Raw genomic sequence first — 137,979 nt, 5'->3', positions numbered from 1 at the left:
CACCACTCATCAAGATGATGCATCGTGCCAAGAAAAGAGAAGGCTGTCACCACGAGGCTGCCACCCACCAGAATACACCTCGTTAGGCAGCGGCACACCTCGCTGTTGCACGTACGTGCCTCACTCTGTTGCTGTCAAAGTTGGAAGGGAAGTTGTCATCAAGCGGCTGCCGTTCATGCATGGAGCCGGCCGGAGACGATGAACTCGGGCTGCATCGCCAAAGGCTACCGGTGGGCACACCAGCAAGCTGACCTGCTGCCAGTTGGCTGCATTTCATGGCCGCGGACATGCACGTCGTCATGTACATCCGAGGCTAATACACGCCAACTCCAAATATGTACATGACCATCCATACGTGGAGACGTGATACTTGGCCGATGGAAACCTACGAAGAAGGGCGAGGTTGACAGGCGCCGGCAGCATAAGCACTACGGCTGTGCTGCCGGCCAAGCTGTACACCGTGCAAGAGCCGTATGCTGCCATTCATATCAAGTCCCGGTGAGCCACCACACTACCACACGAAGGCAAGGCCGAGAGCCGTACGTACGCGTGACGACGGCCGGAGGCCATGCTGCTGGAATGCCGATCAAGAGTGCAACACGTCTCCAACTTGCGGCGGCAAACAGAGGCGAGCGACGCAGGGCTGCTCCTTCATATTATACATCTGTGCCCCCGATTGGCGAGGAGCGTCGCCAGACTGCGCATACAAGAAGCCCATCGCCCGCAGGCGGAAGCGGTGCCACGTACCTGCACATCGCCGTGACTGAAGCATCCATCCCGAGCTGTTGCGTCAATGCCTGCTGCCTGCTACGCGCAGAAGAGGCTGCGATTGACGCCAAGATGCATCGGCGCTGCTGATCGGAGCCAAGCTCCGCCATACCGACGACGTGCAGCAACTATCTCGGCATCGTCGGGGCATGCATGGCACACGATCTGCAATCTGCAGTGTCGTCAGAGCTTTCTAAGCATACATGTATACATGATGCTGCGTCAACATGTTGAAGAAGACACATTGCTTCGACAAGATCCATGTCATCTATGAGGATCTTTATATTTTGAGATGAATAGCGTAAGACGGGTAGTCTTAAAATTATGGGGAGCCGACAGTCTACTTGTACGTAATAGATGTAAGACGGGTAAACTCCAGAGGAGAAGTACCGACGGTCTGCTTTTACGTTTCTAAGTAAGACGGGTAGCCTTGAATTATGGAGAACCGACAGTCTACCTATTTTCTATACGAAGAATCGAAGTGCGCATCAACCAGATCTACAATCAAAGACCCGGGATAATGCACTTAGGTGTGCGTTCACGATAAAGACCCGGAACAATGCACCTGGCTATGCGTTCCGGATGATTACATCGCGACTGTCAAAAACCCAAGACAGGACACTTGTGCGTATACATTCATCCATGTTTGTTGATGGTATTCATACACTTGATTCTTGCCGCAAGCATGATGATACAAATAAAATCATACGCCATCCCATAGCTTCCAGATGTTAGTGATAAAATCAATGCACACACATGCTTGCACAATGAAATATTTTTGTAAGCAAAATGTGTCATGCACTCATGATTCTTGCGGCAAGTGTGATGCAAATAAAACAAATCTTAAGTATACGTGCATCATCGGAAGACGCCTTGGGATCCTCTCAGCAGGCTGATACCCAAACAAGCATACACATGGTTCATATCGATAGCCCTACCCATGCCTGCATGCACGGGTGTTTTATCATGACAAACATGATTTGAACTGCTATTGTATATTCGAGATCTATGGCAAGGGCAGATACATCTATTGCACTCCTACATGAGTATCATGTGTTTACATGCTCTAATGTGATGATTAATATGTCATGATCATGCTCCCTGTACTTAGTAGTTGGACTCCTCACGTACAACCATTCATTCGAAGTACCTTTATCCGAGTACTCATACAATATCAAAGTATTCATGGCGATCTTTCAAGCAAAGCACAATACTGATGTTCACATTCACAGTTTCCATATATTTATCACATTTCTCTAAAGTACTAAAAATACTAGACAAAACTCTAGCTAAGTATTAGCTAGATCAAATTATTAGTCCTCCGACACATCCTATGTCGATGGGACCCATCATATTGTCGAGCACGGATGAGGCGAAGACAATTCACTCAATAAGTTGATGAAGACAGGTAGACACATGACTCGGTACCGACGAGGCTGAAGCCATCCACTTTCATCGACGTATTTTGTTGGCATCCAACACAGTGATGATGCAGCATACTAATGTCTCTCTCATGACATTCATTATATTTTGTCTAGTACCGACGAGGCTAGATGAAACTCCGGCCAAGCATCGGCAGGACTCGGATCATTACTACACTGACACATTCCTTGTGAACGGGATCGAATGCTTACGTTGCTGGGCACCGACGAGGCAAAGGCGACACTTCCGTTCGAATTGATGAGGACTGACGGATACATGACTGGGCACCGACGAGGCAAAAGTCATCCCCTTCATCAACACAACCTGTTTACCCTCGATATGACAATGGTGTCGTTGTGACTGAGTCTCGGCAATACAAACGCCGCATCAGCATACACACTTCATCCATCCACATAATAAGAGACACACTACTCTACGATATGATGACCATGACGCGCAGCTTAATCGGAGGTTTTCTACAAACTCGACTCTGTAGATGTAATTAACCGGGCGAGTCGCACAAGACCCCGGGAATCAGCGGACTACACAATCTCTCAAGTCAGAACCTTCCACAAGCAACAACGCAGAAGACAAAGGAAGACAAAAACTTTGTACCATGTATTTTATAAATCAAAGTGATTAATGAATATATGGTCCTTTGCAACATCCGTGTTCATATACGCGCATGTTACTTTTTTTACTATTTGTCTTCATTTTGTTTTCATGAACACCCATTGAAGCTTCATAGTGGAAGGGAATCAAGGTGACGCTCGGGAAAGTCGGTGGTGGTGTTGAGATTTTAGTGACTCGATACGTACGCCTTTCCAAGCCGGACGCCTTTATGGTGTGAGCTTTACGTGACCGAGTGGAAAGACTTTATGTCTCTCTTGTCGATTTGGCAAGAGGTCGTGGATGTAGGACTTCGTGTCCGAACCACGTAAAAATCATGTGCATACCTCGTCTTTGGGAGTTTGCCCTTCCTCACTTACTTATTCGCATTACTTGCCCAATTTACTATTCTGCACCGTTACTTGTTCGCATTCCATATCATACTTGTTATGTCTCGCATGAGTAGTTTCTAGGTTATTTATTCACTATCACGCACTTTATTTTGAACAATCTTGTGAATTAGGCGATTAGATTTGTATAGGTTAAGATTGCTTTAATTTGATAGAAATTATGTTGAAAGCTCAATTCACCCCTCTCTTAGGCCATTTCGATCCTTTCAGATATACATCGTAGAATGTATATGCCATTTGTGGCTTGTATATCTGCATATGACGCACGGATTCTTAACCATACATCGGCAAACTTTTCTTCTTTTCATGTCCCTTTTAAAAGTAAAAAATATTTTTAAAACTACCTTGTTCATTCCAATTATCTATGTTTTACAGTGATACATTTTGTTCCTTTTCAAATAAATATCACCTTTGTGGGCTCTGGTTATCCAAACCGAACTATACCTTGCACCTTTCAAAGGGACAGTACACCATATATCAGAATTTCATAATTGTCATGGACGTCCACCGAAAGAGAAGCATAAGCTATTCAACTTTTTGCACTCACCCTTCCGCAATATCATTGACAGAGCATTTGGGGTCCTCAAGCAAAGATGACGCATATTGAAAGCCATGCCGAGTTTCTCAACAAAACAGCAGAAACATATCATTATGCCTTTTTGGCATTGCACAATTTCATTCGTGGTAGTTAATTGCATGATAAGAAGCTTGAGAGGTGTGACACAAATGACGAGTATATGCGTGGACCATCAAATGATGAAGATCAAAGTCAAAAGGGCCACGAGGTAGAGGGAGAGAATCAAGTTACTATGAACAACATTCATGATAGGATAACTACTTCAATAGCTAATGAAAGAGCGGCATAAGACATAGTCAAGGTTACAAGTCTTTTGGGATATACAATGCACTTATATGTAATATTAATTTCATGATAAAACATGTCAATGAATGCAAAGACCACTTTACAATTATTTTACATATGAACATCATATCAATACCGTAATAGCATTACTGACGATTTTTGTCAAATCTACAATTTTCACAACAGTTTGAAACAAATAGCCTTTTGTTTTTTCACAATCAACATCTCACATCAGTTTTTTTACAACAAACTTCTTACAAAAACTTGCTTTTACACAATTCACAGCTGAACCAAATGTACCTTGAGATCACTAGCTACGTCAAGGTCAAGTGCATCGACAACCCTCCACCGGCTGACAAGATTCACTTGAAGAGCCTCATTGGTGTCACCATGACCTTCCTCGCTGATACCTTCAACATTGGCTAGTAGGCATGCCATCGTCATCATACATATATATAATGTAGCTCCTTGTGTAATTTGTTGGATCGATTCATGGGTTTTTGGACTATGTATGTAGGGTTTAGCTGATCCAAGCGAGAGCTAAAATATTAAATCTTAAATTTCCATTATTAAACTTATTAAGCAGCAATCATGGCTTATTTAAAACATATCCAACTTATTATTTTCTTTCTTACATCTATATGTGTGTCACACCTACATGTTTGCTGGTCTGTAGTGTAAAATCAAAATCTTGTTGAACCTTTGTTACTTGATCACCATCTATTCATACTATATGCACCATTCAATTTAATAATAAATTTTCAAATTTATCCCCATAATTCAGTGGTCCAAAAAAAATGAAAACATTTTTTCATATGTTGGCGGATTTTGTTCGTGTTCGGTAAATAAGAAAAAATGTTTTGCTCACACGTTTCTTTTTACCTGCACACTTTTTGATAAAAAAATATTTAATCAAGTGAAATAGTCCCAACCTTGCACACACATATGTAAACACACTAAAAAATTGAACCCCATTCTAGGAATGATAAGGTGGTTTTTATTAAGAAGAATTAGGCATCCAACTTCCTATCTACGTGGATTTGAATATGAGTGATGGGGATGCAACACATTCAGCACCCTGTGACCAACTGAGACAAACCCAGTTTCCTACATAACTATTACCTCTGTTCTGCAATACTTGTCACCGATTAGTTCAAAAATGAACTAACCGGTGATAAGTATTGCGAAACGCAGATATATATACTAGAAAAAGTAAAAACAATTGGTATTTGTTATTAACAAACATAAGATGATAGCAGCACGAGTCGTGCCAGTATGGAAGTTACAAATGACCTCAATTGAGTTGGACCTTGTCATTGATAAGATTCAAGATCGGGTGAAATTTTTTTTATCTTCAAACACTAGTTCCAGTATCCTTTAGCAGATCACCGATTGGTTTCCTGCACCTAGCTGGGCCAGGCTCGGGTCCACAACTTGGCCCGTTAGAGGCTGCCGCGTTGCTACACGCTTGGCTGTTTGGTTCATTTCGATTGGTTACCTTGAGCTTGTGTTTGGTGGACTGTGTAAGTCTGTTAGTGGCAAAATTTGGTTACTAATGTGTTTTGCAACATTTGAGAATGATTTGTGCATGCAGGAGGCTGGATAGTTGACGGTGGGCTGGTGGCTGAAATTGGGCTGGAAACGTGGTTCGTTATGGTGCAGCACACGTTTCATGATGAAGCGAAATTTGACGAAGACACATGAACGTGTGATGAGGCAAACGTGTGAGATGGGTGAATCGTCTATGCGCAAGATACAAAACTATATGCTGATTCTGAAGGAATTGCGACAGTAGAGAAGATTCAAAGATGTTGTTCGTACCGCATGAGTGAATAAAGGGGGCAATTGGTTCTCTTCTCACCGTAGCTTGGTTCGTATCTTCTAGGCCTGGGCATTCGGTTAACCGAAATATTTCGGTTCGGTTTTTCGGTTTTTTTGAAAGTTTGATTTTTGAAAAATGAAAACCGAAGTTATGCAAGGGAAAACAAAATCCGAAATTTTGGTTTTTGGATTTTGTTAACCGAAGTTTATTTCGGTTTTGTAAATTTTGGTTTTTTTGGTTTTTGGTTTCTGTTTTTTGTGCCCAGGTTGAGTATCTTCCATCCAGGCTGTAATGAGCTAGGCTTTAGAGATAAAACTATCTCATAATTGGTTTGTTGAATGTGATAGGACATGTTGAGATGAGATTATGTTTGGTTGGTTGTATATGAAAACAAAATAAAAATAAAAAAATATATATATATATTAAAAAAATATATAAGTATGGTCTAATTTTGTTCGTAAAAATATGAATATCACAATGCTATAATTAGTTTTTTAATCATATATATAAATTAAAAGATATAACTAGAAGATCAAACAAAAAACAGATCTCAATTCATGTGGCTGCATCAAACCAACCTGGATCCAGAGAGAAGCTCGTTTCACTCGCATGTGTCGATCATCCACAAGCAATACATGCAATAGAACAGTGAAATTGCATACAGTGAGCCTGGTTGGCCGATATGCAACTAACCAATTGCCTCCAGAGAGAAGCCAATCGGAGTTTCCAAAAAAAAAAAACAGAGAAGCCAATCGGGATGTGATGAATGCTCAGCTGCCATATGTTACAAATTTGTGTCAAGCAAAAGACAACATGGGTGTGATTGACGTTGCATGGCGAGGAGAACGACCGGCTAATCAGAAATTGGTGCATATTTGTTTCATGCAGAAGTCGCGTATCTACATCGGAGGATCCGAACTAGAGTCGATCAAGTTCAGTCATCAGCCGATTCCAAAAAGTAAATAGCAATAGAAATAAAATCTTGTGAGGAGTCCTGATCGAGATAGACGAGTACTCGTTCCATCCTCACGTAAGAAGGAATTGATTTTTTGTTTTACGCGGAAAACAATCGTTCGTTACGAAAAACGATCATTCTTTCATTGGTGTTGGTTGCAGTTACCGACAACATAGTCCACCAAACATGTGTGGACATGTATGGACTACATCAAGCCAGCCTGGCCATCATATGCAACCTACCAGAAGAGGCCCTAAATGGATCAGTTCACATGGCACTTTTGATAGTCGAGGACAGGACTAAGGGACGACGCAACACAATGCCAACATCGGTGTTGACAGCAAAATTTGACACTTGAGGCTTAGTTTGGATAACTTCGGATTGGAGTGGTTTGAGGGGGATTGGAATGAGTTGAAGGGTAATTTGAACTAATTTCCTCTTCAATCCCCTCCATTCCCCCTCAATCCACTTCAGTACGGGAGTATCCAAACAAAGCCTGAGGGAAGTATTTAGAGATCGTTCTATCTATGCAGGCGGCTCATCAAAAGGACATACATAGATCGGTCAACGAGCAGAAAACACGCTACTAGCTGGAGCCGGACACGTTGTGAAGCTCATGCAGGGTACATGTTCAGGCCAGTTTGATTAATACGTGACGAATGAGTCCGGCTCGGTGACACACGTCAAAATGAATTACGGCCGGGCTCAAGTACGTAGCTGGTGCAGGCAATCGTCGTTTCTGTTAGATAAGTTTAGAGGATCAGGACTAGTTGGACTTCGTTTGAGTCAATCACGTTACCGGCAAGAGATAGAATCAGTTGGTTAGTTAGCTTAGATTTCCAATAAATCTTTGATTAGACATAGGCCATATAAATACTCAGCTTGTAGTCCGCCGGAAGGCCCAGAACTCAAATCATTCAATATAATATTTCGTTTTCAATCTACTATTTTGTTCTTGCTTATGCTTTGGTGATTTGTCGTGAAAATCACTCGTTCGTCTCCGCGTTAGTGAGGTAACTTTGCTGCTTTGTCGTGGAAAGCAGTCGTTCGACGCAACGTTACACGTTATTTATCTTCATCGTTGTCGGCGCGCAAATTGCCGGTAACAATCGGAACCAACTGGACCAATTCTTTTTGGATTTGGTGTCTTCGGATATGCTCACTCCATTGTTGCAGTAGTCACATGGCTTAACGCGCGCGTCTGACTCCATATGTTCTCAACCAATACAGACGTTTATTTGGCAACCATATATGCAGTGAAGAAAACATCCTCTCAGGTTTTAGGGTCTGTTTGGGTCTTACGAACTCCGTTCACAAATGTTTATCGTTTGACTCTTTTTTTCAAACTTTCATTTTATTCACAAAATTTTATGAATATTATTAATTTTTAATATGAGTTTAATATGAATGGTAAAAAAAAGTCAAACGATAAATATTTATGGGCTCACAGAGTAATTATTAGAAAGCTAGCTTTTAGCAAAAAGTCTCCTAAACAGATAAATTAACAAATTAGCTAACTAATTGTCGAAGATGTTATCCTTGATCATAGACTAAGAAACTCGCGTAACCAAGTCCTTTGATGATTTAGGGGTAACTTGGCAATGCAAGTAGAGAACGATAATACCCACGATGTAGACAAGTTCAGGATTCAATACTTACGTTCTGTATGGTGATGTTCTTGATTATAGTGCCGGCTAACTGCTATGGATGATTTGATCTGAAAACTATTACCTCCTTTTATAGTGGGGGTAAGGTTGTTTATAATGAGAAGTCATATGTCTATACTGGTAAAATATCCTTGTTTGAATTCTACTCTATCTCGTGAGATCTTGATCCGAGTAGAGTCCCGATGGCGGCCGACTGCGCAGGTCCTTGGTGGCTACATCACATTCCTTATTGGGATATGTAATTTAGCATCCTATTCCACATATTGGGCCTCCACGGATGTATACCCTTAGGCTAAGTCCTTAACACTAATTATTGGGTCTATGGGAATGTCTATATGTCTTAAGATAGATTTTTTATAAATATCTATCAAATTTGTGACAGTTGGATCTATATTCAACATCTGAGATCTCATCCCACTTTAATATAAAACAAAATCTCACCCTCAACCCTACCGCGGCCCCTGCCTCCTCCTCGATGCCCGCCTCCTCTCTCCCGACGCTCTGCGGGAGACGAGCTCTTCCACCCCTCGACCCCTTCTAGAAATCTAAAGTTGCCTGGCTAGCCGCCATCCCGTTGTGCTCGACAAGCTCCACCACCCCTAATGTCGTCCAACCGAACGTCCTTCATTGCCCGGCGAGGCAGCACATTCTGTCACCTCCGTCATCTCGCCCGCCACCACCGTACTGTCGGTCCGGCCTAGTCCCCTTAGGTCCTTCTAACAGAAGGAGAACTTGCTCTGTCATTGACCCCACGCACTCGTTGCCCTCACGAAGACGACAACAGATTAGCCTATTAGCACTCATCTTTGCTAACACTAACAATAACAGAAAAGATAATTCTACCTATTTATAGCCTACTAATAATATATTAACAATCTATTAACCTACCTAGAGGCAAAATAAACTATTAACAAACTATTAAGTATTCTCTCAGTTTTCTTTTTTTTATCTTCTTAGTTAAATTTTAAACTATCGCAAACGATAAATAAAAGAATTGGAGGGAGTACTCTATTAGCCTAGAATCTAAACAACATCTAGGCAAATCTCAGTGAACATCAGCCTAGAATCTAAACAACATCTTGGCAAATCTCAATGAACATTGTGATCGACGCCATGGGGGTGGCAATCGCAGCGCCACGGCGTGAACAATTAATGAATTGAACGCGCGCGCCGCCATTCTTAAGCCCTTTCAATTCCGCAAGGTCTACTCCAGCCACTTTTCACTAGTTCAAGGAGTTCTTGTATTAAAAACTATTTAGGTCACGTACGCATCTGCTTGTTGAGTGGAGGGAGCATGTGCCAATTTAGCTCATGCACGAGTCACTATACACGTACAACAATCACGACTCATAGAATGTTCATACTGATTTATGTATGCTTCTGCAGAGATCCTATATTTTGTATGTATGTAGCACATACAATTGGAAGAGGTGTGGTTTCAGACACAACGCCATGATTCCTAGATGTACCCCCGACACCGTTGATCAACGACAATTCACGTATTAAGATGCAAGTGTCCTTTTGACATGTTGGTTTATACTACTACCTCCATTCCTAAATACTTGTCACTGGTTACATCAAAATTGAACTAGCCAGTGACAAATATTTAGAAACCGAGGTAATACCTACTACATTTTTAACTGACCTTGGTTATTTCATTTTTGAACTAGCTAAGATAAAATAAAAAGGAATAGATGTCGCATATGATTTTTTTACAAAGTTTCAATGCATGTGTCAAAGAACGATATCACTATCGTAGAGTTTACAAGAAATTTCATTTATTTCCTTGTAACCCTAGTTACTTATTTATCTAACGGTAGAAATGCTTTACAATTCTATACAGGTTGCACACTCCGGTTGCCACTGCTTTTTTTTTTGGACTTAAAGTAATCTTTTAAAGGACGATTAAGATGTAATGAAACATTATATATGCTTTTGTTGACACCGATGAAATCTCTGTATATATGAAACTGAAATCCTGGATATATCTGACTTATCCTTAAATTGAATGTGACAATGCGCATGAACTTTTAAGATTTATTCAAAATTATTGTGAAATTCAAGTGAGTTTGACCAATGTGATTCTAGCAGATACGAGAGGTGGATGACAGGGTCAATATAAACGCATTTCTGAAGGAGGTACACTAGTCAAATTATCTGGCTGTCTCGTTGATCACATGTGTAATCGTTTCTCATCAGTTAAGATTTATTTAGTGGACGTATGCAAATGGATTATCTTCTAGTACACTTTATTTGTTGGAAACCATACCTTCTAAATTGTCTCTACTCTGTAATTCCTTTCTGTTTAATCGATACACTATTGTCTTTTCGTTTTTTGCAACATTCCGTGTAGTCGTCACATGCATACCAGAACGTAATTGATCATGTGACATAAGTACAGGTGACATCTAGCAGTATGATGCCCATTGATAAAGCAACACGAATATGGCAAGGAACCTGCGTTCACATATGATAATAAAATAGCGCGGCAGTTGGCTAGGTTACACAGAGATTCGGGGCCCCACCACCATGGTGTGTGCGTCGGCCAACTTGCTTTCCTGCAGACTCTGGAGGTCAGCTCTGATCAGCCAGGGGTTAAGAAACAAGACAAGCTAATACATACAAGAGTAGTTGAAAGAGATGTGAAGGTGAGAGTTACACAATAACGTAGTACTCCCTTAGGTCCATAATATATGTCACTGATTAGTTTAAAAATAAACTAATCAATAACATGTATTGTGGAATGAAGGGAATAAGATATAATGCAACTAGCGAATACATACGATTATTAGAGGTAATAAACAGAATTTGACAATTTTGATCTTGCAGCAATGCAGAACAATGGCGAGAGCTCAAGCTTGATTGTTGATTTGTAGCGAAGCATAAGGAATGCTCTATCACGGTGATGTGTAGTGACAAGTGAAGAGCTCTAGTGGAGAGCGTGGCTCGTGGTTAAGAGTGGCATGGACCCTGTTGGGTTATCAGAATCGATTACACAACAAAGGGGGGTGAATTCATTAATTTCTCTCTCTCCTTCACTTGTAATAGTGGAATATTTATCTGTAAATTGAGTGTTATAATGAATGACCTTTTAAAGCTAGAAATGTCCTTAGAGAGCTTCGAAATGAAGGTGTGTAGGAGTCCCTAATCATCATCATGTTCACTGTGTACCATGAGATAAAATTAATTTCCTCACTAAACTCATTAGTAACACATAATAGTTATTATTAATCACCGAAACATATCCCTCATGGGTCTTAGATGCGTTCATCCTTAAATTGAGTGACAATGAACGATCTTTTAATATTTATTTAATTATGAAATTTAAGTGACCTTGACCAATAATTCCAGCAAGTACGTGAAGTCAATAATAAATGTGCTTGTGAAGGAGGCAGTAGTCAAATAATAGAGTTGTCATCTCGTTCATCACATGTAACAGTTAAGATCGGTGGACATATGCAAATGGATTATCTTCTAGTACCCTTGTGCGAATTCCATACCTTCTAGTAAATTGTCTCTACTATGTAATTAGTTTTCTATTTGATTAATACTATTATTTTTTCGGAACCTTCCCGGAGTCGTCACATGCATCCCCGATCTAATTAATCATGTGACGTAAGTGCCGATGACATCTAAGAATAAGATACCCATCAACAAAGGACCACTGTCATGGTAAGGTATAAGTTTACATGCTCCCTCCATCTACAAATTGTTGTCGCTGACCATTGATAACAATTTGTAAATACTTTTGTTTTGAAATTTTTTTTGCTGGTTAGTTTAGTTTTTAAAGTAATCAACACCAATAATTAAAAAAACGGAATGACTAACTACAGGAAACTCTAACATCGTCTTAACTTGCAGCAGTTTCTCACCGACCACCAATCAACCATTAACAATGCTGCAAATTAGTCTTGACTTTAGCTTCCACTTTATGTTCCTGAGGTAAGCTCTCTTCCAGGGGTTAAGAGATAAGACAAGCAAATAGATACAAGAGTTACGACACACTACTAGCTAATAGGATGCAAAAATGAGAGTTACACAATGTTAGATATAATACATCTAGCTAATACATACAATTCTCAGAGATAATAACAGACCACCTAACAACTTAGGATATGGTTTACCATATCGCAGCCTTCTTCAGCACATGCTCTATAAATAGGCCTACATAGGAAGCCTGAGCAGTACCAAGCACTGCCAAAGATTGTGAATTGAAACCAGTTAACAAGACTTGAATTAGTGGATACTGTCGATCATACAGAGGAAAACATGTCGACAAGTACTCCTACAGCTGGTAAGTTCACACTATATTCCATGATTATAACCACGGGACATTTTTCTTCTATTATATGTATATCTATATGTACCTATATATTTCATTATTACCAGTGTCGAGCTATATTTTCAAAATTCAACAACATTAACGTTATAACATTTCTAATGTGTACTGACCGTCCATGTGCATTAAAATATTGGAAACATATCTGAGGTGTTCTCTATATTCTTTGAGCATTCATACAGATATACAGATTTTTGTATTGATAAGAGCTTGGTATTGATATATCGGTGTTTTAAACAGCATAAAAATCGGTATCTATTGGTACTTGTTATGGAATGAATATTGAATTGTTGGTATGTTTTCTAAATGATCATTCCTAATAGTCTGAGTCTAACTATTGGTACCAGTTATTATTTGTCCTCTATAAAAGTTTGTACAAGTTTGTTATATTTTCTATTTATTATAATTTCCCGAGCTAGATATGATGTGAAAATACATGGAAACTAAAGACTATTTTTGAACCACATGTAAGATCTTATACTAAATGATTATTCTAACAGTATGAACCTAACTATTTGTACCGGTTATATGTATTTGTTCTCCATAAAAATTGTATAAGTTTATTATATTTTTTATTTAATAAATTTCCAAGGTAACATATGACGTGAAAATACATGGAAACCAAAAGCTTTTTTTGAACTATATGAAAGATCTTATACTAAAATGATCATTGCTAACATTCCGAGTCTAACTATTGGCACTGGTTATTTGTATTTGATCTCTATAAAAATTTGTACAAGTTTGTTATATTTTTTACTCTCTCCATTTTTTAATTGTTGTCGCCGGCTAGTTCAAACAATTAAAAAACAGAGGAAGTATATATAAAATTTCCAAGGTAAGATATGATGTGAAACACATGGAAAATAAAGACTATTTTTGAACTATATGTAAGATCTTATACGCTACTACATTCGAGGCATTCCTAATTAACACTGAAATATAGAGAGATCAATACTCACGTTGATCCCATGAATCCGTTGATAATGGCTAGAATAGACGACTAACTCTGTAAACTAACAAAGACTAATCAGATTCCAAAGCAATCGGTCATGAACCAGTCCGATGCAACGAACAGTGTATAAATGTATAAAAGAAATCTCTATTCACACTACCGGGAAAAAGCTCTTTACCGAGGGTCAAATAGTTTGTCGAGTGTTTATTTCCGGTCACTCGGCAAAAAGCCTCTTTGCCAAGTGTTAAAAAAAGAAATACTAGGTGAAGTTTTGTTTGACGCTTTTTTCTTGACACTCCATTTCTTTGCCAAGTGCGATTGTTTGGACACTAGGTAAAGAGGTTCTTTGCCAAGTACATTTTTTACACTTGGTAAAGAGGCTCTTTGCCGAGAGCCTTTTTAAAGCATTAGACAAAGATAATTTTTAATTATATTTTAAAATAGTAAATTAATTCAAATGAAAATACTTTTATTTTGGTTATTTCTTCATATGACAAATAAAGGTAAATTTGTTCACAAAACTTATATATCTCTCTTGTAGTTTATGAAATAAAAAATAAATGTATGAGATTTATAAACAATATTAGAATTACTATATTTGATAAAGAAATAATCAAACAACTAAAATAAACTTTGTAGATCTTGAGAAGTTATAAAATTTTGTAGTTGGCCAAATTTTAATTTAAAGTCATCTTATCAATAAAAACTATGTTTGAATTTTAAAAATTCAAAATTTGATTTTTTCAAACAACCTTAGATGAACAAACAATAAAATTTAAAGTTGTAGGTTTCAAAAAGTTATAAAAGTTTATAGTTTGACAACTATTTCATTTAAAATCATCTTATTACATTAAAATGTGTTCAAAATTTTTCACATTTGAAATTCATATTTGTAAACGATCTTGGATGAAGAAAAGATCTAGAAAAGTTATGCAACATTGTAGCTAAAAATATTTTCATTTGAATTCAGTTAGTACCTCAAAGAAACAATCACTCGACAAAGACATTTTTGCTGACTAACTTTTTGCCGAGCGTTCTTTGCTGAGAAAAACATTTGGCAAAGGCTTTGCCGAGTGTTAAAAAGCCTTCACCGAGTGTTTTAAACATTAGGCAAAGTACCCATGTTCAGTATAGTGATTGGCTATAACTTAGATAAAAAAGTGTACAATGGAGAACAAGCCGATCAAACTAAAAAGATAAGCTATTTGCTAAGCACCCAGGTAGAACCAACAATCGTCCATGTTAACTTGACACTGTTCAGAACATATATATCTATCTCATAAAGAGATCGACCCAACTGTAGGCTTTAAGGTGTTAAAAGATCAAGCATGTTTGAGACAGTAGAACTGGAAAACAAATATACCTTCGTTTCTAAATATTTGTCTCTCTTTTAATTCTGATCTGCAGTTTGAAGTTTGCCATAGATCCATCAAATATTGGCGTTAATAGATACCACATACAAGTGTACCCGATTTATCCTTAAATTGAGTGTGACAATGAATGAACTTTTTAGATTTATTGAAAATTATTCATGCCCTCCCACTTTTTTCTTTACATTCAGACAAAATAACTTTATTAGAATTTGTTTAAACGTGGACTATCATATATATGCGATTCTTGACATAAACTAATTGAATTTAACATGATGGATTTAGGAGCAAACTTAAAACGACACATTTGTTGAGAGAGAGTATAAGATAAGCAGTTAATTCATACAAGAGACTGGTTATTGTGATACATGGAACTAATACTAGCAATCCATTTGATAACATCAAATGGTTAATAATAGAAAGGAACCAACTAAAAAGATATACTTTAAGTTGTGGAAGAGTATAAAAAATTATTTGTTCGGAACTAATTATTTAAAATCAATGATTAAGATTAACTGTCGAAAGTTGTGAATTGAAACAAGCTAGGTAAATAAGCTATGACGTGACAATATAAGGAAATGCTATTTATGAACCGAGTAGAAAGTGACAACAAACAGTTATTTGTGGTTGCAAAGATTTCTTTTGAGGTCTGTTGTGTTAATCTTTGTGGTTGCCAAGATTTCTTTTTTATTTGTCGTCTGCTAGTTCAGTTTTGTACTAATAGGCATAATTGATCCTAAACTCAGAATCTTCCTATTTGAACTGCAGAAATGACAACGAAATTGGTTAGGTTTTCATCAATCCTTGCTACATTTGATAATGAGGACCCAAACGAGGCGTTAAAGCGCACTCATCAAGTGGTCGTCATTCCTGTTAGTGGAGAGCAACAGTATATTGTCAAAAATGACCCCGTTGGGGGAGCAGCATTGTGGATAGGTGTTTGTCCAGCACCTGGTAAGCGTAAATGTCTTCACATATTTCATCGATGATTTGCTTTATTCAGTTACTCTTTCCGTCCCTTTTTGAACTAGAAAGTGTCATCTAAAAAAAAAAGGATTGTGGTGATGCAGAAGGGAATTCAGTCAAGGAGATCATTCCTACTGCTGCCAAAACCATCAGTGACGCTGCTACCGAGGTCAAGCGTGCTGCTGAAAACATCAAGGCCGAATTCGAATCTTTCATCAAGAACGTCACCAAATCCGCCAAGGTCACCGATGAGGATAGTTTCAAGAACGCCAGGGAAGCCGTTGAAAAAGCCATAAACAACGCCCAAGATGCTGCGTTCAATGCTGTTGCAGCCGCCACCGATTTGGAAACCGCTGCTAGCATCGCCCTTGACACCCCTGCAAGTAAGATATGGAGAATTATTTAGTTTTTGTTATTTACCAGAGATCATTCAAAGTAGACCTGTAACTGCATGCTGCTATCACTTACTACAAGCCTTTTTATTATTTACCAGAAATCATTCAAAACTGACTTTAAATTGAGTATAATAGACTATTAATTTATTTCACTGTAATGTAGAAAGGAAATAATTCTATTATGAAAATATTTACTCAAACACAAAATCTATCAATACGATTTATGAATATTTGGAAAGGTGCTGCTCCTCAATTATTGTTTTTTAGAAAACATTGAAAGAATTGGAATGGAAGCCCCAACACATTCTTGCCTTGCATATTGAAGATCCCTAATTAATGACCACACAGATTCTATTCATATTTATTTTCTTTGGAATCACTGTATCACCCGAATTTTAGAAAAACAGATTGGACATTAAACTTGGTCTAATGTCAGCGGGGAAGCAATTGATCACCATCTTAATTATTACCCGATCTTATTTACGCTGCAATTTGAGTTCAGATGCAAATAACACCACTGTGCAAAAATTTGATGGAGCAAGGCATCCTCAACGACCACCTTCGAGCGACAATTTGACAGCGGGAGCAGAGAAGGTAATTCAGAACAAACCAATCTGGTACTTCATTTTTTTAGGAACCAGGAATATCTATTAATATTCCAGCTAGCATCTGCAATGAGAAGCACACATATTTGTCCATTATTGCTAATTTATTCTGCCTATGCTACCAATATTCTCTTTCAGTTAAATGTGCAACTTACTTTCAAGAACTATACAACATCTCTTATGTTTTTTCTTGATCAACCTAACAAAGTCATTTGTTTTATACATATTTGGAAATTTCTTGTGATTTACATAGCTATAGTGCTTGTTTATGTGTAGACCGGTATCTATGCAAGATGGGTGTTTTCGTAACAGAATTTCATATAGCCCTTTGGGTGGCATACTTAATTCGATCGGTAATAAAAAAAAGGGCAATTAGGTCTTTTACTTTCTTCACTAATCTTTTGGAAGCCCCCCTATTTTTGTATGATTAGATTGAGGGAGTCTATGTGAATTATGTATCACCTCATACAAATTGTAAATTAGGACCTGTTCCAGTTTTATCATTGATCTCAATAGCAAAAAAACTAAATAAAAAAATATTTTTACAATGTAAAATGGTTCTACTGTAAACACTGAATCCAAAGCATTTGGCCTTAGCACTCGCTTGTGAAGGTGCCATCTTTACATGCAGTTGTTCTAGTGTAACCGCACGGAAAAGTTGAATTTTCAACAGCGATCTGATTGTCGCAGTTGCAGCGATCGTTTGAAGAAAAATATTTATCAGTACCTTAGAGAAATCGTTCTGTAGTGATCGTGGTTTGTGGAGAAGGATTAATTAGGTCAATAGCTGAAGAGGGGTTATGGTGGAACACAAAAAATAAAAGCTAACCATTTGTGACGAAATGTGTTAGTGGAGCTCAAGCTGGATCTAGTCATAATGATCCGTAATTGCTTGACGGCACATGCAAAACTGGTAAAAAAAATTAGGAATTCATTAATTGTGATTTTTTAAAAAAAATGTCAAGTACATAATTTTAGCTTTCAAAATACTTATACTCTCTTCGCCTTTAAATTATTGTTGCCGACTAATTCATTTTTGAAATAACTAATGACAACAATTAAAGAACGGAGGGAGTATTTACTTCAAAATTCAATAGATAGGGTTCCCAAATGTATGTTGTTTGAAAATTATAATTCTTGCAAAGTGCAAAAACTTCAATATGTTTTAAGTAAACTTGAATTCTGTACGAAGCAATAGGTTCTAACATGTTTCGCTTTATAGCTTGATTGTACATTGAATAATTTCATTTGTCATAGGTTGCGAAGAGCAATAAGAACGTCAAAGGAAAAGGCAAAAAATGACCGTACATGAGCGTTGAAACACAGAGAGTGAAGATTCCCGGGCTGAAACCATTAATCAAATAATGTTTTGATTCTGGTGCTGAAATCTGTAACATGTTCATTCCTCCAGCTGGGTTTCATGTGGCATTTTGCTTTTGCAACCTTGGTTATTTCTCTATGTAACTTTGGGACTTTCATATCTTTCGTAGTTCTATTTGATGCCATTCATGTGTAGTTCTGTATTGTTCACGTTTATTGTTAGTTCTGAACATGTGAATCATGTTTACTGATGTAAAATTATAAATATTTATAATTGTGAATTTTTTATAGTACACTCCCATTTAATATAACTATGGATACTAAATTGCAAATGTTCCATGTAACGTACACTAGCAATATATTGTACTCTCTAAACAAAATGATCTAAGAAACATCATATAAAAAGAGACTGTGACACCCTCAAACCTTCTCCCCCCTGGGCTGGAGCCCCTCTCGCCGAGGCCCACCCACCTTCCCTCTAGGCTGCGCAGGCTAGTGCCCCAGCTCCCCTCCCGTCTCTCCCTTCACCCGCACTGGGCCAAGACGACAGCCCACCAGGTCGCGCCCTCCTTCTCCTCACTTGTCTCACTGGAACGCGGCCCCGTGCATCCAACTCGCCGACATGTGGACCCCAACCGTCAGGGCCTTCTTCCAACTCGTGATGGCCATAGACTCCTCCCAATCTCTCCATCGATTCAAATCCCCTCCCCTCTAACTTGGACTCTCATCTATCTCTACTTACAAACTCTAATTCCTTGCAGATAGAGCTCTCCCGCTGCTATATAAGTCACCCCCGAGCGCACCTTGGTTCCCCTCCTCCAACCACGACAACCCCGATGAGCCGCCACACCCTTCTCGCGCTGCACCCACGATTCCAAGGACGAAGCGACCTCACCGAGCCCCAAGATTTGTTACCCAAACTCTCGCGCACGATCCCAAGAGGTTCGTGGCAGAGTCCGGTGCCCGGCGACCTCCTCACGACGCACGCCATCCACCGCCGCCGCCTCTGCACGTCGCCCGGTGCACACATGCCTCCCCACATTCCGTGACAGCCCTAGGTGAGCTCTCCAAGTTCCTATCCCCTCCAAGCTCGTCAGCAGTGAGGTCCCATGGCTGGAGGCCCTCTTTGACGTGGTCTCCGGTGTCTAGAGATACAACTATTTCATAATTGGTTTGTTGCATATGATAGGACATGTTGATCAAGATGAGATTATGTTTGATTGGTTGTATATGAAACACAAAATAAAAATAATATATATATATTAAAAATATATAAATAAGTGTGGTCTAGTTTTGTTTGTAAAAATATCAATAACACAATGCTACAATTAGTTTTTTAATCATATATATAAATTAAAAGATATAACTAGAAAGTTAAACAAAAAACACATCTCAATTCCTGTGCCTGCATCAAACCTATCTGGCTCCATAGAGAAGCTCATTTCACTCACATGTGTCGAGTCTGTCCAGAGGCTACTGTTTGCATTAGTTGGGACAGGCTCCTGAAGCAATATTACAGGCAACCGAACACAGTGAAATTGCATACAGCGGGCCTGGTTGGCCGATATGCAACTAACCAATCGCCTCCAAAGAGAAGCCAATCGGGATGTGACGAGTGTTCAGCTGCCGTGTTACAAAGTGTCAAGCAAAAGACAAGATGGGCGTGATCGACGTTGCATGGCGAGGAGAACGATGTCGGAGTATCCGAACTAGAATCGATGGAGTCCAGTAATCAGCCGATTCCAGAAAGTAAATAGCGATAGAAATAAAATCTTGTGAGGGGTCCTGATCGAGATAGACGCGTACCCGTTCCATCCTCACATAAGAAGGGAATTGGTTTGCTGTTTTACGTGGAAAATAGTTGTTCTTTCGTTACGAAAAATGATCAATCTTTCATTGGTGTTGGTGGCAATTACCAACAACATAGTCTACCAAACCTGTGTGGCTAGTCTACCAAACCTATGTTACCTCTAACTAGCGAGCTAGTCTACCAAACATGTGTGGACTACATCAAGCGAGCCTGGCCGTCATATGCAACCTACCAAAAGAGGCCCTAAATGGATCAGTTCAGATGGCGGTTTTGGAATCCTGATGGTCGAGGACAGGACAAAGGGATGACACAACACAATGCCAAAATCGGAACCAACTGGACTGATTCTTTTTTGGATTTAGTGTCTTCGGATCTGTTCGCTCCATTGTTGCAGCAGACACTTGGCTTAACGCGCACATCTGACTCCATATGTTCTTAGCCAATATAGACGCTTATTTGGCAACCATATGCAGTGAAGAAAACATCCTCTCGTGTTTTAGGGTTTGTTTGGATCTTACGAACTCTGTCCACAAATGTTTATCATTTGAATTTTTTTCAAACCTTCATTTTATTCACAAAATTTTATGAATATTATTAATTTTAATATGAATTAATTTATTATGTATTGCACTTTAAGTATGACTTTACTTTATTTTAAAATCTGATTTTTTTAAGAAGATGAGTGGTAAAAAACAGTCAAACAATAAACATTTATCGGCTCAGAGAGTAATTAGCTAATTAATTGTCAAAGATGTTATCCTCAATCATAGACCAAGTTACTCTTGTAGCCGAGTCCTTGGATGATTTAGGGGCAACTTGGCGAGTAGAGAAAGATAATATTTACGATGTAGATAGGTTCAGATTCAATATATTTACGATGTAGATAGGTTCAGATTCAATACTTACGTCCTGTATAGTGGTGTCTTGATTATAGCGCTTAGCTTACAATATGCTTGATGGCTAAGAGCTATGGATGATTTGATCTGAAACCTATTACCTCCTTTTATAGTGGGGTTAAGGTGGATTATAATGACAAGTCCTATATCTATATGGGTAAAATATCCTTATTTGAATCCTACTCTATCTCGTGAGATCTTGATCTGAGTAGAGTCCTGATAGCGTCCGACTATGCAGCTCCTTGGTGGCTACGTCACATTTCTTATTGGGATAGGTAATTTAGCATCCTATTCCGCATATTGGCCCTCCACGGGTGTATACCCTTAGGCTAAGTCCTTAACACTATCTTAAGATATTTTTTTTATAAATATCTATCATATTTGTTGGGATACCAAACTGTCGGTAGCCCAGCACAGTAGGTAGGTAGGGTGTCGGGTAGTGATCAAGGCATGTCCTGTCCCATCAATGCGGGTGGGTATTTATAGGGCACGATCTGCACTTTTTACGAGGACCATTATACCCCTTATCACCTAGGATATCCAGAGAATATTCTGGGTTAAAATTGACTGAGGGTTGTAACTGTCATTTCCAACGGCAACCCCAATTAATGCGCATCCCTGCCCGGGACCCAGCTGTCCACATGGGCCAGACACCGTAGGCCCGGCCCACCAATCGTAATGGGTCGTGCTCGTGTAGTGCTCGTTCAGTGGGCCGTGTTTATTCACTGGGCCTCCGATGTGTTTGCTAACATTCGTACCTGATCGCGATAATTTGCTGCTTGCCCTCCGATATTCGGAGGGTCACAGATACTGAGCCGTCGACCCTCGGTGTCCCGAAGGGTCGCGGAGGTTGTTTTGTCGCCTCTGGAGGTCCGATAATCCAAGAAAACTCAACCTATTGACCTTCGCCGTCCGGAGGGTGGCGAAGGGTATCCTGCCGCCTCCAAAGGTTTTCGAGGGGTCATGGAGTTGAATGGTTCTGCGAATGAAGATGGGTCCACGAGTGACGTCGCTCACCTCGGGAAATGTGAGGGGTGACGTGACCCTCCGCGGTGATCCCCAATATTAGCCCCTCGAGGGGTTGGGTCACCTTTGATGAGCCTATCCCTCGAATTCGGCGCGGTGTCAAAAAAGTCTCCCCTAGGCTCGGAAGAGGTGAGCCGTCAGCTTGTGGGCCCGCAAATTTCGCGGTTTTGCGCGGGAGAATATTTTTGCGTATTTTGAATTTGGCAATTTGCCGCCGATTTTCGATTTTTGAAATTCAAAATGTTTCGCGTGTTCGGTTGCGGGATACTCGGCGCGCCTTTTGAGGCAATTACTGTGCGCGGTGCGGATTTCTCGGTCGACCGGCTATATAAACCGCCGCCCTCCCATGTCATTTTCATTTTTCACCGTCTGCTCCCCTTGTGGCTCTTTCGCTCTCGCTTGCTTGCTTACCCCATATATACATCAATATAGGAATATAGAGACATGCTCTTACTTTAGAACTTTTCAAAAACTTGTTTTTCCAAACCACTCAGAGCTCAAATTGACTTTTGCCATTTTGACCCAATCAATCAGACCTAACATTAAGGCCTAGATGCAATTACAATGAGTAGTTGAGAATTGTACCTCTTTTCTTACCTAAGCCTTCTTTGCATGATTAGAAGTACATACTTGCAATTGTAGGATGTATTAGGTATGTGTAGATAAAGAAGTGAAAATCTTGTCCAATAACATAATTTTGACCTCAGATGCAAGATGTCACCCTTACTCTAGATATTCATTGAGACCAAACTGCTGTAGACATGAATAACTCAGGAGTTAGTAAGAAATGGCCTCTGCCCAAACCGGAACTTCCGGATGTCAAACCGGAACTTCCGGTTTTGGCTTATAGCCAATATGGAAGACAACTTCAAAGTAAAGCAACTTTTAAGTTCAAGAGTTTCTCTCTGTTTGTAGCTTGTTTTCTTGAGCATCGTCACAATGAGAAACACATTCTCACAAAGGGGACCTAAGAACTTGTACACTCAAAAGAAGATTAGTCCTCATATTGAAATATAGAACAAGCTCCCCCTTACTATGTGCAACAAGAATTGAATTCTTGTGAAGTGCACACTCTCAATTACGATCTCGGAGAACTTCATTCTATACTTCTATCATGACAAGTATGCATAGTTAACATATAAAATGAAGCATGTCATGAATAACCTTACATACACATAGATATGTAATTGTTACTTGAAATCAACATTTGACCAACAAGTGCATTTTTACCTTGTGCTTTTAACATTGGATCAAGCCTTTCTTGAGTTACCTAGTTTCATGAGACACTCTCGTACAAGAAAGACATTAGGCAACACAAGATGATTTATAGTACCATTCAATCTTAAAGACACTAGAAGATGAAAGGGTAAATATGTCAAACTAGCTAGACATATAGCATGCATATAATATTTTGAAAATAGGCATATAAGGCATGCTTGAGCAACTAGAGGCTAGTTATACTTGACATAACATGGGCAATGAAGCTGAGCAAGATATAAAGATTGGTAAACAAAAAGATTAAGAGTAATACAAGTTTACCACTTTTACATAAAGAATGTTATCTTGTCCATATTCTCCATTGTTGATGTAACTTGAGTCTTGAATATGATAGTGTAGTGGTGCGTAGCCCATCATCACTTTAACTGCCTTGCTAGTTCAACCACTCAGTCCGCACACCAAGTGCTATGAAGTCAGTTTCTTCATGATAAACCGGAACTTCCGGTAACAAATTCGAAACTTCCAGTTTGACTGAGCACTTCATTCCGAGCAACAGACTTGTCCGACAAACCAGCTAGACATGTCCGCCAGACCTGGCGGACTTGTCCGCTAGGCACCTGACTTGTCCGCTAGGTAGTTACTGCATCCCAGGGCGGAAAATGGGACTTGAAACGAACCGGATTCCCGTATCGAGGAATCCGACTCCCTGTATCGTCGTGATAGTCCCTGGATCAAGCGCTATCACATACAGAACTCATTTCAGGCATAATATCACAGTCATACTCATTAAGAGGTCAATCACGGGTTTAATTATTACATAAATCCAGCGGATCTGTAGTACGGAATTTATTACAAGCCTTTCGGCTAATTCGAACAAGCAGGAAACGCATAGCGGTAGCTAGGTCTTCGGCCATCCTCCGTCTTCGGGTTCCACCTCCACAGGCGACTTGAGCGTAGCTCGGACCTCAGTCGTACCATCCGTCGTCGTTGGGGTCGAATTCCGGGTCGGATCCTGCATCGTACCAGGCTATCCCCAAGGAATGGGATAGGTTCACGTCACCATCCGTATGCAAGCTTTTTGTGGTCTATACTACGGATATAACAGAATTCAAGGGTAAAGCTGGGGGTTTCCCTATGCATGCAACACATATATAAGAATACACATCTCCTTTCATTCCTGACTCGGGCCCTTCCGGCATTCCGGACTCCCGGTCACACGCACACCTTCCAACACCACCAAGTCGATGCGAGGACTCCCTCTCCTCGCATCTCAACTGCCCCCTGGCAGGACAATATTCTAGAGGGAGGTAGAAATCATGAGTAACACTAACTAATAAGAGCAACAGAGGAGTAGGGATGTCCATAACCGAGGACGCGGCTATACGTATAGTTTTCACCCTGCAGGGGTTGTACACCTGGTCCCACTCGAATCGACACTAGCCGGAGATCAGCCGACTAGTATACGAAACACCGGTCTACGAAACGGAAATAGGAGCCACGGCACCATCCGGCTTTCCCGGGTCTTGGGCGCATCCTCCCGCGAGAGGTCGCCCCGGGACTGTGAAGCCTCCCATGCGTCTCGGGGAACGTGAGGTCAGCACCTCCTTCCCCTGCACCGATACTCGATCCTCCTACCGGCTTGGTACCGCGCTTGCTAAGTCCGGACCGGGCCCACCCTCATAATGGGTAAGTGGTGTGCACGCTTACAAAGTCCCACAAGTCATGGTTACTCTCACTCGGTCCTTAACTGCCGGAGCGGGCATCTTCGTCTCACGCGTATCCACCACGGTGGTCCGCAACTGCACCCTTAACGGGTGCCCCAAACACCTCAACACGTAACAAAGTTGTACCCGCCACAGGTACTCCGTAGGGTGTGCCAAGATACACACCCCAAGCCCTCGATCCACGATCGAGTTAGGTCGCCCACTCCCGGCTAAACCCTAATCACCAACTCCTGAAGAGAACCACTTCACGCACGCCAAGACTATCCAACCATGTCCCACATATACACTTTCAAGGATTTACAAGGCATTGCATATAATAAACAATTTAAGATGGGTTGACAAGGGGTATGGATCGTAAAGAGGCCATGCAGGTTCGTCTCGATATATATATATATATATATATATATATATATATATATATATATATATATATACACATACAGCAATAGCATATCTACAAGCAAATGCCTAATAGGAGTTCAATTCTTAGATGGGCGTGAACCTGGCGTCTCCTCGAAGTCCTCCTGAGTCTCCGGGTAGTCCTGGTCGTCGGTCAGCTCCTCGCGGGCGGGTCCTATTCGTAAATACGAGTAAGAGTAGGGTCCAAAGTGCAAAAGTGCACAAAAGGTTGCAAATAAGATCCAAATCATCACAAAACCTACTCTAACAGGTGGCTCATGATTTTAGAAGAATTATGAAACTGGTTTCATAATTTTCGGAGGTCCGGATAATTTATTATGAATTTTCTAAGGAAAAACCTATTTCTGAAATTAATAAAGGATTTTCAGAAAAGAAAGCCTGAAAACAGGGACACGTGGCAGCACCTGGATGTGCCACGTGGCATGCTGACGTCAGCATGACGTCAGCAGAGGGGTCCTGGATGATGACGTCAGCAGTGGGCCCTGCTGACGTCAGCGTTGACCGGTCAACGTTGACCGGTCAACGGTCAACGGTCAAAGGTCACGGGGTCCACGGTCAGCGGCCCCACTGGTCAGCCTCGGCGCGAGGCTGACAGGTGGGCCCTCCGGGTCAGGTCTGCACAGGAAAAAGGAAAGGGTTCGGCTCGGTTTTGGGCCCAAACGGTTGGGCCGGCTGGTCCTTGGGCCTTGGCGGCAGGCGGCCTTCTCCCTTCGGCTCCTCCTCCTCGCTGGGCTGGGCTGCTTCGTTGCCTCCTCCTCGCGGCCCGGCTGCTTCTGCTCCCCTTCTCTTCTCACTGGCAGGTGGGGCTCAGGCGCGGCAGATGGGTGCGCGCGCGTGCGTGCGGGGACGGACGTCCCGGTGGTGTTCGGGGAAAAGCCCCAAAGGATCGGCCGCGACGCGAACGCGACGTCGCGGCGCCGGCGTGTGGTCACCGCGCACGGCAAGGCCGTGGCGGGGCCGTGGCGAGGTAAGGCTGGGGTGCGGCCAGGAGTGCGGGTAGGCTCGGCCGTGTTGGTCTGTGCGGGGGTGAGTGTGCGCGCGGCACGGTGAAGGCGAGGCCAGCGGCGGTGGGAGTGCGACGGCGGTTGCGGGTCGATGGGCGGCGCGACGGGTCCCTGCACAAGAACGGCGCCAAGGCCGGGAAGGGAAGGGGTCCTAGGGAATGCTACGGAGGGATCATCGGCTTAGCCGGCAGCAGTGGGGGAAAGGAAGAGGGGCAGCGGCCGTGGTGTTCACCTGTGGGATTGAAGGGGGACAGGCTCGACGCGGTGGCGGGTCGGTGCCGGCGGATCGGGGCCGTGCAGGGCGAGCGGCGGCGTCGAGGTCGTCGTACGGGGCGCCGGCCTGGTGGAGCTCCGGGGCGTCGGCCTTCTCCTCCTTGCGCAGCTCGTCGTCCACCACCTCCTCGCGCGGTTCCTGCTCGTCCTTCTTCTCCTCTCCGAGCGACGGCGGCGGAAGTGAGGCCGAGGTTTCTAGGGTTTGGGGTGGTGCGGCCTCGGGGGCTCTTATACGCGGCGCTGGGGGTTCAGGTGCGGCCGCGGCCGGGGTTTCTCGACGGCCGGGCCGGGACGCGTGGCGGCATCGCCGCGGTTGCGGTACGGGGCTAGGTCTAGGGCTAGGGCTCGCGGCGCGGGCGGTTACGCCGGGTTGTCGCGGAGCGGGGCGGAGCGCGGGGCCGGCGGATGACGCACGGGAGCGGGGCCACGGCGGGGAAGAAAAGGGAGAAAAGGAGCGCGGCGAGGGGGAAAAGCAGGGCGCGACGGTTGGGCTTCCTGTCGCGGAGCGGGTGAGCGGCGACGCGGTCGGGGCGGGGTGCTGCGGGGCAGAGCGGAGCGTAGCAGGGCGGAGTGGAGCGGAGCAGAGGGAAGCGGAGGCTTCGGGTCGCGACGGGAGAAAGGAGGAAGAGGAAAGCTGACTCGCGGGGCCCGGTCGTCAGCCACCCCGGGGAAAGGTAAAGGGGGTGCGCGGGGGAGTGCGACGGTGGGCTGGGCCAGTGGTGGTCCGTGGGCCGTGCAGGCCGTGCACGTGGGCTGGTTTGCGCGCGGGGGGGGAAGGAGCGGTTGGGCTGGTGGCCCACTAGAGGTTTGAAAGGTTAAAGATTGGATTTGAATTTGTTTGGCCTAAACAAATTCAAATCCCACACATTTGTAAAAGCAAATGGAAAATTCCAATCAAGAAAAACCCAACAGCAGTTCCAAAACAAGTTTATCCGCAAAAGTTTTTTGAAATTCACAATTTTTGCTAATCAAACACTCTAAGCTTAACATGGTATGTTACAGACTCCCCCCCTCACAAGAATCTCGTCCCCGAGATTAAAGGTTTACCTGGTCCTCGAAAAGGTGTGGGTATTTCTCTTTCAGATCGGACTCCTTCTCCCAAGTGGCTTCCCGTTCGGTGTGATTGCTCCAGAGAACCTTGCAGTAAGGAACGGAGGTTCTCCTAGTCTCCTTATCTGCCCGGGCTAGAATCCTCACGGGATACTCAACATACTCAAGCGTTTCCTGCAAGTCCACTGCCTCTGGTGGTATTGTCTCGTCCGGTACTCGCAAGCATTTGCGTAACTGAGATACGTGGAAAACTGGGTGTACTCCAGCAAGTTCTTCTGGTAGCTTTAGCTTGTACGCCAGTCCTCCGATCCTTTGGATGATCGGATACGGTCCAACGAACCTCGGGGCTAGCTTCCCGTTGACGTGAAACCTCTTGGTGCCTCGAAGTGGTGACACCTTCAGGTATACGTGGTCTCCGACCTCGAACGAGAGGTCTCTTCTCCTCTTGTCGGCGTAGCTCTTCTGTCTGCTCTGCGCTACCTTCAGGTTCTCCCTGATCTTGGCGACATTCTCCTCAGCCTCTAATATAGAGTCTGGACCAAAATACGATCTCTCTCCGGTTTCTGACCACATCAGCGGGGTTCTGCATTTTCTGCCGTAAAGTGCCTCGAAAGGTGACATTCGCAAACTGGCCTGATGGCTGTTGTTGTACGTGAACTCAGCATAGGACAAACTCTTCTCCCAATCACTCCCGTAGGCTAGCACACATGCTCTAAGCAAGTCCTCGAGTATCTGGTTCACTCTCTCGGTCTGCCCATCGGTTTGGGGATGAAAGGCGGTGCTGTAATCTAGTCGAGTCCCTATGGATTTGTGCAAACTCTGCCAAAATTTTGCGGTGAACTGAGGGCCTCGATCTGATACTATGCTTCGCGGTGCTCCGTGGAGTTTCAGAATGTTCTCTATGTACAGTTCGGATAATCGGCTCACGGGGTACGTGGTCTTGACGGGGATAAAATGTGCCACTTTGGTTAGGCGATCAACGATTACCCAAATGGAGTCGTTGCCCTTCAGAGTCCGGGGTAACCCTGTTATGAAGTCCATGCAGATATCGTCCCACTTCCATACGGGGATATCAAGTGGTTTCAGTAGACCGGCAGGGCGCTGGTGTTCTGCCTTGATTCTTCTACAAATATCGCATTTAGCCACGAACTCGGCTATGTCCGTTCTCATGTCATTCCACCAGAAACGGTCCTTCAGGTCTTGGTACATCTTCGTACATCCCGGGTGTATGGCGCACTTGGAGTTATGCGCTTCGTCCAGAATCTCGGCACGGATCCCTTGATCCTGGGGTACGCATATGCGATCTTTCAGCCATATGGTTCCTTGGTCGTCGACCCGGTAGTCGGTCGCTTTCCCGTCTCGCATTGCTCGTTTGAGCTTCTGAAGTTCCGGGCATCGTCGCTGTGCTTGCCTGATTCGATCTTCCAGATTGTACTTGACTGTCATTGTGTTCGGGTGCCCTTGCTCTACTATTTCTAACTTCAGTCTCTCGAGTTCATCGCACAGAGCTGGCTGCTCCTCTCGAACTAACAGATTGCTGCAATAATGCTTCCTACTTAAGGCGTCTGCTACGACGTTAGCTTTGCCGGGGTGATACTGGATGTTTAGGTCGTAGTCCTTGATCAGCTCTAACCATCTCCTCTGTCTCATATTCAGCTCTGCCTGAGTAAAGAAATACTTTAGGCTCTTGTGGTCGGTATAGATATCGCACTTGTTGCCAATGAGGTAGTGCCTCCAAATCTTCAAGGCGTGCACTACAGCTGCGAGTTCAAGGTCGTGGGTAGGGTAGTTCTCTTCGTGTTTCCGCAACTGTCGGGAGGCATACGCCACAACTTTGCCATCTTGCATCAGCACACAACCCAGGCCTTGACGAGAAGCGTCACAATAGACGACGAAGTCCTTTCGGATGTCCGGAAGGGTGAGGACTGGAGTGGTAGTAAGTCGGGACTTGAGCTCTTGAAAGCTGGCTTCGCACTTGGATGACCATACGAACGGTACGTTGTTCTTGAGTAACTCGGTCATAGGTTTGGCAATCTTGGAAAAGTTCTCGATGAATCGTCGGTAGTAACCTGCCAAACCCAGGAAGCTTCGGATGTCGGTCACGCTCTTCGGCTGTTGCCACTCGGACACTGCTTCGATCTTCTCGGGATCTATGGCAACCCCTTCAGCAGTCAACACGTGGCCTAGGAAGGCAACCCTCTCTAGCCAAAACTCACACTTGCTGAACTTAGCATACAGCTGGTTCTGTCTTAACCTCTCGAGTACTACCCTCAGGTGCTCAGCGTGTTCTTCGGCTGTCTCGGAGTAGACCAAGATGTCGTCGATGAAGACTACGACGAACTTGTCTAGTTCTTCCATGAACACCTTGTTCATCATGTTCATAAAGTAGGCGGGTGCGTTGGTCAGTCCAAAAGATACTACAGTGAACTCGTACTGGCCGTATCTGGTCACGAATGCTGTCTTCGGGATATCGCTTTCCCGGATCTTCATCTGATGGTATCCGGATCTCAGATCGATCTTGCTGAAGAATTTGGCCTTTCTCAACTGGTCGAGCAGATCATCGATTCTGGGCAACGGATACTTGTTCTTGATTGTCACGGCATTCAACGATCGGTAGTCGATGCATAGCCTCATGGTTCCGTCCTTCTTCCTCACGAACAATACAGGTGATCCCCATGGCGATGCACTAGGCCTGATATACTGTTTATCTAGCAGATCCTTCAACTGATTCTTCAACTCGGTGAGTTCTTCCGCGGACATGCGGTAGGGTCGCTTCGCGATCGGTGCCGTTCCTGGCACAAGGTCAATCACGAACTCGACATCCCTGTCCGGTGGTAGTCCCGGTAGTTCCTCGGGAAACACATCAGGATACTCGCAAATCACCGGCACATCTTCGAGTGTCCTCTTCTCCAAGCTGTTCAAGTTGTACACCTGAGGTACATCTCGAGACTTCAACGGTTCCACTTCGACCTTCCTCCCACTAGGGTGTTCCAAGGTTATTAATCTGGGTGAGCAAGAGATGACACCCTTATGTGCTGTCAACCAATCCATTCCCAAAATAACATCTATCCCTTCAGACGGCAGTACAGTCAGATCAGCTGTGAATGGCAGTCCCTGAATCATGATCTTCACTCCTTTACATGCTAAGGTGCACCTATGATCCCCCAGCGGGGAGCTAGTGATGATAGGGTGGCTTCTCGGGGTCATCGGTAGGGATTTTTGTGCAACACACTTTGAAGAGATGTAGGAGCAAGTGGCTCCAGAGTCAAACAACACCAAGGCCTTAGAGCCGTTGATAAGATACTCACCTGTCACGACGTCGGGGGCATCCCGGGCTTCCTCCTCTGTCAGGTGGGTGAGGCGGCCACGGTCTGCGGAGCGCGGAGCTTGAGCGGGCCTGCCGGTGGAGCCAGGCGCGCGAGCTGGAGTCGAGGTCTTCTTCTCGGGGCACTCATAGGACTTGTGGCCCGGTTTGTTGCAGGTGAAGCAAACAAACGGCGTCGAGCCACTGTTGGTCCTCTGTGCCGGCTGCTGGCGGTGATAGTTGCCTCCTCCCTGGTTCTGTCCTCCGTGGGTCCTGTTGCCGGAGTAGTGGTTGCCTCCTCCACTGAAGTTCCTGCCCGGCTGACTGGAGCCGGATCGGAAACCGCTCCTCGGTGGCAGAGGTGGCGCATTCCTTGTCTTCTGGAAGGGTCGGTCTCGAACCTGGTGGTCGGTCTGGCGCTTCTTGTTGCGCTGACGGTCTTCCCATCCTAGTCTCTCCCTCTCCACAGCAATGGCACGGTTGACCAAGCTGCGAAGGGATGGGTACTCGCATCCCGTCACGATCTGACGGATGCCGTGGTGTAGTCCTCGGAGAAACCAGAACTGCTTCTTCTCCTCGGTGTTGGTGTCGTCTGCAGCGTACCTCATCATTTTGGTGAAGTGACGCTCGTACTCCTCCACCCTCATCGTACCCTGGGTCATGGTACGAAACTCCTGAGCCTTCTGGATCATCACTTGCCGGGGCACGTGCTGCTCACGGAATGCCCTGGCAAACTCCTCCCACGAGATGTGTGCTGGGTCATGGTGGGAGTCGCAGTAGCTGTCCCACCACGACTTGGCAGTTCCCTCAAGCTGGTGGACTGCGAGTGCACGCACTCCTCGTCGGTGCAGTTGGTGAGGTCCAACTTGGTCTCGATCACCCTCAGCCAGTCATCGGCTTCCAAGGGGTCCTCGGCGTAGCTGAAAGTCGGGGCTTTCAGGCGGATGAACCTCTCGATCTTGCGCTGGAGGTCCTCTTCAGGCGGGCCATGGCGGTTGGCCCGTGGTTCCTCTGGTCAACTGACTCGGTCAGACGCTGAAGAAGCTGCGTCTGCCTGTCCATGATCTCTGCGAGTGTCGGCGGTGGCGGCGGTGGCTGCTGAGCTGGCTCAGCGTCGATCTCCTCATCGACCTCCTCCTCATCAGCTTCGTCTCCACGGCGTGCCTCCCCAAAGGCGCGGGGTGCGGCACCCGCGGCAGGTCCTCTGCCTCTTCCACGCCCTGCTGCCGGGGCACGTGCTGGGGCAGCACGTCCGCGCCCACGGCCAAACGGGCGACCTCGTCCGCGTGCTTCGGCTGCGGCTTCCTCCTGGGCGGCTTGCTCGAAACGAGCCATCAAGCGATCGGATCTCCGGATCGACATTTCCTGTGTAGGTTGAGGGGAAGTTCTCTTGCGTAAAGCCGGCACTCACCACCCAAAATAAAAGAATCACACATGGGCAAACATGCCAATTATCCGAGAAAAATGCAAAAATAAAGGCGATAATGTTTTAAATGAAAATAACGATCGAATAAAATAATACGAGAATGAAGAGTCATAACATCCATCCATTCAGACATCAACAGCAGTACAAGGAATCACCGGTGTTATCTCGAGGTCAACCCAAAAGCCTTCAAGATTACACCCCCACTCACACTCTAAGAATACATCGTGAATGTTTACAAAAGAGTGGTGACTCCTACGTGTCTACCTAGACTCGTGACATCATAGGACGCTAGCCGGAAACAGTTATCGGCTCAAAACACGACTCATGAGACTCTCTCGCCGGAATGGACCATCGGCGGCTACCTACCTACACCTACTCCTACCTAAGACACCAACTCACGCCCTAGTAGAAGGTGACGCGTGGCTTCTTGTAGGACAACACGCGCTTGTATGCTTCTGGGTAGTCCTCCGGGAAGATGGCGTCGATGGCGGCGACGGCCTCCACCACCTCCTCGGTCTCGATCGCGGGCGGCATCTCCTCGTGGGGGCACAGGTGTAGGCGAAGCTCCGTGGGGATGAGCTTGAAGTCCTCCTTCCTCACCAGGGGCTGACTCTCCTCGGGCAGCTGATTCCTCAGCTCGTGGATCTCGTCGACGCGGATGGAGTCGAAATCTCCCACGTCTGCAAGGCGCGTGCGGCCTTGTCGCGAAGGTACACAGCGGTGCGGGTCAGCAAGGCGATGTTCTTCTTGTTCCTCTCCAGCCGGGTCTCCAGTTCCTTCACCCGGTCCTCGGTCTTGGCCTCGAAGTAGCCGTGTAGGGTCATGAAGTCCTGCTGGTCGTCCACCTGAGTCTGCAGCTGGCGGCACTCGGCCTCACTGTCGGTGGCTCGGTCCTTGAGCTTGCTGATGGTGTCGAGGTAGTCCTTCTCCTTGAGCTTCCACTCGGCCTTCTCCTCCCGGAGCTTCTGGAGCTCGGTCTCGGTCTGGAGTAGCTTGGCTTCGGCGGCCTTCCTCAGCTGGGTCTCTGTCTGACGCATCATTTGCGCCTCCATGTAGTTCCTTTGGTTGCGACGGGCCTCCCTCTGAGCCGTGGTGTAGAGCTGGTTCCACCCCTGAATCTCGTGCTGCAGGACGTGGATGTGCCTCACACTGTCGTAGAAACCCAGGTGTAGCTGATCGCTCTCCGAGGAGAGGTTCACAGCTAGGTGGTCCAGGTCGTAGAGGTAAGAGCCGGTGGTGTGGATCATGGGCTGGTCCCCTCCAGTCTCCTGAACCGGGGCAGAGTACATCTCCAGGTAGACGGCCTCGGGATCCTCATTGGGTAGGACGGACCGAGGTAGCAGGCGGAAAGAGGAGTTGGCGAACTTGGTCTGCCAGAACTGGGCGAGCAGCTCCATCGTCATCTTCCGAGCGGCTGACTGGACAGCGGTCTCGGTGAGTACGCCGAAGCTGTGGATCATCTTGCCCTTGAAGGCGGGCACTGCGGGGTCTGGCAGGACGACGAGCGTGGCCATCTTGGAGTAGTATGGGGGAGCAGTGGTCGACTTCAGGGCGAGCTTGATGTAGGCCAGGTCGATGCCGATGTGCTCCACCACGCGCTCGAACCACCTGAAGACGCCTCTCTGGTGGTACTCCTCGTACAGCGCGAGGTCGTGGGTCACGCTCTCCATCGTAGTTGCCATCGCGGTTGCTACCCTGCGTAGGAACGCGAGAATTGAGTCAGCGTAGGTAAGAGAGTAACTCAAGAGTGGAGGGAAATTGAGTCAAGGTGTTGACGGAAATTAGTCCAAGGTATTATAATAAGTGGATGGAATAGTATAGATTTTCCTAGGTCTACCGACCATGTCTAAGGCTCGTGCTACGGTCAAACATGGCTCTGATACCAACTGAAATGAACCGGATTCCCGTATCGAGGAATCCGACTCCCTGTATCGTCGTGATAGTCCCTGGATCAAGCGCTATCACATACAGAACTCATTTCAGGCATAATATCACAGTCGTGCTCATTAAGAGGTCAATCACGGGTTTAATTATTACATAAATCCAGCGGATCTGTAGTACGGAATTTATTACAAGCCTTTCGGCTAAATCGAACAAGCAGAAAGCGCATAGCGGTAGCTAGGTCTTCGGCCGTCCTCCATCTTCGGGTTCCACCTCCACAGGCGACTTGAGCGTAGCTCGGGCCTCAGTCGTACCATCCGTCGTCGTTGGGGTCGAATTCCGGGTCGGATCCTGCATCGTACCAGGCTATCCCCAAGGAATGGGATAGGTTCACGTCACCATCCGTATGCAAGCTTTATGTGGTCTATACTACGGGTATAACAGAGTTCAAGGGTAAAGCTTGGGGTTTCCCTATGCATGCAATATAATATATATAAGAATACACATCTCCTTTCAACTCCGACTCGGGCTCTTCCGGCATTCCGGACTCCCGGTCACACACACCTTCCAAAACCACCAAGTCGATGCGAGAACTCCCTCTCCTCGCATCTCAACTGCCCCCTGGCAGGACAAAATTCTAGAGGGAGGTAGAAATCATGAGTAACACTAACTAATAAGAGCAACAGAGGAGTAGGGATGTCCATAACCGAGGACGCGGCTATACGTATAGTTTTCACCCTGCAGGGGTTGTACACCTGGTCCCACTCGAATCGACACTAGCCGGAGATCAGCCGACTAGTGCACGAAACACCGGTCTACGAAACGGAAATAGGAGCCACGGCACCATCCGGTTTTCCCGGGTCTTGGGCGCATCCTCCCGCGAGAGGTCGCCCCGGGACTGTGAAGCCTCCCATGCGTCTCGGGGAACGTGAGGTCAGCACCTCCTTCCCCTGCACTGATACTCGATCCTCCTACCGGCTTGGTACCGCGCTTGCTAAGTCCGGACCGGGCCCACCCTCATAATGGGTAAGTGGTGTGCACGCTTACAAAGTCCCACAAGTCATGGTTACTCTCACTCGGTCCTTAACTGCCGGAGCGGGCATCTTCGTCTCTCGCGTATCCACCACGGTGGTCCGCAACTGCACCCTTAACGGGTGCCCCAAACACCTCAACACGTAACAAAATTGTACCCGCCACAGGTACTCCGTAGGGTGTGCCAAGATACACACCCCAAGCCCTCGATCCACGATCGAGTTAGGTCGCCCACTCCCGGCTAAACCCTAATCACCAACTCCTGAAGAGAACCACTTCACGCACGCCAAGACTATCCAGCCATATCCCACACATACACTTTCAAGGATTTACAAGGCATTTCATATAATAAACAAGTTAAGATGGGTTGACAAGGAGTATGGATCGTAAAGAGGCCATGCAGGTTTATCTCGAAATATATACATATATATATATACACATACAGCAATAGCATAACTACAAGCATATGCCTAATAGGAGTTCAATTCGTAGATGGGCGTGAACCTGGCGTCTCCTCGAAGTCCTCCTGAGTCTCCGGGTAGTCCTGGTCGTCGGTCAGCTCCTCGCGGACAGGTCCTATTCGTAAATACGAGTAAGAGTAGGGTCCAAAGTGCAAAAGTGCACAAAAGGTTGCAAATAAGTTCCAAATCATCACAAAACCTACTCTAACAGGTAGCTCATGATTTTAGATGAATTATGAAACTGGTTCCATAATTTTCGGAGGTCCGGATAATTTATTATGAATTTTCTAAGGAAAAACCTATTTTCTGAAATTAATAAAAGGGTTTCAGAAAATAAAAGCCTGAACAGGGACACGTGGCAGCACCTGGATGTGCCACGTGGCATGCTGACGTCAGCATGACGTCAGCAGAGGGGGGGGTCCCGGGTGATGACGTCAGCAGTGGGCCCTGCTGACGTCAGCGTTGACCGGTCAACGTTGACCGGTCAACGGTCAACGGTCAACGGTCTCAGGGTCCGCGGTCAGCGGGCAAGGGGCCCCACCGGTCAGCCTCAGCCCGAGGCTGACAGACGGGCCCCACGGGTCAGGTGGCAAATAAAAGAAAAGTCCCGGTTTGGTTTCTGGGCCGAAAGGGGTAATGGGCCGGCTTGGTTGGCCCAGAAGGCTCGGCTCGGCTCGTGACTTAGCTCGGCCTGCGGCTCAGCAGGCCGGCTCGGGCGAAAGGGCTGGCTGGGCTCACGTCTGTCTCGGCTCGGCTCTCACCGCGGACCGGCTTCTCCTCCTTCCTGGGCTGGGCCCTCTTTTTCTCCTTCTTCTCCTCTGACTGGGCCGTCCCTTCATCTTCTCCTCCGCGCGGGCCGGCGGCGTCGTCCTCCTTCTCTTCTCTGACAGGCTGGGCCCAGGCGTCAGCGACGGTGGGATCCGGTGTGGCGGGGCTCGGGTCCGGTGTGGCAGACGCGTGTGCGTGTGTGCGTGTGTGCGGGTGAGAGAGCGCCCGAAAGGTGCTCGGGGAAACGCCCCTGTGACCTGGCCGCGACGCGAACGCGACGTCGCGGTCGCGTCGCGGAGGCGGCTGCGCACGGCGTGGCCGTGGCGTGGGTGTGGCGAGGCTGGGCCAGCAGCTCGGCTTGGGCTCGGTCGGGGCGTGCACGCACGCGCGCGGTGCCTGGCTGCCCAGGACCGCGGCGCGGCCGTGCCGTGCGCGGGGCACCGGCGCTCCGGGCCCGCGGCACGACGCGGCGGCGAGGGGCGACGGCGGTAGCGGGGGAATGAGCGGCGCGTCGGGCTCCTGCAAGAAGAAGTGGCACGGCGGCCGGAGGGACAGGGGAATCCTACGGCCTACTACGGTGGGTTCATCGGCGGCCAGAGGCACACGCCGGCAGCAGTGGGGGGAGAACAAGGCGGCGGTCGTGGTCCTCACCGGAGGGGCCGAGGAAGGGGGAACTTGGGGCTGCGGTGAGGCGAGGCAGGTGGGTTGTTGCCGTGCAGGGAGATCCGCGGCGTCGATGTCGTCGTACGGTCGCCGGCTCGGTGTCGTCCTCGGGCTCCTCCGCGGCTCCGGCGGCGTCGGTGGCGTCGTCCCCGAGCTCTCCTCCTCCTCCTCTCCTCGTGCGGTGGCGGCGGGAAGGCGTAGAGGCGCAGGTGCTAGGGTTTCCGCGGCGGCCGTGGGGGTTTTATGGGGCGGCCCTAGGGCTCGGGGTCGGCGGCAGCGAGGGCTTTTGGGCGTCCGTGCTGGGACGCGTGGCGGTCCCATGGCGCGGCTAGGGTTAGGGCTCGGCAGCGCGGGCGGCCGAGGCGGGGGAAAAGAGGAGCGCGCGCGGGTGGTTGCGGCGGGTTGTCGCGGAGCGGGGACAGGGGCGCGCGCGGCTGCCGGGTGACGCAAGGGAAGCGGGGCCGCGGCCGGGGGAGAAAAGAGAAAAGGGGGAGCGGCGGTTGGACTCCTGTCGCGACGCGGCGGCGAACGGCGACGCGGGCGAGCGGGAGAAGACCGGGGGCGTGGGCGACGGGAGGAAGGGGAAAGCTGACAAGCGAGACCCGCTTGTCAGCTGCCCCGGGCGGAAAAGGGAAGGGAGGCCGAAACGGTGCGCGAGGCTGGGCTGGGCCGGCTCGCGTGGGCTGATCCGCGTGCGGGGAGAGAAAAAGAAGGGGAAGGGAGGAAGTGGACTGGGCCGGGCTGCGTGGGCTGGTGGCCCAGTAGGGGTGTTAGTGATTAGTATTTAGATTTGAATTTGAATGGCTTATCCAAATTCAAATCTCACACAAATGTTTTATCCAATTCGACAAATCCAACCCAACAAGATGCCTTAACCATTCAAATCATATTTATACACAAAAGTTTTTGAAATTCACGATTTTTGTTAAACAAACCCTACTAATATTCACATGGAATGTTACAAAAAATGTAGCCAAATGTCAGGTCTACAACTTTTATGTTGAGCGTTTTTTATGTTTACATGTGAAATTTGGAGATCCAAGGGCTGCAAGTTTCGGGTTCAGAGAGAGTGCAACTCAAATTCAGAAAATGCACACTAAGTCTGACGTATTCAGAGCCCTTTTTGAGAAAGATATAGGTTGAATTAAGCCATATGTCTGTAACAAAAATTGAAGAGAAATATGAATTCTACAAATCTCCTATTGGCCGATTTCAAAGTTCATACACAAATTTTGGAGATCTTTGGGCCTGAAGTTACGGGTTCAGAAAAGAAAGGAGCAGAACACAACAGAAAACAGGGCAGCTCGAGCTTATCCATGGCCGGCATCGTCAGTCGGTTCCCGTGTAAATTCAAAGCACTCCACGCATCCTACATGCAGGAGGACAACACACCAAGCACTAGCATGAGGTGGTCAATCCTGGGGCAGTGCTAATTCAAATAAAAACCACGGTGAGACAGTCATCTTCAACCTCCCGTCATTCTCCCCCTTTGCCCGAGCTGTCTTCTCCGGTGAAATTCGCCGTGGTTGCTTGCCCTCCTTTAAATTCCTTGAACACACAGCCTCACCACACCATTAGCGACCCGTTTGAGTTGTTCCCGAGTTGAATCTACCATGGGAGCACCAAATTCGGATCATCTTCTTTCTCAGTCCGCCGCCGTTCAAAAAAAAGGCAGTTCCGCCACAAGCAGGCAGGCCGCCGGAATTGACCTCCTAGAGAGGAAATTCCCCCAGCGCGCGGTGGATCCGAGCTTCCGGCGTCTCTCCGCAGCAGCTCCTACAATGGGCTCCGAGTCGTCGCTCCGGCCTCGGAGCACGCGCTCCGCCCGTAGACGAACGAGACGACAAGGGCGCGTTTACCGCAGTCGCAAAAGGGGATTTTTGCAAAATTTCATTGCATGTCTACGGGTCTCGACGACCCGTTGTACTTGCCCTCAGACAGTCAGACCTGTAGCCAGAGAAGACGCGGAAGGGGCGGCGCGCGTGTCGGGCTCTGCCATCCCAGTTGCGTCAGCCTTGCCGCCTTGCCGCCGGTTTGGGCTCCCGACATGGACTGACCTCGGGACTCGGCCGGGCGGATGAGGAGGAGTGGTCACTGCTCTGGACGGGCCAAGCTATCTGATCTTCTCGGGCCTTGATTTCCAAAAACCAGGCCCAGTCGTCAGTTAAGTTGGGCCCAAATACGTGCTACTAGTTCGCGCCCAAGCCCGTTTATATAGAGACAGAGTTGTAAAACTCCGTCCACCGGGCTAGGCAGCCCAAAGAGCTTAACACTTCTGCCCCAAAAGGTCCAATGACCGTGGCCGCCCGCCCGGGCCGGTTCCGGGTCGCGTTATTCCCCTCCAGCTCCTCTATTTATACAACCCAACTCCAAAACCCTAGAGCCCCATTCGTCCCCGCCGCCGCGCGCCGCCTTCGTCTTCAGTTCTTCGCCTTGGCGATCTTTACCCTTTTTTTGTTTTTTTTTTGCTCACGATCTTCCTCTGCTCTAGTGTTTTTCCTGCTTTGTTTCCATGGTAGGGTGCAATGAAGAGGTTGTATATACGTCTATCGATCGCCTCCATGGCGATATGATGACTTTTACCTTTGGTTCGTATTCGCTGAGCATCCGTTCTTGCTGATATATTTCACTTTGCCGATTCTCTTCTATTTCTACTCGACAAGCGATTTGCCCTTTTCATCGAGGGACCTGGGGATGGACTGCTTTCCTACGTGCGGTATCATCCAGTTTTACCCCTCGGACACGATCTGCAGTCGCGTCCCAGCATCTCTCCAGGCCACTCACACTGTCTGCGAGATCGGGGCTCGTCTGCCACATCCTCCGCAGAAACTGAAACTTCATCGCGAAGATCCCAGCAGAGAGGCGTGCTGTTTCTTGAGGCCTCCCTAACAACCATAATCTTCGCAGAGAAACGAGGTGTTTCGTGGATTCGTGGATGTGTGATCGGCCTTGGTTCCATTACATCTGTACCCACGGCTACAGTAAATTTAGTGATTGAAACGAACGAGGGACCTATGGATGCACAGCTCTGTGCCCGTGCTGTATCGTCCAAGTTTGCCCTCGGATAGGATTAGCAACTTGGTCCCAAAAATCTTGCACAACCTGTTTCTGTTTGTGAGATGGCAGTACCATTTGCGACATTTGTTAAGAAAAATGTTTTAAATTCCCTTTTGGGATCTTAGTAAATTGCATTCGATGTGCTTCTCTTTTTCTCCATGGATCGAAACCCGATTTTCAATTGCAATATTCACTGGTCACAATTCGAACTGTGTGAGCGGCATGACACAAAGTGTCCTGCTTGGATTGCAAGAACATTTATGCAGTTGCAAGATTCAGAGGAACGGAATGAACTACAGTATCAGAACCCGTCCAACATGTGGTCTTGTACTAATAATGCTGAAGAGCTGTTCAATCTAAATGTACATACAGACTAACAAACGAAGGAAATTACAAGTCTAGCGAAGCGCATGTACAAATGTAAAAGAATTGTTCATGACGACCAGTCCTACAATTGACCATCCACCTCACAGAAGCTAGCTACAACTAAGAATCATGCTCTGTTCCTCGTTGATCCACCCAATGCTCTGTCCTCCGCGATCCACCAAATGCTTATATAACCTATAAGAAGTACGTCAACTGTTGTTTCTTCCTGGAGCCCCCTTCGCCATAGAGGTCGTTCCATTGCTTCAGCTCGTTCATCACAGCACCCTCAGCGGCGAAGCTCGCTGCAACCTGCATCATGGGACACATTTGGTGATAGGTTATGATATGCCCGTTTTAATGGTGTATATATAGCAAGCAAATCATGGGTTCAGTGATATGTGCACTCTATTGGTAAGGCAAGCAAATCAGGGTGCCGGCAACTCACTTGGTTCTTTGCTTGCTTCAAGTCTTCCATTGTCAGTGGCCTAAGGTCAATGGCCGCTTCTTTGTGGGAACCTTCAGCTTTTGCCTCTGAGTTATCCGCCTTACCATCTGGTTTCTCTTCCTTGCTTTCTGAATTCTCCTTACTTTCAGAATTCTCTTTCTTACTCTCTGGAGCTTCTGCATTCTCTTTTGTCGCTGCTGCCTTCTCTTTCTCCTCCTTCTCCCTTCGTTGCTGAAGCATCAATTCATTGGACAAGGTTACATGACCAGCAGTAATTTGCTGCATCTTCAGTTAAGTACTTAAGCAAGGAACTAGATAATCAGCACTTACTAGTTCCTTTTCTCGTTCCTTCTTCAGGAGCTCCCTAACCGGGCGGTATGCAGCGGTGACGCAGAGATTCTGTGAAATACAGGAAAAATGTTTATTTATCTAATACGATACTAAGATGCGGGATACTAACTCTATGAACTTTGTTTCAAAGCAGCGCACAAACCTTAAGATCACTGCCACTGTAACCTTCGGTCATGGTTGCAAGTTCTTTGAAATCAATATTTTCATCAACTTTCTCTTTGGACAACAGTGTCCTCAAGATCAGCTCTCTGCTCTCTTGAGTTGGAAGCCCAACCATGATTCTGTTCAGTACAACAAATAAGAGCAAACATTAGCATCACAAGCGCTAAACTTAGATTGAAACAATAACGCCTCAGAAAAGGTAGTGTTTGAATAGACCTGCGCTCAAATCTCCTGATGATGGCTTCATCAAGGTCAAATGGCCTATTTGTCGCAGCAAGAACAAGAACTCTTTCACCTGACTTTGACAAGAGACCATCCCAGTGACTCATGAACTCATTCTTGATCTTCCGCATTGCCTCATGTTCACCTGACCGAGCGCGCTGCCCCAACATACTGTCGACCTCATCCACGAATATAATAGTGGGAGCTACCTTGGCAGCCAAACTGAACAATGCCCGGACATTTTTCTCATCCTCCCCAAACCATTTCGATGTGATGGTGGACATCGATACATTGATGAAGCTGGCACCAGCGTCATTTGCTATAGCCTTAGCAAGCATTGTCTTCCCAGTTCCAGGTGGTCCAAACAGCAAAATCCCTCTGCAGGGCTTCAGAAGCCCTCCTTTGAAAAGATCGGGCCGTCGAAGAGGGAGCATAACCAGCTCCTGAAGAGACTCTTTGATATCAGCCAGGGCTCCAATGTCATCAAATGTCACTCCTATTTCACTCGCTGGTATAACCTCCGGTCTGATGCGCTTTTCAAACTCATTATCTGGAATTTCCTGCTCAAAAAATGAAAATGCATCAAGGTAAAAAAAACTTAAATTTTTACAGTGGTCAGAGAGAAAATTTGCAGAATAAACCTGGACTAGTAGAAGGGTAGAACAAAGGGCACAGTCAACTGATTAGGACTTACTGGTTTTGGTGGTGGCAAAGGACCATCACCAACCGGAACTGTGGCTGATTTGTCTGTCTCAGTTTTCTTGGATCCAAGAGCTCCTTTCAAACCATCCTGGGTCACAATATGATCGAAGTTAGCGTACTTCCTCCATTCCAAAAAGAATGCAACTCTCGCATCCTTGAGGAGTCAAACAGTTTCAAGTTTGACCAAATTTATATAAAAAATTACTAATATTTATATCTCCAAATAAATTTAGTATAAAAATATATTACATGATTAATCTAATAATACTTATTTTGTAACATAAATATTAATACTATTTTGTATAAATTTGATCAAACTTGAAGCTGTTTGAATCCTTGATATGCGAAAGTTGCATTCTTCTTGGGATGGAGGGAGTAATTAATACAATTGTACACTAGTATTTTGGTATAGTTGCACTAGACATTTGCATACCTTTGTTTCTTCCAATTTCAGGGTGTCTTTCCCACCGTGCTCACCTTGGAAAATGCTTAACCCATGGGACAAACTGTAAAAAAAATTCTATGTTATGGAATCTAAAGAAAGGTATCGTTATGAATTAACGAGCAGGAGGTCAAGATCACTGGTATTTGAAAAAAATGAGAAAAATTAGGATCAGTGGCCAAAACCTCTTAGAAGATAGAATGAGCTTTCCATTTTTGTATTCAGGGTCCTTGTTGTGAATCAAGTGGTAAGAGACTGCTGAGACAATGATTTCCTCTATGTAATTGCTGAGAACCATAGTATCTGCGAAGCAGATTGAGCTCAAATCATCACAGTCTAGGTCATTTGCTGAGAGTACCTCTATGATGTGGTTTCTATTATCTTGCATCTGAAATTTCTTTGTATCTTCCTCCATTTGGTTTTTCCAAAAATCTAGATGGGTCTCCTCCTCAGGAGGTTTGATATCAACATGATAAGGAAACAGGGTACTAACTCTCTCGTCAACATCCCTATTATCAGCATCACAATTAAGTAGCCGAGAACCGAGTATCAACACTTGACCAGATAATTTTGCCAACATTTTCTGGAACATCGAGTAAGTCCTTTGCGATTTTGAGAGGAAATGATCGACATCCCTTATGTAAAGAATAATCGGATCATTTTCAGATACTGAAATCATGACCTACAAAAGTGGCTGCCAGATAAGTATATCATAACTAAACAAAGCGAATCAAGTTACAGTCAAGAAGTATATTCACCTTGTAGAGTGACTGTATCAGAACTTTCTCACCGAAACACCAGCTGCTGGTTCGCCTCACTGAAAGAATTGAGTTGAAGAAAAAGTAAAGAACTGTAAGATACTTCTGAGTCATAGGGTTTTCTAGTTCTATTCTTACGCCTAATTGCATGTATGCCAAAAGTAACCAGCATGTCTAACAGTAGATGCAATCCCGTTCAAGAAACCACATAGAGAATATAACACATGGCATTTATATGTCATAACTAGTATCGACATATGTACATATTTTACCAGAAAAGCAGATGCCGAGCAGTCTCAAACTGGTGGAGACTAAGTGTGATCTAGGAGCTGTCTACACTAAACTCTGCACATATGTGACATCAAAATAACTAAACAGAAAAAAAGGAGATAGATGACCAAAAAAATTCACCTGAATGTCCTGAACATTGTGAGGCAAGATCGCTCATGTCGGATGATACAGAGGCGTTTTTCCTAAGTGAAGGCATACTGGTAGAACCATCAGAGCCTCTGAAGAAAACAATGGATGAGTAACATGACAAAAGCTATCACCATTTATTCAGGTTTGGTAAACAACAAAGCAAAGTATATTACTTTGCTCTTAAATCCGTGTTGCTTGTCTGCCGACGCAACGGTTCTGCACAATAGAATCAGAACAAATCAGAATCTACAAAATTTGGGCACCATTGCTTGACAAGAATAAATTCATTTGAAGTATTGGAAATATAACAGGCCAAAAGGGGGTGATAAGATCCAATTGCACATACTTGATGTTTTGATCTAAAGTTGCATGCTTGATAAACGTTAAAATATATCCTTAATACATAAAACAAAGGGAATCTGCAATGCTCACATACCTCTAGACTCATCCTTCTTAGGATATGTCATAAATGATCCAATGAGACCAGACATCTTCCCGAACGTGGTCTCAGCTACTGACTGATTACGGAGCTGCAGAAGCAAGTCAAACAACAAACCCATATTAGTGGTTGACTCAAATAACTTACTGTACTAGAGTCGCTGGATCTCTTTTCTTAAACAAAAACAAAGAGATGTAGCAAGTGCTTTTCTGAAGGCGAAATAGTGTTCTCATGATTTATCATGTACTATGCTTATTCGTTTGAATAAACAACAGCAGGCATAGACGCTCGATCAGGAACTGTGTCGTTAGAAACAGAGGAGATGAATCAGCATTATTTTATCAAATCCCTGGAACTGTGACTCACCATGACTTTACTGGAGCCCCCGTATTTGCTTTGGATCTGCATAAACATTCAGCAGTACAGAGGTGAGAACACAGCATGGCAACTACAAGTCAAAATTACTGTAGTAACAGTTCCAACGGACCCGAAGCGAGAAGTCGGTGGCGTCCAGAATTAGCAACCGCGCCTTGAAGTAGTGGGACAGAGCTTTCGCAAGTGACTGCAGGTAAGGCTCTGCACAGGCAGCAGTCAACAAAATCACCATCAGTGAAACAGGGACGCTGAGTCGCAGCTCTCCAAGCAATGGATTATGGCGCCGGGAGCGACGAACCTGTGGGGCCAGAGAGCAGTATGGCGCGGCTTGCAGCGGAGAGGTTCCGGATGTGCTTTGACAATTCCGCTTTCTTCAGGTGGACGAAAGCTGCGCTGATGAGCACTTCCTTGGTCTGATCGCTGCAGAAAATCACACTAGCAGTTCAGCTGCTGTCCGTGTCAGTGGCATCGTAGAACTGAGTAGAGCTGAAAATCCCGTCCCCAGATGAACAGAGTAAAAGTGTTAGTGCGGCAAAAGATATTGTGTGATCGAATCAAGCAACCCCATCCTCTTTCTCTAGAACACGGCTCCTGATCGTGCCATCGTTTGGGGAATGGGGACGAGAAAAAAAATCGCGAAGCATATGCAACGATTTACTAGTAGAGCACAGGCACTACTACACTTCAGTGAAGCGCGGAGTAAACCATCAAATTCAGAAGACATCCAGCACAACCCAAATCGATCGCTCTCGCGTCAGCTTTCCACATCGGATCGCACTAGGCCTCGGCCAAGCGAATCTTCCTCGAATCCCACCAACCAGACCAAACCAAACCTCATTACCTGAGGTAGTAGTGGAAATTATGGAACTCGTCGAAGGTGACCTCGCTCTCGCGGCCGTCCAGGACCAGCCGCCGCAGCTCCGCCTCCACCTCCGCGGCGCCGGCGCCGGCGCCACCGCCTCCCTCGCCGTGCGTCGGCGCCGCCCACCTAGCGGAAGCGAGCCCCAGCCCCACGCCGACGCCGACGCCCAGGGCCGACACCAACAGGTTCCTCTGCTCCATGCCGAGCCGCGATCACCGCCAAACCCTATCCCGATCGCGCTGCCGTCGAACTGGAAGGAGGCGAAGATGATGAGAGGGAAATGCCAAGTGGGGTGTGGGGGGAATGAAATGAGCAACGGCGGAGGGGGTTGGGTGGGTTTATATAGGGGGGCAAGGGGCGGCGGAGGGAGGTGGCATTGGCATTGCTTGGCGGCGAACATGGGGTTTTGGGCGCATGGAAAGCAACTTTTTGCATCTGGCTGAGTTGGCGCTGTTTCAGCCCAACGCTGGATATTTGAAGTGTAACGCTTTGTCTTGAAAAAAAAAGGTTCTCTGTATTTCCGATACTTCATACTTGTACATGAAAAATAAGTTAGCAGCAATAGATGTTGATCTCAAAACTATAAGGTAATAGAGGCACAAACAATATTGTTTTTACAATTAGATGCTAAAATGGGAGCCCTAAAGTAATCCCATATGTGGGAGTTAGTGGGGTCATGTATTTGGAGAGCTGATTTTCTCACCACAGTATCCACTGTATGCATGTGACCCATACCGTTTTGAGTACATCTTTTGTCCGCTCTAATTTGGTAACGGCTTTAGTATTCTTCACGTCTGTTCCAAACCGATACCTCCAACATATTCACTTTATAACATCCGGCTGATGGTTACTTTTATGATTTTAGCGGATGAGATACGTCGCTCAAAACTCAAATTTACCTTGGCGTGTAGTAGGCCGATTGTCATGTTGTTGCGCAAATTTTACTTTGGTATGGCTAGACAAATTGAAGGAAAGAGCCCAACCCCGGTTTCCTTTGTTTGCAAGGTTTCTAGTTTACACATTTGGTAGTAGTGTTGTTGGTATTGAGTTTGCAGCACTGTACTGCCATGCATTTCTTTCAAGCTAGCTCGACAATTGATCACACACGGCATATGCCTATTATCATCCGTCCCTTCTTTTGTGGGTAGGTGGAGTGGTGCCCAGCTGCATATATTCAGATTTGCGGAGGAGCAATTTGTCCGCCGGCCCTCAGCCCGGGCATGCGCTCTTTATGAAAAGCCGGCGGCGGCGACCCAGGCCAGGCCGTGAAGGGCACGGCCTGGGGCGTGGTCGGCGCCGTGTTCGTGGGGGCTGACGTGCCCGCGCCGCACTTGGGCGTGGATCCGACTCGGCACTTCGGCAGCCGGGCCACCCAAGTCACCTTCGACCAGTTTTGTACTGGCCCGCTCGATCGCCGCTAGCTCCCACTACTGCCCCTGCTGGTCCTCTGCGTACATGTTGCCTTCGGCACATCGGTTTCGACCTCCTCCTGATCGAGCAACTCGGCAAAGCAAAGCAAAAGCAAGGAAGATTCATGCATGTGGTGGCTCTGCCGCCGCAGATAAAGGCGTGGCACGGCCGCCACGGGCTGGGCTCCCAGCGAGCATTCCAAGGGGAAAAGGACAGCGCCGTGGATTTCATAGCAATTTCACAGTAGTTCCCTAGCGATGGTTTTGTTTTGGCTGCGATCCGTACGAATCGGAACGAGTATTGTATGTGCAGGCACTGGACCAGGTCGAGCGATAGTGAAGTGACCCAATGGGCCAACCAGATTGGTGGCCATGTTAGGTCAAGCGCTTATGTATAAAAATGGCGCCTTCTTGTCCGTCCGATCGAAAGCATGCCAGCCACCATGCGCTGATGATGAAGCCAGTCCCAACTCCCAAGTACAGATTGTGGTATTCTCCCTCTATATTCTATTCTAACAAAAGCGCAAGGGCGTACTCCCGTTTCTGATTCATTTCCAACGAGACTTGACGTCCCCGTTGGATTCATGCGTCGATGAGTCAGTGAACATCTCATTATTGGCTTTTGAAACTTTGTTGTGTTTTGTACCTACCAAACAACGAGACAACACCTCGCGTGTGTCTGATTGGCACCTTATCTATTTTTCCCAATTATATTAATCAGCTGCATTTGTACCAAATAGTTAAAATCATTTTAGCACAATATAATTTTCGTGGCCTGGGAGGAGGGAATAATTAACCAGCGGTGGAAATTAATTTACAAATCGTGCCGTGGAAAAGGACGGTGCGAAAACCATTTGCACCTGATGTGGTACTTAGGGAAAAGGTTGATGTTAGACTCGTAAAGAAAAACAAAAGATGGTAAAAAGTTGGTGAGCATGCTAAAGGCAAAAGGCAAGCACGTACAAAGGCTAAACTAAAACGCACGGTTGGATCCAACTCGCTGGACTGAAAAGGGCCAACTAGATCAGTGGAATACTAAACACTCGATCATGGTCAGGTTTCAGCTAGCTGCTGCCGTTGTGGGAATCTTTAGAAACAACATCGAACATTTGATGTTACAAAGCGTGCCTCGACTCGGTTGGCTAGGCTTGCACTTAAAATACAATTCATAAGAGAGGTTTGTGCATCCGAAAAGTATGATGCATGAGCACCGCGGAGACTGAGTGGCTGATAGTGTGTGGCGGCACACCAAGCATGCAAAACATAACACATATATTATTCTTAACCAAGAGGCAAGCGATTATTGGGGCGGCGACTATTGGTGCCTCCAACGTGGCAAAGTTGCCATCCGTGCAGCCTTTTTGAGAAGTCACAGACAAACTCCAACTGGGGAGGTTGTGAAAGTGAAAAAAAAAAGTTTGGAGAAAGGTGCATGCACTGCAAGCATGTCCGTTCTACTATATAGTTCTCACGCACTGCACTGTAGGAGTAATTTTTTCTTAATTTATGTTGCAAATGTCTTGTAGGGTTGATTAGCAACCAAGTCATCGCCTCGCCGTGCCCATTGGCGCGAGCTTTATTTTTCGTGTCACGGTCTCAGCCCATGCTGTAGCTTTCCGGTCACCGTTTTGTTTTCTACTCAAACTTTTTCGACGTGTTGCTTTCGATTGGCACCTTGGGGCGCGCTGCACAAATATTCTTTACTTGCCGCTGGTAGCGACTCGCTTGGACTTTTCGATCTGCTAGTGCATGCTAGCTAGTAGCTCTTTGCTTGGGGAGAAAGGCTCTTCAGCGTTCATCAGCTGGCTCCTCGCCTCCTCTTGTGCACTACTCTGCTGACTACATGCTAACATGCATGTGTGCTTTGGTCGACGACCTACTTTTGGTTGGGTGCAAGCATCAATATTTAAGTGCCGTGCTCTAATCTTTCTGGTAGATTGAATTAGCACTTGAAGGCATCATGCATGCATGTAGCAAGCTGTTGAAAAGGTTGTAGATAACTTGACTATGTTTTACTTTTACAAGGTTTTTTTACCTAGAGGGTTGACACCTGCAAGTTGCAAGGTGGGTCGATAGATCGATCGACACCGATGCCTTGGCTGATTCCATGGGTTATGGTGTCGAAGACGGAGGCTGATGTGACGGCACTGGATTACATGGGCACAGTCGCACGGCAGCTGACAAACAACTTTTTCTGACGGGCGGTCTGAATCTCCGGCTGTCCATTCCCTGGGGCGACGTACGGCCGGAATGTCCATAGCCCTGACGTGTCGATGACCTGTTCGCGTCTGCTGGCACCGCTGCTGGCCTGGCCGGCATGCTGCTGGTTATAGATGGCCAAACGGGCGGATCTCATTGGACGGAATACGACATTAAAAAATATTACACGAACGATGGATACAGCGCCAGTGTCAATACGGCACGGCTACGGTGTCGTGCGTAGGCTAAAGCTACAGCATGCAGTGCCGACACGGGTACGACACGACTAATAGAACAGCACGATTTGACCCGTCAAAAACTCATTATCTCGTATAAATACTTCCACTCGGAACCCTAATCTTAATCTTCAGTGCTTCCCTCACTATCTCCCTCCAACCAGACGCTGCCGCCGCCGCTCCTCTCTTTCTTTCTTCTCTCTTGCGCCTTCATGCGAGCCCAGCAGCACCCTGCCACCCCTCTGTTCCCCTCACCCCTCATCCTTTCCTCGACACCGCCGCACCCCTCTGCTCCCCTCGACCCTCACCATTTCCTCGCCACTACAGCGCCCCTCCGCCCTCGCGGCCTCGCCGTCCGGGCTCCCCGCCGCCACGGCCTTCCCACGAGGGGTGCGGCCTTGCCGTCCCGCTCCCGTCGCCGCCGGTCGTCACGCCGCGCCCATCATCGCCGGTGCTACCCCCCCTCCCCCCTCCCCGCCGGCCTCCCCGCGCCCACCACTGGCACTGCCACCATCACGGGCTAGGGCCGGCACGGCACGACCGCGCGCCAATCGTACAGTGCATGGACTGCGGCGCCGGTACGGCGTGGTGGCACGGCACGACACGATTGCTATCCGTGCCTAATCGTGTCGTGCTGGACCACACGTTTGGCCATCTTTACTGCTGGTGCCGGCCCTGCTGGTGGGTCCAGACCTTGCTGGTCAATTTCTTTGCGGGCGCCGGTCCAGAGCATGGCCCGTGGTCGACTGCAGCATGGACCCACTTGTCAGTAAAGATGGCACACTCCGTCCACATGGTACACGTAGATGCATGGTGGAGTAGTAGGAGTTCCCATTAGTGAGGATAAGATCTCGCTGCGTGTGGACGGCTAGGCCTATGCCTGCTGGTGGAATATTCTCCGGCGTCCTGGCGTCCCCCACCAGGCCACCCACCTTGTGGGCTGCAGCTCTACTGTTACGGCATCGTCCCTGTGTCCGCGACTCCGCGTGCGCTACTGCTCGCCCCAACATGCCAGCAGCAGCAGATTTTCAGGAAGATACTCTCTACTCCATCTAGCTAGCTAGCTAGGCGGTAGCCATATACTAGTCATCTCTGTATATATGCAATGCACCATCTGGTATAGCCTCCAGCTAGCGCTTGAGCTAGCTACCTGTTCTATATCTAACATATGTACGCTGAAGTGATCCCATATTCTTCTCATGTACGATATGTCAACTATACTATATATGACTTATATGAGTACTAGGGATCAAGCTCCGGCCTAGTATCTCCAACAAGTTTGTGTTAGTGGAGTGGTCAGGTTCTGAATATTCTATGTGTTGGTACATTCTCTTCTATTTATTGCTACGACCTTGATGTTAAAGAAACAGAATAATGCTAGCTCCTAGCTGCTCTAGCTCAACTAGCACGGAACATGTACAGAGATGGAGAGTGTCGGTGTGTCTGGAGTGACTAGTTAATAATTTACCCATGGATCATCTTATCCTAGTTACTCTGAACCTATTTTTTGCTCCTGTTTAACAAATGGAATGGACCGATCCGCCACCGTCTTATTTTTCTAAATGCATGTCTGGTGTAATAGCATGACGGACGGATCAATTAACATCGCCAATATTCGTACGTAGGGTGGCCTCAAGTGGATCGCTAATTCGCTACAACATCTATGATCATTTGACTCAAAACCAATGCACTCGAGCCACGAATCCTATAATATAGCAAGTAGTGATGACATATGTAATGTTATGAAATTACTTTGAAGGCAAATATTCTCCTATGAATAATAGGTCACTACTACTCGCTTTGCTGCATCAGTAGATCGAGTTGAATTGCATGCTATGAAACATGCGTTCGCCAAGAATTAGGTCAAAAGCAACAGGACGAGATATCGTGGAGGGCATGCATTAGCGCAAAAAGGCAATTAGCTAGTACCACTAGTCGTTCCTCCTGCCTTTTAGTGTGGACCGTACGACCTTTCCATTCAACGCTCTGAAGGAACCAAGGGAAAAGCAGCGCCGAGAATCTAAAGGCGACTGACGGCCCGAGCGAGGTCGTCGATTTGGTCTCTGTTTGATCGATTAGCAGGTAGCTAGGTTAATGTACACCACGGCCAGCCATCAGTTGCTGCACGACGATTTGCCGGGCGATCTATGCCATGCATGAACGATCATCGAAGAAGCTACTAGCTAAGTAGCTAGCTAGATGTACTAGTGGGTGTCCTATTCGATCGGCCACAACGCAAAAAAAAAATGGCCCTTCATTTATCTGGCCACCTTGAAGGAATGGGTCTCAATGGGAGGCTGCTCGATCGCTAGCTTTGTTGATGGAACTAGCAGTAGCTGCAAGGGAATCCAATTAGATCCAATTAAGTATGACAAGGACCAGGGTCATATGCAGCCAGTGTGTCGCCTCAAAAGCATATAGTAATGCAAATGTTTCTTTAATACGGTGACAGTTGATTCCTGATACTGCTGCTGGCTGCTGGGGCCAGCTGCTCGAGTCTCGATCACCATCAACTCAATCCCCACTGATTGTGATCGATCATTATATTGTGGTGTTAGGTCCCCTTTTTCCCCTTTCCTTCTGTCTCTAGAGTAGGACTCGTTGCAGGTCGTTGTGCGCTCGGAAGGTACGTGCGTGTCGCTCTCCGTGGAAAAGCCAGTCTGGGCCAGGCCACTTCTAGTTGGGGGAACATATGGCACCCAGCATAAAATAATGTTCACCGTCGATCATCAGTGCTGTGACATTAGTGTGTACTAGTATATAGTAAGGACTAAGTAACCCTAGGAGGAGGAGGAGGGAATTAGGCCGACAACGTGACCAGCCAATAATCAGCTAGCAGCAGAAGAGGGCTGCAGTTTTTTTTAATATATATATCTAGGTGCGTAGCAAAATTTATGAATCTAGAAAAGCCAAAACGACTAAAATTTTGGAACTGAGTGAGTGCTACTATTATTTTTGCGGATACTTCTACCATTATTAGAGTGTACTGTTCATATATAATCAGTAGCCTAATTATCAGGAGGAAGAAATAAACAAACCAGGTTTGTTTATGCCGGCCCAGCATGCTGGATCATCCGATTTGCGATGCAAGCAAGTTGATGGATGGATCATGGATGGATGCTAGCGTATGTATATATATATATGTTGGTGCACATGGCCTGGGCGTGATTGGCTAGCCTAGCCAAATGGCAACTCAGAGCGTCCGGTGGCTGCCACTCATTCATTCCGAGCAGTGTCGCACAGTTGCTACTTGCCCCCTCCCGGGATAAGCTACAAAATTAGCTCCGGCGTGGCCGGGCCTCGCATGCAGCACGTACACCGGCCGGAGGAGGATCCATCCAATTCCAATCCGTGCGTGCAGCATGCATGGGCGACGACGGTTAGGGTGGTCCTCGGCCCAGCTCGCTAGAGCAGCGAGCACGCGTCCTAGGTTGGGGCCATCAGCGGCCATGCATGCACGCGGCCGGCTCCGATCTACCACTAGCTTTCTTCTTCGTTGACGCTGGGTCAGCCGCTAACGAGTACGGAGTAGCTAGTAGTCTCGAGTGACCAACGGGGCGAGAGGATCGGGATCGGAACGAGCAAGCAAGCCACCGCAGCAGCGTGTGCCCCCCGCGACCAGATCGGATCCATCTGGCGGCTGGCGCTTGCCGGTGCAGAAGCAGCAGCACGCGCGCACGCACCCAACAGCAGGGTGTGTGTGGTGTTGGTGTGGTACGTTCAGCGCAGGGAACGGTGAAGTGGGTGTGGATCGGCTGGCCGGAGGCGTGCGTGTAGAATAAGAACTGGACGATGGGAGATTGGGAGGGACCGCGGGGGAGTGTATCTTAAGATCTGGTCCAGTCCTGCGGTCCTGTACATGGATCCATCGGTGCGGTGCGGCCCACACTGTGTGAGTGAGAGTGTGTCGGTATCTCCGGCATTCATGTGAGATTCGCGCAAGTGGACGGGCCCACGCCACCAGTTCAATCATCCACCCGACCCGCCCCGCCGGCAGGGGCGGCCGGCGGCGAGATGGGGATGCAGCACCCATGCTGAAGAAATTAAAAGGTTTTTTTTAGGGTAACGGGTAGCTCTTTATTCAATCAACCGATCGTTACAGGATTACCCATAAACTCAGGCGCTTCATGAAACCAAACCGATTCAGGTTGGGTTGCTCGCTCGCTCGCTCCAGGTTGTTGCGTGGCCGTGTTTTCCGCCGACAATATTGGGCCCGTTTTGATTTGGGCCGATTCCACACCATCGTGTGGACGAATGAATGCGCTTCCGTGCATGGCAAGGCCCCGCGCAAGAGGAGAGGTGCCCATTTCGTCCGTGTTGGGCCAGAATGGCAATAATAAATGAGCGTCCTCGCTCGCAGTCGCGAAGTCTCGGTCCGAATGACCGCAACAATAGAGAAGAGAAAACTTTGTTTTCGTAGAGATCCAGTTTGGGCTCAACACACCACACACGCACACAAGTTGTTTCTACGTATCAATTTAATGTTCTATTAAGTGATATGTCAATCCTAGATATAACGGCATGATATAAAGCTTTGGGCTTAGCCTAACTAGTCTGTCAACCTGTGCTACCGGACGGGCTAATTAGAATTAATATAAAAATAAAAATTATAGCTCATATAAGCTATATTATTAGCTATATAGCTAATGTTCTAATGTACAATACTCTAAAGATACATACTCATCATTATCTAGTTGTAATATATTTAGTTTTTAACAATATTTTTCACTTTGACCTCCGTATATATTTGATATGTATTTAATTAAACAATCTGTTAAAGCTATGTGAACAATATAAAAGTTGGTATTCTTATATCTTCCCCATAACATAACACGCACCATGGGTAGTATTTTTATATAAGCAATAACATAATTAATATATTAATAATGATAGATATAGTCATTTATAATTTTATAGTAGTGTACTTTAAGATTTTATTATAACTATATAACTTAGATTTAGATTTAGGAGTTATTTTAACTTTTAATAATGATATAATTAGATAATTTATATAAAAATTTAGGGGTTATTTGATATTATTTTTTATAATGGCATACGTGGGTAATTTGTATGAAGATTAGGGAGTTACTGAGTTACTTTAGATTATTTTTTATAATGCCAGAGGTGGGTAATTTAGATACATGTTTAGGGGTTACTTTAGTATATTTCGTAGCCTATTTTATAGTGACAGATGTGGGTAATTTATTGCTGAATGTTTCTATTTTTTATGAGAATTTCTCTATTTGGTAAGAGTGTTCACCTAGAATCCAAAGTAATTTCAAAAGGAGGTTCCAACTATTAGTAATAGTAAGATGTTGTGTCCAAGGCAAAATGCCCCTCCCTGTTCTCCATTTGTCGCGCGCCAGTAATACGCACTGAGATGTCAACTGTCATAGGGCAAACTACATTAATTGTCTGATACTAAATGACCATTGTTTCTCTTCGAGATTGTTTTGGATTAGTCCAATCATCAGAGACTTCTTGTGATGAAACAAGGACATCAACCAACCAAAGACCCTAATGGACCGCAAGATCCGAAGGGCTAGATAGCTACTTGCTTCTGGGAAAAGCTTGCTAACAGCGAAGTAGAGCGAATAAACACACCATTAAACCTAAATCACCGTACTGTCTGTAGAACCTCATTGAACGTCGATGGTTTGAACGCTGTACCGCAGGAGGAGGCCCCGGCCTCAGGCTCGCTCGGTCGGTCTTCCTTGGCTGCACCCGCGAGACCATCTTCGGCTTCCTGGCAGCCCGATTGGCCGAGGCGCAGATGCGAGGACGCAATCCAGAAGTCCGTGCGCCCAACGATCATGGCACGCAGCGACCGCGCCGCCTCCCGCCCGGCGGGCCATCTTTTTTCCTAGCTCTTGAAAATGTCCAGGCTGAGGAAGTGAGGCGGCTGCCGCCTGCCGGGGCTCACCGAGACGCGAAGAATGTGCGCGGGGCCGGCGGGGCACCTGTACGGCGGCGGCGACGAGACAATGCGTGGAAAATCGAGGGGCGTGGGGCTTGGAGACGGCGAAAGTTCGCGACCCGCGTGCGCGGCCCGTGCTGTTGCAGACGGGTGCTTTTGATGGATGTGCGATCCAGTCGTCGCCGGTGAAGTCGCCCGGCTCGCGCGGCCGGAGGGGCCATCGGCCGGTGGAGCAGTTTAGCCGCGCTCGACCGTTGAGTGGACGGGGCGCTGTGCGTGTCCTGCGCGCGGACAAATCGAGCGCTAGAGCTGTGCGTTGCCGCCCCATTGGACGACGTACGGCAAGACTTGACCGACGGATGGCATGCACTGGCATGGCATGGTTGCCCATGGATCGACCGATATGATCAACGCGCCGGTCGTCCCTTCAGGTGAAGCAGTCCCCAAACTAGCTAGCCTGGGTGCAATGCATGCGAATCGGGTGCCGTCGGTGTATGTACGTTGTTCCGTGTCTTGGATCCCTGCACGCTTTGATTCCATCTAGCTATATATCAACGTTCGCTGATCAAGTAAGGTCAGTGGCTCACTTTTGAACAACACCTTCCATTCCACACCACAGCATGCATCAGCATCACCTTCCGTAATGTCCACTGAAACCGAAGTCTACTCGCAATATCGCGGAACTTTCTGCCATCGATGGCACAATCGATGTATAGAGGCTGAAGATTGTAGTACTCCCAATGGTGATGTTTTGCCCAAATTCCTCTAACTTTTTAACTGTTTTTTCATAGAAAAATCAATATATTAACAACTACACTACTACATTACAAAATTTCTCTATCAATCCGCGCCGGATCAGTCACAACGATAATGTCTTGGGATGGTTAGCCGCTATAGAAGCTAAACTGATTAAGGTCACGGGTACTAGCTGGTATATATGCGCAGATCGATCTGCATTTCTCTGTGTATGCATGCTGACGACTTCTGATCTGTCGGTCGCAGGCAGTTTATTATACACACTAATAACACACGCTCGCGCGCGCACTTTTTGACTGATGCTTGCACGCTTTGTCTACTTTTTTTTTTCTTTTGAGGGAATTGCACGCTTTGTCTGATTCATTAACTGATTCGATCTGCATGCTTCTGCAAAGCTAGCTTAGTGCTACTAAATACTAGGAAATAATCAGATGAAGAAGAAGCTGGTCTGGTCTGGTCTGCGTGACTGCATGCAGGGATGAAGCTTCGGCGCCACGGACGATGGACGACCCCCAGAAACGCGCGCGTGCGCCATGGAATCCGTCGGAGCTGCTAGCTCCAGTCAGTCATGGCATGCTGTCGTGCGACTCCATCGACTTGCTCCCCACACGTGCGCCACTGGTTAGGCAGAGCCCAGGCGTCAAGGCTAGCTGATCTGATGACCGGCCGGCACGTTCGTACAACTCTTCCCCATTCACCCGTCGTCGTACGCGCGTACATCCATCGTATATCGATCCGTCAGCCATCGCCTTGGAAATTAATGTTCGGGAAAGTAGGTACAGGCGGTAGGTATCCGTCTTGGGATCCCCACATCGGCGAACTCGGAATCCATATTATTGGACGAGACAATTTTTCACAGAGACGACGGTGCAAAAGAGTCCATTCAATTCTGATGTGCATGCAAAGCTAGCTAGGGGTCCTCGACGGAGAAAATTCGTGCTTTCACTTAACTTTTTGTTTACTTTGAATTCAATCCGACACCGTGGGTGCGTTGTACTATTTAATTGTCCGGAAAGATACTAGTAGGTAGTGTAGTCTACAGGACATTCCTGCATTGGAATTCGCATCTGAATGTTCCTCGATCTCTTGACGACCGGAAAAGTGAGCCGGCCTGTAGACGGCTACTAAGCTCCAAGCATCCACGTCGTTGGTCGTTTAGTGTGCATAAACACGCTGCATGCATGTGGACTTCTGAACCGTTAAGTTAAGAGTCAGTCTTGGTAAATCGGTAGGTATTTATCTTCAAATCCCCATCGATCGAGCTCAGAAAATTTATTGTTTTTGGACAGCAAGACAGGTTTTCACAGACGACGACGGTGCGAAGACGGCTTCAGATTCCATTGAATTCAGATGTGCGTGCAACGGAAATCGGCCAGAGAAAAACTCCAAGTTTACTTTGAAGTCGATATCCAACACGGTATTATATTATACTTAATTATATTGTTCCAGGAAACTACACGGGCCAATGCCAGCCCTGCATTATTGTGTTTTACTATGAATGTTCTCCGAGTCTGCTGGTGACGACCGGAAATAATTGGGTGTGGTATTTTCTCCGTTTTTATTTACGTATCGTATTAGGTTTGTTCTAAGTTAAATTAAACTAACTTTGATAAGTCTATAAATTAATATAGCAACAACTATACTATCCAACATATGCACTATCAACGTATACTTTATGGTGGATTCAATTAAACAAATTTGGTATTGTAAATATTATTATTATTTTTCTATAAATTTGATTAAGGTTGGTTAAATTTGATTTAGGAGAAACCTAATACGACATGTAAATAAAAACAGAGCGAGTATAACGTAGAGCTAGCCAAGTTACCCCGTTTGCCGTACGCTAGTCATAGGCCACCTTTATGAATTTTGACCAACACAATCCATCAAACTATATATATACATTCTCAGTGTATAAAATAAGGCAATCAGATTAGTTTTTTAAAATACATCTTTTAATGTACGAGATTGATGATATATTACTATGAGAAATTGGTGGTTTTACTTCCGGATATGGATGTATACAGCACAAGTTCCGGTTAGGGTCCATGCGCACGTCGTTAGCGATTCTCTAGCACCACGCACACGCATATGGATGTGCCGCAGCTCGACCGGCAGCTAGTATATGTAGATCTGACCAACTATGTTGTAGTTTGGCTCTAGCTACCTCGCATACAAGTAACACTAGTGATTAAGAGTTGACTTGTGCCCATCAGCGCTAGCTGGTGACCGACCACACCGGCGTATACGTACTGCATGCGTCCGTGTACGGACGTTATCTCCCTTCGATCTGCAACTGCATTTCCAGTAATAATAATCATATATACAAGATATAGCAGTCGGTTAAGTACCCTGCACATGCGCATCCGCGTCAGCCTCTGCCCTACAATACTCCGCTGCTGGCACTGTGATCTACACACCACGCATACCAAGAAGATCTACTGAGTACAATATACACAAGGATGACGTGCTACGTCAACGTGACTAGTACAACTCAAAGGATTGTTTTTTCTCCAATCGAATGAGACTGTACGATGAGTGAGTGCGTACGTAGCACATGACGCTTACAACATGCCCGGTAAGCAAGCACGTGATGAGATACGTTACTACTACTTCTTCTGGGATTTTTATATATTTTTTTTGGTGAACGAACAATCCTCGGATGACCTGATCTCTTAACGTTTAATAAATTCTTGTATATATGCAGGCTACGTATTTTCACACCTGTTGAACACGCGAGCCGTTGAAGAATTGAAGTTCAATTCGAAGCAGCCGCGCCGCCGCCGTCAAACCGTCACGGCGCGCTTTGGGATGTAGCGGCGGCCGGCGACGGCGAGGCACCGGAAATCTGGGCCAACCGCCCAACCGGACACAGGAATTCCGGATCAACGTCGACTTGCCTCACGCCTTCGCTTGCTTGGACTTTGATCGATCAGTTGACGACGGCGACCTGCTGCTTTCCATTTTGTCAGTATTCATTTTTGCCCCCTTGAACTTCTCCCCTGCATTCCTCTCTCTCTCTCAAAAAAAAAGAAACTTTCTTGCACTGGCGGTATGCGTGAGTGTGATGGATCAATCCTTTTATTATTGTAAAGTTGTCACCTGGCCATACACCGGTGTCGTTCGATTCGTTGTCATTTTGTTGGATGAGTATCCACCGAGATCTTGGTTATGTCACACAGATAGATGGACAATATATGCAAGGTCACAACGATATCCATGGATGGGGCCGGGACTACGGGAGCGGCTCCAGATCCAAGCAAGTGTCATCTAGAGTACGTGCCGGATCGGATCGGATGCGTTGGTAGCTTCAGTTCAGGGTTTCGTGCGTGCAGGGGCGGAGCTACAGTGAGTGCGTGTGGTACGGTTCTGCTTTGTTCTTTTGTTCGGTGGTGTTACGTGTGCTGTACGACTGTGTTGCCGGTTTGTCTAGTGCTACTGCTATGTTGTTTGTTCCGGTTGGTCGCTGTAACACACTAACTTCTAGCTACCTATGAGTTCCTAAAAAATGTCGGGCCCGCACATTCGTTTGGTTAGTTCCGTTCCGTTCTGATCTTATCTTTATTTGTCATTTTGTTCGAGCTAAGCAGGTTAGCTGCCTGTAGTAACCAATATCTGTACTTAATTCTACGCATAAGCCAGATGGTCTGAAGTGTATCACAAGACAAGATTAGCCATACATGCCTAAAAGTCAAATCTTATTAGCTGGCTTCAAACTGCTGCTGTCTGATAAGTACTCCGTGCACTGCCGCTGCCTGCCAGTAGTACTAACACTTAGGCTAATCACACTGGGAGGTTTCGTATCTCTATTTTTAAGAACGTCACATCAGCTTAGGGGATGAATGAAACACTATGCCTCAATGGAGATTTTCATTTCATTGTTTCTAAAGCTAATCAGTGTAATTAAATGCTAGTTGATCTATTGGCGCACGGGATCCCCCATGAAACAACGGCGGTCACAGTGGTCGTTTCACGCTATTTTCAACGTTTTGGAAATGAGTTAGCAGAATGTTATGGGGATGAAACTGGTTCTTTCTCTTCCCTCGTTAAATCAGTGCCACGTTATCAAAAATATTGATGTATTATGGTAATTAATGCTATGAAACTCGCCATGAAATCCCCATTGTGATTAGCATTAGCTTGCTTGTTTTTACTAGTGATCGACGATGGGAGAAAAAAAATGAAGAAGATCGACAGCACCTGTCTTGTGCGTTGACCAAAGCAGCAATCGATCGATAGATCTCGTTCGCCTTTCCGTCAGGTGATTTGATTAGTCTAGGGAGCAGAGATGAACCTGCTGCTAGCTTTGGTGCGCTTCAACAATAGTTCAACAATCAGAGATGAGATCCAGTGCCGTACTTAGCCAGTACAGCTGATTAGCAGCTGTCCATATGCCGTGGTTATATTTTAATTCACCAGGGGATTATGCTTTGGATCTCTCTGTGCATGAATGTAAGCCTTGACTTCCGGACCAAGACAAGTATAACAGGTATGCCTCTGCTACATATATTTCATATAGGAGTACATGAATTGAAGCCTTTAAAGTACGTACTGATGCATCAACTAGCAGTACTGCCTAAACAACTTTTGAATGACGCCTGCCTCGACAAGTTTAAGATGAAAATGGCGCCTGCCTAAACAACTTGGAGGGACAAACAAGTTTGATGCCGTGCTAGGTGCCGCTGACACTAGGTGGGCACAATAGGCTTTTTTTTGTCAAAAAAATTATCCAGACCTTACTCTAGTCATAAATAAGCCATGTTTTTTTTATATCAACACGTTCTTCAAAACACAACTTTGATTGATACTTTTTTTGTTGCAAAATATATATTAGACGTAGTAAAAATACACATTTATGAAACTACATTTTGAAACAAATATATTGGTATCATTTTCAAAATTGAAATTCCACAGATAAAAAATGCAGTGACTTATATGTGATTGGACATTGGAGTGAGTAGAACTCTCCACTTCAGTTTACACCGAGAGCCATGCGAGCAGCGATTGATTTGCATCCGAAATGGCAGGGGAGGTGGGCATTGGAGGTTATCAAATGGGAAGAGGGTGAGAAATAAAGGAAGGTTGTGACTCGTGACGACGGGAAGAAGATGCTACTCATATTCGCTGAATCCGGACAAGGTTTCGCGTCAAGCTATACCCAGAGGGTTCTCGACTTGTCGTTGCCACAACTAGGCAAACAATTTCTTTTAGCCAAAATACAGAGACAGGAGGCTGAGACAAAGGGGGAGCAAAAGCATGGGAAACGAGACCGGAACGTGGTTACGATTAATGAGGCCGCCCGCCAGCTAATTTAATTAAGCTCTGCTTCCTTCAGCTGATGGTCAATCGTATCGTAGAAAGGCTAGATCTCTGGCCCCATGGGTCCGGCACGACAACAGAGGCTAGCTAGCTGCCTGCCCTCAACTTTTGACTCCACCCTTGTTCAGTTTGTTCTGCTGATCTCGTCTGCGATCTTGTACAGTTGGGGGTTCGAGTTCGACTACCTGTCCCGTCTTCCAAGGCTCGCATCTCACAGGCAGCCGTTCCGCTTGGCATATCCACCGATCCGACGCCTATATAAGGGTGCTTTTGGTTTCGGAGCAAAGTACAGTAGAACGTTCCATCCTAATTTTGCAGATGTTTGGCTGTCAGACTTGTGGAGCGGAGCGGCTTTCAACGGGAATATTTCCATCAGATGCCGAACGAGCCTGCTCCAAAAAATCGGGCGGACGGAGCCGCTCCGCTTCGGACTCGCTCCTGCCTCGCTCTCCCGTCTCTGTGCATAGGTTGACTCCTCAACCAAACACAGCATGGAGCCGCTCTGTTCCAGTTCACTCTGCAACAAAAAAAACAGAGCCGCTCCGTTCTAGTTTACCAAACACGGAACAGAGCGGCTCCGTTCCACTTCGTTCCTCAACCAAACACTACCTAAGACCTTATTCGGTTAGTTAGGATTGGATCTACGAACCATTCCACCTTATCAAAATACAAATTAGTAAACCATTCCAACCGGGAATCGATCCAGGAACTCAGTTTCAGAGTAACCGAACGAGCTTTAAAGGGACCCACTCCCTCCATGGATGGAGCACAGGAGCTCTGAGCTTGTGCTAGCCAAAGCCACCAAGTATCTTCACGAGTAGTGTACTCGATCTCTTCCAGCTGTCTTCTCCCAAGCGCGGCCCCAGGCAATGCTTACTGCTACTAGCATACTGTATATGCACACTCCGTATATTAGTATATATAGTAGGTGCGTATATATACATATGTATCCATGCTGCATGCATATATAATACTAAATAATTTGAGCACGTCCATTCCATGCTCCGTCTTTGCGTTGCTTCTCCCAGCACGGGCCGTCTGTCTTTGCTCATCTAGTCATCTTGTGCGTTGACGTGGATGACACAGGATAGTCAATAATAATAGCGATGGCGATCGTCCGAACCTTTGTTTCTTTACTCCTCATCAGGAACAACGCAAACCGCAACCGCATGCACTTTCCCGAATTTGATTTTAGTTTCTTGCACGGAAACGACACGGCTACACATATTATTATTATTATTAATAATAATATTATTATTATTATGTTTTCTTCTCTCTTTTATTTTACTGCTGCAGACAGCAACGGTTTGCTACTTATTCAACCGGTTTTTGTACGTATATATGCTATGTAACCATCACACAACTCGGGGTTTACGACCACACGTACCTAGTGATCATGTTTGCCTTAGGTCGGTTGCTGGTGTCATCCAGGGAAAGTAGTGTGCGCACGCTAATTTCGTGGCTTGTTGGAATTTTAAAATCCTCAAAAAAGTAGACACGATGTTGGTTCAACCTCGATACATAAAACAAGCATATGATTTGACTAATCGCTGGTCAAAAGTTATAAACTTTGCGCAAATATGATCAGAAGCACGATGCACTAAAATACAAAGAAACAAAAATAAACCACAGAAAGACGTGTGCAATATATATATATATATGTATCCCCGAAAAGATGCACTGCACAAATACGCATCTCGGAAACAAGCCATATGCATAAATTTTCCTTTATAGCTGCTGAAGCACTACATATCTTTTCGACTAACAGCTGTCCCTTCGCGAGTAGACACCATTTCACAAATATACCCTAACCATCAAAAACAAATATGTCCTTGGATGAACACGCAACCATTCACAAGTAGAGGCCCCCTCCCAGAATTTGCAAACCTCCCTCTCACAAACAAATGTCATTTTCGTGAACATGCGTCCCCTCAGAAATAGATGACCGCACATGCCATGCATGCGGCTTCTAATTAAAGGGGGAGAAGTTAAACCCAATAAATTAAATTCGGATATCTTAACCTAGCCACCATGCATCACTCGTGTGTGTACATATACCGAATTTGACGTGGCCCCAACCGGGTTGTACAAAACTAACAATCAATCGGAACGGAGAAAAAAAAAAGTAGCCAGGCTGACGGCTTTCGTCCTGCCCGAGTCCGTGCTGAAGGCCACCCCTTCGCCGACGGTGCAGATGCGACCTCCTCCGCCCTGGCCCCCCGTCCCGTTCGTCACCAGTCTGGTCAGCAAAGAGTTACATGCGCCGCGCAGGCGCAGCCCCCCCGCGAGCTTTTCCGCCGGCAACCATCACGGATTCACGGCGCAGGTCAAAGCCCTGCCCCTGCGCTTTCCATCGGACCCCGATCATGGCGGTCGCGTTCGTCGCGTCCCGTCTCTTTCCGCTCCGATCGCGTTGCATCCCAACGCACGCATCAGCCAGGGCCAGAGGACACCGGCACCCTAACCGTGCGACTGCAGAATTCAACTGGGAGCACGTACATGAAAAATATCAGAGGAACTTCATACTCGTACGTACAGGAAAAAAGACACATGGAAATTTTTTCCCTTCAATAAATAAATAAGAAAAGGATGTTTTGGGATACGTGCCCCGAACCTTCCGGATGCGGCCACGTGCGTGCGCCGGCGTCCGCGTCACCGGCCGCCGGCGCCGCACGCTGCTCCACTTGCACGCACCTACAGTTGCAAGCGAGCATCTTCCTCCCCTCTTTATCCTCCCCGTACTCCCCATGCTTTCCCACCGTGTCGTCGACCTCTGGTCTCTCTATATATTCGGAGACGGGGCGCGAGCCGAGCTGCACACACTCACGCGCTCCAGCTGCTTGCTCCTGTTTGGTGTGTGCAGGCGGCGGCACTCCTAGCAGCCAAGCGCGAGCGAGCGATCCTGAGCTGCCATGGCGACCAGCGAGGGCATCCAGATGGCGGTGGGGCTGGACGGCGCCAGGGGGCGCCCGTCGCCGGAGCCGCTTCGGCTTCCGCCGCGGGCGGTGCTCGCGGGCTCCGTCGACGGTGCCGCCGGCAAGGAGGCGGTTCCGGCGGCGGCGCGCGGTGATCGCGCTCGAGCGCCGGGGACGGAGACCGCGTACTCCGTCTCTCTCAGCGTGCCGGCGTCGCCGTCGGGTCTGCACCTGGCGCAGCTCGGCGCGTGCGCGTCCGTCCGCAGCGACGGCGGCGACGCCGTGCGCGTGGCGCCGGTGCCGGCCGAGGCGACGCCAGAGCCAGACGCGCGCCAACACGCGGAGGCCACCGAGGAGGCGCCGCCGCAGCTGCTGAAGCAGGCGCGGTTCAACTCGCAGCCGACGCTGACCATCAGGACCGAGGAGCCGCCGCTGCAGCGCATGCGCACCGTGTCGCGCAGCGACAGCACGCGGGACCGCCGCTTCGACCAATTCAAGACCTTCTCCGGCCGCCTCGAGCGCCAGCTCTCCAACCTCCGCGGGGTGCCTCAGGACCCGGCCGAGGTCGAGCCCGCTGACTCCAAGATCTCCGAGGAGGAGACCGACGACGATGAGGTGCCCACCGCCGACCGCTACTTCGCCGCGCTCGAGGGGCCCGAGCTCGAGACGCTCAGGCCGACGGAGGTGTCGGCGCTGCCCGAGGACGAGACGTGGCCGTTCCTGCTGCGGTTCCCGATCAGCGCGTTCGGGATGTGCCTGGGCGTGAGCAGCCAGGCGATGCTGTGGAAGGCGCTGCAGTCGGAGCCCGCCACGGCGTTCCTCCGCGTGAGCCCCGACGTGAACCACGCGCTCTGGTGGGTCTCCGTCGCGCTCATGGCCCTCGTCTCCTCCATCTACCTGCTCAAGGTGGTGTTCTACTTCGAGGCGGTCCGCCGCGAGTTCTACCACCCCATCCGCGTCAACTTCTTCTTCGCGCCGTGGATCGCGTGCCTCTTCCTCGTCAAGGGCCTGCCGCGGCCGGTGTGGACGATCCACCACGTCGTCTGGTACGTGCTCATGGCGCCCATCTTCTGCCTGGACCTCAAGATCTACGGCCAGTGGATGTCTGGCGGCGACCGGCGGCTGTCCAAGGTGGCGAACCCGACGAACCACCTGGCCGTGGTCGGTAACTTCGTGGGCGCGCTGCTGGGCGCCCGGATGGGGCTCCGCGAGGCCCCCATCTTCTTCCTCGCCGTCGGGCTGGCGCACTACGTGGTGCTGTTCGTGACGCTGTACCAGCGGCTCCCCACCAACGTGCAGCTCCCCAAGGATCTCCACCCGGTGTTCTTCCTCTTCGTGGCGGCGCCCAGCGTGGCGTCCATGGCCTGGGCCAGGCTCTGCGGCGAGTTCAACTACGGCGCCAAGATCGCCTACTTCATCTCGCTCTTCCTCTACATGTCACTGGTACGTGTCCGTGCGTTACGTTGTGTTGCGTGCCGCACACCTTGCTGACACGCGCGCGCATCGTTTATATATTTGTAAATAAAATTGTGTCTCTGACGATGGATGCATGTACAGGTGGTCCGGATTAACTTCTTCAGGGGCGTCCGGTTCTCGCTGGCGTGGTGGGCGTACACGTTCCCGATGACGAGCGCCGCCATCGCGACGACGCTGTATGCATCGGCGGTGACCACCGTGCTCACCCGGGCGCTGGCGGTGGGGCTCTCCGGGATCGCGTCCGTGACGGTCACCGGCGTGCTGGTGGCCACCATGTACCACGCGTTCGTGCGCAGGGACCTGTTCCCCAACGACGTGCCCATCGCCATCACGCAGCGGCCCAAGGCCAAGTTCAGCAAGATCCTGGCGCACCTCCGCTCCTCCGGCACCGACGTCAAGGAGCTCGTCTTCTCCGTCTCCAGGCACGGCGGCTCCGACACCAGCAGCGAGTCGCCGTCCCCGATGGCGCGCGGCCGCGGCGGGGAAGAGCCGTAGGCGCGGTGACCATGGATGAGCAGACGGCCGCGTCGATTTGTAGTTGAGCTATTACTCAACTCCCGATCACCTGTACAGGCTTCAGAGGAGTTCTTCGGATTTGATTTTCATCCGTGCAGATGCTCGCGTACGTGGCACGCTAGCCGACAGGCAGCTAGAGATATGTGTCCTTTGAGCGATTGCCATGACAAGGATGCAATCACGGGAATGGCACTAGTTCAACTGAGTTTCTTGTACATTTGGTTTTTACTTCTTTTATATATTTTTAATTGCAAGTTTATGAGGCTAGCTCATGAACCTTTTCTTCATCATGTAAGAAACCTTTTCCTCTGAAATCCTTCTTCAAAGAAACATTTTTCTCTCTCCCTTTTGACAGTAAGAAACCTTTTCTCTGAATGTCTGAAACTCTGAAACCAACTTAGGACGCTGTCTGGGCTCCCAAATCAAAATGCACATGGGCCTTTTGTTGGGCACCACAAATTCGTCCACCTGTACTAGTCCAGCCCAATACGTTTCGTACCCCTGTGCTGAGATACATATCATCATGCAAATACATAATCTTTTGGACAGCATAAATGGACATTTGCATGCTGTATAAAACAAAAAAGAGAGATAAGGTAATCGGACAAAAAGAAAATGGCTCAAGTGGTTTGAAGCCAATCGACGAAGGGATGAATCATCTGCCTGAGTGGCTGTTACGTACGGCTCATTTGCTGCCCGGCTAAGCTTCAAACCACTTCAATTTGCTCATGTCATCTCACCATTATTAATTGAATATTACTTTTGGAACCTCCACTTAATCCTCATGTTAGACAAGCTAAAAGAGGGAGAAACTACGCAAAACACACGTCCATTGATTTAGCATATATACTCTAGTCATCATAGACAACAAGAACCATTGGATCTAACCTATTTATACATTACGCACCTTTGCTATTAAACCCCCCCTGACTATCTTAATACATTCTTATTCAATTATCCACTTTTGTCATCAACAAAATAACTCTAAGCATCTATGCCTTCTTCTAAATTACCCACATTTGCCGTCATTGAAAAGTGAACTCAAAGTACCCCCAATGAGCCTATACATTCTCTTAAATTACCTACATACCATTAGAAAGAACCCCAAAGTGTCTCCAATGCTTCTAAACTATCAACATATACCATTACAAAAAGAACTAATAAAGATGCACGTTTACCTCCTTCTAAACTACACGCATCTTGTTTTTTTCCCAAAAAAAAAATCCTACACACATCTACCACATGATATAAGAAATATAAGAAAAAACCCAAAGCATCTGTCTTGCATCGTCACATATGATTTTCAAATAAATATTGGTTTCCCTTTCCATCCCTCTCAATTATGTGGGGGAATAGTATTAGGAGCAACGTATATGTTATTGGATGGTCGGACACATATAAAAAATACCGATCGCGAGGTTAAACCAAGTTACCATGAATAATAACTTCGTGCAACACTCTAATTTCGTAAAGGAAGGAGGTGTATTATAAAGAAGACAGTCAATACACACACATCAGGCACATATAAATTGTAGACATTTCATGAAATATTTACCATCTAATGTATTTTTATATAAATAACATTGCTAGCCCGTGCAGGCGCAGCTTTTGATGGACCAGACTGATGCTGCTCAGGGCAAGTTGTGGTCATGTAACCCTTTTTTTTATGTAAAATGGGTTGAATTAGTAGGGGAATTCGGGCTCATTAATATGTTCAAAGAATGTATGTTCAATTCTATAATTTTCCTTAAAGTTCTAGGCTGCTTGCATATCCCATGATGCAGGGGGAAGACAAGAACATGGTGGAATTAGTAAGAAAGCTGAGCCTGTCGCCGTCGGTCAATCGCAGAAAACTAAACCCCCATGCATCCAACGATGATCTCGAGTGAATTGTCCGGCACGACAGCAGAGAGGCCGCACTGATGAATCTCTATATTGTTTCCATTTTGAGACGGCCGTGTGCCCTGAACTTTTGACTGCATTCTTGTTCTGAGCGGCGCCGATCTCTTCAATTTCGGCCAACTCTTTTCTACTGCACCCCTAGCTCTAAGCCTCTACCTGGCATCATCGGCCCGTCTCTTCCAGGAAAATCACCTGCCAGAGCTAGAAGCAGTCCATCTCCATCCAATGACTGCGCGCGTCTATATGGATATATATAGCCATCTTCCTCATGATCCCCAGTTCTCCATGGACAAGCTCGATCGTGCTAGCTAGACTGGAGGAGGAGGAGGAGGTAGCTCTGTGCGCCTGTCTGCGAGTTGAACCCAGGCTTCGTCCTTGTTCAACATTAGCAGTACAAGCTTCCAGCTTCTGTGTAGCATCAAAGCATCCCATGGCGGCGTCCAGCGAGAGCACTCAAATGGCAGGACCGGATGGCGTCACTAGGCGTCCGTCGCCAGAGCCGCTTCGGGTTCCGGTGCCCTCGACGCGGACCTGCTTCATTGACGCGGCTGCAGCGGGCTTGGAGACTGCGGCTGATGCAGCTGGATGGAAGGGGATGGGCACGGTGGCCAGCGTACCGCACGGTCATTGCGTCCACGTGCAGGAGGTAGAGACGCCGTACTCCATCTCGATCTGCAGCGTGACGGCCCCCCCGCCGGCGCCGCACCTCGCGCGGCACAGCGCGTACGTCTACAGCGACGTGCACCACCCCGGCGTGCCCGAAAAGACCAAGGAGGCCGACGCCGAGCTCAATATCTCCGAGGAGGCGAAGCAGGCGCGGTACCACCCTCAGCCGACCCTCACGATCAGGAGCGAGGAGCCGCCGGAGCAGGAGCAGGGCACGCTGGCGCGCAGCGATAGCATGCGAGACCGCCGGTTCGACCACTTCAAGACCTTCGCCGGGCGCCTCGAGCGGCAGCTCTCCAGCCTCCGGGGGGGTTCGCGTCACCCGGCCGACAACGAGCCCGCCGAGTCCAAGGTCTCCGAGGACGATACGGACGACGACGAGGTCCCCACCGCCGACCGGTACTTCGCCGCCCTCGAAGGCCCCGAGCTCGAGACGCTCCGACCGACGGAGGTGCCGGTGCTGCCCGAGGACGCGACGTGGCCATTCCTGCTGCGGTTCCCGATCAGCGTGTTCGGGATGTGCATGGGCGTGAGCAGCCAGGCGATGCTGTGGAAGACGCTGGAGCTGGAGCCCTCCACGGCGTTCCTCCACGTCAACCGGGACGTGAACGACGCGTTCTGGTGGTTCTCCGTCGCGCTTATGGGCCTCGTCTCCGTCATCTACCTGCTCAAGGTGGTCTTCTACTTCGAGGCCGTCCGCCGCGAGTTTCACCACCCCATCCGTGTCAACTTCTTCTTCTCGCCGTGGATCGCGTGCCTGTTCCTGGTGAAGGGCCTGCCGGAGCCGGTGTGGACGATCCACCACGTGGTTTGGTACATGCTGATGGCGCCGCTCTTGGTCCTGGACCTCAAGGTGTACGGGCAGTGGATGTCGGGCGGCGAGTGGCGGCTGTCCAGGGTGGCGAACCCGACGAGCCACCTGGCCGTGGTCGGCAACTTCGTCGGCGCTCTGCTGGGCGCCCGGATGGGGCTCCGCGAGGCCGCCATCTTCTTCTTCGCCGTGGGGCTCGTGCACTACCTGGTGCTGTTCGTGACGCTGTACCAGCGACTCCCCACCAACGTGCCGCTCCCCAGGGAGCTCCACCCGGTGTTCTTCCTCTTCATCGCGACCCCGAGCGTGGCCTCCGTGGCCTGGGCCAGGATCTGCGGCGAGTTCAACCACGGCGCCAAGGTCGCCTACTACATCTCGCTCTTCCTCTACCTGTCGCTGGTGGTGCGCGTCAAGTTCTTCAGGGGCGTCCGGTTCTCGCTGGCGTGGTGGGCGTACACGTTCCCGATGACGAGCGCCGCCATCGCGACGGCGATCTTCGCGTCGGAGGTGAGCAACGCGCTGACGCGGGCGCTGGCGGTGGTGCTCGCCGGCGTCGCGTCGGTGACGGTGGCGGGCGTGCTGGCGGCGACCATGTACCACGCGTTCGTGCGCAGGGACCTGTTCCCGAACGACGTGTCGATCGCCGTCAGGCGGCGGCCCAAGGCCAAGTTCGGCAAGATCCTCGCGCGCATCCGTACCTCCAGCGCGGACCTCAAGGAGCTCGTTCTCGTCTCCAGGCACGGCGGGTCGGAGACGAGCAGCGTCAGCGAGCCGCACACCCCGATGGTGTACGACGGCCGGGGCAGGGCAGAGCCGTAGATCACCCGGATTGCCGGCTGCGCAAAATTTGGGCCTTTTGTTGGTGACCCACAAAACCGGCCCAGATGCAATATCCAGCCAGCCCAATTAGATTAGTAGGCCTAAATTGAAATTCTTTTTCATGAATTCATTTATTTTCCCCAGCCATCTGCTTTACAAGACCCGGCCCCGTTTAGATTCCAAATTTTTATAACTTTTGGCACTTTTTGGTACTGTAGCACTTTTATTTGTATTTGACAAATTTTATCTAATCATGGACTAACTAGGCTTAAAAGATTCGTCTCGTGATGTACAGTTAAACTGTGCAATTAGTTATTTTTTTACATACATTTACTGCTCCATGCATGTGTCCCAAAATTGATGTGATGGAGAGAGAATGTAAAAAGTTGGAATTTTGAAGGGATCTAAACAAGGCCCCAGTGCTGAATCTATGGTTCACCGTAAGTTCCAAAACTTACGGTCAATCGGACTCCCTAAATGAGTTTTTCTCCTCTAGCATAATTTTCTTTCTTTTTATTTTTTCTTTTACTTTGTCTAGTTCTAGCTGGTGATTAAATTTATTCCCAAATTTTTCTTCCAAACTGGGTATTAAGTTTTGCTTCCAAAATTTTTACTTCTATTTTTTTTATTTTTCAAAAATTTTGAAAATCTTTATCTCCTAAGTTTGACCTCAAGTTTTTGCTTCCAATTTTTTTCCCGGAATATCCCAAATCTGTTCTTAAATTTTGTTTCCAATTTTTTTCTCCTGAAGTTTTGTTCAATTTTTTTTGAAGTTTCATTAAAAGTTTATTTCAAAATTTTCCCAAACTTTTTTTTTCCAATTTTTTTATAATTCTTTGTTTCTGACCTTTATAATTTTCTCTTTCTACAATTTTTATCTTTGCGATTTGATCAAACTTTGTGTATATAAATATTTGTATGTAATTTTTTTAAAAAACAGAAAGAGAGAAAGGGATACGTGCGGACGGTAGTTTAACTACCTGGTCGGAATTGACCGTACTTAAGGCTCCGTACGGTCACCCACAAATTAGCGTACCCCTTTATAAGATCATAACCATTTGGAAAAAGTCTAAATTACTCCCCTCAATTATAGCCAAAGTTTGAATAACTCCCTAAATTGTCGTTTGGTTCATTTTACCCCCCAAACTATACCCTTTGGTTCAAATTACCCCCTAATATAATTTTTCCTTTTTATTTCTCCACACATAGGTGGAGTTTTAAGTTAAAATTTTACAAGATAATATTACACATCATAAAATATGTTAGAAAAAATACACCATAATTTTTTATCATTATTTTGATAGGTTAGGATATTTAATAATAAATTAATCATTGGAGTTCAAAATTATATAAAAACAATAATGAAAAATCATAGCAAACTTTTTTAATATGTATTGTGATGTCCACTACTATCTTGCAAAATTTGAAATTAAAATTCAACTTGTGTATGGAGAAATAAAAATAATAAATTATATTATGGGGTAAAATAAACTAAATTATACGTTTAGAGGGTAAATTGAATCAAATATAGTTTAGAAGATCATTCAAACTTTAGCTATACTTGAAGGGAGTAAGTTGAGCTTTTTTCTAACCATTTTCGTGTTACAAGATCGCACCTTATCTCGACATTCGACAACAAGAAGGCAATTTACTGATATATTTATTTACCCAGTAAAATAGCCATGTTGCATGGATCACGAGAGCTTGTCCATATATTTTTTTTAAAAAAGAAGAAGAATAAACCACGAGCGGGAGGATATAATACAGAAAATTGATCGAGTATTTTCTGTCGGAATCATTCAGAAATCACCCACTTCGAGTATGATTGCTGCTGCTGCATTGATTGATGAATATGGCGACCGAACGGAACCAGCCGATAAGCATTGATGAACGGCACCCACCGCTCGTCCGCTGGACTGCTCGGAGACCTTACTCATCCTCGCTTCCTCAGGATGTGCAGGTGCAGTGCGAACTCGAGGGTACATGGCGCCTGCCTCACTCACCAACTCACCAGCAGCAGCCAGCTCGAGCCCCACGCAAACTGTTTCTGCAATCAGGCTGCCTCTCCGTACCATTCCTGCAGCAGCCAGATCCCCTTTTTCTTTTCCTGAAAAAAAAAACCCTACCCAGATCCTCAACAGAAAAAGGCAAATTTTATTTTTACGCCGATCATTCCTGGAATCGAATAAAGATGGCATCTCCCAGAGTCCAGGTGAATGCGGCCATGAAATGGCGTTTAGTTTAGCCCAGCAAGATCCGCGGCCGTAGTAGTAGTACAGTGCGACTGTCAGTCGGAGACAAGGGAAGCAACCAAACCACAGCGAGGCGGGGGCGCGATGAGTGGGCAATGATTCCCCTGCCAAATCGCAACCTCCATCAGCTAGACACCAAACCAAACCGGAGCCCGAACAGCGAGATGGATTAACCGGCGGCGGCCCCCCGTCCCGTCCGTCCGTCGCCATCAACCCACCGCTGCGGTCGCTCTCCCGGCCCCGGACCCATCCTCCTCCGCGGACCACCGCCAACAGAGACACGGCCCCTCCTCCTCCTCCGCGCACCACCGCCCACACGGGATACGCGCACGCGCTAGGATGGAGTCAAGAAGAGAGCGGTGGTGGTGGGCAGTAGAATAAGCTGCGCTGAGCTGCCTCCGGTTGGCGAGGCATCCCTTCCCCTTCACTCCACTCTCTCCAGTGGAGCGCTTGCTTGACTTCCCCTCTTCGCTTCGTGCTGTTCCGCCCTCGCCAGACGCCCGCCCGCCCGCCGGAGCGAAGGGAAGCGGGGGAATGCAGGCGGCGCGCCACGGCCCGGCGGCGGGCGGTAGCTGGAGCGGGGTCGCGGGGGTGGGGCCCACCACCGTCGACGAGGCGTCCATGGAGCGAAGCAAGAGCTTCATCAAGGCCCTGCAGGTGCTTCCGGAACCCTGCATTCCCAGATCCCATACGCACACAAAGAAGAATCTTCTGCTTCTTGAGCTGTTCGTTTTTTCTCCGTTTCGCGGGGGATCCGGCTGGGTTTTGGAGCCTGGATTTCTGGTTCATGATGGTGCGAGTTTACGCGTGCAGGAGCTCAAGAACCTGCGGCCGCAGCTCTACTCCGCCTCCGAGTACTGCGAGAAGTCCTACCTCCACAGCGAGCAGAAGCAGATGTGAGTCACTGTCCTGCTCCTGCATTGACTAGCTCCGGGCATCTTTTATTGCCACAAACGAATTGCTCCTATCTCGCCGCAGCGCCATGGTTTCTCTTTCTCCTCGTACGATTGCATCTTGCATGCTATCTAGCTCTATTTTGTCATCTCGCATAGGGATTGAATTCAATTGAAGCGTTGGTGCAGCATGTGGGAGTAGCAACTACCTGACTTCCTATGATAGGTATAGGAGGGTCTCCGGAATAGGAGGGCCGAGCCACCTATGGGCTATGGCACAGGACAGCAACAGGTGCGAGGAAGAGACCTTGATGTGGTGGTGCGACTAGAAAACGAATTCCACTGGCTAGACTAGAATAAAGAGTTTTGGTATTATCTGGAATTTTGGAATTATCTGACAACTGCCCGTGTACTGTTTGTAGTGTGAATTTTGTCACTTCAATGAAATTCAGCAAAAGGGGCCCTCTCATATTTATCAGTGCAGGATATATTTCAGAAATATAGGATGTGCACTTTCTTCTTTTTAATGATAGGATGGTGTACTGAACTCTGAACTTGCACTGTACCCTTATTTCAACATAGCACATTTTCAATTGTAACATTCAGATTCATGACCATATTATGACAACTGAACCTGTTAATTTACATCAGGGTGCTAGACAATTTGAAAGATTATGCTGTACGAGCCGTTGTCAATGCAGTTGATCATCTGGGTACTGTTGCCTACAAATTGACAGACCTTTTCGAACAGCAAGCTTCTGAGGTGTCAACTTTTGAACTGAAAGTTGCACGACTGAACCAGGTAATTGCCCACTTATCTGCTATACTTGCAGTATATGCTGATGAAACCATGACAGTTAAAATACTGACCTATTTACAAATCTGTAGCAAATCTTCACATGTCAAGTCTACACAGACAAAGAAGGCCTCAGGCAGCAGCAAATGATGGGGACAAACGTAAAACACCACAAGCACTATATCCTACCATGTAGGTGAATGTAAAACTTAGATTTTATGCACTGTTTGGAAACTACAATATAAAAGGTGCTGAATTTTGATTCCCCATGTTTATCTGCCAAGCTAGCTACTGGTCATAAGAGATCCCCGGCTCATGGGCACCTGCCAATAGACACTGATCAGGAATCAAAACCTAGACCTTATCCCTCAGGTGGGCCTTCTTATTTTTTTCTCTTTGCTCATGTTGCCATTTATGGCTTATGCTAGGCAGCATATTAAACTAAAAGTATTTTTATTTCATCGGTGCAGCAAAGACCCTTTCCTGGCATCTGGCTTCAGAGAACAGCACCACAGCAAATGCAGCACATAAACCTACATTTGCGTTAGACTTCTTCCACTTTTGTTCAGCTTTGTGTAAATGGCTTCTTGTTTGTTTGTTAATGCAAAAGGGGGTTATGTACTTCTGATTTAAACTAGCTGCCATCTGCTTTTTTGCAGCCTAGTGGACATATTAGCATCAAAACCTGCATCAGGTGATTTAAACCTTCTGTGTAATAATCATTCTGCAATTTAATTTCCTAGAGGGCATGGGGGACAGAAATGTTTTATTAACTCCAAAGTCGTTTTCTTATTAATTTTTGTTTGGAGAATGAATGTTCCATATGAATATATGATGTTTCAGGTAAGGAGCGGTCTGCTTCTCCTATGCGCAGGCCTCTGCAGTTTAACCGGAGCACCAGTCCTGATGCTATGCAAAAGGTTGGCACTATGGTATGTTAGAATATGACATGATCTTTATCCTTTTTTTAATTAAAAAGGTGACGAACTGCAGATTTTGTCTCTTTATGACAAATGTATATTTAACAGATCATCTTTATTTTCAGAACCAATCTGGTGTAAAGGAATTTTCGACATTTCATTCTTTTGACAACCCTAAAGGGCGTGCAATCCAAAAGGCTCCTGTTGGCACTAAAAGCATGCTAGCCGCTCTCTTCATTAAGCACAAATCAGCGAAGATGAAAAAGATTGCAGTTCGCTGATGAGCTCGCATTTGCTTGGGGCAAGTGTCACTGTAAATTTCATGCAGGAAGGGAAGCTTGATATTGTACATCTGACCTGTCGGCCGCTTTCAGTATGCTGTTGGTTTAGAGCAGAGTATCTGTAGTCATCTTTCATTTCAGAATTAATGTTATTGTCATCTTGCTAATGACCGAAATGTAATGATTTCATATCAGCAGATACCATGCTTGCAGTGTAATTCTGTTTGCCTGAAGCTTCGGCTTTTAGCATCTAAAATAAAAGCATATCGGAAATAGCTTTTCAGAGTTTTCTTTCTGGAATAGCAGTTGCAAGAGGTGTTGCTCATGTGGTGATTACAGAAAGCATCAAAAGTGCTCGAACCTTTGCACCTACTGAATATTCTTACGCGTTTGAAATGTGAAACAGTTGGCAACTACCTTACCCATTTGTTATCAGCTACGTGCCTTTCAAACTGCTCCTACAGCAATGCATTTGGCCGCTCAAAATGTCCAGAAGTTGAGCTAAAAAAATCTGTAAAACACATCTTGATTGCAATACAGTGCACTGTACGAGATGGAAATTCTGAAGTCGAGCTATGTTCATTACAAAATGTAATCTGCTGACATGATCATTTTGGGACTGTTTACAGGCCAGGTCCTCGCATAAGTGATCAAGTGGCAAAAAACACAAGATTGGATGGCACTTCATTACTTTTGCCTGATATGATCATTTGAAACTGTTTTACATGCCCTTTTCTTACATAAAAGTTACAGGGGCAGGAAACTTTGACCAGAAGGCACACCCCATTATGGATAGATACATGGCAAAATTGTAAAGTGAGATGATAGAACAAGGAGGCACCAGAAAGAACCACCAACCATCCATACTGAAGGGCACACGAGGGGAGAGCCACCCCGTCCAAGTATGGAATATCAGCATAGATGCCTAACTAAATTCCACTTGGAGTAGGTATTGCTCTCCTCAACAGTTACAAAGACCGTGGAAAATTTCGAAGAAGCCGTTTTTACAATAAATGTAGGCGAGCGTTAAAACATGCGCCGCCGATTTGGAACAATCTCGGGGCTGTTATTCTTCATCATGGCAACGAACTCTTGGTAGTCGATTCTCCCATCCTAGGTAGCAGAAGAATAGCATTAGCAAGCAAATTGAGGAATTCATGTGAACTTAACCTGCTGACAAAGCGATTAGTTCACTTCACCCTTGCTCATTTGGTGCAATATTGTTGATTTCCTCTCGAAAAAAATGTTGTTTCATCATCAAAAAGAAAAGATTATGATTTCTTGGTTACTAGCAAAACATGTTGGATCACTGTCTAGGACTTAATAAGGTGCTGTCGTTGGCTTAAATAATTTGTTACTTTATTCCATAAAATAGTACTTTTTCTTTAATAAAGATGAATTATCCAACTCTTCGAAACAGCGACAATGCATCATACGATTGGAATCGAAACAACAGCAAGTGGGATTATTTTGGGCGTTTCTATGGAATTACTCACATGATCTGTATCCACTTCAGCAATAATTTCTTTAATTGTTGCCTCATCACCCATATCATACTTCTTCAGAGCTTCTTCCAACTCATCAACTGTTATGTGCCTGTGCAGGAATGTGCAAGCAGCAAGCCAATTAATGTAAAAGGTCAGACAGACTTGGTAGATAAGTAACCAAAAGTAAAGTTAGAAGTGAAATTACCCGCTGTGGTCCTTATCAAAATACTCAAATGCCTTATATATGTGATCCTCCTTCTCTAGTCTGTTCATGTGCATTGTTGCTGATATGAATTCAACATAATCAATGGTACCATTTCCATCAACATCAGCCTGCAGGAATGGGAGATAACAATCAAGGAGGTGAAAGGGAAAGCACTGGATCTATCAGACTACTTCTAGCAGCAGTGTGGAAGGTTCAATTTCATACAAGTCATCATAATAGATAAATTCAGAAAGGCATCTTTCATCTCTTCCCTTTTAAGATATAAAAGGGCATCCGGTACAACCTTTTGGTGCATGCTGTCGTTTTTAGGATTCAATGCTATGGGGATACAAGAAAAGAACTTACCGCCTCCATCAGCTGCCTTATTTCTGATTCAGAAATTTTGGTGCCTAGCTTTGGTAAACCAGTTCTTAATTCCTCCAGGGTTATTGTCCCACTGTTGTCAGTATCAAGGGATTTAAACATTTCTTTTAATCCCACAATCTCTTCTTCTGACAGGTTCTCTGCAACAACCTGATTATAACAGAAGCAATGCCAAGATGTATCATGATTTGAGGACTGGAGTGCTAAGAAAGAGAGAAGCAATGACTCAAAATTCTGAAGATCTGTTTACCTTCAAGGCAACCTTCTTAAGTTTGTTCATTGCCCTGAACTGCTTCATTCTACCAATTACTGTAATATCAAGTGGTTTGTCTGGTGCTTCTCCATCCTCTCTAATCCATGGATGGTCTGTACGCTTAATGTATTAGATTGAGCACTATATGCAAGAATGAAGGTTCAGTTTGAAAAGACAGCACAAACACCTTCAACAGACAAAGATAAAATTGGCAGTGCACTTGACATCATAAACATGAGCCTACCAATCTATACAACCAAGATTGCCAATGCCAACGTATGAGAGGGGTGAGTTTGACAATAGACTTACTCAAAATTTCAGCAGCAGTAAGCCGCTCCTTTGGGTCTTGCCGTAGCATTTTCTTGACCAAATCTTTGGCACTATTGGAAATTGAAGGCCAGGGATCAGATGCGAAATCAATATGGCCTCGCAAAACAGCGTCAAATATGCCATCTTCATTCTCTGGTTAAAGCGGAAGAAAGAAGACAAAGCATCCAAGTGTTAGGAAGGATAATGGTATCAAAATCTGGCTGATTGGTACAAGAGGCAGAAGAATGTACCGGCCCAGAAAGGAGGAACACCAGATAGCAGGATGTAAAGGATAACTCCGGCACTCCATATGTCTGCCTCAGCTCCATATCGCCTTTTCAGCACCTCTGGGGCGACATAATACGCACTCCCCACAAGATCCCTGAACTGCTCACCTGCATTACAGATACCACCAGTTTTCAGTTTCAGTTGAGCTTGATCATACCATCAGCTGAAGTACTAAAGATGAAACAACACCGATCTCTCCTTTAGTTAACGACAACACAAGGCATTTCACTCCTGCTGTGTGCTATCCTACAATAACAAAATCCTGAAAGACTTTCGCAACATTCTGTAACACTAGTACTTATAACATTTGTTGAGTTTTCGTCCCTAATCGGTCTTGCAGTTGATGGAATCAGTATCTGCTGAACTCCCACATGAGCATCTATTCAATTGAAGCAGAATCATACAATATAATGTCCATTTCAAATTGATGGGCATCCCTGTCAGAAGTATTGAAACCAGTGAATGATTAGATTAGCGGTGGCTTGCTTACCGGGCTTGAAGAACACCGATAGGCCAAAGTCAGTGGCCTTGAGCGGCGAGTCCTCCCTCTTGTTGAGGAAGAGGAAGTTCTCCGGCTTGAGGTCCCTGTGCATGACCCCCATGGAGTGGCAGCTGTGCACGACGGAGACGATCTCCCTGCAGAGCGCGGCGGCGGCGCGCTCGGAGTAGTGCCCCCTGGCGATGATCCGGTCGAAGAGCTCCCCGCCCTCGCAGAGCTCCATGACGAGGTTGACCGAGTGGCGGTCCTCGTAGGCGCCCCGGAGCTCGACGATGTTGCGGTGGCCCGTGAGGTGGTGCATGATCTGCACCTCGCGGCGCACGTCCTCGACGTCGTCCCGGTGCGCGAGCTTCCGCGCCGCGATGGACTTGCAGGCGTAGCGGCGGCCCGTGGCCTTGTGGGTGGCGAGGTAGGTGACCCCGAACTGGCCGCGGCCGAGCTCGCGCCCGAAGGTGTAGGCCGCGCGGACGTCCTCCATGGGGCGCCCCAGCACCCGGCCCACCCCGGCGGCCGCGGCCGCCGCGGCGGCGTCCGGGTGCTGCTGCTGCTGCTGCTGCCGCTGCCGCGCGGGAGGGGGAGCGTGGGTCTGCGGCGCCTGCGGCGGCGGGGGTTGCGGCCGGTGCTGCTTGGGCTTCGGGCGGTTATGCTGGTGGTGGTGATGCTGCGAGGTGTTGGGGCCCTGGTCGTGCGATTGGGCGCGGTGGCGGGAGGCGCGGCCTCCCATGGCGGCCGATCGGGCGCGGGCGCGCAGTCAGTGGAGTGGGGCGGGGCTGGGGAGGAAGCGGGGAAGAAACGGAGGAGGGGGAGGAGGCGGCGGCGAGCACGACATGGAGAATGGCCCCCCTCGCCTTTTGGTCGTGGGGGGGCGCTGGCGTTTGGTCGGGGGTTTGCGCGTGGAGGCGAGACGGGACGCACGGGTTGGCGGCCGTGCCGTCCCGTACCGTCCAAACCGCGGGCTGGCGCGTGTAGACGCCCGACGCGGCGCGGTGGGGCGGGAGGAGTCAGCGGCGGCAGGCGGCGGAGCGTGGTGGTTTGGATAACGTGGGAGTGGGACGGGAGGCGAGGCTGACTAGTGGGAGGAGGAGCTGTGAGCCTGTGACAGGAGGCAGCTGCGTCGCGGCTTCTGGGAGGGAGGGCGAGGGCGTTGACGCCTGGGTTGCAGTCATTGGACGCTGCTCACCAGCCGCCGCTCTGAACCTTCCTTTCCTACCGTCTCCTGCCCGCCCATCAACGCCGCTGCTGCGCCGAGCTGGAGCGAGCATCCACAAGTCGCAACCGCTCGTCCGGAGACACTTCATGGTAGCTGGCATCACACTCTCCTTTCCTATCCTGATCGGTGGTCAGACCAGACCCTTCTTGCTTAACTGATAGATGATGATGGATGATACTCGAGAATGCGCATTGCATTGATAGAAATAGAAGAACGATGTCTGCTTGATAGAACCTGACAAGCTGCTGCCTTGGCGCCGGCGATGGGCACCTTCTACCTGTCCGTGCATCGTTTTGTCAAAGCTGCCCCGTCACCCCGTGACGATGCGTCGCACGAGTGTTGGGGCATGTCATTGTCGCGCGCCCCGTGATGATGGACGACTTGTTCGCGCACCGCGCACGCGTGTTCCAGCTACGGCAGGTTTGGTTTTAGGTGCCGGGGCGGCGGCCGGGCGGGGCCCTCTCCTCGCGTCTCTCTTCCGTGCCTACCGTGTTGTCCGCGTCCGTCCTCTCATCTCGCTGATGGCGAAGCAGGCGCCGAGTCACTGGCTATCGATCTTACCGTGTTGTCCGCGTCCGTCCTCTCATCTCGCTGATGGCGAAGCAGGCGCCGAGTCACTGGCTATCGCGTGCCAGGGCTCTGAAACCGCCAGCTCCGCAGTAACTCGCCGCCGCGGCGGGCCTATCGGTGGATCTGCCGCCGTTCGCATTGCTCCCGCTGCACCTGTCAGACAGACCCATACAACTACTCATCCCAGCGAGACGGAGCATGCACACGGGGAGAGCGCGCCCTGCGATCCTTCTCGCGCCCTCGCTCGCCACCGTTTGTGTCCGTTCCTTGTCAGCACCTCTCCAAATCGAGAGCGGCTTTGATCGATGGACTGGAACGCACGTGCGGCGAGACGAGACGAGGCGACGGCGATGCGTGCCGTCTCGTCGTCGGCTCCGCTGATCTGTAGCACCGCCGGGCGCGGGCTGTCACGATCCGGCCCGCGGGCAGCGGCGATCTTCAAGGTGATGTCAAACAAGTGGTAGGAATACTAGTCAAGGGCAAGGCTGCTGGGCCTTGCCTCCTCCCACGCAATCCGTTCTGCATCGCGCTGCGTTGCGTGGCGTCGGGTTTGCACGTCGAGGTCACGGTCACAAGAGGTGCCCATCTTCAGCCAGTCAGCTTGACGCTTTACCTCGGACCGTGGACGTGGACACCGCCGCGCGAGATGCCCGTGACGGGGAGCTGGGCTCCAGATCCCGGGCAACTTGCAGCGGGCGCCGGCCGCGGCACGGGATGCAGGTTGCTGGGCGCGGCGCCGGCAGAGCCGCCTGGTTTTCAGGCATGGACTTGTTTGGTTCCTCTATCCGCCACAGTTTACTAGTAGTACCATTCAGTCGCCGGCGCACACTCCGCCAGACACAAGCTCAGACAAATGCTCAAGGTGGCATCCCAGGACTTTGCGTGTGAGCCGCGGAATGCTGCTCTGAAACCAGATTCAGGGATGAGCTTTGTCTCAACAAGTGGTGCCTGGCCATGGCTTTACGATCAACCGACTGGCCATCCTTAGTCGTCCAGGCCTCTTAAATCCAACACAGTAGCAGCAGCGAAAGCGTGATGAGTTCAGACTTCAGACTATGCACGACTAAAAGACACCAGGCTGACCGAAATTTTTTCTGCTCTTCACTTGAGACACCAAACTCGCAAAGTTTATGACACCAGCTACAAGAGAAACTCTTCACAATGAAAAAGTAAATTCCTGCTAACAGCAGCCTCGGAACAGTAAACAACGTGGACGCGCAACACAGTGAGAGACACCACAGCAACACTAATTACAATAACCCAACATAGTTCACAATACAAGTTGGCTACCCCTTATTTCTGCTACATGGGATAGCCATTTATGTGAATTCAAGCATCCCCGGCATCAACCCCGGTGACTGCGAGACAACAACAATACTACCCTCGGCTCGCCAGTCGCCACCAAACACAATACAGGAAGCAGTCCTCCATGAAAATTGTACCTCCCTCACATCACATCCAGGAGCGCACGGAAGCAGAAGTTGAGGCGCCATTCTCAGGGCAACTGGTGCTACCATGACTTCTTCCAGAGAGTAGAGCTAACAGCCCACTGCCATGGACCCTACCCTCTGGAAACGGGGTTGTGCCGGGGTCTGTCGGAACACCATGGTCGCCCCATACCATGATGGCTTCGTTGCCACCGTTTGCCATGTCGACATCGCCTTTTGTTGCAGCAATCTTCATCTCATCAGGTTTGGCATCAGTCGTAAACTGTTTGATAGCAGGACCCAATGAGCCGCCACCATGGACACAATGGTCCTCAATCAAAGCACTGTGAGCTGCACAGAGACCGATCTTGCTGCGAGCAAATTTATCGCATGGCGGCCCACCGACACCAAAGCTTGAACCCTCCTGGCCCCATGAGCAGCGCTTGCCACCTCCATGTGCCTTGCAGAAATCCGTGCTCCCCTGCGCACTTTTTGCACAACCCTCAAACTTGCATCTCTTACCACCACCATGGCGCACACAGTATTCTGTCTTCCCTCTAGCACTCTTGGTACAGCCTGAAACTGAGCACCTCTTCCCACCACCGTGAGCAACACAGTACTGCGTCCCACCATGGACACTCTTTGGGCATACACCACCACCCTGGTAGGAGCAGCGCTTACCTCCACCATGCCCCTTGCAGAAAGAAGTGCTACCTTCAGCTCCCTTGGTACAACCTGGGAATGTGCAGCGCTTCCCTCCACCATGTGCCTTGCAGAACATTGTGCTTCCCTGGGCACCCTTCGTACAATCCAGAAACTGACAACGCCTTCCACCGCCATGTGAGATGCAAAGGCCTGAAAATCCTTCTGCACTTCTCTTGCAGTTCTCCCTCTGGCACCTCTTGCCACCTCCATGCTTGATGCACAGGCCAGATTTTCCACGTGCGGCACGTGAACAGCCTTCCTGACTACAACGGCGACCACCACCGTGAGCTATGCAATGGTCAGTGCGACCTTCGGCACTCTTTGTGCAACCAAGGTACTGGCATCTCCTACCACCACCATGAGCTTTGCAATAGATGGTCTTTCCCTCAGCTCCCTTCTGACAACCAGGTTTTTGGCATCGCCTCCCGCCACCATGGGCTATACAATACCCAGAGGCTCCTCTTGCTCCTTTTTCACATCCTGGGAACTGACAGCATTTAGTATTTGTGTTGCGTTTTAGGGGGTTAGTTGCCCCGGAAGTACAGGCAGCTGGGCTTTTCACACTCGCTGTAATGGCTGATGAGACATCTGGGGAAGGCACAGCATCATCAACCTTTTGGGGTATTTTTCCCAAAGAAAAGCTGTAGGCTGCTTCAGAAGCATATGATGATGAAGCCATATAATGCCCAAAAACCCAACTAGAGGGTTCTAATTTTCTCCCGGTAGTATCTGTCACCGAATTAGGCACCACTGTCTCTAAGCCATGATGAACATCTAATGCTGCAGTACTTGCATTGGTCACAGCTGATTCAGGCGAACAGGTGGACAAACTTAACTGAAGATTCAATTTTGGAGCACTTGCTGATGGCGTGTGCTCAGCACCAGGATGTGGTTTCTTGTGATGATGTACCATATCATGACCAAGACAAAGATTGAAATTTAGACCAAGATCCATTGATGACTCCTCATCAGTCTCTTTCACTGAAGATGGAGACATTATGCAAGCTGTGGGGGAGCTAACTTTGCTATTTTCGGAGGAACTTGGTGAACGGCCCAAACCAAGGGTGAGCAGTGGATTTTCAGGAACTTCAACTCCAGCCATATCAATCCACTTCCTTTTCAGTGCTCTTGTATTGTCCTTAGAGAAGTTGGAATCCACAAGTATGTCAATGGCAGTATCTTGGTATTCAACTGCTTGTTGAACTGTGCTCCAGTGACAAAGATTGTTCAGGGAGTTAATATTACCACCATATCCAAGGTTTGGGGAGGCCCTGTCCATTCCAATCAAGAAACATAACCAAATATGAAATGAAAAGAACCTGCTGCCTGACTTCCGGAAATCAAAACTCTATTGTCATCTACTGGGTTAGAACTTAGAAGTCTCGGCAGAAATTTTTGCAACCTCCACTAACAAAGCCAGCTACATCATCACGATCCATTTCTCGCCACTTTCAAGACTGAGAGGAGAATGATGAGGTTGAGCTGAGCTTCAGTTTCTAGAAGGGCCAACAGACCTGCTGGTACAGAAAAGGAACAGTAGATTAGAAAAGGACAAGAGAAAGCTAGAATCTGAAGCCATACCAGTGCTAGATAAATCACACGTTCCAATGGACAAACAGCTAATACTAGCACCGCAAATCCATATAGTTTAGAGAGAAATAGAGGTTCCATGTTTTAGGCAAGAGTTTTAATATAGCTCACCGGACAAATTCCACATGACTAGCGTGGTGATTGGCAGTACAAAAATTATGATACAACAGTTATAAGCATAAAACTCCGAATTCTTCTTCTCAAATCTGCTTATATCATGTCCAGAAAGGTCAACAAAGGTGACCACTAGGCACAAAAAGGAAAAGGTTTGGTTGGTAAAAAAATGATGGCAACTATGACCATACAAAACAACAGTACAGAACTGCATAGATGGACAACTGCAGTCTAATGCATGTAGCAGGTACTATGCAGATCGCACTATACAACTTGCAGTGCAGATTCGTGCGTGTTTTTTACATAGCCACTTTCTCGTCTGTCGTTGGCAGAAAATTACATCAGATTAGTACTATAAACACTTTGTCCGACAAGAACAGGTAGCTCAAGGACGCATTTTTTACCTTGTGTGTATTTTCCCCCTCTATTGTTTCTAAAAATAAAGTATCAACCCTAAAGTACCTGCACGAAATTTACTCACAAATTAACAAGGACAAAAAACAAGTTCATCTTTCTTTCTTTTTTGTATAAAAAAATTGAAACCGATTTCAACTCAAACTCTGTTTCCAAATTAAACTAATCGGCACAGAGGATCTCGTGGAGCACAAGGACGTAGAGGAACACAAATCCTCATTTACTTGGAAATGCATAGCAGGACAGCAGTGGCTACAGATCCGTCCTGAATCAGCACCTCTCGTCGAAGCAGCGCGCTGGCTATCGAGCCCCCGAAACTAGACTAGATCCCTACCTAACATCAAACCAGGAAATAAACATATATAGCACAATAAGAAACTCTCGTTTCTCCCGTCACGGAAGGAATTGGCGCCGGAGTTTCAGCGAGAACGTGCAAATAGCATTACGGACAGCTCCGGGAGGGAACGGAAGGCTCGGGTCGGCTCGGCTCCCCGCTCCCCGGCCACCCCGGTCGGTGGTAATCCGTCGCCATACCAACGAAAGCTAAGATCTGCCACGCTTCCCTCTACCAATCCAGCACCGAATCCAACGAGATGGAGAGAGCAGAGAGGGACGCACGCACGCACACAAACAGCACGGGGTAACGGAAGGAGCCTCGAAGCGGCGGGCTCACCTGCGGCGGCGGAGCGGGAGGAGGGACGGCGAGCCCGTGAGGAGGAAGGTCGGAGACCGAGGGATGCGGCGGCTGCGCGCGGGCGGGCGCGGCAGGCGGGTCGGGAGGGAGGGAGGGAGAGATGGGGATGGGGGGCGGTTTGGTGTGCGCAGGAAAAAACCGAGGACGCGAGGGGGGAGGCAGCTTATAATAAGGCGCGCGGAGACGTGGTGGGGTGGCGCCGCGCCGCGCCCCCGCGGCCGCGGCAAATGGCTGCAGCCACCCGCCTGCGGCCACGCCAGGGCCAGGCGGGCCAACAGCCACCGTCCGTGGCCGCGGCGCGGAGAAAAGACGATGCCTCCTCTTGTTCCGGTCCGGCTCTTGGTCCCCTCCCCCTACGCCTCTCCCACCGATATCTTCACGTGTCTCCATCTCCATCCAGAAATCACAGTACTGCTAGTAGCAGCGAGCTGTGAAAATTCACGGTGCTGATCTTTTTTTTACGGAGCTAGTAATTTTCTGCCACCGTGTCATTCGTCGCGTTTTTTACTGTGGTGCGTGGCGTCGAGTGCGCGAGGCCGATGCGTGCGTGCATCCGGTGCGGTGGCACGGAACAACGGTGGTTAAAAGAGGCGGCGGCCGGGGAAGGGTCGGTGGGTGGGTGACGGCAACGTTTAACCGACGCCCACGCCCGCACGCCGCCGCCTCGGCCCCGCGTCCCAGGCCAATACTGTCGCGCGGGCCCGCGTGTCCGTGACTCCGTGTCACGGGGCGCGGCGCTGCGCGGGGGATGAGCCAGCCACAGCCCGCGTGCGCGCATGGCGGACACCCCACGGCCGCGGCAGCGGTTCGCCACCGCCCGTTGTGCGCGCGCGGTGGGGCCGCCGCCCCTTGCCTCCTTTCCCCTTTCCTTCTTCTTCTTGGCGACCTGCCTGAGGCTGAGGCTCCAGATCACATACTTGCATAAAAAATGTAGGCCACGGGTTACAAGACGTTTGGTTCCTATAGTTTATTTCGAATATTTTAATACCAATTATAAGATTTATTCACGAGACGAATCTATTAAATCTAATTAATTTATAATTAGCATATATTTACAGCATCTCATGGGCTAATTACGGACGGACTAATTAGATTTAATAGATTCGTCTCGCGATATCTAAGGATTATGGAATTTATTTTATCATTAGTTTACATTTACTGCTTCTAATTAGCATCAAACATCCGATATGATCGGATTTAAATAAACCCCCATCTAACCCAACTCCAATCTCATGACGTTTTGCAACATGTTTAGTATTTTCGTTTCAAAAGGAGGGGAGAGAGAGAAGAAAAAAAAACAGAAAGTGCATTTAGGTAATGGTTTGACCGGGGCAACTGACTGATGAACGGCGGAGCTTGGCGAGCTGCCCATGGCCGCCCCTTTCGGATCCCCCTCCCGCTGCCTGACCGAACAAATTCCGCGTTGCTGATCGGTGACAGGACGGCGGCGGCCGGCTATGTTTAGCCCCCCCTTTTGGCCGGCATCGGCCATCAGATAGGCGGATAAGCAGGATCGGAGGAGCCAGAGCTCGCGGCAGCCGGCAATGGGGAATCTATCTCCAGCCACACCCATCATCCAGCTCAATAATGTGGCGCTACCCATATGCTATATGCTAATGCTACCGCCTGTCTGCTCGTTGAGCAAGACCACTCCATCTCGACAGCCACCTAGCTGCCGCGTAGGAGAGTAGCTAGCATTTGCACGTGTCTTTCCCCTGTTCCGATGGCCAAGTGTGCGTGCTCGCCGTCCTCCATCCTCCACTGGGAAAAGGAGCAGTGCCAATTTCAGCAGCGGCCCCTTTCTTCACACGCAGTGCTTCAGCCTTTTCCTTTTGCATGCAAGATTTGGGAAAATATATGCATATTGATGACAAATGTCGCCTTTCAAAAAAATTTGACAAATGTCAGGATACTGTGCTCACCTCATCTGGCACAAACATGGATTTTTTGCGCCAAACTAAACAACAAAACAATCCACACGTGACACGTCTTCCAGCCATCTACTGCGGTTCTTCTTTTTCTTTCTACTTTTGTTGGGACATTGGTCACTAGATTTTCGGCATGTCCACATCAAACCAGCCATTTCGGTTCCATGCGTGCGGTGCATTTGCTCACAGTTGGGAGTGGAGCCGAAACATGGACGAGAGAGGCCGAACCTGGGCGGCTCCGGAGAGCATATCCTTTCCTGATGCCTTCTTCGCTTCTTCTTCTTTTCCTCAAACATGCACAGTACATCTTCTGTGTTGGCACGAACCGCAAAGCTGTTAGTGTTTCTCAGTGCTGCCCCAGTATCCACTCTTTTTGGCTGTCTCGCACTCTATTGTGCCACAGTGCCAGCTATAAACTTTAATTTTGCTGTTTGCTCACTGCACCAGCATTGTTATTGGTGGGAGTTTTTTTTTTTTGCATGCTAGCTCAAAATGAGCACGAGGATGAAGTAGACTTGCAAGAATTCTGGACACGGGTCGATGGGGGCAAGTTTGATTCTAGAAATCCAGCCTCGCTTATCGACAAACTCCATTGCGTAGGTCTTAACCCTGTGATTTAGCAGTAATTCAGTAAACTATACTAAAACGGGGGCGAAGACATATTTGTCATTGTGTGCATATGCGTAGCCACCTGTATTCCGTGGGCCTTCCATCTCTCTCTACATATTTTTATGTTGCTGTCATGTTAGTTGATGCCCAGGAATCTTTGATCTTTCCGCGTAGGCGACGGTGCCCTTTTCTTCTCTCCAGCGGATGCTTGCTTTTCCTGCTGTTCTGCCATGCCACTTGTCGCCTTCTCTGCCATGGCATGGCAGCCCACATGCTAGTAGCTGCTAACACCTGACAAATAGAGTATGTATACAAAAGAGCAATTTCAGAAACCTTAGCTCTTAACATTCTTTTAGTAAAGGCAAAGGCTAGTAAAGAGGTATAGTTATCGCAGGGCCCAAAAAGGGCTAGTACCAATGCTACCATTATGTGTTTGGACTTTGGATCAAAGCAACTTGATCATCTTGATCACATCAGACCAGAGCCAAAGAATGAAAGAATGACCATCGGTCGAAGAAGAGTAAACAGTGACACCACAAGGTGGGGTGGTGGCCTTGTGTGTAGCAAATGAAAAGCAGCACCATAACACCACGATTATAAGGATGATGGAATGGAACAGTGCGGTTTCATAAGGTGATCGAGGTGCCCACTATGGATGGGTGATCTCACTGCTGACCTGAGCCTGACCCGGTCACATCCATGATCCATCCGATCCCCCGGACACAACGCAAACCCTAACACCAACGAAACAATCCTAAGATAACAATGCGCTTTGTTTATTATTACGCGGAGAACGACGGGGTTTGACGAGTCTAATCGCCGCGATCACCGCCCTTTTTGTGGCCGCATGACGACGCATGATGCCAAAGTGCCCGCGATCTTTCCCCCCGTGTTCATCAAAGGCGACGCAGATTTGACGGATGGGGAGGGCACTGAGGGCGTCCTTGTCAGGGCGATCTTCCCTCGGGATAGAAAGGCACGGGTGGCACAAAGCGATATCCCCAGCACTTGTGTCATGTGCTTGTGTGTGAGTGTGGTGGCCTGGAGGCCCGGCCGCCCTGGCTCCTTTCCTCTCCGATTTGATACATGCATCGCGTAGCATTTGGCGATGGCCTTTTGCTCCACCATGGAGCCGCCGTGTGTTCCTTTCTGCCCTGTTGGATTCTGTGGGGGCACTCGCTCTGCGCACATCAAGAAAAGAAACGGGTGGACAGACAGACAGGTAACCTTATCAGCGATCGTATACTCGTTCTGCCTATGCTGTTGCAAGGATGGACTCTTTGAGAGGTTATGCTATGCGTTGGTGATGCTGCAAAATAAAATTACTTTTAGTATGCAATGATCACTTCAGACAGGATTTGTTACTTTGTTAAGAACCTTTAGCATGCTTTAGAGAGGGGGAAAAGGCAACAGATGTGCTCATGAGTTGCTGAAGTTGACGCGAGAATTTAGAACGGACAAGGTCGTGAGTTGCAGAGAAACCGTGTGCGAGTTGATGTGCGCGGTTACCGCATAAAAAAAGAGTAGCAGCAGAGGAAGAGGAGGAGGACGGGCTGGACTTGTGCACTGATCACGCATGATCTGGACGTCCGGTGCGCATTCTAGTCAAACAAAAACGGTACCAAATCCTGTGGCAAAGCGGATTTCGTTTGTGCGGCAGTACAGATATTTTACTGAGCCTGGTTCATTGCAGATCACAGAAGGTGCAGGGTTCTCAGACAGCGATGAGGCAGGCGGTCCGCATCCCACCTTGCTGTTTCAGTTTCCGCCTCAGGTGTGTGGTTGGTTGTTGAGCCTGCGCTCTTCGGAGTGGACACTGATGGGAGCGTGTGATTGTGAACGCCTGGTCTCTGCTCTCCGGCTAGCCTTATTCCGATTTTTTCGTATTGCGATGTGATGTGATTAGAGGTGAGAATCCCAAACAGCATAACGCGGCGTGGCAAATCAGCTCTCTGTAGGCTGTAGCTAGTCCAAGGATCAATTGTAAGTTTCGTCTCCTTCGTGGGCTCTCGGGCCTCGGCGCCCAGAATCTTATTTGGGCCTTGCATGCGATACGCACCATTTTCGTTTAGCGGCGGATGCCGCGCCAATGGCTGGAGCGACGGAGCGGCATCAAGCGACGCGGTCTCGTTGGAGTGGACGAGCAGAGGCACGCTTGGAGCCTTGGAGGAGGAGAGCTGCAAGGCAGCAGAGGGGGTGCGCGTCCATTCTTAGCAAACCATCTTCCCATTCCTCCTCTCCCTCCAGGCGCCGAAACCGGGGGAGGCCCAAAGGATGAGCACCGATTGAGGATCGCCGACCCGACCCATGGAGCAGCTCCGCCAGGTGGGCGAGGCCCTCGGCGGCGTCCACGCGCTCATGGCCTTCGCCGACGACCTCCGCATCAACCCGCGCCAGTGCCGCCTCCTCGCCGACGCCTGCGCGCTCGCCTTCGCCGCCGTCGCCGCCGAGGTGCGCGCCCACCTCCGCTTCCACGAGCGCCTGGCCAAGTGGAAGCCGCTGGAGGCCCCGCTGCGGGAGCTCCACCGCGCCGTCCGCGACGCCGAGGGCTACGTCCGCCACTGCCTCGAGCCGCGCGACAGCTGGTGGGCGCGCGCTGCCGCGCTCACGCACGGCGCCGACTGCGTCGAGCAGCACCTGCACAGCCTGCTCTGGAGCGTCGCCGTCGTGATGGAGGCCGTCGAGGCCGTCTCAGAGGTGACCGGGTCCGACCCGGACGAGCTCGCCCGGAGGCGGCTGCTGTTCGCCAAGGACTACGACAGGGACATGCTCGAGCCCAGGCTGTTCCGGCAGAGGCTCGGCGGGCGGTACCTGGCCACGCGCGAGCTCGCCGCCAGGATGGACGCGGCGTGGAAGGAGGACAGGTGGCACCTGTCACAGCTCCTCGAGGAACGGAAGAGCCCGGCTTCGCCGGAGCCGTTGACGCGGAACGAGCACCGGCTCGCCGATCTCCTGACCTCGCCGCGGGGGAAGGTGCACCCGGCGTCCCTGCTCCTGCACGGCGACTTCCACGTGCGGAGGCGCCTCGCGGGCAACCTCAAGGAGGTGCAGTGGATGGGGGAGGCCTTCGCGGTGAAGCACTTCGTCGGCGCCGACGCCGACGCCGTGAGCGCCGAGGTCGCGCTGCTAACGTTGGTGGCGCACCCGAACGTGGCGTACTGCCGGTACTGCTTCCACGACGAGGACAAGAGGGAGTTCTTCCTCCTTATGGATGAGCTCATGACCAAGGACCTGGCCTCCCACGTCAAGGAGGTGAACAGCGCCAAGCGGCGGATACCCTTGCCGCCCGTGGTCGTCGTCGACGCCATGCTGCAGATTGCGCGCGGCATGGAGTACCTGCACTCCAAGAAGATCTACCACGGCGATCTCAACCCGTCCAACTTGCTCGTCAAGACGCGGCACGCCGACGCGCACCTGCACGTCAAGGTCGCCGGGTTCGGGCCATCCACGGTGACCGCGGCCAGCCCCAGGCCGAGCCCGAGAGCGCTGGCCAATGCAAATGCCAATAACGCCACTGCCGCCAATCCCTGCATCTGGTACGCGCCGGAGGTGCTGGAGCAGGAGGCCGCCAAGTGCAGCGAGAAGGCGGACGTGTACAGCTTCGCCATGATCTGCTTCGAGCTCCTGACCGGCAAGATCCCATTCGAGGACAACCACCTGCAGGGCGAGCACATGAGCAAGAACATCCGCGCCGGCGAGCGGCCGCTGTTCCCGTTACAGGCGCCCAAGTACCTGACCAACCTCACCAAGCGGTGCTGGCACGGCGACCCGGCGCAGCGGCCGGCGTTCGCGTCCATCTGCCGCGTCCTCCGCTACGTGAAGCGGTTCCTGGTGCTGAACCCGGCGGACCCGCAGGCGCAGCCCGACGCGCAGCCGCCCGTGCCGTCGGTGGACTACCTGGAGATCGAGGCGAACCTGCTGAGGAGGTTCCCGGCGTGGCAAACCGGGAACGCGGCGCCGCGCGTCTCCGACGTGCCGTTCCAGATGTTCGCGTACAGGGTCGTGGAGAAGGAGAGGACCAGGGCAGCGATCCTGCACATCGGCAGGGACAAGGCCTCCGACTCCAGCAGCGACGGCAACTCGCTGTGCGGGGACGAGAGCGGCAGCAGCCTCGGCGCGGTGCTGTCGGACACGGAAGCGCTGTCCATGTCGAGCCGCAGCACGGCGCGGTCGCTGTCGGACCGGAGCAGCAGCAGGGCGTCGCCGAGGAAGGTGGATCGCAACGTCACCTCCAGGCTAGCAGGCAAGCTCTCTGTCCATGTTGATCCTGTCGTCGTTGAGAGCTTCCAGCTCCATGTCCGGTGCTACTGGTTTGTACAATGATGCTATTTGCTATGTATGAGAATGGCGTTGCAGGGCCGCCGCAGAAGTCCAAGTCGATGGGGGTAGTTAGGCAGCCGCAGGTCATCAGACGAACGCAGAGGATCAAGTCCGACGGCAATCTGAATTCTGCCGTGGTACCGTCCAGCCGGCGGCGCGTTCCCGGTTCCGGCAGGGGTCACGCTTCAGACTCCGAACTAGCATAAGCAATGAGAATGCAGGATCAGCGCTGTTGTATTTCGATGACATTTTTGTCTAATAGACCAATGATTTTGTGACAATCACTTCACACTTCACAGACGTCAACACATGTTCGAATCAGTATTAGCCTAAACTCGGTCACCTACCATTTAGCTCTTTATTCAGACTAAATGGCTATTTAAACAGTATAAACGGTTAATAAACGGGATAGATGGCTGATTAGACAGACACTGTAAAGGATAAACAGTCGGCCACCTACCATTTAACTTTTCATTCAAACTAAACAGCTATTTAAATAGGTTAAACGTACCATTTAGCTCTTTATTCAGACTAAACAGCTATTTAAATGGGTTAAATGGTCATTAAACAGGATAGATGGCTGATTAGACGGACACATATTAGCTCTTTATTCAGACTAAACAGCCATTTAAACAGGTTAAACGGTCATTAAACAAGATAGATGGCTGATTAGACGGATACAGCTAGCCACTATGCAGTATTTCGGACATAGCTAGCCACTACGGCACGTAAACAGGCTAGCATTTACACGATATGTAAACAGGCTAAACAGACATGTAGACAAACATTAGTTCGAATAGAAGATCAAATCCTAACATTTATTGCGGCATTTTTGCAATCACGTTCAGGAATTAAACAGACGATTAGACGAGTAAACATACAGTCACACGAGGATTGTCACTAGGATTATCACACTGACAAGTACTATAAAGCACGCAGAAAGCTGTCACCAGGGGAAAAAGCACAATGAATTGTCACGATGATTATCACGACTGTCATCGGCAACCACACGAAACACTACCGAGGCAAAGGAAAATCATTAGAATCAACTATTAGCAGCAAGCAATACCGCTTTAAGTTCAATCTCGATACATCAACAAGGAATAGATTTTTTATGAGTTAGGCAAATGCTTCAAAGCTTTACAGCCAACTTATTACTTTTCCATGATCTAGCAACAATTTAGGACCTGAAGCCAGTAGCAGGATATACCAACATGGGCTGAGAGGGCCTGATGCTGAATGGAGCCGCAGTCATATCCTTCTACCCGCCCTGCCTACAAAAACAGAACTCCAACACCTACAAAAATAGCAGTCGATAACACCCAGCGCTACTCCAATCCCCTCAGTCTGATATCCTCATCTCTACTCCTAGCACATCCTTCACAACCTCGTAAGTGACAAATGCAATGGCAATTGAGGGCACCACCTGAAAATGGCCAAACATATGGACAGAATATTAGTAACAGAAGTACCTCAGAGTTGTCAAACTTCATGCAAAATTTGAAACCTTATAGAAATTTGAAATGTCCATTTGAAAGATTTACCTTCACTGAATTTGGCACAAGACCCTTGTACAGAGCACCGACACCTTCATGACGAACAGTTTTCCTAAATGCATCAATCATACCATTGTACTGGAGTGCTTCTTTGCCTTGTCCAGTAACAATAGAGTCAGCATGGTTCCAGCCGACCATCTGCATTCTTCTTCTGATGACATCAAGAGGGTACGCAACAGTCTGGCCAATAGTTCCAGCCACAGCTCCACACCCAAGCCTTGTAACTACATGCAGCTCGTTATCATTTGCAAGCCCAAAAGGATTTGTCTGGAGCAGCCAGTCCTTGAGAGACTCGTAAACAGCAAAGTTGAGGCCAACGTACGGAACCTTCATGAAGATGACAAAGCATAAAGCGGTAAGTACACAGCAATGATGTGTAAAAGGAAAGGCTAATAGTTACAAGGAACCTACAACTCCGATTACAGATGGAAGCCACCCTCTGTATAAAGCACGGAAGCCTTCCTCACGGTAAACTGTGCCCAGCGCATGAAACATACCACGGTACTGGTAGGGAGACTTGTCTGTCTGCAGATGTGTGGTCACAGTTAGTAAAATAGCAAATGAAATATAATACAAGTTCAAAGTAGCAATAAAAACAATGGAATACCTGAACGGTGATCCTACCCCGAACCATATCCATTGGGTAAGTAGCAGACATGGCTATGATACCAGCACAGGCTCCAGCTCCAAGGCGTAAGAGTGGACTAAGCTGAGCATCCTCTGTGCAACAAATAAACTTCTATCAACTTCACATGACAACAAAGTTAAACAAGCAACCATTTATTTAATTTGAGTTCATGCAAGTAAGAAATAACTCGCACCAAAAAGGGCAATGCAATTTGCAAATAGTATCAGCTTCTGAGCAGAAACTTGTGAACTGTGTAATCTCTATTGAAAGGGTGACACAGTCGTACAACCAATAAAAGTCACATTTAAGGTTATACTTAGAAGGTGAAATTTTCAATACACTTGCAAAACATTTGCAACAGGCACAAACAGTGACTAGAAGGAATGGGTAAAACCAAACTTCCATGAAACAGGAATATCTATATCTAATAACTGGAGCTGACAGCTGATTAAGAACTAAAAATATACATATATTTGAGAAATAAGTTTCCTAGATTGTTATGATAAATTCTAGAAAAAGAATTGGGTCTGAAAAAAGTTAAATGGAAAAGGAGACTTTAAAGTGGCAGTACTCATTCTCAGGGTAAAAACCCGGCAGCCTAAGAGTATACGCAGATGCATCAGCTATTTTTTTTCTAAATTGAGATCTCCAATTTTTTCAACAAAACAGGAAAGTCGATATAGCTGTTACTGGGTACACATGATGACACATGAACTAAAGGACTGTGCAAGAACATGATGACAAATCTTCACTTGAAAATAAATGAGTGTGCAGGAAAACTAAATTGAGCATTAAGATAATAGCACAAAGGCATACCATCCCCGGTCTGTTGACGGTAAGCCCACAAAATTCCCCTGTAAAAACAAATAGAGAAAGGCAACGACATTCAATTACTGCTTTGTCAACATATGAATGATGAGTAAAAAATAAATCTTCTAACCAATTTCAGGACAAAACAGTGATCATGCACCAGAGAGATGGTCTGAAAATTACAAAGAGTAGGTAGATGGCACCAGAACAGCACAACTTAAGTCGAGAGTTCAAAAAAAAAAAGAGGTACATACTTTGATGCTTGCTCGTAGCTAAAAAACTTCACAGCAGAATTTGGAACAATCCTTGCACAATTGGTACCATTGCCCTTGAAAAGTCCACGGAGGCCCTCGGTTCTCCATATATACTTGAGACCTTGAATTGTACCATTGTACTTGATACTGTGTGGATTTTGAACCTGAAAGTTTAAGCAAGAGGTCAAATCCATGCAAGTTGGACACAATTTCCATTCAAATGGCATAAAGTATTAACTAGAGCAACTGTGGAACTAGGGTTGAGCAACAGGTGCAACCTCTTAAACTTAACATCGTATCTCATAAATCACAATGCTTCACCTTTCACAACAGCAGCAATCAATGTGCTCCATAAGCTAATTTACTTGTGTTACTAAAAATAAAGACAGATCTTGCATTGTAACAGATAAGAGCAAAATAGATAAATTACAGGCTGAGATTCAGTTTGCATCTTGTCTCCATTTATGCTAGTATTAAAAGAATCACTAGCAAAATAAAATTATTTCCTGGACAACAGATTTATACAACTTCATTAAAACCCAACTTTTTAATCTCTTCAATTCCAAACGTACAAAGCAGGTAATACATATAGCAGTGCTCAATTAACCATATACCATTGATTTTGACACAGTAAGAATAACATAGGAAAATCAATTATCCACGTTATTAAGTATTCATGACACTAAAAATTCAGCACAAAAGATTCACCTGGAGCAAGATTTTCAATCGTTCGAGCGGAGCAACAGCAGTACGTGACCTGTGTAAAATGTAAATAAAGTAATTTAGAGCACACATATATACCATTAATTTACCCAGACAAATAGTCTTGTCTGATGTACAAGCTAAAATGTAGCGCAATGAATAGCAAATGATTATTTCATCTATATATCCATAAGATATTCTTAATTTACATGTGCGTTTGAGCATACAGTATTAGAAAATGATAGACAAACAATTAAATAGCAGAACAGTTTAAGGTCTGACTTCAGTTGACAATCAACATAATTTAACTAGTTCTAACAAAGGAAGACAGGATCAAGTCGACATAGTCTTCTACCAACCAAACATATTTCACATAAACTAAACACTGGTGGGCCTTCAGTGGTCCAGATGCAGATGATAACAATGATGACAGATGAGTAGATGAAAATATGAAGAACCACAGTACCAAAAAACACTAAATGCATCAAAACTAATTCCAAAAAATGTAAAGTAATTGGATACAGACATCAATTGGAAAATTGTGATGCAGGTGAATCATTCCTTTTCAGTTGGATTTGTTAACTACTGACCAAACCAAACAGACATGCCACTACATCTAGTAAACGGGTTTAATAAATATTTCATCAAAGCAAATCCGACTCCAATTAGGCAAACTCTGTGCATAACACCAGAAGTATCATTAGCGATTTAATAAAAATGAAAAGGAACAAAATGCACAAGTGACAAACACTGAATTTAAGATTAAGCAAGCCAACATTTGTTGGTCCACCATTATGGCAAATTGGCCAGGAATCTGTCTGGAGACTGGAGAAATCGTGGTAGATCAATCAACAAAAAACTACTTTAAAATAATAGTGGAATCTGTCTGGAGACTGGAGAAATCGTGGTAGATCAATCAACAAAAAACTAAATGTTCTCGACTATTGGATTAGATCAGAGAGAGAAATCACCCGTAACACGGTGAAATTAAAATCGGGAGAACCAGACTACTCCATGGCATGATACGGATGGCAAATGTGTTTTGCCGCGTGGTATCTCAGCGAATCAAACCAACTGACGAGTCAACAAAAGGAGATCTGAGTGTCGCGTGTAGGGTTTAAGCCCCGCGCGAATCCAACATAGATCACACGTGCCGCAACAACGACTTACGATAACGCCTCAAGTTGAAGCCACGCCAATCACGCACACATCTCGTAGCCAAGCTACATGGAAATCCTGAATTCCCTAAACCTATGCACATACACGGATCAAACGCTAACCTAACAAAAAAAAAACTTAGAAAAAACCGAATCCAATCAGGAAGACACCTAGACCCACTGAATGGCACACGTGAGGATAAATCCAAGCCCGAGAGGACGACGAGAGAGAAGTGATGCACGGAAGACAACCAGGGCGGGGGAAGGATTGAAGGGACTCACACTCCCCCCGCGACGCCGCCGGCGACGAGTGACTTGCAGATGGTGAGGACCTGGTGCCCCGGCCCCTTGACCCCCTCGCGCGCGAGCTTGGCCTCCTCCGCCAGGTTGACGATGGTGGTGACGGCCGTGTCGCCCCTGCTCTTCCCCACCACGTCCTCCGATGCCATCTCCGCCTCCGCCCCCGCCCCGCGCGCGCCCCCCTCACCGGCCGGATCGCCCGCGGCTCGCCGCGCCGCCGAGGAGGAGGAGGATGGGGAGAAGATGGTGGCCGAGACGGGCTCGGCGCGGGTTGGGGTTTTGGTGGCGGCGGCGGCGGCGATGGGGGGGGGGGGGGGAGCGAGCGTGTGTGCGTGTACGGTGAGGGGCGAGAGGGGACGATGAATAGAATAGGCGATGGGTATTAAGCTGTTGGCCGTCTGGTTGCGGCCGCGATTAGCCCTCCCGCTTTGGCGCGGAAATGCTACGTGCACGCGGGTGAGGCCTAGATTGTTAGTGCCGGTAGGACCATCGAAGGAATGTTGGTGATGTGGGACCATGTTGCAGAGAGACAGAGCAGAAAAGAGCCGAGTGCGTGGTGCATTTCTGAGACTTTGCAAACTGTGGTGGGTCGCGGCCGGAGAGATCTCGCCGTCCGTGCTCATCTGCCCGCGGGATCATCATTGGGATGGACGAAGTGGACCCGCACGTCAGTGGGACGCGGAGCAGTGGATTAGTGCGTCAGGAGCTTAACGGAAACCTAGATCCGTCCGCGACGGCGTGCTCGCTCCCGCCTCCCAGCCTGCTGGGCTCTTCCCCATCAATGGCGGCCCTCTTCACGTTTTTCCCATTCTTTTTTTTTTCTTCCCAGGAAGAAGCATATGAAAAATGTAACTGGATTTTGACAAGAACTTAAGGGGAAAATGGGGTGTTGGATATTTGTGCATGTTGGGTCCTGGCGTTTTTCTGTTTGTTTACCGAGCCTCGTGTTGCGAACTGCAACGTGCACTTGCATTTTGATCGTTAAACATATATACAAGCTGTGATCTGCGTTTCAGCAGGGTATCTTTCGCTTTTTTTTCCTTTTTGAGAAAAAAAAAAGAGCGTTGCTTGGTTCGTAAGGGTTGGGGTTTGGTGCCCAGATTGGTTGGTGGGCATCATGTCTCGCGCCGCGGGCACACATTTCTGATTTCTGTGGCCTTCGACCATGCAAGACTAGACCGGTCCGTGCACACTCGACACTACGTACCAAACCAACTCCACATTGATTGAACGAGTGTTCATGCTGCAAGTGCTTGGTTCTGTCGTAAAATCATGTGCAATCAAGCTGCTGAAAGATGCTTTCCGTTGCTCTGCAAAGGCTTTTGTTGGCTGTTGTTGGGTCGCCAAATTATCCGCAATTCTGGCAGCAGGGGGGAGGCGATTTCTTGCACCATTTTTGGAATTCAGGCAGTAGATGTGGACTGGAATTTGGCCTTTCTAGCTCGGATGGGCCAAGCTCTTCTGCGTTCACTGATCGCAGTCACGGCTTCTTGCCGCCGCTCAACAATCTTCGTCATGGCCCATGGACCACAGCGCGCGCGCGCGCGCAACTGCAGCCAGACACGCGGGCAGCGGCGCTCCGGGTAAACGCCGCGGGGCCCGCGCGCCCCAGCAAGACATGGACGCGGGTCGTCGTCCGCCGGGGCCGGGGGGAGCGGGACGCGTTCTGGAATCTGGATCACGAAAAATGGGTTTCTCTCGCCGGCGAGGCGAGCCGGAAAATGGTCGCCGTCGCGGTGTTGCGTGGACGGGGGAGGGGGTGCTGGCAGGTCACGCAACGCGCCGCATGGTGAAGTGGCCGGTCGGTCGCTGGCCAGCGTCGTGCCGTGGCCTCGTGGGGGCGTGGCGGGCGGAAGGATCGGGGCCCGTCGCTTTCCGCTTCTCTAGAGAAGGCCGGGAAAGGCCACATGGCCGGAAGCAAGTGGCAGCGGCGGGACCGTATGTTTGGGCTGCGGATAAGGGAACGGATATGCCCACTTTCGGTGAAACAGTGGGCTGAGACAGCCCATTCCAGAGCGCGTCGTCATTCCTAGTGTGCCAATCCTGCGCAGATTGTGCGGCCCAAGGACTTTGTTCCAGCAGAGCACTTACTTTATTGTTGGTGGGTTCGATGGGAACTTGGGAAAGATCAAGAGAAGGAAGGTGTTCGATGGGCTTATTACAGTACTGGTTGGCCCACGAGCACGTTGGGATCCATCTCTGCTGCGAGCCTGTACTGGTTTCCACTCAAAGCAGCGGCGGCGGCCCTGCAGCATCTGGCTCTCCGATCACGTACCCTCCTCGCCAGTTCTCGGTCGTTCTTGTTCTCCGCCGCCGCGGCTCTTGACCCCCGAAATATAAGGTTCACGTGATGACCGAGCGGGGTCCGCGTGGCCCATCCATTCCACTTCCACGCCTTGAGGATTGAAATTTTGGGGCGGACACGAAGCACCTGGACTCTTGTCAGAGCACTCGCTAGCTACCAGCAACCTAGCCACTTGTTTCCGTCCGAACCATCGAATGCGAGGATGCATGACAACAGCCAGACTTGTCGCACATGCATGCATATGGACGTGGGTGCTTGCTCCAAATGAGGCCATCATGGCTTCATGTCCAGCTGTTTCGCCGGGGCAGGGCCGGCAAGGCACAGTGGCCGGGCCCGGGCGGACCCCCGGGAGACGGACTGGACTTGCCGCGCCCGTTCGGTGCACGGCCATGCCTCGACGTCAACAGCATGACGTCATCATGGGTCGCCCGACACAGGCACCGTACCGTCGTCGGGGCAGGAGCAGGACAGCGGACAGACTCGTCATCAGTTCGCCAGTGTACGTACGCTGATATAAACGACTCCACGGTGTGTTAAAGTCGCACGAAGACCATGAGGGAAGTAGTGTTTTTTTCTGGCCAAAACCATACGGGTTGCTTGACCCCATGCCCCGTCTGCCTGATGGTCGCAGGTGCAGGTACGGTTTGGATGAAGAAAACAGCTGCGAGTACCGTTTGGGTTCAAAAACAACTGCAGGTAAATGATGCCATCACGCTTTGCCTGAACAATTGTCAATACCAGGCTGGTGTTTGGGTACCATCTGACAATAGTTTTTTTTTTTTTGAAGAAAACACATTTGGTTGCCTGCCCTGCCTTCGTCTGATTATTCTCAACTGACTAGTACACAGCTAGCACGCGCTGATTGGTACCAGTACATACTCCTATACAAGAATACTAGTACAGGCTACTCAACGTCAGTACTGGCAGGCCGCAGGTGGTACCTGGTACAGAGGACATTGAAACCAGGGAATCTTTGCGTGGCTGGCCCGGCCCGGCCCGCAGGTGCCAGGACATAGCACCTGCCAGTACTGAACGTTGAGCACACGTGATTCATGCTTCGATTCTCCGGTCTCCATATGTTTAATTGGGCACCGCACCGTCGACGACGATGATGCCCAACAAACGCTCCCTGCTGCCTCCTCTTGAACACGCTCGCTCCATAAATATCATGTGTTTGGTCGGCCGGCCCTTCAAATCTGATCATGCATGTGTTTAACTTCAGAGTCGGACATGATGTAGTATCAAGCTAGCTGCTAGCTCTTCCTACTTTAAACCGCCGCATGCTGAATGCGTGAAATATGTAGTTACACACTGTAATCTGCTCTGAGGTACACCACTAGTATAATGGAACAGCTGAGTTAGCTGACCGAACCACCATGGCGTCGAGGACTCTCCTACTCCAAATTAACAAAGAACCAAGCTGCATCTGCATCGGTTTCATTCAGTTCAGCTCAGAATTCACATCTGAAAACACCTCTGCGGCGGAGTGAATGGCCGGCAGGGGTTGGCCGTGGATAGGAGCAGCACCGCACTAGCTCGCGCCGCGCTGTGTGCGAGACTGGGCAGCGTGCAGTGCGGGCCGGCGGAGCGCTTCGATCGGCGAGCTAGCTGCACGCACAGGAGCATGCATGCGAGTCGCAGGACCGCGAGCGAGCGGCCGGCTCCGATCCGTGCATCTTTCGAGCAATCGCGCCTTCCCCAATTATTGCCAGATCAACGGCGCTGGTTGGCCTTTCTCTGCCCTCGTCTTTACTCCTCCCATTTCATTTTTTTTTTTCCTTCAAGGTTTCTGCATCCGCAGGCAGGACCGCGAAGAAGGTTGTTGGTGCTCGCTCGCTTGCTTGCAGGTAAGCATCACATCGGATCCGATTTGGACGCCTTATTTGTGCATTGAATATGACGATGGCCTCCCTCCTTTCTTTCTTTTTTTTTGTACGGGGAGGCCATTTTGCTGATGTTTTTCTTTGTGGGGGTGGACTATTGTGGCCTCCCTTTCATGACGTAGGCGTGCATGTTCCGGTGCAAATCCGCTTCTTTCCTTAGGGCAATGTATTCTTCAAGTCTGTTAACAACGAGCTAAGCAAGATCCTTCTGTTTCGCCGTCGCTTTCTGTTCAAAGAGAAAGAGTTTCTGAGGCAGTTGGGAATTGGTAAATTATATGTGTAGTGTTTTCTATGACTTCAGCTGGTGCGTGCGGCGTATTATGGGAGCTAGTAAATTAAGGTTATGTGACTTTTGCACTGAAAAATGATTTCATGGACCTATCTTCAAATAAATCTTGGCGAACATGAAAAACATGTTCAGTTTATTTGACCTAGCGCGCTTCGTGCAAAAAATCCAGGAGGGTAGTGAAAATTGTGAACCTTAAGTGTAAGGCTAGCTAGTCATTTCAGAAAAAAAAAGAAAAAAAAATGCTAGCTAGCTCTTGTTTGCAGTCGTCCTTTCTAGTGATTCTTGGAAAGAGAAGGGTCACAATAGAAGAAATGCAGCTGATGCTGTGCATGCAAGGATCGGACAAACCGATGCATGCATGCCGTTACAACCTTCAGTGCTGGCAATGATAGCCGATGACTGACCCTGACGTGGCACATCAAATCAGTTCTCCCTGGTGACGGTTAAGTCGTCGATCGTCCCAATGCAACCTTAGAAATGCTCCGTGCCTCCCGGGGTCTTATCTGCCCTGATCCGCACCAAACAAATCATCTGCTTCCTTTGAACAGACCTCCAAATAGCCAAAAGCATTCCATGTGTCGATCTAATCCTGCGTCAAATCTCATCAGTGTCGGCTTGTTAAAAGCGGGCCATGCATCATGCATGCATGCATGTCGCGTCCTAAACTTGCCAGCACGCTGCAGGCGTGCGTTTTCTTAGGCCAATCTCTTAGCATACCACAAACGATTAGGGGTTGTTGCAGCAGAGGGATCGAGAAATTAACTGGTGGTGGAGAGGTTGACTGAAATTGATGGATAACCGAAGGGAAGACGACGCGCACCACAGGCCGTATTAGCCCTAGCCAAACCACGAGCACATGCAGAATCGAGGCATCTGGAGGTTGGAATTTAGTTTCAATAATAGAGCACAATAGTTAAGCACAAAAAAAACTCTTGCGTGGGCGTTGCTTCTGTTTAATTTTATTAGTGAACGTGGCGAGCTCATGCTTGCACCTTGTTGCGCCCTACGCATGGATTTGAACAAACAGTGGCAAGCCAGCCAGCGTGCTGCAGCACGGGAATGCATGGAACGACCGGCCGGAAGGAGCAGGCAGCCGAATCATGCATGTCGTCATCAGTTGTGTGAACATGCACGCATCGATGAGACAAGGATGATGCTGATGTTTTGTCAGCGAACAGCTGGTGTCGTACTGCAAGGCTTACGGGCCTTATTTCCCCGTACGTATATAAGTCTAGAAAAGACTGAGAGCAAGTTAATAATACAGTCAATCTTTCACCCTACTGGTACAATGGTTAGCTTTTTATCATTAATACATAGCCTGCTTATCCTTTTCATAAAATTTCTTAGTTCTTGTGTCGAAGTCGGCTACAAGGTTACAACCCACTTCTCATCCCTCTCCTCTCTCCTCCACCTCAGCATTAAGTCTGCTTACAGTCTGCCATAATACTTGCTCTAAAAGCACTCTATGTGTCTTCTCGGTTCATGAAGCTAGCATTTCCTGACCACTTCGAGGCCGCCATTTGTCTGAAATTAACCACTCCTTTCTTTTTCTTCAAAAAACCGGTTTTCTCTGTAATGAAGCATGACTGTAACACCAGTTTCCAATAGTGGCTCTTTTTGCCTTGAAAAACTAGTTCAAAACATATATACCCTTCCATTCCAAAATATAGGTCGTTTTAGTTTTGTTCTAAATCAAACTTTGACCAAGCAAATTTATAGAAAAATACACCAACATCTACATAACCAAATAAATATATTGTCAAGATATATTTCATGATGGATTTAATGGAACTAATTTGATGTTGTTGATATTGGTGTATGTTTCTATAAACTTGGTCGGAATTAGAGAGATTCGGCTTATAAAAAATGAAAAAGCCTACATTTTGAAGGAGGGAGCATTATTTTTCTATATTGTTGTGTAAATATAGTAAAGATTTATTTTAGTATGCACATTGTCTTAATTAGACCATTGTAAACAGCAATCGTGTTTGCCTTTTCAGAGCATGTGATTCATCTAGTGAAATTAAATAATCCTAGTAGTGTATAATATTGTCGATCAGAATCAAGCACGATTGGTGATAAATTCAAAGTTCTTCTTTATACTACTTTTCCGAATAAAGATAACGTACTCAATAGAACACTCAGCAGCCTGTTCCTTGAACAACTCAATCTCATGCATGGGTGGATTTTGTCTTCGGGCCTTTTTGTCTCATCTCTTGGATGCAGTACGACCTCGAGTGCCACGCTTATCGATCATCGAGGATGAAAATTAAAAAATCTCATGGTTATTTGATTTATATAAAAATACCCAATAAAAATCCTTTTGTTTTGTTGACCGGACTTTGACTTTGGCGTGTATTGGATTAGTTGCTGCTTTGCTATGCATGTTCATATGTGCGAAAAGTACAAGGCTTTGATTGAATGATTGACCAGCGCTATCTGAAGGCACCAAAAGAGGTGTATATAAATCAATTTTATATTCAGGTTGTGGATTAGGGACACATGATTATCTCATGGACATGTGCCATGATTAGATTGGAGGGAAAAAAGTAATATGCCTTTTGTTATTTCTGTTTTAATTTTTTTTGTGCTGACTTATATATCATTGCTAAGCAAAAACTAATCGATATGTGAGGTTTTACTATCCGTCCTTGAAGGTAAATATTGTCTTCATCAATTCAAAAAGGGAAAAAAAAAAACGGCCTTCAACGGAACAACTAGGCGTTGATCTAGCATATGAAGCAACTACTTCGCATCAAGAGACGCAAGCCCATATTGGACTATGGCTCGTGGAGTAGAGGAAGCAACCAGAGGGCAACGGACCATCCATTTTCAGGCCTGCGTGATGCATGGCTGATGGGTGTGATGGCTACGCATCTGTAAAAATCATACAAATTGGGTGGGTCGTATTGGCACAACGGTCATGCGTGCCTAAAAATGGATGCCCTTCGACTATTCCGCGTGTGAAAGTCCCTCTGGTCGAAATTTTTTGACGTCTTTTTTCATGTGACGCGACCTCAAATATTTACTTCATTCCACCATTTAAGTAGAATGATTTATAAAATACAGCAATTTTTTTGAGACTACGGAAGTGTTTTTGGAGACAAATCTAAATTAAAGATTTTCACATTCTAATGTAAATTCGCTTCAAAAAAATTTCTAATGTAAATATCTTAAAATTTATGATTGTCAAAGTTTTGGAAGCTTTCGGAAAAAATTTTGGAACACTTTCGACCCTCTCCAGATCGAGGAGTATTAATGACCGGAGGTAGTATAGGTATTGCCGTATTGGCAGTTTTTTTTTTTGTAGATACGGTTTTGCCGAGCCAAAACTGAAGTCAGCCTCAGGTTACTATTCATCAGGAGCTATCGTAGGGAAAATTCAGAGCAATACTATTCTCAAGCACCAGTAGGAATGATCGGAAGAACTCGGATAAATAACCACACGTCGTGACAAAGTGAGCTGCGCACAAAACAAAAGAAAAGCCTGTACCGCTTCCGCATGCTAGCTAGTACGCGTAGGCGTAGCGTGGTGGTCCGATAATGAACGGAATGCCAGTAGCGCAAGTGGAGGGGGTACGCCGGCGGTGGTCGTCGTCGACAAAACAAAGCCGTACAGCGACGCGCAATGAGAAGCTAGCGCGGTTCCCGCTCCGTCCGCAGCGCAAGCGAAACCGGTCGGAGCTCTCCTCGCCGCGGCCGACGCCGAGTCGCTGGCTAGCTGCCGCCGTGCCGCGTGCTCGGTGCCCGATCGATCACCACCACCTGAGGCTAGCTCTCGGCGCTACTGGGACCCGATGCGATGCAACCTTTCGTTCATGGCGTGACTCGGTTCCGCACTGGAAGCACGAGCAGGCGAGGCCAATCGCGAGGCCTGCTAGTTGCCCTGGCTCCCAACCTGCTGGTGGCCTTGCCACATCTGAGCAAGTCCCACTACCTAGGCGCTAGCTCTCCCTCTCTGTTCAGTCCCTTTCCTGAGGCGCTCTACAGCCGGGTCCGTCTGGTTCGAGGCCGGCCACGTACGCCGCACGCGTATGGCCGCTGGCCCGGCCCCTGGGCTATAGCTCCATCGCCCATCGGCAACTTACTTGCATCGACAGCCACAGCAGGTGGAGAAGACAGCCGCGCGCAGCAGGTGCTGCGCGCACGGCCGGCGTCGATCGAGGACGAAGGTGACATGCAACGGCCGCCTCGACGGGAAGCCTCTCGAACAGTGATCGCGCGCGGTGTCGTGCCTCCTAGCTTGCTCAGCTCTCCGTGGTTTTCTCCGGCAACGGTTTTCCGAACGAGGATTTGATTCGGAGGTGGTCGAGGAGGATGCGAGCACTTGCAACAAGAACATGGGCGCTGCAGCCTGTAGCTGCAGGTGCCCCGAACCCACTGGTCCCCTGACAGCGACCGGCTTGCATTGCGCGCTGCCGGTGGCTGTACGTACCGCATGATGTGCACCCAGACCCACCAGTGCATCCGAGCCGGTTGAGCCTGGGGCTGACCGGTGCAGAGCACGGAGACACGCCCCCGACAGCCGTTGCCACCTCCCTTTGCCACTACGGGACATTGCACATATAGTACTCCATACATACGTGCCCTTCTTCCTCGGTTATTTTCTATTTCCGGCAGGGACAGGGAATCTGCCAATTAAGTGAAGCATCTTAACATCCATGCAGTTCTGTTTTTCTACGACATGTACATATATACGGTGTTCAATGGTGACTCCCTCCATTCTAAATTATTAGTCGTTACATATAGATTTATATCTAGGTGCATAACAAAGGCTATAAATCTAGAAAAACTAAAATAACTAATAATTTGGAATGAAGGGAGTAGGTCCTAGGTAAATTAAGGTCATAGTAATATTGCTTCATCACCTAATTTCAGGAGCATATGGTTTTGATTTCAACATGGTATTTCTGGCCAAGTGGACAGGGCTGAGTTTGGTGATCTTTTCCACAATTAATCATCGGAAAGAAAATGTCATTGTCTACTATTTTGGTTTGGTGGTCACCATTGATATTTGGGGTGTATGAAATGGACCGCCCGCTGCTATTACCATGTACGTATGCTACTATGGTTTAGTGCTTCGTCGAGTGTATACACATTTTTTTCACGTGAGAACGAAAGGTTCTCCATGACGAGGTAGAATTCAGAAGCAGGTGGATGCTTTCCTACACCTATTACCATCATAAAACCATAACGAGAAAGTAAGTTGTGCTAAGTTGTACCAGTTGTGCGGGGTTTTGGCATACCAAACGACCAATAACAACAATACATACTACAACTTGTACTTGAAGGTTGAGGCATAAAAGATAACAACAATACAAAGGAACCCATTGCTATTTGCATGCAGAGAGAGGGAGGCTATGCACCTAGAGTTCCAGAAGGGTAAAAAGGTACTTTTAGTTAATGTATGCCTTGCAATTAAATGATCTTACCATCCATAATATTTCGGGAGTCACTACACATACGCACACTACTAGACACGCCAATGCAACGCCCACGGTACCGCTGCAAGCAAGTAAACATGTAATTATTGGGCGAGTCTTAATATCTTGAAGAAAGAAAAATTGGGTGCAAATATACCACTACAGATATGTTGTGATCACTAACATTATTCTTTCTAATGAAAAAAGAAAATCAGTAACAACTTAATGCAGATATGATGAAATCATCTCCGTGGTTACCCCCACACTTAATAGACATAGCGCCCACAAGAAAAAAAAAATTGGGCAACACTAACTAATGCAGACACGATGAGTCAGCATCTTGAAAAAAAGAAAGTTAGATGTAAACAGGTCACTACAAATATGTTGAGATCACTAATAATTAAATATGGCCACCATTGCTTGGTAAGTCATGATATATCAATAAAAACAAAATGGGATGATATAATCACTAAAGATATGTTGAAACCACATATGTATCATTTTTAAAATGAGAAACACATTCAAAACAATTCATACATATATCATGTAATAATCGTCTCTACTGTGTCCCCTTGTCAGTGTGCTTGCAAGCTCAAAGGCAATGTACAGATATGGCGCACAAAAAGATTGTGAACAAAAAGAGAGAAGAAATAGAAAAGATTACTTGGCTATTCGGCACAGCCCCCAACCCCCCCCCCCCCCCCCCCCCCCCCCCCCCGAATGCAGGCTATAAAATGGCAGGGAGGAGGAGTTGCTTCTTTCATCCCATACTTCTCACCACTACACCTCTCCTAATGGTTGGTTGATTCACAGTGCTATTTCACCATCAAACCTTCTCATCCCTTCGCTCTGTGCCACATCTTGTCTAGTTCACTAGTTGACGACGCCAACTTTTCAGTTGCTTGAATCGACGGTGAGTGATTTACTTGCACTTTTATCCTTGGAAGGGTTAAACCTTGATGTTTTCCATAGTGATTAGTGGAAAGATTATTATCATGTCCTCTTTTTGGCAAGCCTTAAAAAAGTTGTAGGATGTACTGCTTTCTAAAGTTGGAATATTGTTGTAAAGTGGTATCTATATAATCTGAGAACATACTATGTGGAGCTTGCTTTATGAGTAGAAGTGAATGGGTAGTGCCCATTTCATGAACAATTGTTTTCTCAGGATTGATAAGATCAGATGTCCTTTTTTTCATCACAAAAAAAAGATTAAAAATGAGAAGGTCAGATGTCCTTTAGCTTCTTAGAGTAAGAATATCTTTTCCCTTGTGCTTTCGATCTCTGAACGTCAATTCCAACGGTCTTTTGTAATTTGTATATAGCGTACTATTTTATTTTACAGAAATTTCTTGGTCACGTACAATTATATATCGTGTATAATAGCATTTGCCTAGTACTCGTACGTGCCTTACAATAAGACACGGGACATGTCGTTCAAGTGCAAAGCCTCGGCTGCGTCCGTCCCGCTCCCGTCCATGCCATGCATGGATAAACGGCTGTTCGGGCCCACCGGTCGGCGAGTCAGGTTTTGGAGGGACGAGGGCGCCACCGGCGAGGCGCAACAACGACGCGCCGCCGTCCGGCCGGCCGCATCGATGCGGGTCGGCGAGACAGGCAGGCCGGGTGCTTAACGGGTTGTTGCGAGGAGGAGGAGGAGGAAGGAGGCGGGACGGGTGGGGCAACCCGGCCGGGGTCAAATCCCCATCCCCGGCTTCTGATTTTGCCCCGCTTTTTCCACTGGCCACCCCCGACACACCCGAAATCGCCGCCCAGTCCCGCCCGGCCTCCGTTCATTCGCCTAGCTCCTTATAATCCTCCGCCCGCCTCTGTCGCCTATTGCCGCACCCTCCGCAATCCCATGAGCCAGGCCCCGCCCGGGATCCTTGTCCCATTCTGCTCCCGCCTCGCCGTCCCTCCCTGCGGGCTCGCCGGCGGCCGGACCGCCGCCCTCGGTCGTCACGGACGAGACCGCCTCCAGGGTCCCGCGCTCACCGGCCCGCGCGGGCGGAGCCACCTCGCCTGGCCGCGCCGAGGGGCAGGCGTCGCGCCGGAGCCGCCCGCTCCCGCTCCCCTCTGCCGGTGCCGGCGGGAGTGCAGATCCATCCGGGCTCGGGTTCGTTTCCTCTGATCCTGGTAAGGAGCCCTGCCTCGCCTCGCTGGACGATTGGATTGTTGCGAAGAGTTTGTTTTGTTGTGCTCTGTTCTAGCCACTACCTTTCTCCGCTGCGACCTGTGACTGTGCGCAACCAAATTCAAATCTTTCTTCCCGTGGGCTGGTGGCCTCGATCCTCCTTTTCCAATCCGCCACACTGTTTGTTTTCCGTACACATTTCTTTTCCCAAAATTTCGGGATTTTTTTAATAGCCGAACACCCCGTGTCGGCCCTTCCAGATGCTCCGCCTCGGTTTCCGATTCCCTCGGCGGTAAAAATCCTCACGAGAATCTCTGGTCAGCGAGCTATTAAAAGGGCGCTCTGTGTTTCCTGACGCAGGTTGACTCGCGCTCTGATTCGCCCATGGCGGGCAAACGAGATTGCCGGCACAAATTCACCGCATATAGGAGTATTCCTCTTTGCCTATTTCGTGATGCTTCAGGAGCAGCTTTTTCCAGACGAACAGATACCAGCCCATGAATTTGGTGCCAAGGTGGGTGCCGAATGCAGAGCAGCCTGCCTACACCCTACAGATCGTTGGCACCCGAAGCGAACAGTCAAAGCACGCATTGTATCCCTCTGCGGCAATGCTTGCACAGTGAACTTTACGGATTTGCTTCCTCTTTTAGCCAGTACCAGGTGCAGTGAGCCGTGCAGGCTTGCGGCAATTACTCCGCCCTCCTCTCCTTCCGTGGTGGATTCCTGTTCAGTTCGTCAGGGAAGGCTGCCCTTGCCTGTGCCTTTCTGGGCATCTCTTGGCTCTTGCGCCCCCTTCGCAGCGGCATGTTCTTTCTCTGTGCTGTGCTGTTAGGGCCTTAGGAACCCTACTTAAATAATCCAGCTAATCAACCACCAATCTGCATTTTTGTTTTTAGTTTTTTTAATCATCCATATCCCTATGGTTGGTCCTATATTTCACGAAAGGAACGTATCTATATGACTGATGTGTAAAGGATGTGGTAGAGTGGTCAGTGGTAGGTGTCATTGCTAATATGGGGCTCTGGGCACCAAAAGAATTGTACAGTGAGTTGTAAGCTTGCAAATTGCCTGATCATCTGCCGTTAATTTGTTGCTATGTTTATGTTTGGTTATTTAGGATACTGCTTTATTGCTTGTATTGTAAAACTGGCATCAGGAATCATAGTTCGGATAGCCGAGCAAGCTGTTCTCCTCCTGTCAGTATATGTCTAGCTTTTATAGGTTTGTCTCATGTTGCAATTCTTATGCTTCGGGAATCTGTAGTAAAAAAAAGGTTGAGAGATAATACCTACTTTCTCGGGATTCTGATGGATCGCATTAGTATAAGTTCGTGTCGGAAAGTGAAGACCAGCTTAACATTATTCTATCAATGTTTCTACAGGTGGTTTGCAAAGTTTCCCTATTTTTCTGGTTGTTGGCTTTAGTAGGTGTACATCATACCACTTTTGTTTTTTTGCTTTTATTCCCTTTTGTTCTTTGTTATCCAGGCCTGCAATGGTATTCGTTTCAAAGTTAGTGAATTTAGACAGTTCTCACGTTGGGGTAGAGTTCAGTCTCCATCAATAGTTTCTTACTATTCTGTCGATAGACTTCCAAACTGCGCTGCAGGTTTGGTTTCCAGCTCGGTTAGTGGTTGTACACCTAGGTATATTTTGTCATGCATTGTATCTTAACTTTCAAGGTTTTTTTTTTAAAAAAAATTGCAACAGCAATGCCTTCAGCTGTACCCATTTAAGTAGCTAAACTTTGCTTGCTCTTCTTGTATAATTTGGGTGCCTTTTCTTACAATTTTTTTGCTTGGTTTCTTTGTGGACATAAAGCCAAGATTCTGCCAGTACAAATGCCGATCTGTAGCTGTGAAGAGACAATCAATGAGTTTGAGACATTAACACGTGATGCTGGACGCGTGCAGCAGGATACACTAAGAAAGATCCTTGAGTTGAACGCTAATGCTGAATATCTGAACCACTATGGCCTCAATGGGAGGACGGATGTAGAGAGCTACAAATCCTGCATCCCCCTGTGCGTTCACAGCGATGTTGAGCCATATATCCAAAGGATTGCTGATGGTGATACCTCACCACTGCTCACTGGGAAGCCCGTCACTTCCCTGTCTCTCAGGTACTGTTATTGCTTGAAAATGTGTCCTCTTATTGTAAATGTTGATCTATGAAGTTCCATGTTTGTAACCTTGTCCTCTGTCTTTGGCTCTAGTTCTGGTACAACACAGGGAAAGCCCAAGTTCTTGCCATTTAATGATGAATTGCTTGAGACCACACTGCAAATATTCCAGACTTCTTATGCATTTAGGAACCGGTGAGCAGCTTCAGTTATGTTTATGAATTGTTTATTTATATAGTTAAATTGTTGCCTGGTTTTTGGATATCTTGCATCCTAGACTTTTAAAACAACATTTTGTTCCTTTTACAGTGAATATCCCATAGGCAAAGGAAAAGCCTTGCAGTTTATCTATGGTAGCAAGCAAGTGGTAACAAAAGGTGGCATCCTTGCTACAACTGCAACAACTAACTTGTACCGGAGGCCACGTTACAAGGAAGGGATGAAGGATATCCAGTCTCAGTGCTGCAGTCCTGATGAAGTTGTTTTTGGCCCTGACTTCCACCAGTCCTTATATTGTCACTTGCTTTGTGGGTTGATATACTCTGACGAGGTCCATCAGGTGTTCTCAACATTTGCTCACAGCTTAGTCCATGCATTTCAAACATTTGAGGAGGTTTGGGAAGATCTATGTGCTGACATAAGAGATGGTGTTCTCTCAGAGAAAGTTACAGCGCCATCGATTCGTGAAGCTGTTATGAAGATCCTGAAGCCCAACCCTGAACTTGCTGAGTCGATCCGCAGGAAGTGTATGGGCTTGAGCAACTGGTATGGCGTAATCCCAGCACTCTGGCCAAACGCAAAGTATGTCTACGGCATCATGACAGGATCCATGGAGCCATATCTAAAGAAATTAAGACATTACGCTGGCCACTTACCACTGATAAGCGCAGATTACGGTGCATCTGAAGGATGGGTTGGCGCTAATATAAACCCCACACTGCCACCTGAACAGGTGACATATGCTGTGCTCCCTCAGACTGGTTATTTCGAGTTCATTCCTTTGGAGAAACCAAAAGGACAGGAGTCGGAGAATAGTGCATCCATTCATTACATAGAATCAGATCCAGTTGGCCTGACTGAAGTCAAGATTGGCAAAATCTATGAAGTTGTAATAACTACCTTTGGAGGTACATTCTTTCTATACCAACTTACCATACAATCCTGAATTGAGATTCATTTGCAACTATATGGTCTATTTCTACCACTGCCACCTGATTCAGATATTTCAGAAGTATAATCCGATGCCTAATGGTTTATGCTTAATTTTCAATGAAAAGCATTTTTTGAACAGAAAACCAAAAGGCACATAGTTGGGATGAATACATCAAGGCTATGCCTTCAGCACATGAAGTAATTATTGCTTGTATTTGTGGTCCACTCATTGCAGCCTATTCATTACAGTTTAATTCATATTGTATTAGGTATTCATAGCTGCACAATCTCTTGATGTTAGTAGTCACCAAACGTACATTGATGCTTTATTATCTGAGATAGTAGTTCTCCTAACACATTGTTCACGGCATGTTCAGATACATTTAGAGCTTAGGTGCAATGACTTGAATATAAAAGTTTGCTTAAATTGCTGGAGAAATATATCATATCTCTGAATATCTTTGCAATCCCTTTTTGGCCATGTTGTTGCAGGTCTGTACCGCTACAGGCTAGGAGATATTGTGAAGGTAGCGGGCTTCCACAACTCAACACCTGAGCTCCAGTTCATCTGCCGCAGAAGCCTAGTCCTGAGCATCAACATCGACAAGAACACCGAGAAAGACCTCCAGTTAGCTGTTGAGGAGGCAGGAAAGCTCTTGGAAGCAGAGAAGCTGGAAATTGTGGATTTTACTAGCTTCGTGGAGAAGTCAAGTGATCCCGGTCGCTATGTCATCTTCTGGGAGCTGAGCTCTGATGCGAGCGAGGATGTCTTACGAAGCTGTGCAAATTGCTTGGATCTAGCCTTCGTTGATGCGGGCTACATGGGTTCAAGGAAGATTAGGACCATTGGCCCCCTTGAGCTACGGATTCTTAAGAAGGGAACCTTCGAGGAGATCCTAGATTACTTCCTGAGCCTTGGCGGTGCTGTGAGTCAGTTCAAGACACCTCGATTCGTCAACCCATTGAACGTCAAGGTACTGCAGATACTAAGTAGGAACACCACCAAAAGTTACTTCAGTACCGCCTATGGGCTCTGACAAAAAAGGAAATGCTGCTAGTTCTTCCATGTAATTATCTTTTCTTTCATGTTCTGTTTTAGTCTCCAGATAAAGAAAACATTCTGTTTTAGTCTCTTGCCATAATACTACATATTCTAGTGCTGCTGGTGGCTAGAATCTCTGTAAATCCATATGCAGTTGTACCAAGAGGTATCAGAAAAAGTGAAGTTGCTGCTGCCTGCCTGTCTTGTGATTTCTGTTCGCAGTAAGTAAATGCATTCATGCTCTCGAGTCTAGACTCCATAGGAAACACAGCCAAATCTCATATCCGCCCCAGCTGGCTACAGTATTTCTGAATCTTTATCTGAACATCTTAAGGTAGCGTAGTCCTGCAGATTTCATGCATCACTTATGACATTGGGCTGCAGTGAGGTGCTGCTTTCTTTCCTCTCTGCACTGTTCTTTTCTCTTTATTCTTCACCGGCACCGGCACCGGCACTTTGTGGGCTACTGGGATCTAGCTAGGATCATCCTGTAATGATGGCAGCCATATTCATAACATAGTCGGCGACACCCAGGAAAAGCACTGACTACAGGGAAAAGGTTGAAAAGGGCATTGGTCCATGAGACATGTCACGGTAGAAAGCATCTTCTTGTTCAACTAGCTGATAATTGCAGTACACTTCAATCATACACATTGTCTCTGAATATAATACTACAACTATTACTAATCTTTTACCTGTCCTCCAATAAGTTTGCATACATAGAAACGAACAAAACACAGTTTATTATGCTATATAATTAAGCACTTATAGAACGTGGGGGAAATAGCACTTTCATAGTATTTAAAGAGACAAGTCACTGTCAACGTTAATGGGAGGCCCCTCTCGTCTCGTGGGTCTTGGCACAGAGACTGCAAGAGATCACAGGGCGTAGTTGACGTCGATGAAGCTGAGGATCTGGTGGACGGCGCCGGCGATGTCCTCCGCCGAGTACCTTGCCTCGCCGAGGATCTATGACGTGGCAGAACGAAACATATTCAATCCGCACGCATCGACAGTTCAACACACACACTGAATATGTGATGTACCTTGACGTTGAAGGAGTAGAGGACGGTCTGCTCGATGGTGGTGATGTTGGTGTGCAGGATGGACATCTGCATGTCCTCCAGCGCGGCGATGGTCTTGATCAGCTGCCCGGGCCGGCGCCGGGACAGGATCTTGATCATGGCGTCCGCGCCCAGCGCGCGCACCTCGATGTCTGCCAGGCACGACTTGTTCTCGGCCACCTCCTCCCGGAGCCCGGCGGCGGCGTCGGCGCCGCCGGCTTCCAGGTCCAGTATCTTGGCGGCGCCGCCGTCACCGCCGCCGGACGACGCCACGGGGAACGGGAGGCTCGGAGGGAAGAACGCCGCCGCCGGCGGCACCTGTGTCTGGTGGTGCTGCTGGGTGGACGTTGGCGCGCCGGCCCCGGCTGCGTCCACCACCGGCCGTGGCGCGTCGCCGGACCCGCCGTACAGGCGCCGCCGCTTCTGCGACTCTAGGCACTGGATCAGCTGCTCAAGCTCCCTGATGAACTCGATGGCGCCTCCAATGATGGATGCTTGGTCTCCCTGCAGCCAGCATACGTGTCAGTCAGTTACAATGTACTTGTACGATTGTATCTACTCCTTTACTGAACTTGCATTTTGTTACCAGAAAAACCAACAATTTCACAACAAAACTACTGTATATATATCTTTTCACTTCTTACACATATCATTTTTCCAGTTATCTTCGTGCTGATAAGTGACTATGACTTCCATTTACCTCCCTATTCGATTTCATTATTTTTGGTGGCCCATAGTATATGTTATACTAATTAGCGTGTGAGCCAAAATGGTGACGTAGCATAACTGATTAAACTTATAAGGCTCATATAATTGACATCCAATTCACATGTCAAGTTGGCGTGTAAACATTAACAAGCTACATGTCAAACTTATAGTATATATCTGCAATTGGTCATAAACTTTGAAGTGGCATCTAACATCATAATAGCTGGATTTTATGGTTTTCTCGGTTTTAGATTTGTTTCTAAATTGGGCTTGTTTTTCAATTTCAACTCGTGAAAAACCGAACTGTGGTATAGTACAATAAACTTAGAGTGATGCTATTCGAAGTCTTTAATTTTTAAAAATCAAATGAAATAACCGTATAGCATAATCTGATAGTATGCAATTGCTTGCGACAGATCATGATTCGCACAATATATGTGATTTTCGTAGTGGCATGATCAATTGTCATACAAATCTATAGTTTTCAATGTTATAAAAAATAATAAAAATTCAGCACCATTCAAGTGATATATTCAAGTACCGCACTCGATAAACTTGTTAAGATCGCCTTTGATCTCTCCTCCAAACCCTAGCAACAACCTCATCTTAGCGCCACTCACCTCCACCTCTGGTACTGGCCCCATGTCTAGCAAATAAACCCTCACATCGTGAATCCTGACCCAAGAAAGCTCTACATGGCTAACGCTGCTAGACACGATGCAAGAAATTCAACAAAGTCTTTTCTAAAAAAAACAATAGATGAGCAAGCAAAGCAATTGTTTTTTAAAAAAACCAAACAACATTTTTTTCAAAGTTGAAACCCTAAGTTCTATCCCCTCCATTCCGAAATGTAAGTTGTTTCTAGTTTTCATTCTAAATCATCTCTAACTTTGGTTAAGTTTATAGAAAAAATGCACCAACGCCTATAATAACAAATTATTTTTTGTTAAATCTACCATAAAATATGTCTTGATTTTGTATTCTTCAGTAATGCAGATGTTAATAATTTTTCTACAAACTTGATCAAGGTTAGAAAAATTTAACCTAGAAGTTAGGACAACACTAAAATGTCTTCCATTTAGAATGATAAAAGTATTCGCTAGTGACTCCTCATCTTCTACACTAATTTGCCACTGATTTTTTTTTTGAAAGCCGCTGATCTCAACGTACCCTCTGGACGTAGGATCCCGGCATGAGTGACCTGAGGATCCTGAGGTACTCGTTCATCTGGCGCCGGCGGTTGCGCTCGACGGCGATGTGCGTCATCCGCTGGCTCTCCACCTCCTCGCTCGTCTTGACAGTCCGGGGGCGCTTCCGCCGGCCGCTCTTCCCCTGGTCCCCGCCCTTCTCCGCGCGTCCGCCGCCGTCGGCATGCTGCACCAGCGTCGTGCTCTCGGAGACGCCACCGCCGCCGCCGCCGTCGTGCGCGCCCCCGTCGTCGGCCGTTGTCTTGCTGCCCTCACGGTCCGCGTGATGCTGTCCCGCGCCGCCGGGGAGGGACGACAGGGACTGGAACCTGAAGAAGTAGCCGTCGTCGTCGTCCTCGTCGTCACCGGGGTCGTCGACGCCTTCGTGGGCGCCCGCGGACGCGGCGGGCTGGTTGAGCGCGAGCTTGGGCCCGAAGTCGGCGAACTGCAGCACGTCGGAGAAGCTGAGCTTGTCGAAGGACACCTGGCTCTGCGGCGGCGGCGGCTGAGCGGGCGGCGGCGCCTGGCCCAGAATGTAGTCGACCATCTCGGCGCCACCTCCGGTCTGGTCCCCCGGCGCCGCGCCGTCCAGCGGCGTAAAGCTGTCCAGGTGACTGTGGTGGCTCCCCTGCTGCGACGCGGAGCATCGTTTGCAAACAAGCAGATCAGTGGTCTTTGGGTAGAGAGCGAGAACTTTTCAAACTTGAAAACATGGCAGCCGCGCGCATCGTCATACGCTGCTTACACGCGCAGCAGCGTTGCATACCTCTTTGTCCATGATCAGGTCACCGTGGTATGATCACAGGGGCCCGATCGACTAGCGCTGGTGCTTTGATGAACTCACGATGGACACATGCATGGAGGCTCACAAGCAGTACGTGTGTATGTACGTGCGCGCATGAGAGTAGCTAAGCAACCAAGCAAGCTCCTCAGCAGGCTGAAGAACTGAGCAGCTATCATGCACTGATGGCCATGTTTTGTAGGATGGTTTCGCAGGGATGGCAGCTGGCGAACAAGATGTTGGAGGAGGAAGAAGACTAGCAGCTAGCCTTTTGTGTTTGCGTTTGAGCATGATGACGGGAGGAGCAGGAGCCTCTCGGACGCATTAATTAGGGTGATATATACGAGGGATGCGCGTGTAGACGACGAGGCTGATGAATTCGACCGCCGCGCGGCGGCCGCCCCATTGCGGAGCTTAGCGCCGGCCGGTGAGTTATGTTCTTCACATGCGCGGCGCTCCCCGCCTCAGCTTTTCTTGATCTCCGTCGGTATCGTCGTCTTCCTCTTCCGCCGACGACGCGTCATGGATGGATGGATCGGTCACGGATCGCCCTTCCCTTTTTTGCTTTCTTCTTTTCGACATGAGATGCATGGGTCGAGATTTATAAGGTCGCCGCCCGTGATAATTCTTCTCCGGTGCTGGGATCAGCAACTCAGCAAGCGATGCCGTTTGGGGTTTGGCGAACGATGTACCGTGCACTACGTACTGCGCTTAGGCCCCGTTCGGTTACCTCCATTCCAGGCTGTTTCTCGTGCGGAATTAATCCAGCTGATCATTTGCTACTATACAAGCTCGTTCGGTTACTCCGAAACGAGTTCCTGGATCGATTCCCGGTTGAAATGGTTCACTAATTTGTATAGTTTTGATAAGGTGGAATGGTTCGTAGATCCAATCCTAACTAACCGAATAAATAAACCTGCCATTCCAGCTGGAACCGTTCCAGGCAACCATTCCTAAGTAAACGAACGGGCCCTTAGGCGGGCTGGGTTGATGCCCGGCCAGGAGGCAGTTTTGGCCCAACCGGAGGTGGGAGCCTGTGGGTGGGTGGGGTAGATTGTGTATTGGACCCGTGCTTGTGAACACACGGAGAGCAGATCCGGCCCAGGTTCTTGCGCCTCAGGGCACAGTTCACCTGATGGGCTGTGCGGACAGACGTGGGCCGCTTACAATCACGGGCCCAATGGCAAACCCAGCTCATACGAGTCAGACAGCTAACTAGGTGGGCCCCAGCCGGCGGACCCACGCGCTGTGGCTCTCGGCTCGCCGCCGCCACGCGCCCACGCCCCCCCCCCCCGGGGCCCATTCTCGCGGCGTGGGCCTCAGCTCACAAGCTGATTCCTTCCTTCCGAAAGAGAAAGGACAGCTGGTACGTCCTCCTCTCATCCTCCGCTGCCTCAGCAGCCAAACGAATCGCTGCTCAAAACAATATGCAAATCCTCCTGGAACCACTGGGCCGGCAGCGGTTGGGGCAGGTTGTTGGTGAGTCTAATGTCAGACATCCTCCTCCTCCTCCTCCTCCATGTGCTGGTAGTCTGGTGCTACTGCTAGCTCCAGTATTTCTTTTGCTCTGAATCCGTTGTGGGATACGTATCACTAGTATATTCAGACACACTCACGCACACACATTCAGCTGGAGCGCTGAACAGGAAGAAGCCCACTTGATCACTAGTATATTGCGGCAGAACGACTGTGCCGCACATCCTGACAGCCGTGTTGACCTGCTCGATGCCGCGGTTCACGCACGTACGTCGGTGCGGTCGGCCGTACTGATCGGGCAATTAACGGGGAGGTTATTAGCAAAGTGATCGACGCTCGACTTTGATATGCATGTGGACTGTGGTAGCTAGTAGCCATCCATGGCCCACGGCCACGGGCGGCGGCAGCTCGCATCGCAGCGCCGCCGCCCGGAGGAGAAGAGAATAAAGAATCTCGCGTGGCTTGCGTGGCTGTGGAGACAGATGGATAGATATTATATATAAACATCTCTTTCCCGTCGGGGCTGTCTGCCTGTCTGCGTGGCTGATGATGGCGGATCGTGCCGGGTTTAGGTGGTGATTCAGCTGCTTTCGCGTCTGCTCCCCTCGCCCCTGCCCGCAAGATCGGTCTGCAGCAGGGTTTGGTGGCGTGGCCTCGCTGTTCTGTCTCTTTCCCAGGCATGAGTGCATGACATGACGCGCACAGCTAGCTAGTACATGCGTGACGCGTCTCTGCTCCGTGTATGCTCCCGTCTCTTTCTAATCGACTTGTTTGGGATATATGCCGCTCCGACCCCCCAAAATTCATAGGATGAAACCCTTTTAGTTCCGAGGTGCAGCCTGAATTATTATTCTCTTGTGTTCAAAAGCAAGCGAGGCTCTTATTCCTTTGTTCACGAAACGCTCGGAAGGGAAGCAGCCAAAACCGTGCAAGTTGCCATGTGTTTTGTAGAGAGAGAAAAATCAATCAAATCTTGCAAGTACAGCTCGGTGTACACACTGGAGTAGCCAATACACACGTTCATGTCACGCTTGGAAGCAGATAGCTACAAGTAGCGCGGCACGCACAGTTTTGGATCAATCGATCTCTCTCAGCTTTTTTTTTTAAAGATTTTTTTTGGTGTTAGTCAGCACTCGTTGACGGCTAAAACGTCCTCTTCAGAAGGAGATGGATCGGCGACCCACGCATTTCCCCCCCGTCAGACATCGATCGGCTGCAGACGGAATAATCTGACAATAATAGTGATCATTACTAATAATAAACAAGTGGAGCAGACCACATGCACGCATGGCTCTAGCTCGGTCCACATACGTACCACACGCATACTCACTCGTCCAGTCGTCTGCCATGTCGTTGACAAACATGATTGCATTGCTTTTGCTGGGGGTCCTGTACGAGTATCATTGAAGCAACGCGACGCAACGCAATGCAGGTGCAGCGCAAGAAGAATACACGGCGTTTTTTTTAGAAAAATCGAGGTCCACGATATATACATGCACCGATGCACGCTAGCTGAGCTAACCACCGTTCATCGGTGGGGCGCCTACGACAGGCGGCGCTATATATATATATGTGTGTGTGTGTGTGTGTGTGTGTGTGTGTGTGTGTGTTTCTACATCACTAGCCAGCGGCACCAGCTCTCCGTTCTCCGAGCTAGACATTGCACATGCCTTTCACGTCGAATTATTTGATCCCAACTGCCCTGTCGCGGTGTGCCTGGGTTTGTATGCATGATTCTTTTTCATACAACCAGTTCGTTCGTCCAGCAATTTGTTGGAGCAAAAGTCGTTGGTGGTTGGAAAATTCTTTGGGAGACAGTATTCTTATAGTTTAATGAATAGCAAATGGGAACAATAGTCCGGGTCAGAAAACATGAACCCCGTTTCCGTCAAACCGTGTCTTCCTCCTCCTCTTCTCTATTGTTATTATTAGGCAGGGACGAGTACGTAGTTTGTGCTGGGCGTTCTTGGTTTTATCAGCATTTTGCATTTGCCAACCAAAAATAAAGAATTGCAACCCTAATAAATAGCACTAAAAAAAGGTCTTTTCGCTGTGAGATGCCTGTTTTTCTCTCTCCAAGGTCAGATAACTCTGTCGCTGTGCCCGCTTTAGTAATCACAGTTTTGTATTTGTATAATTCCATTCGCAAAAGTAGACCATTTGCGCGTAGCGTTAGCAAAGCAGAGGCCTTTTTAGTCAATCCAGGTCACACCAGCTGTCCACCACCACCACCTCCTCCTCCACGCGGGCCCCGCAGGTCGGCGGTCCAGCCAGGTCACGCCCAGTTCCCAACCGAAGCCCGCCGGGCCCGCCAGGCTCCATCACGCGCGTGCCCCCAGAGAAGACTGGATTCACAATCAGGTCCCTGGAAGCCTCCAGGGTACAAAACCCCTCTTCCACTTGGCCCCCTCATCGTCTTCCTCGCCGCCTCACTCGACCGTCGCGCCACACTGCTCTCGTCTCGCCAATGGCGAGCCCGACGAGCCGCCGCCACCGCCGCCACGGAGAACTCTAGCGGCGAAACGGAGGTGCTTCCGCGTCCCTGCGCCGGCCGTTGCGGCCCTCCTCGCGAGGTCTCCAAGTCGAGGTAACCGACGCCGCAACCGCAACGAGCTCTTCCTCCTCCTCTCTCTGGCCACCTAAAACCTTATACCTCTAAGTACTATGATCCACCCTGGCGTCCACCATTCCTCTTCTCGCTGCCGCGATCTTCCACTCAACCGATTCGTGGTTGTGCAGAGACATTCAGTTCGGGGAAGAGGGGGAATCCAGCCTTCGGAGGCGCCATGGCGAGCGAGCCCAAGGAGATGAAGTACAGAAGGAGGGGCCGAGTTCCTGAGCCGGTCCAGTACGGGCAATGCAGTGACCGGAGTGGCGTGTTGGATTGGGGCGCGCTGAAGCAGGACCCCCTGGAGCTGCTCCGCAAGCTCGACGAGATCCGGGACCAGATCACCCGTTCCTGCGAGCTCACGGGGCAGCCGCCGGAGCGCCCCCGCATGAGCCGCCGCACTATCTCGCTGCGCCCGTCGCACGCCGAACCGCCGCCGCACGCGGGCCGGGGGCCGGAGTACTACCGCTCGCGCTACGCCGGCCGGTACAGGACTAGCTTACCGCTGAGTCCGTACGACCAATGGCAGCGCTCCGTCTCTGACGAGACGTACGCGAGGCAGCCGAGCGGTCGGTTCCGACAATACCCTGATGGTCGGCGGGAGAACTCTGGCTTTGGTCAGGGGAGTCGCCATCACAGCACTTGCCAATGCGCGCAGTGCCTTCAGGGTCAGCGAGTGGTGGCGCCCGAGGAGCACATTCCCATGGCCAGGTACTTTGCAGGGCAGCAGGGGTCCTTTCGGTATGATAGGTCTCAGCCATTCTCGTCGGAGCTTGACCGGAGATCTGTGGCTTCATCTCTGTACTCGGATCCTTCCATGTCGAAGAGGAGGGTGGAGTATTTCAGGAAGAAAGCAGAGAATTTTTGTCGGCCGTTAAGGGGTGCTGCACCTTTTGTTGTTTGCAGCTCCTGTTCCCATCTTCTGCAGCTGCCTCAGGGGAAATCCACAGGCCGCAAGAAGAATCTGGTTCAGTGCGGTTCATGTTCAGAGATTATTACTTTCAAGCCTAAGGAAGCGAAAGTCCATCCGGTGACCCTGCCATCGTCTTTCCCAGTACCTAAAAGTGTCAGAAGTACCAATCGCCGGGGCCCCAAGAATTCTGGGTGGTATCAACATCAGGATGATGACAATTTTAATTTCTATAAACTGCAAGCACATGACAGCCACGGACAGAAGAAGGATTTTTCTGACAATATGTCACCATCTTCTACCGCGAGTTGTGATAGATCAGACAGTGAGCACGGGTCAAGCAGGAGCATTCAGTTAAAATCACTGCCTGCAAGCAGGTCTAGATTTTCAAATGACCCAAAGGATATATTATGTCAAGGAGATACAGGCAGTCCACATGGTCCAATTTTAGAGGACAAACAAATTGATCCATTCTCCAGTCAACGGAAAGATTATAGTGGTGGAAATGAAATCAAAAGAAAGGAATATGACGTAAGTATCAAAGCTGATTATGAAGCCAATGGAGGTGATGAAAGTCTTGGTAGGAAATGCACACAGAAGAGTAAAGAAGGCCGTATAGGGGTGCTTGAAGATGAATGCAGTAATCGAAGAACACATGAACGGAAAGGTAAACATGGTAATATTGGAAGTCCTGAAGATGGAATTGTGGGTAACAAATACAAACATAAGACCAGTAATGCTGTTACCAGCAGCCTTGAAGATGAAGGTATGAGCATAAAGTATGAACATAATGGTAGCTTCAGAGTTCAAGGCATTAGTAAGAGAGATGAAAAATGCAACAAAAAGGATGACAACAATACTCTTGAAGTTGAGAGCATAACTAAGAGATGTGAACAAGAGAACATCAAAGGTGACTCTGGTAAACTGCTGCACTCAGATAGTAGAAACGGCAATACACCAGCCAAGAATGACTCATTAGTTAATGAGCGCACAAGTTCAAGTTCGCGTGTTTCATCTGAGGCCGAGGTAGATGAGATACAGTCTTCAATTGGTAAGAATGGGGATTCATCCTTTTTAACTGGTTTCCTGAAGAAAGGTTTCAAGGACCTTTCTTTATTCAACCAGTCTGCAGACAGTGCTAAGGTTTCAATCAATGGTCATCCAATCTCTGATCGAACTCTCCGGAAAGCAGAGAAGAAAGCTGGTCCTATTGGCCCTGGTTCATATTGGTAAGTCATTTGCTCTCTTAGCCATTCAGACTGTTTTATGCAAAACTGTATTTCCTTAGCTTATGCTGCATACAATCATACATCAATTGCCCTAGTCGTATTTATTTCAGCAGCATCCACCTTACTCAGACAACATTGAATCCTTTAGTGAAGTATTAAGACAATGAAGAGCCACAAAACACATGGCTTTTGGTTTTATGCTTCAGTGGAGTCCTAGTTTATCAGTGGAAACCAGATAATGACTTGGTTCGAACTCTGCTAGGACAATCTCCTTCTAATCACATTATCATGCCTGGTTTGTACTGCTAGCATTGGTTTTGATTGGCTTTCCTGTACTGAAGAAGAAACAAGCTAATCTTTGTCAGCCAAAGCGGTCACTTCCACTTGAGGTGATCTCTGGAGCATTTTTTTGTTCTTTCATTATTTGAGAAACCAGGAAGGTTCTTGTGAACAATCCTTGTTTTCATTACTGATTGCTTCAAGTGATGTCAGCTCAAACCTCACAAAAGCATGCGATTTTCCATATCAGTAATTCTTCAGTTCAATATCTGTTCACCCAGAAATCAAGATATAACAATTTCCTTTGCACCTCAGTAAATAGAAAATTAAGGCTACTTTCTGGCAATAGTGAAAAATAGTTGATTTAATTAAGAAATTGCTAATTTATGCTGTAGTTTCAAAGTTATAGCCATGTCAATAAGAAATATCTTGGCGTGTTCAGATGGTATGTTCCATAGTTCATCGGTCTGCAATAACAAGCTATACCTATAAGTTTATCACTAGCCCACCCGGTTCATGAAGTCATTGTAGTTTACTCAAGACATTTTGTGCAATTGTTTACATAACACCTAAAGGACCAAACCAAACTGTTCTAAACTTCTAATGATCTGCTATGCTTCTTATGATTTAAAGCATTCTCATTTACTTTTTGAATAGAAGTCTACCAACATTTTCTCTTGCTCATTTTTTTCTCTTTTCAAAATAGATGCTGATTCATAGCAGTTCACTTGAGCTGAAGGTGTTAATTTGACAAGTATATTACTACCACCCGACAAAGAATAAGTTTATCCTAGAACATGTGCTGTAAATTATTTTGATGTTGACCAACCATATCTCTATGAATATTTAGATGGCTATGTGAGCAGTATGAGTATGTTCGTCTTGAAACTTTTGTACCTGTGAACAGATATATCATTATAGAAACTGATGGGAAATATTACGTTTTGGAGACAACTTATTAGTGGCTTGGATCATAAATTAGTATGACGAGCATATTGTCTAGGAAATGAATTCTGCTAAATCTTCACCAAAGATACTGGTTTACATGAACTTCAGTTCACAGTGCATTGTGGATTTATCTAAAGCATGGTAACATATCCTTTTTTGTAATTCAGGTACGACTACCGTGCTGGATTTTGGGGTGTCTTTGGGCAAGAATGTAGAGGCATTATCCCTGTAAGTTGATTTATCTGCAAGTACTACTTGCTCAAGCACTATTTGTTTCCATGTCCTCACAGGATGTTCTTTTCTTGCAGCCATTTATTAAAGAATTCAACTATCCGATGCCCAAGAACTGCGCTGGCGGGGATACTGGAGTTTTTGTAAATGGCAGAGAGCTCCACCAGAAAGATTTTGATTTGCTTGTAGGGAGAGGGCTCCCTCGTATGTCTGGAAAGTCATATTCTGTAGAGATATCAGGAAATGTAGTTGACGATACGACTGGCATGAAGTTACGTGGTCTTGGAAAGCTTGCTCCTACGTAAGTTGCTTGACACTGAACGCATGGCCCTTTCTACTTTCTTATAGGAAAATATGCGGTAATAAACTAATAAGTGTACAAGGAAACTACAAAGGTATTAGCCATTTGTTTACCAACGAGGCTGAGTATAAACTTTGAGCATAGAAAGCATAGTTGCATCCTCACATTTACTTCCTGAATTCGTCTAGTGTCATAATCAGTAGCTAGTTTTGTTGCTTCTTTTCTATTAGAATCTTGCTACCATGTACTTGAACATTGAAAATACTAGATTGCCATGTGTAGCTTGATTAAGTTTTGTTAAGACAGGGTTTCCAGATACTAATCATTTCTCAACTTTCAATTTATCAGAATCGAGAAAATGAAACGTGGCTTTGGCATGCACATCCCTGAAGAGACAAGTTAGCTCTCCTGAGTCTCTGCTTTTGCTAAAGTTTTTTCACCTTGAATCTGCCAGTTGGAGTCCAAAGTTTAATAATATGTTGCCTGGTGACAATGGAAGCAACTCTACAATCATGTCTTGAAGCCTGACCGCGTAGCAACAGTACGGCTCCAGATGTTGAGAGAAGAATTGGAAGTCAAAGCGCGTACTAATTCAGCATATGTTGTTTCTTCGTGGCGGCGGCTCCAGGCTACGATTCCTCCCGTCTCTTCCTTTTGCGAGAATTCTGTACATCTCGTTTGCTTGTGTTGTTGGTGCAATTTACCACACCGTAGGTAGCATTCGGCGCGTGTGATTGTTAAGGGTTTGTGATACCGTGGTGCAATTCGCTTGCAATATAGTGTATACCTATATGTAAATATTTTATGCATCGGCCTAATGTCAATGTCAGATGGCTCTTTTGGGGTCGCCTGATATGATCTTCCGTCCGCATGTGGTATTTGCAAGCTTCTTATTACCACTGGAAGTCAACATATCACATACTGTACAGTAGTGGATTTGGTATCCCAATTCCCAACTCGAGTTTTGCGTCGGTGTGCTTATTTTACAGGTGAATTAGTGTGTTTTCGCTGGGCAAATCTGGCACTTGGTGGCACATCGACAGCTTGGGAGTTGGAAGTTGGAGCTGGAAAAGAAAAAAAAAAATAGGTCCGGGCTCCACTGACGTAACCAGTTCGGTTTTATATGCATCATTGCCGGCAAGTTGGTACCATATGTAAAGTCAGAAGTTGCTGAATGAATCTATTAGTTAGCTCATGAAACTGAAACGGGCATAGCAGGGCACGCTGTTCGCCCTGCGTATCCTCCAGTAGTTCAGTTTGAGTTGGCTATGGAGGCAGCCATGTCATGATGCATCTTGTTTAGCATTTTTACTGGATTGACCTCGTCGTATGCGATCGATTCTGCTGCTGCAAGGTACGACGTCAGCACCATTAAGATTGGTGCCTGGCGCCTTGTGACTGATTGTGGCAGAGAAACTGCCTGAATTGGTGTCTTCTGGACGTGTTCTTTAGCGAAAGAAAACGGTCAAGAGCCAACCACTAGAAGCCCTTGTCAGATGTGCCTTTGGAGCAGCCCCCGGACAGAGCCGGTTGCTGATTGCCTGATTCAGTCTGTGCGGGTAATCCAAGAAACAGAGACGAGCTCACGAGGGGAGAGCTGAGGAATCCCTGACTGTGAGGCATCGATCTCTACAAGCATGGGGGCCGCACGACGCGGCACATGGATTTCCCATGCGGCCTCCTCCTTCACACCCTCGGAAAGTCAAACCCACTCGAGCCTCGCGGCAGGCCTGGCTTCTCCTCCTCAACCAGCAAGCGAACTCCATCACCCCTGCCTGCGCGCGTCCTAGCTGCAATCCGTAGCAGACACGAGCTGCAAGCGCAATCGTGAACGCTTCCATCTCTCTCCGCTCACCCGCGCGCCACGCAATTCCGAGCTGTTCACCATCGTCTCCGGCCCTCTCGGCCGGACTCATCAATCAATCTCTATCGATCTGGGGCTGGTCCGTGCGTGGTTTTTGGGCGCCGATGAAGCGATCGACGTGAACCCGGCCCGTGCGACTGTGAGTGAGTCGATCTTGCAGGGGCGGCGACCCGAAGCAAGCTAGGCGAGCGGCGGCACGCGCGGGCACGCCATGGCAGTGGCAGGCACCGGAGGCACGCCGTTCCTGCTCTCGCCCGCGACGGGGCGCGCCGCCACGCCGTCCTCCGCGGTGTTCGACGCCGAGGCCGCGGGCGCCGGCGCGCACCACCGGGCCGGCAAGGCGCCGCCCCCCGCCGACGCCGGCGCCGCCTTCGTGCTCGAGTCGAAAGGTACACGCACTCGATTGCGTATCCTCCTCGGTAGCTCCATCCATCTCCACGGACGCCATCGCGGCCTCTGCGGCATGGCTGACGGACGCCGCCTGTGCAGGGACGTGGTGGCACGCGGGGTTCCACCAGACGACGGCCATCGTGGGGCCGACGGTGCTCACGCTGCCGTACGCGCTCCGCGGCATGGGGTGGGGCCTCGGCCTCGCCGCGCTCACCGCCGTCTTCGCCGTCACCTTCTACGCCTACTTCCTCGTCTCCAGGGTGCTCGACCACTGCGAGGCCCGCGGCCGCCGGCACATCCGCTTCCGCGAGCTCGCCGCCGACGTCCTCGGTACGCACTAGGCACCCGCACACGCACGACGAGCGCTGCTCGTCCACCGCACGCCTCTCCGTCAGAAATCAATGCGCTAGCTTCTGGATTCTTTCCTCGGGCTGTCTGCTGACCTGTGCACAGTTCGATCGATCACGTCCGGAGGCGGCGGTGATCAGTTGACCGAGATGATTATTAATGGTGTGATTAATCTCCGCTCCGGTTTTGTTTTCTTCAAGGATCTGGGTGGGTGTTCTACCTGGTGGTGAGCGTGCAAACCGCGATCAACGCCGGCGTTACCACCGGGAGCATCTTGCTCGCCGCCGACTGCCTACAGGTACTTGGCTTCATTCTTTTTTCAGACCATTCATGTTCATTTGAAGTTTGTACGGTATTTCTCTAAGATGCTAGTTGGAGTATATCATGGAGTCATACAGTTAGATTTGATGGTGACGTATGATTGGACTTTGGCCTTCGAGTCCAAGGGGAAAGTCAGACAGCTTTACATCTTCTTTTAAAGCAAGACAGCTTACATATGGAAGGATTAATATTTTGAAGGGTTCATGTCAGCTAAATTAAACGCTTTCTTTGCTCTTTTTTAATGATTTTTTCTTTGTTCTTTTCGAAAATTATGTCTAAGCGAAACCCTGTCACGTTTCTGTTTTGGAGGCGTCGATAGTCTCAAATTAAAATCTCATTAACTATACCCTACAATTCTGCACACGACGCAGATAATGTACTCAAATCTGGCACCGCACGGCCCCTTGAAGCTGTACCATTTCATCATCATCGTCGCCGTGGTGCTGGCCTTCCTCTCGCAGCTGCCGTCGTTCCACTCGCTGCGGCACATCAACCTCGGCTCCCTGATCCTCAGCTTCGGCTACACCATCCTTGTCTCAGCCGCCTGCATTCGAGCAGGTAGGTACTGTTAGAAAAGCTGTCTTTATCTTATCCTGAATCTTCATGTTTACATTTGCACTTCGGTTTAGGAATTACTTCGTCTTTAGGTGCTTGTAGAGTGACAAGTGGCTAAGCGCATGAATTTTCATGTTGTTTGGACAGAAAGCTGAATTATCATTGTAACTTCCGTGCTTCACAGGTGTGTCGAGCAACGCTCCAGCGAAGGATTACTCGTTGAGCTCGTCCAAGTCAGAGAAGACCTTCAACGCATTCCTTTCCATCTCCATCCTCGCTTCCGTCTTCGGCAACGGCATTCTGCCAGAAATCCAGGTGACAGTAATTTTCAGAATGTCGAGAGATTTGTTGCAGCGTACTAGTACGTGTTGAAACCTAGTAACGCCCAACGACGTGAGCAGGCCACGCTGGCGCCACCGGCGGCCGGGAAGATGATGAAGGCGCTGGTGCTGTGCTACGCGGTGATATTCTTCACGTTCTACTTCCCGGCCATCACCGGCTACTGGGCCTTCGGCAACCAGGTGCAGTCCAACTTGCTGCAGAGCCTCATGCCGGACGAGGGCCCCTCGCTGGCCCCGACGTGGCTGCTCGGCCTCGCCGTCGTCCTCGTCCTCCTCCAGCTCCTCGCCATCGCCCTGGTAAGACATGCATGCATATCTCTTGCCCACTGCCCACCAATGGCTGGCACTGGCAGCCAGAGGGAGGGAGGCATCGATCGAGCACACGCAGCGATCACTGACCTCTGACCGAGAAGAACGCGGTGGTGGATGCACGTACGCAGGTGTACTCGCAGGTGGCGTACGAGATCATGGAGAAGAACTCGGCGGACGTGGCGCACGGGCGGTTCTCGCGGCGGAACCTGGTGCCCCGGGTGGCGCTGCGGACGGCGTACGTCGCGGCGTGCGCGTTCGTGGCGGCGATGCTGCCCTTCTTCGGCGACATCGTGGGCGTGGTCGGCGCCGTGGGGTTCATCCCGCTCGACTTCGTGCTCCCCGTCGTCATGTACAACATGGCGCTGGCGCCGCCCAGGCGCTCGCCCGTGTACCTGGCCAACGTGGCGATCATGGCCGTCTTCACCGGCGTGGGGGTCATCGGAGCGGTCGCGTCGGTGCGGAAGCTCGTGCTGGACGCCGATAAGTTCAAGCTCTTCAGCGATAACGTGGTGGACTGAGATAATATGATGATTAGTGTTGAGAACCAAGGCGGGCTGTTTACGAGCAACCGTTGGGCCTACTACTAACCCCTAGTAGAACCGTTTGGCCCCTTGGACCAACCAAATTCAAATCAAACTTCCCTCCCTGATCGTGGCACATATTTTGCATCGGATTTTCTCAGCTATCCGGATTCAAGGCAGATTCCTTTGCTTCGCTGGGCACTGTGACTTCATGAACCCATAACAGGGTTTTGACATATTTATCGGCTTTATTCTTTCCATGTGTTCCACGTATGTAAATGATTATATTATTGAAGGAGCGGCGTTGTTCTTTTGGTATATATCTCTAACAACCCGTCATTTTAGGATTTCCTCAAATTTCCAAGACTTTTTTTATTAAAAATATTTGCAATCATTCTAAATGTCGGAGGAATTCTCCAGCCGGGTGGCGGAAAGCACCCGCCTAATCCTAGTTAAGGATGGGTTTGGAGGAGACTTAGGGGCGCACGATCGGTGGACAGATGAGCGCAGGAAGGACACAAAGATTTAGAGTGGTTCGGGCCGCCGGAGCGTAATACCCTATGTCCACTTTGGTGTTGTATTGATTGTGTAGGCCTGCCTGGAACTTAGCCTGGACTTGTGTTTGTGTGTCTGAATCCTTCTTCTAGCGAGTGCACTCTCCCTTTTATAGTCCAAGGGGAGTGCTTACACTGAGCAGGGCCCCGACATGTGGGTCCGGCCAACAGGAGCCTGTTCTACGAGAGATATGGAGGTCATCTCCTCGAGCTCCTCTCCGTAGTCCTCTTTGATCGAGAAGTTGATGTGCGTATCCACAGCCAGGATATGGCCGTGTACAGCCTTATCTTGCACAGTGTCCGGTGACAGTGTTGCCCAACAGTGAAGTCGTGCTGTCACTGTTGGGATGGAACCTCCCGGCAGGCGGTGAAACAGCGCTGACCCGTTGCGTGCGTACTGTTACAGCGCACGCCTTGACTCGCCTATTACAGGCCATCATCACGTGCGCAGCGCCGTGACGGGACTGTACACTGTGCACGGTGATACGACGCGCCGCCTTGGAAACAGGCGGTCTTACCGTTGTGTCAGCCTACCTGCCCTGTGTGTCAGTGGCAGGCTGCTCTTTTTGACTTGAGCGCGCCCGGCCCAGCTACCGCATTAAATGCTGGTAGGTGGAGAGGTGACCCGCAAGGGGCCTCCAGCCGCAGGCACGCGGCAGGGCCAGCCCCGTTCCCTCCGCAGGACGGCACATGGCAGCGCCGGACCTCTTCGCGGGGGAAGGGGGGTCCGGGCCCCCAAGGCCGGTCGGAGCGGGCTGGCCTGTGATGGGCGGACCATAACACGTGGCGCCCCCGGACCCCCCTGAGGAGACTGGGTCCACAGGAGCTACCCGAGGGCTCTTCCAACCTTCCTGGGGACGCGGAGACCCCTGACCCGGAGCAGCTCGGGGAGGGTCCGGAGACCACGGTCCCAGCTGTCAGGCCCTGGTCGTATGCCACGCCCCCCAGGAGCCGAGGGGGAGATTACGTATTTGTGAGTTCTTAAGGGCCTGGACACCCTAGCAGAAGGTACCCCTGCCTGTATGTACCGACAGAGGCCCCCGGGCCCACCTCGGAGAGGGACGAACCCGCAGGTGGGGCCAGATCCCAGCACCGCGCCGGGTGGACAGTTTGTTCCCGCCGGAAAAGGGCACGGATGTCTTTTTGCCCAAAGCGGGATCCCCGAGGGGCGTCCCCCGCCCGCGTCGTGCGCGTCAGGCGGTTCAGATTCTTGTCTTATTCGAGCCCGTCCAGCGGCCTGGGCGGTTCGGATTCCGCCTTTCCCCCTTTCCTCCAGCGGTCACGCCTTTGACTGGCGGGCCCGAGCCCACCAGTCATTGGGTGTGAGAGGAGGGGGCCTGGTGTAGACAACCGTTCGGCTTCTCCTCGGTCGCCGCGGGCGCGAGAAGGCAGCGGCCTTTTGCATAAAGGTATGCGCCGAAGGGAACGGCTACCTTTACGCTCTTGCCAACAACAGACGCCGCAACGCCCCTTCATCTCCGCATCCCTTCTGCGACCAGCCCCTTTGCGCTCGGCTTCCTTCTCTTCTCTGTTCCATTGCAATCCATCCCCAGCATTCACCATGTCTTCGCTTCCTTTCCCACGCCGCTTCCAGAGCCAGGTTCAGTTGGACGCGGTGCGGCGCCTTCTGGGATGGACCGCGCCGGCGCAAGCCGGGAAGGTCAGGGCCGGCAGAATCCCCCTCGACGACCTTGCTGCCGGGGAGTTCGTCCTTTTCAACTCGTACATTATGTGCGGGTTGGTTCCTCCGATCTCCTCCTTCTTCCTCCTGCTCCTGGAGGAGTTCGGCCTCCAACTTCATCATCTCACCCCCCACTCCGTCCTCCTTGTGGCGGTCTTCGCCCACTTTATGGAGATGTTTGTGGGGGTGCGTCCCTGCACCACCATCTTCAAACACTTCTACTCCCTAGTCGGGACCGGGAAGTCTAAGCGTGGCGAGATCGGCGCCTATTACTTCCAGCTCCGGCACGGGATGGCCGGCTCCTACATCCCCGCCTTCTCCAGCTCCAAGTGGGAGGACTGGCGTGAAGGCTGGGTCATCGCGGCAACCGACCCCTACGACCGCCTGGAACTGCCGGCAGAGGGTCCCCAGAGCGACCGGAGCACATGGAAGGCCAGGCCAACAATACCAGCGGAGCTCGACCCGGTGCTGTACCAGATCAAGAAGCTGGCAAGGAGCGGCCTGACTTCTATGATGGTGCTGGGCGACTTCCTAAAGCGGCGAATTGCCCCCCTGCAGCAGCGGTCCCGAATGGCCTACGTGTACACGGGGCTAAACGACTGCTGCAGGATCGCGCGCGGGCCCGGCGGCGACTTCACCAGGACGGAGCTGGAGGCGGCGGTCCGGGCGATGACCGGCGAGTCGTTCATTCCAGAGTCCCTGGTCCTCCCGAGCGGGGTGAAGGCCCTGTGCGAGGACCAGGCGCTGCAGTCATCGGTCCTGGCGTCAATGCCGACCCTGGACGAGGGCGGCCTGGCGGTCCGGCAACTGGGGGGCGACCCCAACTGCGGGCTCCAGATCCCTGGCGCCTCACCGGTCCGCCAGCAATGCACCAACGAGAGTCCCGGGGAGCCGGAGCCCAGAGGTCCGGCCCCTGCGGGAAAGGGAAGGAGAAGGTGCCGGTGCCAGAGCACCGGCATAAGGACAATGCGGGTGCTGCCCCGGCCCAAGGGAGCGACAAGGCTCAGGGGGCAGTACCCGCACGAAGCAGCCAAGCCGAAGGGAGCAAATCCCGGAGGCTCCAGCGAGGCGACGGCTCCTTGGTCGGGGAGCCGGCGCCCAAACGCCAGAAAACGGCGGGGGCGGAGGAGCAGAGCGGGGCTCCACCACCTCCGCCACAACACTGGCAGACGGAGAGGAGACCGAAGGAAGCGCAACGGCCTCCTCTGAGACAACAGACTCCTCCGCCACCACCACCAGAACGGCGCCCAGTGACGCCACCACCACCGCCCAAGGCCAGGCCACAGTCCCCATCACCACCACCAGAAGCACCGGTGGCCGAGGACTCCCAGCAGAGGTCCGGGGGCTCCTCGGCAGGGAGGAAGCTCCCTCGAGCCGCCCGAGCCAGATGGGAGTGGTACGACTATACGTAAGCAGTCTTCTAAGAACTTTTCTTTATCTCTCTTGGTTTCCGGTCCTTAACCATATTGGTGATACGGCAGGCCCCAATCTTCAGATGATCCGTCAGGGGGACCCGGCCCCCAGCCAGCACCAGGACCCGCCGCGCCGACCCCAGCAGGACCCCCGCCCGAAGCAGCTCCAGAAGCTACCGGGCCCATGGGTCCGGAGCCGGAGGCCTCCACTCCGCCACGACCCGAAGCTGCCCCCCAGGAGGAGGCCGCCAAAGCCGCTGCAGCGATGGAGACAGCGGCAGCAGCTTTAGACGACGAGGCCGGGCCCTCACCAGCTGAGCCAGCAGCTGAGGGGGCCGCTGCCATGGCGGAGGCTGCAGCGCCAGAGGTAGCAGAGGTGGCGGCACCGGAGGCAGCGGAAGCGGCGGAGGTGACGGCACCAGGGGTCGCCGAGGTTGCCAGCAGCTCCGCACCACCGGCGGAGGAGGAGGAGGAGACAGAGGTGGTGCTGGAAGGCGCCTCCTCCCAAGCACGGCGGAGATCCCACTTCCCCGGCTCATAGCCAAATGCCATCAAGCTCAGCAGGAGCTGGAGGCTGGCATGCGCCGGGAGTGGGAGAAGCTGGAGGCCGAGCGCCACCGTCTCTCCGACTGGGAGGTCCGTCTGGGCGACCGCATCAACTCCGTCTCCGCCCGCTACGCTGAGGAGCGCGCCAAGCTCGTGCAGGGGCGCGAGCTTCTGCAGGAAGAGCTGGAGCAAGCTCGCATCCGGGAGGCGGCGGCGCTCCAACGGGAGAAGGAGGCCGCGCGGCGGGAAGCGGAAGCCCTTAAGGGGCTGATCGCCGTGGAGGAGAGGATGGAGGCGGTAGCGAACAGGGAGCGGACCGCCCGAGAGCTGGCGGCCGAAGTCAGGAGGGCGTCGGCAATCGTCGAGGCGGAAAAGTCCACCCTGGCAGATTTGGCAGCGGCGGTGGCAAAGAGAGAGGAAGGGCTGGCGGCCCGCGAGGCCGAGGAGGTGGCCCGGCTCCAGGAGCTCCAGAAGCGGGAAGAGGCCGTGGAAGAGGAGCTGGCTGCCGGGACCGGAGGCTGGAGGGGCGCGAAGCGGCCCTCCGGGAGAGGGAGGCCAAGGTGGAGGAGCTCCTGGCGGAGCGGAGCGCTAGCACCGATCGGATTACAAGATGGGTTGGCGCGGTGAACCCTCTGCTAGAGGCGCTCGGGGCCAACCCCATCTGGGTGTCAGGGGCCCCTTCACCCCTCGGCACCGCACTCCAGGCCCTGGACACCACTGCCGAGCGGCTTCGGGATGTGGAGGCCAACATCCAGGACCTCCTGGAGACGGAAGGGCGCGAAGTTGCTCGGGGGGTGGCGGAGTACATTCTCACCAGTTTCCGGAGCCATGACCCCGCCATCTAGCTGACTCCTGTTCTGGTCGGACCCCTCCGGGCGACGGCGGCCGCCGCACGGGAAGGAGTCCTGGAAGCGGTGGGCATGGTCGCAGCTCGCCTCCGGCGCTGTCCCGAACCTGCAGAAGGTGGGAGTGCCTCCGGACCGCCAGGGCAGTAGTGCCAGTATCTTTTTAGTTATTTTTGTAACATAACTTCGTAATGTTGTATATATTATTAGTAATGCATTAAGTGTTTTAAGTATTTCGTGCGAAAAACTTAGCTGTTTTCCCGGTTATCGATCTGTAAAGTGCTCTTGAGTACACCGAGGTCCGAGGTCCCGTGGCCCCCTGGGAGGTAGTCGTGATAGATCGGGACTGGCTGCCATAAGAGCGAGGTCCTGCACGTGACTCAAATCGACACTTAGTAGACGTCCCACGAGGTCCCGGTCCGGCCAGCGAAGGCCTACTGCGGTGCGTAACGAGTCAGAGCACCGGAGCCACAGCTCGGGAATGTAAGGGGTCCCGGTCCCCGGGTGCATTGTTCAAGGTACAACGGTACTCGTCCTATGGGGGCAGGGCGTGTAGGCTTAGGGTACGGAACCAGGCTAAGCAGCTACACAGCCCTGGACCCCAGCAAAGAACGAGCATGTCTCCTTGAAGCCAACTCCCGGGTGTCCGGTTCCTTTTCTTCCACGAGACAGGGGTCCCAGGCAGAGACGTAGGGTAACAGCTTTGGTAGGCCTTCGAACGGCACAGACGCGAAAGACCACGTGGGGGGGTTAGGGCGACGGAAAACAGGGATAAACAGAATTGCATAGATATCAAGGACATATTGAGAAACAAATTTTCCCTTAATGAATTGGTACAGAAAAGTTGTGCGATGTACGCCAGGGGCCGGGTTTACGAGGGCGGACCTCCACCGCCCTGGTCCGCACGTTGGGGCTACCAATTACAAAGGAAAAATTTTCCTCTCAACTAGGCCCTAGGGGTAGAACTTACGGAGGTGTTCAATGTTCCATGGATTGGGTAGTTGCATACCATCCTCCGCAGCCAGACGAACAGACCCGGGTCGGCACACCTTTGTTACCTTAAAGGGCCCCTCCCAACTGGGGGAGAGCTTGTGCATGCCCTCTCGGTTCAGGATTCGCCTTAGGACTAGGTCCCCGACCCGGAGCTCTCTACCATGCACGAACCGTTGGTGGTAGCGCCGGAGCGCTTAGTTGTACCGTGCGTTTCGGACTGCTGCTCGCCATCTCCATTCATCGCCGAGGTCCACGTCTTGGCGACGCTGCTGTTCCTGCAAATTCTCATCAAAAGACTGGACTCGTAGAGAGCTCATGGTGATCTCCGGAGGAAGGCACGCTTCGGCCCCGTAGACCAAGAAGAAAGGGGTTTCCCCTGTTGCTCGGCTAGGTGTGGTCCGGTTTTCCCACAGCACACTTGGAAGCTCATCAATCCACCTTGCGCTATGTTTTTCAAGATCACGGTAGGTCCGGATCTTGAGTCCTTTGAGGATCTCAGCATTGGCTCTCTCTACTTGGCCATTGCTCCTGAGATGCGCCACTGAGGCGAAACAGAGCTGGATGCCGATGTCTTCATAGTACTCCTGGAAGTATTGGCTTGTGAACTGAGTCCCATTGTCGGTGATGACCCGGTTCGGGACCCCGAACCGGCACACAATTGACCTAAGAAAAACAGTTGCTGACGCCTTGGTGATATTGACCACTGGGGTTGC

The 137,979-nt window shown here is 48.7% G+C and overlaps 14 protein-coding genes and 1 long non-coding RNA gene across 23 annotated transcripts; 9 read left to right on the top strand and 6 right to left on the bottom strand.

The window, feature by feature from the left end:
- Nucleotides 1-12,707: 12,707 nt before the first annotated feature.
- On the top strand, nt 12,708-18,757 carry LOC112887332. 2 transcript variants are annotated; one of them, XM_025953475.1, is made up of 5 exons: nt 12,708-12,809; nt 15,945-16,130; nt 16,250-16,525; nt 17,040-17,131; nt 18,400-18,757. In XM_025953475.1, the coding sequence occupies exons 1-5, from the start codon at nt 12,785-12,787 to the stop codon at nt 18,442-18,444; spliced, it is 624 nt and encodes a 207-aa protein (XP_025809260.1). In that variant the 5' UTR covers nt 12,708-12,784; the 3' UTR covers nt 18,445-18,757. The 2 variants fall into 2 exon arrangements, with proteins under 2 accessions (XP_025809260.1, XP_025809259.1); XM_025953474.1 differs by having other exon boundaries at nt 16,247-16,525.
- A 22,017-nt stretch (nt 18,758-40,774) lies between these two features.
- Nucleotides 40,775-46,328, bottom strand: LOC112886289 (putative cell division cycle ATPase). Its single transcript, XM_025952146.1, has 16 exons — nt 45,999-46,328; nt 45,456-45,577; nt 45,270-45,358; nt 45,149-45,184; nt 44,780-44,873; nt 44,517-44,559; nt 44,335-44,432; nt 43,924-43,982; nt 43,351-43,847; nt 43,157-43,229; nt 42,716-42,811; nt 42,016-42,581; nt 41,780-41,918; nt 41,617-41,685; nt 41,287-41,517; nt 40,775-41,150 (listed from the first exon to the last, which is right to left on the bottom strand). Exons 1-16 carry the CDS (start codon nt 46,217-46,219, stop codon nt 41,037-41,039), a joined length of 2,547 nt encoding a protein of 848 aa, XP_025807931.1. The 5' UTR covers nt 46,220-46,328; the 3' UTR covers nt 40,775-41,036.
- Nucleotides 46,329-64,696: 18,368 nt separating this feature from the next.
- LOC112886443 (S-type anion channel SLAH2-like) lies at nt 64,697-67,092 on the top strand. Its single transcript, XM_025952346.1, has 2 exons — nt 64,697-66,213; nt 66,328-67,092. The coding sequence occupies exons 1-2, from the start codon at nt 64,768-64,770 to the stop codon at nt 66,739-66,741; spliced, it is 1,860 nt and encodes a 619-aa protein (XP_025808131.1). The 5' UTR covers nt 64,697-64,767; the 3' UTR covers nt 66,742-67,092.
- Nucleotides 67,093-69,094: 2,002 nt separating this feature from the next.
- On the top strand, nt 69,095-70,960 carry LOC112885165 (S-type anion channel SLAH2-like). Its single transcript, XM_025950826.1, has one exon. It carries the CDS (start codon nt 69,095-69,097, stop codon nt 70,958-70,960), a length of 1,866 nt encoding a protein of 621 aa, XP_025806611.1.
- Nucleotides 70,961-73,322: 2,362 nt separating this feature from the next.
- Nucleotides 73,323-76,385, top strand: LOC112884584 (probable protein ABIL4). Of its 2 annotated transcripts, none has more exons than XM_025950008.1 (9): nt 73,323-73,869; nt 74,026-74,108; nt 74,757-74,907; nt 74,994-75,093; nt 75,190-75,273; nt 75,372-75,444; nt 75,561-75,595; nt 75,745-75,821; nt 75,947-76,385. In XM_025950008.1, exons 1-9 carry the CDS (start codon nt 73,747-73,749, stop codon nt 76,100-76,102), a joined length of 882 nt encoding a protein of 293 aa, XP_025805793.1. In that variant the 5' UTR covers nt 73,323-73,746; the 3' UTR covers nt 76,103-76,385. The 2 variants fall into 2 exon arrangements, with proteins under 2 accessions (XP_025805793.1, XP_025805792.1); XM_025950007.1 differs by having other exon boundaries at nt 73,335-73,869; nt 75,745-75,833.
- Nucleotides 76,386-76,757: 372 nt separating this feature from the next.
- LOC112884583 (calcium-dependent protein kinase 15) lies at nt 76,758-80,556 on the bottom strand. The gene is made up of 8 exons (XM_025950006.1): nt 79,519-80,556; nt 78,992-79,135; nt 78,741-78,893; nt 78,429-78,544; nt 78,161-78,328; nt 77,795-77,922; nt 77,599-77,698; nt 76,758-77,215 (listed from the first exon to the last, which is right to left on the bottom strand). The coding sequence occupies exons 1-8, from the start codon at nt 80,249-80,251 to the stop codon at nt 77,129-77,131; spliced, it is 1,629 nt and encodes a 542-aa protein (XP_025805791.1). The 5' UTR covers nt 80,252-80,556; the 3' UTR covers nt 76,758-77,128.
- Nucleotides 80,557-82,386: 1,830 nt separating this feature from the next.
- Nucleotides 82,387-86,389, bottom strand: LOC112884766. Of its 3 annotated transcripts, XM_025950316.1 has the most exons (3): nt 86,231-86,374; nt 85,548-85,605; nt 82,387-84,953 (listed from the first exon to the last, which is right to left on the bottom strand). In XM_025950316.1, the coding sequence occupies exon 3, from the start codon at nt 84,716-84,718 to the stop codon at nt 82,760-82,762; it is 1,959 nt and encodes a 652-aa protein (XP_025806101.1). In that variant the 5' UTR covers nt 84,719-84,953; nt 85,548-85,605; nt 86,231-86,374; the 3' UTR covers nt 82,387-82,759. The 3 variants fall into 3 exon arrangements, with proteins under 3 accessions (XP_025806101.1, XP_025806099.1, XP_025806100.1); XM_025950314.1 differs by lacking the exon at nt 85,548-85,605 and having other exon boundaries at nt 86,231-86,389; XM_025950315.1 differs by lacking the exon at nt 85,548-85,605 and having other exon boundaries at nt 82,387-84,956; nt 86,231-86,380.
- Nucleotides 86,390-90,480: 4,091 nt separating this feature from the next.
- Nucleotides 90,481-93,414, top strand: LOC112884967 (mitogen-activated protein kinase kinase kinase 7-like). The gene is made up of 2 exons (XM_025950618.1): nt 90,481-93,031; nt 93,145-93,414. Exons 1-2 carry the CDS (start codon nt 91,096-91,098, stop codon nt 93,312-93,314), a joined length of 2,106 nt encoding a protein of 701 aa, XP_025806403.1. The 5' UTR covers nt 90,481-91,095; the 3' UTR covers nt 93,315-93,414.
- Nucleotides 93,415-94,130: 716 nt separating this feature from the next.
- On the bottom strand, nt 94,131-98,840 carry LOC112884968 (mitochondrial adenine nucleotide transporter ADNT1). The gene is made up of 8 exons (XM_025950619.1): nt 98,498-98,840; nt 97,065-97,113; nt 96,357-96,520; nt 96,109-96,146; nt 95,272-95,384; nt 95,076-95,189; nt 94,653-94,991; nt 94,131-94,534 (listed from the first exon to the last, which is right to left on the bottom strand). Exons 1-8 carry the CDS (start codon nt 98,662-98,664, stop codon nt 94,451-94,453), a joined length of 1,068 nt encoding a protein of 355 aa, XP_025806404.1. The 5' UTR covers nt 98,665-98,840; the 3' UTR covers nt 94,131-94,450.
- A 10,469-nt stretch (nt 98,841-109,309) lies between these two features.
- Nucleotides 109,310-115,056, top strand: LOC112886030 (jasmonic acid-amido synthetase JAR1). Of its 4 annotated transcripts, XM_025951776.1 has the most exons (6): nt 110,238-110,548; nt 110,907-111,060; nt 112,367-112,667; nt 112,761-112,862; nt 112,977-113,794; nt 114,312-114,856. In XM_025951776.1, exons 3-6 carry the CDS (start codon nt 112,387-112,389, stop codon nt 114,854-114,856), a joined length of 1,746 nt encoding a protein of 581 aa, XP_025807561.1. In that variant the 5' UTR covers nt 110,238-110,548; nt 110,907-111,060; nt 112,367-112,386. The 4 variants fall into 4 exon arrangements, with proteins under 4 accessions (XP_025807562.1, XP_025807561.1, XP_025807560.1 ...); XM_025951777.1 differs by lacking the exons at nt 110,238-110,548; nt 110,907-111,060 and adding an exon at nt 109,310-109,328; XM_025951775.1 differs by lacking the exon at nt 110,907-111,060.
- A 396-nt stretch (nt 115,057-115,452) lies between these two features.
- On the bottom strand, nt 115,453-118,928 carry LOC112884182 (transcription factor FAMA). Of its 2 annotated transcripts, none has more exons than XM_025949539.1 (4): nt 118,587-118,928; nt 117,804-118,451; nt 115,908-116,429; nt 115,453-115,830 (listed from the first exon to the last, which is right to left on the bottom strand). In XM_025949539.1, exons 1-4 carry the CDS (start codon nt 118,596-118,598, stop codon nt 115,741-115,743), a joined length of 1,272 nt encoding a protein of 423 aa, XP_025805324.1. In that variant the 5' UTR covers nt 118,599-118,928; the 3' UTR covers nt 115,453-115,740. The 2 variants fall into 2 exon arrangements, with proteins under 2 accessions (XP_025805324.1, XP_025805325.1); XM_025949540.1 differs by having other exon boundaries at nt 117,804-118,448.
- Nucleotides 118,929-122,510: 3,582 nt separating this feature from the next.
- LOC112886676 lies at nt 122,511-127,457 on the top strand. The gene is made up of 5 exons (XM_025952642.1): nt 122,511-122,664; nt 122,817-124,824; nt 126,219-126,279; nt 126,360-126,583; nt 126,932-127,457. Exons 2-5 carry the CDS (start codon nt 122,864-122,866, stop codon nt 126,984-126,986), a joined length of 2,301 nt encoding a protein of 766 aa, XP_025808427.1. The 5' UTR covers nt 122,511-122,664; nt 122,817-122,863; the 3' UTR covers nt 126,987-127,457.
- Nucleotides 127,458-128,112: 655 nt separating this feature from the next.
- Nucleotides 128,113-131,530, top strand: LOC112884184 (probable GABA transporter 2). The gene is made up of 7 exons (XM_025949545.1): nt 128,113-128,836; nt 128,937-129,167; nt 129,386-129,483; nt 129,878-130,064; nt 130,246-130,376; nt 130,463-130,699; nt 130,843-131,530. The coding sequence occupies exons 1-7, from the start codon at nt 128,659-128,661 to the stop codon at nt 131,230-131,232; spliced, it is 1,452 nt and encodes a 483-aa protein (XP_025805330.1). The 5' UTR covers nt 128,113-128,658; the 3' UTR covers nt 131,233-131,530.
- LOC112884186 lies at nt 129,909-130,575 on the bottom strand. The gene is made up of 3 exons (XR_003227050.1): nt 130,437-130,575; nt 130,143-130,361; nt 129,909-130,050 (listed from the first exon to the last, which is right to left on the bottom strand). It is a non-coding gene; the product is annotated as an uncharacterized LOC112884186 (long non-coding RNA).
- A 3,617-nt stretch (nt 131,531-135,147) lies between the features above and the next one.
- On the top strand, nt 135,148-136,273 carry LOC112885164 (chromosome partition protein Smc-like). The gene is made up of 3 exons (XM_025950825.1): nt 135,148-135,390; nt 135,474-135,875; nt 136,133-136,273. The coding sequence occupies exons 1-3, from the start codon at nt 135,148-135,150 to the stop codon at nt 136,271-136,273; spliced, it is 786 nt and encodes a 261-aa protein (XP_025806610.1).
- The last annotated feature ends 1,706 nt before the right edge of the window (nt 136,274-137,979 follow it).

This window comes from Panicum hallii, chromosome 3 (genome assembly GCF_002211085.1).
Source record: "Panicum hallii strain FIL2 chromosome 3, PHallii_v3.1, whole genome shotgun sequence".
NCBI classification, from domain to species: domain Eukaryota; kingdom Viridiplantae; phylum Streptophyta; class Magnoliopsida; order Poales; family Poaceae; genus Panicum; species Panicum hallii.
This window is presented reverse-complemented; position numbering and strand designations above follow the sequence as displayed.

Coding starts and splice junctions, on each gene's coding strand:
- LOC112887332 (XM_025953474.1), top strand. CDS start 12,785: ATGTCGACAAGTACTCCTACAGCTG. Junction 12,810..15,944: donor GACAAGTACTCCTACAGCTG/GTAAGTTCACAC, acceptor TTTGAACTGCAG/AAATGACAACGAAATTGGTT. Junction 17,132..18,399: donor TGACAGCGGGAGCAGAGAAG/GTAATTCAGAAC, acceptor CATTTGTCATAG/GTTGCGAAGAGCAATAAGAA.
- LOC112886289 (XM_025952146.1), bottom strand. CDS start 46,219: ATGGAGCAGAGGAACCTGTTGGTGTCGGCCCTGGGCGTCGGCGTCGGC. Junction 43,230..43,350: donor CTCATTCTATCTTCTAAGAG/GTTTTGGCCACT, acceptor TTTTTTTTACAG/TTTGTCCCATGGGTTAAGCA. Junction 42,812..43,156: donor TGAAATTGGAAGAAACAAAG/GTATGCAAATGT, acceptor ATTGTGACCCAG/GATGGTTTGAAAGGAGCTCT.
- LOC112886443 (XM_025952346.1), top strand. CDS start 64,768: ATGGCGACCAGCGAGGGCATCCAGATGGCGGTGGGGCTGGACGGCGCC. Junction 66,214..66,327: donor TCTTCCTCTACATGTCACTG/GTACGTGTCCGT, acceptor ATGCATGTACAG/GTGGTCCGGATTAACTTCTT.
- LOC112885165 (XM_025950826.1), top strand. CDS start 69,095: ATGGCGGCGTCCAGCGAGAGCACTCAAATGGCAGGACCGGATGGCGTC.
- LOC112884584 (XM_025950007.1), top strand. CDS start 73,747: ATGCAGGCGGCGCGCCACGGCCCGGCGGCGGGCGGTAGCTGGAGCGGG. Junction 74,109..74,756: donor CACAGCGAGCAGAAGCAGAT/GTGAGTCACTGT, acceptor AATTTACATCAG/GGTGCTAGACAATTTGAAAG. Junction 75,834..75,946: donor TGCAAAAGGTTGGCACTATG/GTATGTTAGAAT, acceptor CTTTATTTTCAG/AACCAATCTGGTGTAAAGGA.
- LOC112884583 (XM_025950006.1), bottom strand. CDS start 80,251: ATGGGAGGCCGCGCCTCCCGCCACCGCGCCCAATCGCACGACCAGGGC. Junction 78,329..78,428: donor TTAAGAAGGTTGCCTTGAAG/GTAAACAGATCT, acceptor TGTTATAATCAG/GTTGTTGCAGAGAACCTGTC. Junction 77,699..77,794: donor TTTGATAAGGACCACAGCGG/GTAATTTCACTT, acceptor ATTCCTGCACAG/GCACATAACAGTTGATGAGT.
- LOC112884766 (XM_025950314.1), bottom strand. CDS start 84,718: ATGGACAGGGCCTCCCCAAACCTTGGATATGGTGGTAATATTAACTCC.
- LOC112884967 (XM_025950618.1), top strand. CDS start 91,096: ATGGAGCAGCTCCGCCAGGTGGGCGAGGCCCTCGGCGGCGTCCACGCG. Junction 93,032..93,144: donor CGTCACCTCCAGGCTAGCAG/GCAAGCTCTCTG, acceptor ATGGCGTTGCAG/GGCCGCCGCAGAAGTCCAAG.
- LOC112884968 (XM_025950619.1), bottom strand. CDS start 98,664: ATGGCATCGGAGGACGTGGTGGGGAAGAGCAGGGGCGACACGGCCGTC. Junction 96,147..96,356: donor AGCTACGAGCAAGCATCAAA/GTATGTACCTCT, acceptor TTGTTTTTACAG/GGGAATTTTGTGGGCTTACC. Junction 95,385..96,108: donor CCGTCAACAGACCGGGGATG/GTATGCCTTTGT, acceptor TTTGTTGCACAG/AGGATGCTCAGCTTAGTCCA.
- LOC112886030 (XM_025951779.1), top strand. CDS start 112,387: ATGCCGATCTGTAGCTGTGAAGAGACAATCAATGAGTTTGAGACATTA. Junction 112,863..112,976: donor TCTTATGCATTTAGGAACCG/GTGAGCAGCTTC, acceptor TTCCTTTTACAG/TGAATATCCCATAGGCAAAG. Junction 113,795..114,311: donor TGTAATAACTACCTTTGGAG/GTACATTCTTTC, acceptor ATGTTGTTGCAG/GTCTGTACCGCTACAGGCTA.
- LOC112884182 (XM_025949539.1), bottom strand. Junction 116,430..117,803: donor CGGGATCCTACGTCCAGAGG/GTACGTTGAGAT, acceptor TGCTGGCTGCAG/GGAGACCAAGCATCCATCAT. Junction 115,831..115,907: donor TCTACTCCTTCAACGTCAAG/GTACATCACATA, acceptor GCCACGTCATAG/ATCCTCGGCGAGGCAAGGTA.
- LOC112886676 (XM_025952642.1), top strand. CDS start 122,864: ATGGCGAGCGAGCCCAAGGAGATGAAGTACAGAAGGAGGGGCCGAGTT. Junction 126,280..126,359: donor AATGTAGAGGCATTATCCCT/GTAAGTTGATTT, acceptor CTTTTCTTGCAG/CCATTTATTAAAGAATTCAA. Junction 126,584..126,931: donor CTTGGAAAGCTTGCTCCTAC/GTAAGTTGCTTG, acceptor TCAATTTATCAG/AATCGAGAAAATGAAACGTG.
- LOC112884184 (XM_025949545.1), top strand. CDS start 128,659: ATGGCAGTGGCAGGCACCGGAGGCACGCCGTTCCTGCTCTCGCCCGCG. Junction 129,168..129,385: donor GCTCGCCGCCGACGTCCTCG/GTACGCACTAGG, acceptor GTTTTCTTCAAG/GATCTGGGTGGGTGTTCTAC. Junction 129,484..129,877: donor TCGCCGCCGACTGCCTACAG/GTACTTGGCTTC, acceptor CACACGACGCAG/ATAATGTACTCAAATCTGGC.
- LOC112885164 (XM_025950825.1), top strand. CDS start 135,148: ATGGAGACAGCGGCAGCAGCTTTAGACGACGAGGCCGGGCCCTCACCA. Junction 135,391..135,473: donor TGGAAGGCGCCTCCTCCCAA/GCACGGCGGAGA, acceptor ATGCGCCGGGAG/TGGGAGAAGCTGGAGGCCGA. Junction 135,876..136,132: donor CGGCCCGCGAGGCCGAGGAG/GTGGCCCGGCTC, acceptor ACCGCACTCCAG/GCCCTGGACACCACTGCCGA.